The sequence below is a fragment of the Gadus chalcogrammus genome, chromosome 17 (assembly GCF_026213295.1).
Source record: "Gadus chalcogrammus isolate NIFS_2021 chromosome 17, NIFS_Gcha_1.0, whole genome shotgun sequence".
Taxonomy (NCBI): Eukaryota; Metazoa; Chordata; class Actinopteri; order Gadiformes; family Gadidae; genus Gadus; species Gadus chalcogrammus.
In genome coordinates, this window is record NC_079428.1 from 16,496,343 (window position 1) to 16,640,521 (window position 144,179).

Sequence of the window (144,179 nt, forward strand, 5' to 3'; positions counted from 1 at the left end):
GTTGGTTGTTCAAGACGCACTGAAGGCATGATGCCACCATAGGTTTGCAGAGAACTATATACAATATGCACACTGAAGGCATGATGCCACCATAGGTTTGCAGAGAACTATTTACAATATGCACACTGAAGGCATGATGCCACCATAGGTTTGCAGAGAACTATATACAATATACACACTGAAGACATAATGCCACCATAGGTTTGCAGAGAACTATATACAATATACACACTGAAGGCATGATGCCACCATAGGTTTGCAGAGAACTATATACAGTATATAACATTTCCAATTTTTCTGAATTGGATCGTCGACTAACAGGAACTTCTTTGAGAGACTAAACGGAATTGCGCACATTTGCAGCCATGATGAAAGGGTTAGGGTTAGCAAGTGACTTGATCGAAGATATCCCTTTGCGCTCTTTGCTCAGTTACGTATGACGCAAGCACGTTAGGGCTAGTCCCAAATCCCCATTGAAAATGAATTGACGGCTCAATTTCTGAAAAAAAAAGTTTTAACATTAGTCAACGGAGAATTTTCCACGTCGATGAATTCGCCCATAGAGGCGGGACCATTTGAAACGCGACTTGAAACTGACGATTCTGATTGGACAATGACAGATAATGGGTCTAGACACTGAAAACTACTTTTGCCGTGATAGAAAAAAAAAAAAAAAAAAATCCTCTTTCTCCCAGTTGGTAGTGCGTCGCCCAAATCGCCCCTATACACCATCCGCCCCTGAGTCGCCTAATATTGAAAAGGCACATTTTTATATTGTGATTTTTTAATACATTTTTTATTTCTTTGGTCAAGGACAACAGGGGGATTAGTGCTAGATCTGCTGGGAAGGGATATCCTACATGCGAGGGTCTCAATTTACATTTAGTAGTTGTGACTTTACCTTTCAAATGCCACTGCTACTGCTGTAACGCTTTGATAAAATGTTAGCATTTGATAATATATTTGTAACTCTGATAGAAGGTTACTTTTGGATTCGCCCAATCATCCGCCCCCTCACACACAGGGTAATCACCCTGATGTGTATCCATTACGCACAGACTTGGCTGCATGGGTAGCTGGGGCTGAAGACTCTGTCTCCATCCCTCCATTATGCAATCCATACCGCCTTATGGATGGGACTTGATTGTATCCCAGGCACGGCATCCTGCAATAAGCCAGTATGGAAGGCTGGTTAGCCAGTGACGGGTAAGAGCCCACCTTGACACCCGGGACAACCTAAGACAGGCACAGTCAGGATTACTTGGCAGAGTCACTGTGAGCGCTGGCTCACTTGATCATGAAGTGACGAGCTGCAACCATCATAGGAAGAGCCAGGTGGGGTGAAAGGTGGAGGAGGAACTGGAGTCAGATATGTCAGCTCAGGCAGCAGAAGTGGTGGACTTGGAACGGAGCATGTCGCGTTGTAGTTTATAAAACCTTCACAGTGTATATACTGACTCGTGTAGCGTTTTCAGTTTAGTACATGACTTGTGTTAAACCTCGGTAACAGAGTGGTTTCAAGGCGACTGATGGTAAACCCACTAATTTCGACCTTTGGTTTTGGATTTACTGGCTTTGATTTCCCTTCCCAATAGATTCGTTTTATCTAAGATAGTTAAGGTTAGGGACTTCCAAGTTGGTTGAACCAACGGAGTTGTTGCCCTTAGCAATACAAGATTACTATTTATATATTACACTTTGGAGCATACCTGGAAACAGAAGACAACAGACAAAATGTCTTCATAAAGCGTGGTGGTGTTGATCTTTACAGGCTCTGCATGTATGAAAACAAAAACCCTGTTGGACTGTTCCAAAAAGTGCAGGCGGTCACTCCATCTGTTTGTTTTTCATGCTGCGCCCCCTTCACAAGCTCTGATGAAGGATTGAAACCGCAGCGGATCCCAATCACATACATGATTATTTCTCATTGGCAGTGCAGACGATAATTTTTACATGTTCACAATATCATTTTGGGTGTTATGGTTGCCTCCTAGATTGAGATAGGATTCACGTCCACACTGTTGAGCATCGTGAACCATTTGCGTGCCTTGTGGTTGAATATCTGTTGTAGGTCTGAAGTCAATTTGTGTCACAGCCGTTTGTTTAGACCTGACAACCAGCCTTTGAGATTGTGGTTCACCCAGAATCTCACTTTTATTTGCATTTGGGACAAAATAATCTTCATGTGGATTCAGTTGGCTTGTTATTTGAGCTTGGTTCCTTTCAAAGTAAGAGTTAATTCCGTTGGATGTTTTGGAACCATACGTTGCGTAGACTTCCAGCAGATGAAGTGTGCTGGAAGTGTGTTTTCAAATACAGCCTTGAAAATTCATCTTTTCACGTACCGATTAGTTGTATTAGAGCGATGTTCGCCAGCCAGCGGCTCCAGGTTGCGAGGTATCTCTTCCACTTCAAAAGGTTAGCGATCCAATTTCACTGTCGAATGTCCACTTTGAGGGGAATTTCTTCCTGGGGGGGGGGGTTACTTGAGATTTTTTTTTTACTTTATGTAGTGAACCATAAAAAAAAACACATAACTTGAAAATAAAGAAATCAAACTAAGCAACATAAGCAAAATAGCCACTGAGGCACCAGGGGAACGAATTTACGCAGTGTAGGCAAAGCGTCCACTATCCAGTTGGAATTTGGGGTTTCTGAAGGTTTATTTTCAAGCAAACAAAACAAATGTGCAACATTGGGAACTTGCCGCCTCATTCTCCTTTGTCTCTTTAGTACAGCTGGTAAACAACCATGACCCTTCCCAGTGCCTGTCTTACCTATTCCCGCCTTACCTATATATAGGTAGGCTCAGTCACTACTGCATATTTATTTACAAGGCAATACTTGGTGTGCTACCTAGCTATTTATGCTTCCTTATCATGCGGAAAAGTGCTGGTCCACACTTTTTACGTTCACAGGACTTGGTGTTGCTTTCTGTCCCCAATATGCAGACAGAACAGGGTAAAAGGGCTTTTGTATACTCTGCCCCCACTGTGTGGAATACGCTGCAGAAAGACATAGGAATTGTTTAATTAATTTTGTTAAATGCTTTTAAGTTGAAAATGAAGGAAATTGAGCTAGACTCTCTAAAATGTCAGTGTTTTGAATAGGTTTTTGTTTCCTGGTTACAGAAATGGGCTTTTAAGATTGATGCTTACATTTTTGTCCCTGTGTGTTTGTCTGTAACTGTTTGTCTGTAACTGTTTGTCTGTAACTGCGGTTCATTGTGCTGCTGCTGTCTTGGCCAGGTAACCTTTTGAAGAAGAGATTTGTAATCTCAATAGGTTTTTCTCCTGGTTAAATAAAGGTTAAATAAAATGAAATAAATATAGGTTAGGGTTAGACACCTTGTGCGCCAAAGCTGCCCTATAATCTCTTAACAAAAGCATAAACAACTCGAATTAACTTTAAATTATAATACAAACGAGAAAATAAACATAAAATAATCATATTATTTTATATTGTGGCGCGACCCGGAGGAACAGGGAGTCAGGCTTTTGGTCAATAGTGGTTCTGCGCCTCATACACCGCTTGACTACAGAAACCACCTTTTTATTAACCCACCAACACGTACATAGAACAGCACACCTAACTAACACACAAGTCATTCTCGGTGACGGTGGCAACAACGACACACAACAGAACAACACACAACAATGAACAATCCCAACCCATTAACCCCACTGATCATCCACAAACGCCAACAACTAGCAACGGACCCAGAACAACAACAATAACAACAACAACATGCGTCCCCAGAATCCCCCGCACGAACCCAGAAGGGAACGAACACATGTTGAGAACACAGGTCATTACACAGCTCCCATCTGAGGGGTCAGTCGTCCCCGACGACCCCATCACCCGACACATAGTCCTTAAAGTGTCCAGGGGCCCGGCGCCGCCGGTTCCGCCATTGAGCCTCCCTAGGGGCGGCAGCCGCAGGGCCAACGGCCCCATCCGGGGAGCCGGCAGGGACAGGGGAGCCGCCAGGGGAACCACGAGGAGTTCCGCCTCCCTCACCAGCAACAACTGGGGCGAGGGGGCGGTACGGCGAGAGTCTGTCCTGGTGCAACACTACCACACGCCCCCGGGCGCCCGGCATCCGCAGCCGGTACACCACCTCGGACACTCTGTCCAGGATTTCCCCCGGTCCCTGCCAGTGGCTCCGCAGTTTAGGGCAGACCCCCTTCTTTCTGACGGGTCAGTACACCCACACCCTGTCCCCGGGTGTGAACGCTTGTCCCCGGCAGCGAGTGTCATAGCCCCTCTTCTGCCTCACCCCTGAGGCAGCATGAGCCTGGCGGGTGTAGTCGTGGACCACCAGCACGCGATCCCTCAGCCTGCGGAAGTAGTCCATAGCCGCACCCCCAGCGATCCCAGGCTCGGGCGGGGACCCGAACACCAAGTCCACCGGTGTCCGGAGCTCCCGCCCCAACATGAGGGCAGCCGGCGTGCAGTGACTGGACTCCTGCACTGCCGTCCAAACGGACCACAGGACCAGGGGCTGGTGGCGGTCCCAGTTCCGCTGGTGCTGGCTGGAGAGGATGGCGAGCTGGGTGGCCAGGGTGCGGTTAACCGCTCTACCAACCCGTCACTCTGGGGATTGAGCGGCGTTGTCCTCGTCTTGTGCACCCCCAGCCGCCGGCAGACCTCTCCAAAGACCTGGGACTCAAAGTTCCGCCCCTGGTCGCTGTGGAGCTCGGCAGGGACCCTGAAACGGACAAACATCTCCTCCACCAGCCTCTCCGCGGTGGTGGCAGCGCTCTGATCCGGCACCGCATACGCCTCGGGCCATTTGGTGAAGTAGTCCATGGCCACGAGGACATAGCGGTTGCCGGAGTCGGTGTCTGGAAGCGGCCCCAGGACGTCGACCCCCAGCCGTTCCATCGGTGGGTACTGCTGGAGCAGGGCGTGGGAGCGCTGGGCAGGCCCTTTCTGCACTGTACAGGTGTCGCAGCAGTGGACATGCAGCTCCACGTCCCGTCGACAGCCCGGCCAGTAGAACCGCCTCCGCAGGCGATGCAGGGTCTTGGCGTTCCCGTAGTGCCCCGCTCCCACCGAGCCGTGGACCAGCTGCAGCACCTGGGGACGAAGCGCACGGGGCACCAACAGCTGTAGAATGTTGTTCTTACCCCTAGGGTCCTGCCAGCTGCGGTGGACCACCCCGTTGTGGAGCCGGAAGCATCCCCACTGGGAGTGGTAGGCCTTCACCTCAGGCCCTCGTGCCGACACCTCCGGCCAGCTGGGGTGCTGCCCCGCCTCCAGCCAGTCCCTCACCAACGCCAGGGTCTCGTCGGCCCGCTGCTGCTGCTCCAACTGACTCACCGTCAGCAGGAGCCACCCCTCCGCCTCACCGATGGTCTGGTCAGCCTCGGTGGTCTGGAGAGCCGCCACCATCGGAGACTCATGGGCCCGCTCCTCCTGCCGCAGGCAGTAGCGACACTCCAGGACTGCACAGGGCCGTTGGGAGAGTGCGTCGGCATTGAGATCCGCCCGATGCTGGATCTCAAAGTCGTATTCCTGCAGAATCTCCAGCCATCGAGCCACCTGGCCCTCGTGGTTCTTAAAACTGAGGAGCCACGTGAGGGACGCGTGGTCGGTGCGGACCAGGAAGCGCATGCCATGTAGGTACGGCCTGAAATGCCTCACGCCCAGGACCACAGCCAACAGCTCCCGTCGGGTCACGCAGTAATTGCGCTCCGCCCGACTGAGAGTGCGGCTGAAGTAGGCGACGGGACGTTCCCCTTCCCCCACCCCCTGGGAGAGGACCGCACCGACCCCCACGTTACTGGCATCGGTGTCGAGGACGAAAGGACGACCAGCATCGGGGTACGCTAGGACCGGGGCCTCGGTGAACACTTGGCAGGGTTCAGCCGCAACCCGGCCCAGCGGATGGCCCCAAGAACCTCCCGCAGGTTCGCCAGCGCCCCCCCGAAATCGCGGGTGTGCACCAGCAAATCGTCCAGGTACACGACACAACGACTCCGGGGGATGCTCGCCAGCACCCTCTCCATCATCCGCTCAAACGTCGCCGGCGCGTTGCATAGTCCGAACGGCATGACCCGGAACTGCCACAGCCCCTGCCCGATAGTGAACGCAGTCTTAGGTCTGGCCAACTTCGCCAACTCCACCTGCCAGTAGCCGCTACGCAGGTCCATGGAGCTGAACCAGCTAGACCCCCGATGTAGTCCAGGGCGTCGTCGATCCATGGAAGCGGGTACGAGTCCTTCCGGGTGACCTCGTTGAGGCGCCGGTAGTCCACGCAGAACCTCCAGCTACCGTCCTTCTTCTTCACCAGGACGGCCGGGGCCGCCCATGGACTGGACGAGGGCTCCATCACTCCTCCGGCAGCCATCTCGCGGACCTTGTCCTCCGCTGCCTGGCGCTTGGCTAGTGCTAATCGGTGGGGCCGCAGGCGGATGGGCCGAGCAGAGCCGGTGTCGATGGCATGCTGCACCAGCCCTGTCCGCCTGCAGTCCTCATCCCGAGCTGCGAAAATGTCCCCGTACTCCTCGAGTAACAGCCTCAGCTGGGGCCAGGTCCAGCAGAACCTGCAACGCCGTTCCCTCCAAAGCTAGGGCAAGCTGGGCGGCGGACTCGTCCATACCCCAGCCGTAATATCTTGCGGCGATCCTCAACTGCGCCAGGTAGGGTTCCAGTGGCGTCGCCCCGGAAAACTTGGGCAGCCTGGCAGCCTGCAACACCGCCAACGGCCGCTGGGTGGTGGTATTGCGCCGCCGTCGCGCCGAGCCAGTCCTCCGAGTCTTCCTCCTTTGGACGCGCCATGTCGGAAAACGTGTCTTTTTCCATTTTCCCGGTTCCAACAAATCCCACTTCTGACACCAATGTCGCGCCGACCAGGAAGAACAGGGAGTCAGGGAGTCAGGCTTTTGGTCAATAGTGTATACACCGCTTCACTACAGAAACCACCTTTTTATTAACCCACCAACACGTACATAGAACAGCACACCTAACTAACACACGTCATTCTCGGTGACGGTGGCAACAACGACACACAACAGAACAACACACAACAATGAACAATCCCAACCCATTAACCCCACTGATCATCCACAAACGCCAACAACTAGCAACGGACCCAGAACAACAACAATAACAACAACAACATGCGCCCCCAGAATCCCCCGCACGAACCCGGAAGGGATCGAACACATGTTGAGAACACAGGTCGTTACAATATTAAGCAAACAAACTAAATAAATGTTTTATGATTAAATTGTACAACTACATATCTCCAACAACAACCGTGACACTGTTATAGGTGCATTTTTGTATTTGATTTTGTATTTGTGCCGGAAGTCTTGGGAAGTCTTCGTTGTAAACTTTTAAGAAAAGGGGAGGCACTTTCACAAAATACCTTGCACGTGGATGAACCATCTGTCCATCACCGTCTACCACTCAAGTGTGGTGTGTGTCACTGGCCACAAGGGCATAACGTCAGTGACGTTAGACTGTGTAGAGAACAATCAAAAAACACCTTCAGAAGCTGAGCTAACTCTGTATTAAAGTGTTATTCCGGTGAAAATTGAATTTGTTTTGGCATGTATACCCATCAAATAAGCCCTCCAGATAATTTCATTGAAAATCGAGTATAGAGTTTGCACAGCGCAATGTTTGGCTGCCATGTTATTTGTTAGGGGCACCGCAAACGCTTCTATATCTGCACTTTTTAACCACTGATATTGCTCGAAATAACACCAAACCTCTGCAGTAGCATTATTAGGGTCCCTAGACTACCTACCCATAAAAGGAAGCATCAACAACTTAGTCAGCGTACCGGGAGTGTGACGCAAATAAGCACATAAGCTACAATATCTGCACATAGCCAAGGGGAGCAGGATCAAACATATACTTTGCGTCGTCCATTAATTCCTGATAATGGAAAGCTCGTCGGGCATTATCCCGCTTATACCACGGTCACTTGCCAAAGAAAATAAATTAAGACCATTTATATTTTCATGCGTTTTACAATCTGAATACAGTTTTTCACAAGCCATAACTTTGTTTCCCTGGTAACGCCTGAGGGTTTGACTAATTCCTGGAACAACCATTACCATCCCGTAAGGTTCGTATGCAACGGATCGTTGTTCACTACTCCAGTAGGTAAAGACAGACCTTAGCTACGACTTGGCAACGGGAGGTATTCTAGTCCACTCAGCTATACGTCAGAGAGCTATCGTTATGCATTGTACATATTTATAATTCAAAATTCGTCCCAGCCTTTATACCACAGATACTCTAGGTTTATAGCAGGGGTCGGCAATGCTAGGCACGCGTGACACCACTGGCACGGGGCATCATAATCATTGGCACACTTAAAAAAAAAAAAAAGCATTCTCATATATTCACGTTTTTTACATTTCTCACAGTGCAAATATGTTTTTGAATGAGTTTCTGAAAAAGGTGTTTTAAGATGGGACGTATGTAATTATAATTTGTAAGCCCATGTTGCAAATATAACAACCAAAAAACATTTAAAATGCTGATGCATGATTGTGGACTATATGGAAATAATACAATCCCAGGTCTTCTGGAAATGTTTTTGGTTGCTGTGTCATAATTCAGCTTAATATTAATATATTGTTGCGGCACACTCATTAACGAGAAAATGTCAAACTGGCACTGCATGTTGAAAAGGTTGCTGACTCCTGGTCTATAGCATATAACCGCGTTGTCTGTTTACAGTTTAATTAATTTCATCTACCAGCTCTCGTTTTGAAGACCGAATCTCCGCGCCATTCGTTTCAATGGGAATCGCGACGGTCTATACTTTCAACATAAAGTGTACATATTCATAATTGGAAATTCGTCCCAGCCTTTACCACAGATACTATAGGGTTTATAGCATATAAACACTTTTTCTGATTACAGTTTAATGCATTTATCACAATTGACCAGCTCTCGTTTTGAAGGCTGAACAGACAATTTGACTGGAACTACTTAGCAGGTGTCCGTAGCCTATATCAGGAGCTAATGCACATCCTTCAGCCAATCAGAACCGAGCATTCCCCCAGACCGTGGTATCAATGCAGTTTAATCCAGGTAGAAGCGAATTGCTAACAACAGTTCTTAAATTATATTTTGGCATCCGTCATGCTATCTACACAAACGATGTGTCTCATGAAAGCCGGTGCCTAAGATAGCACGTCCCAGCCCTCTCAATAACTACAGGCCAGTTGTGCTGAGCTCGCACATTATGAAGACCTTCGAGAGACTGGTTCTGCAGCACCTTAAGCCCCAGGTAGGTGACTCCATGAACCCACTGCAGTTTGTGTACCAGGCCCAACTCAGCTTTGTTATGATTGAACGGGAGGAGACTAAGCTCAGACAGCGGATGTTGAAATACCAGAGGTTTAATTTAGAGAGGACGAGAGCAGACGGGAATCAGCAGGAGGTAGACAGGCGAGGGTTTCAGCGGTAGGAGGGTAGGTGTACAGGCGAGGGCTCAGCAACAGGAGGGTAGGCGTACAGGCGAGGGTTTCGGCTGTAGGAGGGTAGGAGGGTAGGCGTACAGGCGAGGGTTCAGCAACACTGTTGACAGGGAGGTGATCGTTAGGGCGAGCTACAGAACACAAGGGCTAAGCAATGAAACCACTAGGAAGAGCCAGGGACGAGGTATTAGCTGTTCGGCGTGAAACAACGATCTGGTGATGCGTGGCTGAAGAACCAGGGTTCAAGTAGAATGGTGAACACAATGAGGGTCATGTTCTTTGACTTCTCCAGTGCGTTCAACACCATCCATTCTCTCCTGCTTGTGAAGAAGCTTTCAGCGTTGCGGGTAGACCACGACATGGTGGCCTGGAATTGTGACTACCTCTCCAGCAGGCCGCTGTACGTCCGGCCTGTGAGATGTGGTGATGTCTGAGCAACTACGGCGCACCCCAAGGAACAGTACTTTCCCCTCTTCTCTTCCCCATCTACATCTCCGACTTCAGCTTCAACTCTGTAACGTGCCACCTTCAGAAGTTCTCAGATAAATCCTTTATCGTTTGCTGCATCAGTGAGGGCAGGGAGGACGTGGTGGAGGGCTTCGTCAGATTGTCCAAGGAGTAGGCTACCACCTCCAGCTCAACATCAGCAAGACCAAGGAGCTGGTGGTGGACTGCCGACGGAGCAGGAAGCCCCCAACCCCTATTGCCATCCAGGGAGTTGAAATAACAACATTTCTATTTGCGACAAAACATTTATATTTGCGACAATCTTTTTACGTTAATTAACTCTTTAACATTTGTTTAACTGTTCCATTTACTATTAAGCTTTTAGCCACTATAAATCAATAATCAATAAAACACATCTTCTAATCTAGGTAAATCAAGGTTTCCATTGAACTTATCCTAAACCTAAAGCCACAATGTTTAGTTTCAGATATATAATGACTTGAGTATGAGGGGTTTTAAGTTCCTTCGAGTCATGCATATGTATAAGATATGTAATATGAAACACGTGGCTGCAGCTTGTCTCGGTTCCTCGAAGCGACTCATTCACAGTTTCGTTTTCCGCGAGCCCCCGCCTCTTGTTCCGCGGCAGTTGATTGCAAGCGTCCAAAGGACCATAAGTCGAATGGGCGGGACCTCTGTCCGCTAGAAAGTCATCCAATTGGTAGATAGCCGAGTGCCAGTTACCGCTCACTTTATGTAAGGATCACTGATTGGTTGGTGCTCTTGGTCCGTTGGATGTGTAACTCACACACCAGCACACACCCACACTCACACGCTGGAGACAAGGAAATATCAACACGACAGGTGTCCTCTGACCCGGGACAAAATGAGGACATTCCTGACTGTGATAACACTTTGTTGTGCGACAAAAGGTATCGATTTATCTTTGATCATCTGAACTTCAACTCTATGTATTGTTCCTCGATAGAGTAATCAATGACAGTAGTAGAGGAGGGTCCGTATCCTGTGGTTGTGTAGCGGAAGTAAAGGTGTGCAGCTTCACCTGTAGCTTTACCTGTATCCGGAAGGCTGCTGGTTCGATCCCCGAATCCTGTCCCTGAGCAAGAAACATCACCCTAACTACACCCGACGAGCTGGCTGTCGCCCTGTCAGGCTGACTCCACCGTCGGTGTGTGAATGTGTCCATGAATGGGTGAATGTTAGGCAATATTGGAAAGCGCTTTGAGTGGCAACTGGTTAAAAAAGCGCTGTATAAATAGTCCATTTACCATTTATTTGATGTTGAAGCTTTACGTAAGCAACACGGGTCATGGTGAGTGGTGGAGCAGAAACGAAACTTAACTCATGTAAACAACAATGCAATTGGTTTAGCCTAATCTGATTTATATTCTGCATAGCAACAGGTTAATTACCACCCCACTCCCTCTGCAGTGGTTTTGGTGTTAATTACCACCCCACTCCCTCTGCAGTGGTTTTGGTGTTAATTACCACCACACTCCCTCTGCAGTGGTTCTATGTGCTCTGGATGAACCAAGGAACGCCCGATTGACCTCCTGGAACATGGACCTTGTTCTGCGGTGGGATCCGCCTGGAGACCCAGCGGTCCACTATACAGCAGAGTTCAAGTGAGTGAGTGAGTGAGTGAGTGAGTGTGTGTGTGTGTGTGTGTGTGTGTGTGTGTGTGTGTGTGTGTGTGTGTGTGTGTGTGTGTGTGTGTGTGTGTGTGTGTGTGTGTGTGTGTGTGTGCGTGTTATCAAACTACCAGCATCTTCCCGTTTTCTGTCAAATTGAAAGTTAGACTTGTGGTGTCATCATGTTACACTGGTAACAATGGTGAGCAGCACATGTGCTATTTCGAGACCCCTATTGGAGGTAAGATGAACACCATCAGCCAAAATACACATACAATAATTAATTTCATTCATAAATCTTAAATCAAATAAAGTATAGGCTAGATTCTAACTCGCATTCAAGTATAGATTCATAGCAAATAAGAGTTTACTGAATTATAACTTAATGTATTGGTTTATACCTCATCCAATACTGGTATCTTACACTTATAATAGCAGGCCTGTTGGACAAGTTTCTCTTCCACACTTGGTGAAGTGTGCATGTGCCAATCAGCCTACAGCTCGCAGATACACAAAGCATACACACACGCATGCACGGAAGCACACACACAACGCATACACATGCACATAAAGCAACTAAATAGTCTAGGAATGTTGCAATTTTCGCAACAGTCCCAGAATATCTCAACATACCCACATGGTGCGAAGATCTATTAATCATTGGAGGAAAAAGGTCTGGGACGGGGTTAAGCTGTAAAGAAAAAATAAGGGGGGGGGACGGGACAGTGAAAACAATCAAAAAGTAAACAATCATGGATATTACTGCGGACCAGTCGAACTCCTTCTCCCTCATCCTGGTGCTGAATTTGTTCAATGCTTCAGCATTTTTCTGTGTGTTTTCCAGCATACTTTTTATGTGGCCGTCTGTCCAAATGTCCAAGAAACCTTCCGTCTCCTCTATACTCCATGTGGAGCAACGACTCATTTTCAATGAATGTCCGACAATGTGCGTCCAAGTTACTGCTGATCAAACAATATTTCCAATAATGATCGCGGCTACGGGAGCCTGATACGTCCAAAGAGGCGTATGATTGTTCAAAATGGATCTTAACGAGGTGCGGTCGCTTTCACATCTCAAGGAAACCGCAACAGGGTTTTTTTGGAAGCGAACCGAGACCACCTCTCCGGCTGGGTCTCTGACCGGCTGTTTGGTCTGCCCCAGAGGTCCATGGTTTGTATTCACACCAGCCCGAAAGGTCTGCACCAGTGTTTTTTTGGTTGAGTTTGAATCAAACAAGGCAGGTGTGAATACGTCCAATTTCTCTAAGGTGCTTCTGTGATTGAACACAATTTTCAGTTTCAGAAGAAGCGGTTTGTTATTATTATTTTCAACTAACCAATAGTAGTTGCCATGCATTAAAAAAAAATCTATGCACTTTGACCTATGAATAACAGTAAATGCTATTGAATAGTTGATTTGCATGCATAGCATACTACACTTTCTATTGAACAATTACCCCTGTAACCCATACATTTACTCATTTCATAATCAAATCAAAACCTCACGCACTAGCTGTTTTAACACATAAGTAAGTCCTGATATTCTCCTGATGGGCGGTATGTGTAAACAAAATATCCTGACATTTGACCCGGAAAATCTCCTGAATAATACTATACATGAGGTAGTATTTCTCCGTAGGAAATGTAAATTACCTTATATGTGAATAAGGAGTAGAAAGTCTGTATTTCTAACACAACTTGAGTGGGAATGTTGATGACGTTTCGATCTGCATTTGCATGTCCTTGAGATGCACCAAAAATGATAATCAGCCTGTTGCTAAAAAATATTTAAATGGTGGCATTGCTTTTCAGAGACATTCGTGGTGAACGCTAGGATAGCTCTTATAATTACCCTAAAAGTACACATCGTACAATACATTATATTGCATGAGTTCACAGCTGCATGCCTATATAGACATTTTTATTATTATTATTATTATTACTGACAACAGTTGAACATTCTAGGGTCCCGTCCGGCCACTCCCTGTGAACCGCCTCTTACGTCATATCCCGCCCCTTTCAAGCCAACACCCCTAAACAAATTCTTGGTTGGTTCTAATGATGTCTAAACGACATTGTTGTCGGCATATAAAGCATGAATCAACCTCAAGTGGGAAGCACCCTCGGGGTCGAATCTCGACATAGATGTGCTATGATATAGCCGAGCTACAATATTGCTACGATATAGTGGCCGGGGGATAAAGAATCTTTGTTGTTTCTTCATGGACCAGGCTGCAGCCGGAACAGATTAGTCTTCAGTCTGGGGGCGGCTCATCGCTTGGGTTTCAGTCCTGGTTTTGGTGGGGCGGTCGTTCCGCCATTGCGGAGTCAGGAGCGCAGACTATCAAGACTTTGTTGAGCGGCAGATTGACTGAGTATTAAGTCATGGAGCGTGGTGGACGGGGGGGGGGGGGGAACTATGGTGAGGCTATAGGGTGGGCCGTAGCCCTTTGCAGCATAGAAGGCAAGAAACGGTGACCTGACTGGGATGAGGAGCAGCTACCAGGATGTGGAGGAGTGGGGTAGTAAATGAGAGTTTGGGGAGGTTTGAGGGCAGCCGGATGCTGGTCCTGTGTCTTCTGGATGAGCTGCAGAGGTCCATGGCACCGGCCAGAAGGGAGTCGCAGTAGCCTACACACATTGGCCTGACACGCGGAGAACCGCGAGGTTGACAACCCACCACCTGAAGGCCACCTAGGCAACTGTGACTCTAAGGAGCTTGCTTCTACCTGGGATTCCAACTGTGGAAAATATTGAATTGTTTGTCATCTGCATAGTTGTGGTAGGGAGTGCCATGACGGATCTGAGTGACATGTGTGCAGTGAGGGTGGAACCCAGGACAGATCCCTGAGGGACCAAAGTAGTGAGGCTACAAGGGTTCGAATTAGATCCTTCCCAGGGCCCCCTGTTTGGTGGTCCTCGAGGAGGGGTGTTCCTGGGTGTGGGGACAGTGGATACAGTCATGTTGGTTCAGATTTTGTTCCGGTTTCTGTCACGTAGATCTGACAAGCTTTTGTTCTACACACGCACACACACACTTTTCACCCACAACAACAACTGATCTTGTGCTAATCCGTCTGGTTTAATTTCCAGCTCGATGGTGTTCAAGTTCAGGCCTGGTTGTGTGAACACCAGTGCCCTCTACTGTGACTTCACCGCTGAGGCCAGTTCCCTGACCGTGTACGGGACGTACATAGGTCGAGTGAGGGCCCAGCAGGGCCAGGAGAGTTCCGTCTGGGTGGAGAGCGGGCCCTTGACCCTGGATAAGAACAGTAGGTGGAGACGGTGCTGTTGGTTCATTCACTCATGTGCCTGCTGTCAGAATATGTCAATATCATTTGTTTGACATAAATGGCTGCTACCCTAAAATAACCTTGCTGTACTGTGATTACAATTCAGCTGCATCCTCTAGCGTAACGGACTACACTCATTGGGGACATTATATTTTTAATGTATCTAGAGCCCGACCGTTACCAATGACCTGTAAGGTGATAGCTACAGACCTCCACACGGAACATGATGTCAATCTGTTGGTGTGAGGGAGCGTTTATGCTGATGTGCTCAGTTAAATATTTCGAGGTTCAGACTGACAGTAGAAGATTTATAAAGAGGTGATTACGTTAATAAATCAACACCATTTCTAAAGTTTTCATATCACAACTGAAGTCGTCACAAAATGGTGTTTCAAACTTTGTGATTGTCATCTGCTCCAAGGTTTTTTTATTGCCGTCCGTCTCGCCCTCCCCTGGTCCCAGCCACCATAGGTCCCCCCAACGTCACCCTGGTCTCCCATGGGGTCCACATGACCATAAACATCAGAGACCCTGTCTTCCGTATCTCAAAGATGAGGGAGGTCTACAACCAAGCCAGCTACAACATCACCTACTGGAAAGAGGGCAAGGAGGGCAAGGTAGGTGCATCAAAGGTCCATGCCACACGACACCGAGGTGGCTTCTCTTGGGCTCCTCCAGACCAAAGACACAGGGTGGGTGGTGGTGGGAGAACTGGTTTGATGCAAAGGTTGGTTAATGGCCATGGGGCTCCACCGCCATCCAGGAGATGTCCCCACTGTGTGTGGAGACGGCTGCTCTAACCTGTGCACACTGATTACTCCAGAAGCCGTCTGTCCCCTCTGACCCCCAGGTTTATAACAGAGCCGTCTGTCTGTCTGTCCCCCAGGTTTATAACAGAGCCGTCTGTCTGTCCCCTCTATCCCCCAGGTTTATAACAGAGCTGTCTTACTGTCCCCCAGGTTTATAACAGAGCCGTCCGTCTGTCCCCTCTGACCCCCAGGTTTATAACAGAGCCGTCTGTCTGTCTGTCCCCCAGGTTTATAAAAGAGCCGTCTGTCTGTCTGTCCCCCAGGTTTATAACAGAGCCGTCTGTCTGTCCCCTCTGTCCCCCAGGTTTATAACAGAGCCGTCTGTCTGTCTGTCCCCCAGGTTTATAAAAGAGCCGTCTGTCTGTCTGTCCCCCAGGTTTATAACAGAGCCGTCTGTCTGTCCCCTCTGTCCCCCAGGTTTATAACAGCTGTCTGTCTGTCCCCCAGGTTTATAACAGAGCCGTCCGTCTGTCTGTCCCCCAGGTTTATAACAGAGCCGTCTGTCCCCTCTGTCCCCCAGGTTTGTAACAGAGCCGTCTGTCCCCTCTGTCCCCCAGGTTTATAACAGAGCCATCTGTCCTCTGTCCCCCAGGTTTATAACAGCCGTATGAGAGCCGTCTGTCTGTCCAGGTTTATAACAGAGCCGTCTGTCCTCTGTCCCCCAGGCCCAGAGTCTAATTGTGCAGCAGAACCCAGTGGTCCTGAGTGACCTGGAGCCCTTGAGCCGCTACTGTGTGAAGGTGCACATCAGCACGCAGAACAACCACAGAGCCGGCGACGAGAGCAGGGTCACCTGTGAGAAGACGGCTGACCGTGAGTTCTCCTGAGACCTCTTTGAGGGTGCCCCCATGCTTTGCTGTTCTTTATGTACTAACGTGGTGCTATAGGGGGTGCCATTCATGCTTCATCACTTGGTTTAGTTTGATATACTATTATTATTATAGATTATATTATTTATTTTAATTGTTTTTGGTGTTGCCAAAGGGAAACAAACTAAGGAAACCCAAGAAGAGAGATGTAACATTTAGGTAAGCTAAGGGATGGAGTTAAAGTTGTAGGTTAACCAACTGTTTCAGCTCGAAGTCCAACGCGGTGAGATAAAAAGTGGATTTTGGATGAAAGTTGTAGGAAGGAGGGGGTCGCGTTATCCCCATGTTACCACCGACGGTGTATAACTTTAGTAGTGCCCTCGTTGTGGGGGGCGTTGAATGGAGCGAAGCTGTGTATGAAAGGCAAGACACACTGGTGTTAGATCGACCCATCCACACTCACCTGGCCGCCAGTGTCCCCTCGCCAAGACACAGAAGAGTATACTAAAGGGCATCTCGACCTCACCGGCGTTCAGAGCAGACTGGAACGTTCACTAACTGGTTCAAAGACGGCCAAAACTTAGCATCGTACCCCTGTTTATCTAAATGATGGTCTTATTTTAGTAACAGTGAAAAAATGGCATAGACCCCCCCCCCCCCAAGCAGCATCCGCTCAGCATTCACCAGGCATTCTTCTTCTCTGGTTCTCCTGACAGGAGAAAGGACTCCGTGGCTGGAGGCAGTGCTGAGCTTTGTTGTCATGGTGATGGTGGTGACCGTGGTGGTGGTGGCAGTTCTCTATCGCAAGAGGCTCTCCAGCTTCCTCTGTCCCAGCGTCTCGCTGCCGCAGCACTTCAAAGAGGTGTGTGTGTGTGTGTGTGTGTGTGTGTGTGTGTGTGTGTGTGTGTGTGTGTGTGTGTGTGTGTGTGTGTGTGTGTGTGTGTGTGTGTGTGTGTGTGTGTGTGTGTGTGTGTGTGTGTGTGAGAGAATCCATATTCTGTAATGTCACTCAAAACAACCCTTTAAATGTCCCTTTTACTAAATGACTGTGGATCAGGGGCCGTATTCACAAAGGATCTTAGGGCTAAAAGTAGGTCCTAACTGGCGAATTTAGGAGTAACTCCTAAAAATAATGGGCGTGTCACTCTTAAATTTAGGACTCCTAACTTTTTTCACTAAGAGCAATTCACAAAGTATTTTAGAACTAATAGTAGCACCTAAGTCTAGGAGAGCTTAAAAGTCCTCAAGAGGACTCCTAACTCAGTAAGACCTATTCACAAAGAATCTTAAAATGCCTGCGAGACGAAATGTTAGGGTATTCAATTTATTGTGGAGTTAATGCGCGATGCAATAACATCCCCGACTAACAGGAATAATCCGATTAGTCCCGAAATAAAATGTTATAAAAATTATAAATTATAAAAAAATATATATAACTTCTAAAAAATAAAAATAATTGCGCCATCAAAAGACGAGGACGTGTTCGTCAATAGGAAGAAAGTGCATTCCATCAACACGCAGGTTGTTTTTGATGCAAATTTTAACATAGCCTACTGGATGTTGTTGCAAAGTGGCCTGGATCTTCAGCTACCCATGATTCGCGCATTTTAATGGTGAGCGGTCTGAGGCAGCTTTTTGAGATGTACCAGTTGGGTGTCACTTGCTGGGTGACAGTGACTATCCATGCAAGACGTGGCTCTAGACACCCTACCTCAATCCACAACCGGGAGCACAGTTAAAGTGTAACATGTAAGTGATTACGCAGATTACGCTTAGTCCTATGCGTAAAACACATCGTATTGGCTCTTTGCTAGAGCACACAAACATACACGAAATGTTGTGGAGAGAGGAATTGGGCAGATGAAACGTCGGTTTCATGTCCTCCACGGCGAAATACGCCTCACCCCAGAGAGGGCAAGCACAGTAATCACTGTATGTGCCATTCTACACAACCTCTGCAAGCGGAGGAACATTCCACAGCCAGACGATGATGATGATGATGATGATGATGGCGATCAACATTACAAGGAATTTGGCCGTGTGGAACCGAGTGGACAGGCATTTAAGGATCACTTTGAAAACACATTTTAGGTAAACACCTTGGCACAAATCAGTCAACACTTGGGTAGTTCGTAACATTTATTTTCTTTTAGATTTTACGTATTTGTATTGTTTGCTTTCTCTCTCTCTTGAACGTGCAGGCTACAACGTCATTATCGTGGTCTGCACAAAATTGTCATCATGCGTGTATTCTGCTAACTGCACTATAACTACTTAATAGGAATTCATTTCTAGCCTAGGCTATTTCCTTGTTTTTCGGTGATTCAGTGGGCTCGTCTGAACAACCAATCACCGAACTGACCGCTTCTAAACTCGTGCACGAGAATTGACGTAATCCATAGCAACGGCGCGTCACTCTTAGTTCACTCTTTGTGATTTATCCTTAGTAAGAGTAGGTCTCAGCGGCTTTGTGAATAACCTTTAAGAAAAAACTCCTACGTAAAATGTTTTAGCGCGAGTTAGGAGCACTCCTAGCGGTAAGATAAAATGCTTTGTGAATACGGCCCCTGGCCGACTGCATCGAACCAGCAACCCTACACACCCTGACATGTGGATCTGGGGCCGTATTCACAAAGCATTTTATCTTACCGCTAGGAGTGCTCCTAACTCGCGCTAAAACATTTTACGTAGGAGTTTTTTCTTAAAGGTTATTCACAAAGCCGCTGAGACCTACTCTTACTAAGGATAAATCACAAAGAGTGAACTAAGAGTGACGCGCCGTTGCTATGGATTACGTCAATTCTCGTGCACGAGTTTAGAAGCGGTCAGTTCGGTGATTGGTTGTTCAGACGAGCCCACTGAATCACCGAAAAACAAGGAAATAGCCTAGGCTAGAAATGAATTCCTATTAAGTAGTTATAGTGCAGTTAGCAGAATACACGCATGATGACAATTTTGTGCAGACCACGATAATGACGTTGTAGCCTGCACGTTCAAGAGAGAGAGAAAGCAAACAATACAAATACGTAAAATCTAAAAGAAAATAAATGTTACGAACTACCCAAGTGTTGACTGATTTGTGCCAAGGTGTTTACCTAAAATGTGTTTTCAAAGTGATCCTTAAATGCCTGTCCACTCGGTTCCACACGGCCAAATTCCTTGTAATGTTGATCGCCATCATCATCATCATCATCATCATCGTCTGGCTGTGGAATGTTCCTCCGCTTGCAGAGGTTGTGTAGAATGGCACATACAGTGATTAGCCTACTGTGCTTGCCCTCTCTGGGGTGAGGCGTATTTCGCCGTGGAGGACATGAAACCGACGTTTCATCTGCCCAATTCCTCTCTCCACAACATTTCGTGTATGTTTGTGTGCTCGCAAAGAGCCAATACGATGTGTTTTACGCATAGGACTATACGTAATCTGCGTAATCACTTACATGTTACACTTTAACTGTGCTCCCGGTTGTGGATTGAGGTAGGGTGTCTAGAGCCACGTCTTGCATGGATAGTCACTGTCACCCAGCAAGTGACACCCAACTACATCTCAAAAAGCTGCCTCAGACCGCTCACCATTAAAATGCGCGAATCATGGGTAGCTGAAGATCCAGGCCACTTTGCAACAACATCCAGTAGGCTATGTTAAAATTTGCATCAAAAACAACCTGCGTGTTGATGGAATGCACTTTCTTCCTATTGACGAACACGTCCTCGTCTTTTGATGGCGCAATTATTTTTATTTTTTATAAGTTATATATTTTTTTTTATAATTTATAATTTTTATAACATTTTATTTCGGGACTAATCGGATTATTCCTGTTAGTCGGGGATGTTATTGCATCGCGCATTAACTCCACAATAAATTGAATACCCTAACATTTCGTCTTGCAGGCATTTTAAGATTCTTTGTGAATAGGTCTTACTGAGTTAGGAGTCCTCTTGAGGACTTTTAAGCTCTCCTAGACTTAGGTGCTACTTTTAGTCCTAAAATACTTTGTGAATTGCTCTTAGTGAAAAAAGTTAGGAGTCCTAAATTTAAGAGTGACACGCCCATTATTTTTAGGAGTTACTCCTAAATTCGCCAGTTAGGACCTACTTTTAGCCCTAAGATCCTTTGTGAATACGGCCCCAGGGGCCGTATTCACAAAGCATTTTATCTTACCGCTAGGAGTGCTCCTAACTCGCGCTAAAACATTTTACGTAGGAGTTTTTTCTTAAAAGTTATTCACAAAGCCGCTGAGACCTACTCTTACTAAGGATAAATCACAAAGAGTGAACTAAGAGTGACGCGCCGTTGCTATGGATTACGTCAATTCTCGTGCACGAGTTTAGAAGCGGTCAGTTCGGTGATTGGTTGTTCAGACGAGCCCACTGAATCACCGAAAAACAAGGAAATAGCCTAGGCTAGAAATGAATTCCTATTAAGTAGTTATAGTGCAGTTAGCAGAATACACGCATGATGACAATTTTGTGCAGACCACGATAATGACGTTGTAGCCTGCACGTTCAAGAGAGAGAGAACGCAAACAATAAAAATACGTAAAATCTAAAAGAAAATAAATGTTACGAACTACCCAAGTGTTGACTGATTTGTGCCAAGGTGTTTACCTAAAATGTGTTTTCAAAGTGATCCCTAAATGCCAGTCCACTCGGTTCCACACGGCCAAATTCCTTGTAATGTTGATCGCCATCATCATCATCATCATCATCATCATCATCATCGTCTGGCTGTGGAATGTTCCTCCGCTTGCAAAGGTTGTGTAGAATGGCACATACAGTGATTACTGTGCTTGCCCGTGAGGCGTATTTCGCCGTGGAGGACATGAAACCGACGTTTCATCTGCCCAATTCCTCTCTCCACAACATTTCGTGTATGTTTGTGTGCTCGCAAAGAGCCAATACGATGTGTTTTACGCATAGGACTAAGCGTAATCTGCGTAATCAGTTACATGTTACACTTTAACTGTGCTCCCGGTTGTGGATTAAGGTAGGGTGTCTAGAGCCACGTCTTGCATGGATAGTCACTGTCACCCAGCAAGTGACACCAACTCCTACATCTCAAAAAGCTGCCTCAGACCGCTCACCATTAAAATGCGCGAATCATGGGTAGCTGAAGATCCAGGCCACTTTGCAACAACATCCAGTAGGCTATGTTAAAATTTGGATTGGAATGCACTTTCTTCCTATTGACGAACACGTCCTCGTCTTTTGATGGCGCAATTATTTTTATTTTTTATAAGTTATATATATATTTTTATAACTTATAATTTTTATAACATTTTATTTCGGGACTAATCGGATTATTCCTGTTAGTCGGGGATGTTATTGCATTGCGATTAACTCCACAACAAGTTTAATACCCTAACATTTCGTCTCGCAGGCATTTTAAGATTCTTTGTGAATAGGTCTTACTGAGTTAGGAGTCCTCTTGAGGACTTTTAAGCTCTCCTAGACTTAGGTGCTACTTTTAGTCCTAAAATACTTTGTGAATTGCTCTTAGTGAAAAAAGTTAGGAGTCCTAAATTTAAGAGTGACACGCCCATTATTTTTAGGAGTTACTCCTAAATTCGCCAGTTAGGACCTACTTTTAGCCCTAAGATCCTTTGTGAATACGGCCCTATTACGGCCGTATTCACAAAGCATTTTATCTTACCGCTAGGAGTGCTCCTAACTCGCGCTAAAACATTTTACGTAGGAGTTTTTTCTTAAAAGTTATTCACAAAGCCGCTGAGACCTACTCTTACTAAGGATAAATCACAAAGAGTGAACTAAGAGTGACGCGCCGTTGCTATGGATTACGTCAATTCTCGTGCACGAGTTTAGAAGCAGTCAGTTCGGTGATTGGTTGTTCAGACGAGCCCACTGAATCACCGAAAAACAAGGAAATAGCCTAGGCTAGAAATGAATTAAGTAGTTATAGTGCAGTTAGCAGAATATACGCATGATGACAATTTTGTGCAGACCACGATAATGACGTTGTAGCCTGCACGTTCAAGAGAGAGAGAAAGCCAACAATAAAAATACGTAAAACTTAAAAGAAAATAAATGTTATGAACTACCTAAGTTTTGACTGATTTGTGCCAAGGTGTTTACCTAAAATGTGTTTTCAAAGTGATCTCTAAATGCCTGTCCACTCGGTACCACACGGCCAAATTCCTTGTCTGGTTGATCGCCATCATCATCATCATCATCGTCTGGCTGTGGAATGTTCCTCCGCTTGCAGAGGTTGTGTAGAATGCAGGCACGTGCACAGACATTTTTTTTTTTTTGTGGGCCCCCCCTGGGCTGTGGGCCCCTAGAATAGTCATCACCTTTCACCCCTTATCGACGGCCCTGCCTGCAAGTGCCATGAAGTTGGCTTTGATCCTCTGTAATTGTTGAATGTCCAAAGGAAAGTTTATGGCACGGCTGACTGATGGTTGCGATTTTTTTAAATCGTCGGCATTGCGAAGTTGCATTTCCCCTGTTGCTAAATAACGTAGTGTGGCCAAACATTTTATTTCGGGACTAATCGGATTATTCCTGTTAGTCGGGGATGTTATTGCATTGCGATTAACTCCACAACAAGTTGAATACCCTAACATTTCGTCTCGCAGGCATTTACGATTCTTTGTGAATAGGTCTTAGTGAGTTAGGAGTCCTCTTGAGGACTTTTAAGCTCCCCTAGACTTAGGTGCTACTTTTAGGCCTAAAATACTTTGTGAATTGCTCTTAGTGAAAAAAGTTAGGAGTCCTAAATTTAAGAGTGACACGCCCATTATTTTTAGGAGTTACTCCTAAATTCGCCAGTTAGGACCTACTTTTAGCCCTAAAATCCTTTGTGAATACGGCCCCAGATCCCTATGTCAGGGTGGCTGGTTTGGTGTTCGACTCCTCTGGTCTGAATTGCAACAAATCAATCACACTCCTGACTGCCTCAGAATGTATGTAGGCTAGTTGGTTATTGTTGATTTAAAGATATTGTCTGACGATAAATAAATGGAAACTATTCACGTCTTTACTTGAATTTAGATTCCTCATTCTCATCTTCAAATGGAAACAGGGATAAAAAGGAAAATCTGCATGTGTGAGGTTAAAGAAAACACTTCTAACACTAGATTCCACTAAATAAGAAGACATTTTATATGATATAGGCAAAGAAAGGAAAAAACTAATAATTTCCCATCTAAAGCTGTGAAATCTGTCTATCACGCTTGAAATGTGGATTCAGAATACTTGATTAATTAATAAATGTATTAATTAAGTAAGCAGTTTCTTACACCTCTGCCCTGCCCATAACCAACCACACTGGAGTTGGTTTCCAGCAGTCCTAGCGTTTTCATACGGAATAAATGGAGTCCCCCATGGGGATTAGTTATGGGGCATCTTCCTATTCTATTACAGCTGTTTTATTTTCCATGTACTTGCAGAACGTATTTGAGACCTCCAGTTCACCCATCTCCGTGGCCATGGAGAACTATCGCCCCCCTGTGGAAACTTACGACCAGGTCAACGTCATGACCACGGAGCACAACACGGACGAGGTGCGCCCTCTAGTGGCGGAAGAGGACCAGTGCAGTGCTCGATTTCCAACCGCAGAGTACCCGAGGCCTGAATAATGGAAAGAGTGCCTTATAGAAGCACAACATGATGTGACCCGAGAGACGAAAGCCGAGCTGCACGGATGTGGTGCGCGGTCGAGGTTTCAGAAAGCCTGTATGGATTACTCTGGAAAAAGTGATTTTGTTTCAGAGAGCAATGGATTATATTGAATTGCATCAGCCGAATCCATTCAAAGTCCAGGTGTAAACTGGATGGGATCCCACGCTCAACGTGGCTCTGAGAGGGGAATGAATCCACGCTGAGGGTTTCACCTGGACCAGAGTGACTTCTCAGTCGGACCTGTAGCCTGTTGTACCGCAGGTCAAAGGGTCCCCCCGGAGCTGGACGGAGGCATTAGAGACAATCGAATGAACAGAGGGTTATTTTAGATCCTATTTTCCACTGTGGAAGGTAAAAAGATACTGTTATAAGAGTAAGACCCTGCCTGCAACCAACCTTGGGATATCTTTTGCTCAATACAAGAACACAAAACATGAATCTTACGGTTTGGAATGTACCTGGATGAATGATTTATAGTTGTACTGTACGGCCATTAAAAAATATAATTGGAATTAGATATATAACTATCATGTAACAGACTACTGTGAGATTGGCTGTCTGTACAAACATTGATCAGTCAGTCAGCCAACTTTAAACTGTATTATGTATTGATACAGTTTAGTCTGTATTTTTTAAAACGTTATTAATGGGCATGCATGCATACAATAAAACACTTATAAAAATACCAAAATTATATTCACTAATAATTATATGAATGTGTAGGAATTACTTTCACTCTGAACTGCGCATGCGCATCGCGATAGACACCACACTCGCGTCACGATACCAGACCGAGACTCGATACGGAAAGAGGCATCGCACGGACGGATAGAGAGGCAGCAGACCTGGTGGCTGGAGCCTAAAATAATGGACGTTTCAACATTAATGCTATAAGAGGCGAGAGCGGTGTTTAAGGACCACCTCGACCATGCACTCCTTTGTCTACGGAATCATGTCCCTGGTTTGGCTGTCTTCAAGCGGGGGTGAGTGGTGCGGCTACAGGCTAACACTAGCCTGGGCTTTATATTGATCTTTTATATATATATATGACTGACATCTGTCATCAGTCTGTATGAACGGGATATGATACCCGCCATACTAATCTTCGGTTCCGTCTTGGCTCTTTGAGTCTGGCCTAGCAACCTGTATTTGTTGTCTGTGCCTGCTGGTCGAAATCAAACATTGAATTGATAATATCCCTCCGTCCAGGAATAGAGGAGAACGCAGAGTGGAACGTTCACCAACTACCTCACTTCACTAAAACATCGCATATACCCCTGTTTCTCTTAATGATGGTCTTAGTTTAGTAACCGTGAAAAAATGGCATAGGCCTTAGGCCTACTATGTTGATGATCAAATAAGACGTAAGACAAAAAATAAGGTGATTAACCACTCCATCAAAATGGTTCACATTGTTTACCAAAAAGTAGGGGTAAAAACATCTGGATAGGATGTGCACATCTCCAGCAGCCTCCACTGAGTCTGATGACCCCCAGCAGTGCTCTATAAATTAAATATATTATTATTATTTAATAGCGTGGTAAAGTTAGTTTTATATTGGACGTTGTATATTTGACACATTCGGAAAAAAAAATTAGCACTGGCTTCGATGGACGAATTTGTGTCAAACCAACTTTGATGTGCCTGCCTATATAACACAAAGCTTCTTTTGTAAAAAAATTAATGATATTGTTGATAAATGCTTTAAATACATTATGCGGCTTCGCTTTTTGACTTACCCATGTCAGAATACATAGGGTGAACTCAGCTAACTGCCCTACACTTAACACAAAGTTTCTTTTCTAAAAAAAAACCTTTGATTTTATACAATTTTTAAATGTTAAATGCTATGTGTATGTCTGGGCAGTTAGCTGGGTTCATCAGATGAGTTTTTACATGAGTAGGTGATAAGGTCAAGCCGCATAATAGATTGAAAGCATTTTTTTTTTACATACAAAATATATATAAAATCAAATGGTGTTTTTTTTTGAGAAAATAAGCTTTGTGTTATGTGTAGTACAGTTAGTTGAGTTCACGAAATGTGTTTTGACATGGGTAGGTCAAAAGGTCAAGCCGCATAATAGAATTACAGCATTTAACATTACAATGTTTTGTAAAATCAAAGGGTGTTTTTTGGAGACAATAAGCTTTGTGTTATATGAAGGGCAGCTAGCTGGGTTCACCCGATGTGTTTTGACATGGGTAAGTCAAAAGGTGAAGTCGCATAATAGATTTAAAGCATTTATGAAGATTAAAAATTGTATAAAATCAAAAGATGTTTTTTTTTTTTACAAAATAAGCTTAATGTTATATAGGCAGGCCTTGTATTAACACATCCAAGTTCGTTTGACAAATTCATCCCTAGTAGCCAGTGCTAAATAGATTTTTCGAACGTGTCGACTATTCAATATAAAACTAACTTTAACACACTAGCAGTAATATTGGGGTAGGGGCGTTGCTATACCCCTTTTACTCGGTCACGTGCCCCTGTATTGATCTGCTGTGCCCCAGTAAAATCTCACGTTCGAGTTTTAACAAGCTCCATAGTTGGCAGTGGATTCATTTAGATTGATAATAACGGTAAAATAATGGTTAATTTTTCTATCCACAATGTCAAAACCACGCAGTTTAACCCAAAATACCAGCTGTGGCGGGCACCTTGCGTTCCGGGTCCGTACACTGCGGTGCGCACACTGTCCGGCAACGGCATTTTGCATGTCGTAGCCGGCGCACCGCGGCGTGCATGCAGCAATCCGTGTTTCGCCGTGTTTTCGACACAATAATCAGTATTGAGGAATGACAACACGACATCACGGGACTATTAAGTATTTTATTAATGGTGCCCCAGTAGAGCTTTATATTTAGGAACGCCCTGTTGATAATTCCTTAACACAGGTGAGCTGTACCACTGCCAGATCAGCCTCTTCTTCTGGAGAGGCTGGTTTACCAGAGAGCCTCTTCTTCTGGAGAGGCTGGTTTACCAGAGAAGCCTCTTCTGGAGGCGGCTGGTTTACTCTTGCATTTATACCTTGAGGTGTTCAGCAGAGCCTTTATCCAGAGCCAGGGAGGCTGAGAACCATCACAATGCGAGTAACATTCAAGTGACCAAGTAAAACACTTGGTCACTGGGACAGGGGACAGTAACCTGATGTGTAATAATAACGTATCTTGTTGTTGTTATTATTATTATTAGTGGTGCAGTACTAATGCCTAGTAGTCTAGACTGGCATAGTTTCATCTCAGAAATGCAGCTACTCTACAAGTGCCATCTTCATTCTAAATTCCATGAGCTGAAACATCTCCATCAGTGGATGAGTTCCTATGCCCAGAGGATCCTAGTATCAAATAGATATGTAGACAGATGGATCGGTATCAACTTTATTAATAGAGCTCAGATGCAGCTCTCCCACTGAGGGGGCACCCATTGAGTCCACTGAGTTCCCCACAGTGCAGTCAGAGCCAGGTGAGGTGTGTAATGGGTTGAGGTGTGTAATGGGTGAGGTGTGTAATGGGTGAGTGCACACCGAGAGACAACACCCTGAACTTCAACGTCAAGGATTTCTATTTGACTTGATGTGGTTAGTTACAGGGAGCGAGGTGTAGGTAGCCCAGCCCAGAGGAGCATGGCAGCAGTGCCGCCGTGGGGATGACAGCAGAGCCTGACCAAGAGCGACCCGGGCGTTGAACACAATGACTCTGCAGACGGGGAGGGAGGAATGGGACTCTCAGCAGTCGGCAGCTGATGGTCGTTGACAGCCTACCTGCCACTAGACCCTACTCACAGAGGGCATTCTACTTTGTTAAAAGGATTTGCAATGCACTTCATAAGAATATGCATTTATTTGGCCAGATATTCTTGATGTTACATGTGTGTAGTGATGTGATGTGATGTGACATGACCTTGACCTCCTAGGTCCAACTCCCCTTTATCCTGTTTAAGCTTTGAGAAAACAAAGAGGTTCTCTGGAGTGGAAGCTGCTCTACTTGCCCTCTGACTGCTACCCTCCGATCAGAGGGCTCTTCTGTTCATCGAGTGTTCATCTTCAGGGAAATGGTCCAAATGGCATGCAGCAGGATCACATTACAAACATTCTCTCATAATCCAAGATGTAATCACAATGGAATTACAAACTGGTATAGTCAGAATGTCCCTGCAACACTGAAGTTAATTCAAATGTCTTCCTGATGATATTTCTTTATCGGACAAAGCAGGCAAATACCTTTGTCCCAGAGCTTTCGTGTAGTCTTTGTAGTGCAGGTGTTTTGTAGCACTGACCTACCCTACTCTTATAGGGGTAATATTTCGCCACCAGGTGTGAGGGTGATTAGTCATTGCACTACGACTCAGTTGGGTGTTGGACGCAATCCAGCATTCATGTGGGTGGACACACCCCCTTGTGATGTCACTAAGGCACAGGGTAGGGCAGATTTTAAAAGAGCTTGTAATGACTAATCACACTCTCTCCTGGTTGCAAAATAACCCCCCTTTGAGCATGCCAGCTATTAATTCAGATAATAAGGGATTAATTTCCCGGATGTCTATCCACCACCTTATATTATCAATGTAGTTACGTGTATAAAATTTACATTTTGTGTTTATTTCATTTTGTGACATTTCAAAGTAAAAGTCTCTCCTGTTGGACAGTGCGGTAAAAATTGCTATGAAGGACGCACGGGTTACTTCAAACGTCCAACACAGAGCCCTAATCTCTCTAGGGGACATGGCACGATAAATATAAATATCTGCAGATATCATTATCTTTACTAGTGCACATGTAGTTGTACACACAGGCACATAGACTCAAACTCTCAGAAATGCTTGTCTTATTATTAATATGCCTCCCATTCCCGCCTACTTACTCATCTCTCCCACACACACACACACACACACACACACACACACACACACACACACACACACACACACAGATTCCTGTTTATGTGGTGCAGCCATTGCCTCAGACAATGAACTTGGAATCTGGAAACTTGTTCCCACTGTGGAGGTTTCAGCTCTTCTAAAGACGTCCATTGGCAAATGGCTTGAGTCTGATCTCCACATTAGGTCTCCCCTGCTCCGCTATCAAGGTGACATGGTTCCCCTCCACAGTGGGGTTTGGTTCTCAGGCCACAGCTGTTTACCATGTTATTCTAGTCATTGGTTCCGTGTTCTTGTGGTTTTTCAGCCTTTTTAACCTTTGCCAAATGAACATGAACCACCTACCTTCACTTCTTATTTTGTATATTTTATATGTGATCGTTTTGGGAAATGTATTATTTGTATTATATAATGTATTATAGTATTTTTTTTATTAATTTAGCAATCGACGATGCCCCCTTTAAACATTAACCTTGAGAAAAATATGGCAAGGAAGTGACTCTGGCATTCAATAGGCTGACATGGGTCTTTGGAAACCAAGAACCTTTCAACTGGCGTGTTTAGGATTCTCCGGTGTAAGAAACTAAAAAGGTGAACTTCATTTACTTCATGGGCTAGATGAAAATGCTGCAAGCAGTATCTGCTAATATTGCTAAGGCTGCTCTTTACATGGCTTCAACCATTTTATAGCTGCTCACAGACTTAGTGCTGCTCTTTAAACCGCTGATGCAGTTAGTGCTACTTATTTGCTGCTAATAAAAATAGTTAAGCTTATCCCGTCAATAATATAGTTGAAAATAAATATGCAGCCATGAGGGATGTCTGCAGTCGATATTTGCGTTAAGGTTCGAAGTGATCCAACATTTACATGAGCTCAATGGGCTCTTATCACAGTAGGAAGAACACAGGAACCACATTGACCATACTGCTGCTACGGCAGGCCAAATGAAACCAAACTTAAAGTTACAGGAACAGGAAATTACTAAGGTCTGGGTGAGCAACAGGAGAAATGGGACTCAATGGCACGACTTAGGAGACAAAAGGCTGGGTAGAAAGAATGGTTTATACTAGCGGATTGGTCGGTACACAATAAATCGGTTGACTATTGAGGCAAGCGATCCAGCAGGGTGAAGACGAAGGTGTCGTCGGGAGTAAACGGGCAAGAATCAGAAAAATCAGAAAGCCGAAATATCACTCAGGAAATGCTGGGACGCATGATACAAAGAAAAACGAGGAACAGAGTAAGGGAAACACGCTGACTAAATCCACTAGGAGGGGAATGTTGACAGGGGAAAACAATCAAGGTGAGTGAGCACAATCAGACACACGAGAAACACAAGGACAGGGAGTGAAGGAATCAATGAAGGGGGCGAGATTTGATAACTTTAGCCTACTATTGACACTATTGATAACTTCCCACAATGTGGAAAGATATTCTTTACTGTCAGTGCTAATGATGAAATCCAAAGGTTCAGTTAGAAGGGGAGGACTTTTCCTTATTGACCGTTGATGATTCCCCTCTGACGCCAGGTCTCATGGTTTGGTCCGGTTGTGGTTGTTGTTGTTGTTGGTTCCAGGAGGAGCGGAGCTCGCCCCCCCGGTGAACCTGACCCTGATCACCATGAACACCCACTTCAACCTGAGCTGGAGCCAGGGCGCCCGCCACCGCGGGGCCAACGTCAGCTTCTCGGTGCAGTACGTGCCGTAAGTCGTCCCCCCCCCCCCCCCCCCCTACGTCCTGGGGTAAGGCCGACGGTGGGGAAGGCCCGGTGCACTCCAGCCTGCTCTGACCACCCCCTCTGGGGGGGATTGGTTCTCCTTCCATCGGGTCGGAGGTAGGGCTGCAGGATATATCGGCTATGTACGATATATCGATATAATTTCCAAGGGGATACAAGATTTGACAATATCGTTTATATCGATATGCGTTAAAATGGTCAGTTTCCCCCGCAAGCGTCTACAGCGCTTGCCTTGGAGACTGTGAGCGTGACCCCTCCCCATCCCACTCTGTCTTTCCGAACGTGCCGTGTGCAAAGACGCCTCATTCCCCGCCGCCCCCTCACAACACAACAAGCATGGATGATACCCGTAAAGAAAACGAGACGGCGGCGGGAGACGAAATTGTTTCAAAGAGGAGAAACAACGGCTCCATAATGTGGAAATAGTTTGGGTTTAAAAAAAACAGATGAGCAGCAGCTGCAGGTCATCTGTAGAGAGTGTAGCAAAACCGTTGCGACTAAAAGTGGAAGCACGACAAATCTGTTCCACCATTTACAGCAGCGGCACAAAGTGCAGTAGGAGGAATGCGTAAAACTCCGTGGCTGTGCTGCTGCATCACCGGCCGCGACAGTTTCTTCTGCCCGGAAACCAGGGCCGGCGCTCGGCAAATGTGTTGGGGGCGCCCTCTGGTGACGCTCTTAATTAATTAATTAAAATATACGATACAAGCGAAATGAAACCAAACATGTTCCCAAATGGAACGGAGAAGGGAGGGGGCGGGGGATTAAAGTTACGGCGCACTGAAACCCTCACCAAAGTACGCAGGACAATGCGACGAAGCCAATGCTCTTAATGGTAGCTAATGTGTGTAACCTACAGCTTTATATTGTTTTGCATAGGTGATTATTTTGTGAAGGTGAAAAACGTCCCTTTTTTTTTTTACATGTTCATTCAATTCTGATGAAAATAACGATACAAAATCACATGTTGCAGTCATACTGACCTATGTTTTAATAAAAGTGCTTGCAACATCTCACATGTGGCTTTTGACTTACAAAAAAAACATCTAACCCACTCTAGAAAATATCGAGATATATATCGTATATCGCCATTCAGCCAAAAAATATCGGGATATCATATTTTGCCCATATCGTGCAGCCCTAGTCGGAGGGACAGGCTGCCCTGGGTTATGAACAATAGGTTCACATGTTCCTATATTCCTAGTGCAATAAATGCACTTAAACTGTTCAAACTTTAAAACAGCGCTTTCTTTCTTAAAGAATTCAAATGGATTAGACTTTATTAACGAACAGTGGTATTTTATTTTATTGGGTGTATTTGTCAGGTTGTTTTGTCTCATGTCTTTATATGTTGTATTTGTGTCTTTACCACTGTTCACGAAATGTATCTTTCGGGACAAATGAACTGAACCTGAAGGATCTGCTAGACCTGGGACATGCCGTCACTTCAGTCCATTCGGTTGCGTTGTAATATACCTGTAAAAGTGTTTTAATGTAATATTTGGATTTTCTAACTTCAAATACTGCGAAAAATATCGCAATTCAACACCTTTTTTGATACCTCAGGGGAAATGTAAACAACATTGATGGCATCGACACTGCAGAAAATAAATATTAAACTTTAAATATTTTCAGTATCGATACTCTTTGCCAAATCGCCTCTCCCTGCCTCCACTTAACCCAGATATCATCTCTAATGGGTGTGCCTCGAGGCCTGACCACTGGTGTACTGGTATAAACAGCATACACAACCCATTAAATATCCATGGAAAGCACACAAACATCAAAATAAATAAAGGTTAAAGGTTGGGTACGGAATTCGCTTTTTTGGCCATTTTTGCAAAATTACTTGAAATCCTTGTCATAACCCGCTTACAGCCACTGAGTCAGAAGTACTGACATGAAAATTAAACTTGTCAATCATCTGTGGAACGGGCAGGGCTCGAAAAACTCCAGCCAATCATTTCCATTGCCACCGAGTTGCATTGGACAGTAAGTACGTCAATCAAACGGTCGTACTGCACTCCCCCTCCCCCTCGCCCCGCGCGCGACCCCTTCGTGCAGTACTCGTGACCCAGAGCTTGTGACCCAGAGCAAGCTCCTGTTAGTTGTTATCCTGCGGTAGCTACTGGAACTATTTAATCCACATTTGGACCTAGCAGTAGAAGACAATTTCCATGGCAGACAAGACGCCACCATCCCCACCACCACCACCACCACCACCAGCAAAGAGAAGGAAAACTCTTTTTCAGAGAGTAATTGATAATAAAAACGCTGAAAGAGAAAAACTGAAATCAAGAATAATCCTAGGCGCTGCTTTCGAACGTTGGCGGCAACTGAAGGACGAGAAGGGTCTAAAAACCGATGCTTGTGTGGCGGTTGACCTAGTTTCAAAGTTTATACCGTTTATACTCGGTAATACCGGTGTTGAGACGAGTGTATTACTCGGTGTGAAAATGTCCACACCGCGGCAACCCTAGTGAAAACCAGGACTTCCAATACAATTATATGAAACAAACATACATTTTCTAAAAATAGTAATGATTTTTGTGACCGTTTAATGTTTATAACATCTGGTGCAACCATAGCCGCGAGAACGTATTCTCAGCAGGGGGTGCTGGAAAAAAAAAACCCAGCCTGCACTAGACTCGCAACTCGTCACATTGATAAAAAAGATATATAGCAGCGCAGCTCAATTACACCAGTGCATGCGCGCACAGTTGAAAATCGATCGTTGTGTTCACTTCCTTCATACCATGGTTCACATCCAGCTGCTCACAGAACAAGTTTAGCGCACTAGCGCTACCCTCACACTTTTTCATATAACCTTTTTTCAGCACTAGGTCATATGAGCATTAAATAAATGCTGCGTCTCAACATGCCTTGGACAGCAGCGAGGATGACTCGCTTTGCCACGGGCCGAAACAGTTCGGAGCGACCACAGCCAGAGCGAACACAGCGGGGCAGAGGAGTGTCAGGAAGTCTTGGGTGTACACATCAGTACGGCCTATTTGCACTACTGTTTAGTGGCAATGCAGTGTTTTATTCTATGCCTTTTTATTTTCGTATATTATTTCAATTAATACAATTTATTTATTCATGAAATCAAGATCTGGTCTTCAAATCTTTTTTCCAAATATAGGTCGTCTTACAATGGGGTTTGTGTTTATATTCGGACCAATACGGTACAGCGGGCGCTCACATGACGTTAAGCATTTCCTGGTGCATAATGTGACGCTTCAGAACCTAAAATCCCGTTTCTCCCCGTTGACACGACAACACATAACCGGCGCTTTCAGAAATCTCCACTTTGGCCGGAGTTTTTAGAAATGAACCGTTTTCTGTGATAAGACAGGGCCTCGGACAGGGGGTGTTGCAGCACCCCCAGCACCCCTACTTCCCGCGGTACTGGGTGCAACTTACAGCTGAATGTAGTGCCATGTTGTTAAACGAAAACCTACGCTAGCCTGGCTCGCTCTCGCGCATCTCTGTTCGCGCTCGTGCATGATTGCGCGTCCAGGTACTTGGAATGGGTGGAGTCAGAGTCAGCGTTGAAGGAGAGGGGGTAGGACCATTTGAGTTGTGTATTTTCAAAATCTGCTGGCGTTTCGCAAATCGCGTACCCAACCTTTAACTAATTAAATCTAAGAAGTTCAACATCCTGATGACTGAAACTAGTGTGATGCTGGAAACGAGTTATTCAGACCATCCATCATTGTCCTTAGACGTAGTACACTATCCGCATTCACTAAGTGCGCAGATTTTCAAATGTCAGTGTTGTTCCAAATCGAATACGCCTTGGTGCATTTACCAGAAATTCGGATTGAGACTGCCGAAGCAGCTCGCCACCTGCCAAAAACATCCTGCTTTGAACGGTGAAGCCTTTATGCTTGCAGCTATAAAAAGCTAAAATGCTATAAAAGTTACAAAATGACTCCATTAAATAGGCTGGCTCAGCCTAGCTCCGCCTCTTTCGCAACGTAGGCTGCTGTTGAGTGCAAAGCGATGGCTGCCGTTGAGTGCGGAAATTGCACATTGTTCCATACTCAGTGTTTTGACTGTTTTGAGGGCACCATCCGGGTCCTTTCAGTACACTTATTTTCGCCCAGATCGTTATTGGAACGCCCTACGTGCTCAAACTAAGTATAGTAAGGACAGGAATTATGGATATCGGAACACGCCACAGGTCATAATGTCAGAAGCTAGTGTGATGGTGGAGACTAGGGTTGCCGCGGTGTACGGTATCATCAGTATTACCGGTGTTGAGGCCAACACAGATTACTCGGTGTCGCACACCGGCAACAGTGAGTTTTTTATTTATTTATTTTTTAGTAATAACTTATTTTTTCAGTCAAAATTAATAATATAATTATGATTATAAAAAATGTGTAAAATAGGCCACATTTCTGCTCTGTGTGGAAGAGAATCGGCGCGCCGAGAATTTGCGCGCTTCCGAGCGATGCTGTGAAAATGGAGCTTGCAGCAGTGGGGCCTCCACCGGAGAGTTCGGGCACACAGCGGCCGACACAGCCATCAATTTGTGGAGCGTTTGCCAAATGTACAAAGTACAAGAAGGACAGTGTGAGGTGGACTGCATGTACCGATGCAGTCACCAAATATATGAGCAAGGAGATGGTGTCCTTCAACACGGTGGAAAAAAATCCTTCAAGGAGCTTTTGGCGACACTTTACGCCAGTACGATGTTCCAGGGCGGACATATTTTTCATCCACAGCCATCGCGCAAACTTACAACAGTGTCAGGAGTGAGCTGCAACATACCCTCTTATCGGTCGAAGAGTTTTCCCTCACAACAGACTTGTGGTTGAGCGCATCGATGGCACCATATATGTCACTGACATTTTATTGACCAGGATTGGAAGCTGGTGTCATAATGCCTCCAGACGAGCTTTTTGCCAGAGGACCACACCGCCGTTAATTTGGCTGATGCCCTGCAGGACACTATGCGGGAGTGGGAATTGAGCGCGGATAAAGTCTCCAGTCTCACCACCAACAGTGGAGCCAACATCAAAGCAGCTGTTCGGAACCTAGGGTGGCCCTGGTTGAGCTGCTTCGGGCACAACCTAAACCTTGCCGTGTCAAATACTTTGGAAAAAACAGAGAGTGCGAACAGACCGTGCCCTTGCAGTCTGTCGCACAATCAACGTTTTCTCACAGCTGGACGAGGAGACAGGAGCTGCAGAAAGCCCAGGTCGAGCTTGGCCTCCCACAGCACTCGCTGGTGACGGTATGTTAACTAAGCCTCATATTCTTTTTGGGAAAAATTGTAAAATATAAATAAAATACAATATGCCTATATTAAGCATTCACATAGGATTGTGCAACACGCTGGGGGTCCAAGCAAAAAATGATCGATAGAATGTTAGAGCAGAAGCAGGCTATCAACAGAGTGCTTGCAGAGGATCGGAAAACCAATGTGAACATCACATGGCAAGATGAAGATGTGCTGCTGGCAATGGATGAAGCGCTGAAGCCAGACCGACATTCTCTCCGGGGAGAATTATGTGACCACATCGTCTCTACTCCCTGTGCTGCATTTGGTCAAACAGGGAACGTTAGCCCCTTTTGTTGAAGACACCAAATTAACTGCTGACCTGAAAGCTGGCATCCTCCATGTTCTGGAAGAAAAATATAAAGCCCTGCCGCAGGCAAGCCAGGAGCTCATGCGCAAGGCAACATTCCTTGACCCGCGGTACCGGGGTGAATATGACTCGAATGTTAACGAGTTAAAAAGAATGATTGAGGAAGAAGCAGTCACCCTCGGGCGAGCAGCGCAGCCAGTGAGAGGGGAAAATTAAGACGAGGAGGGAGCCGCGGCAGAGCCCCAGCCCAAGAAAATAACTTTGGCAAGTTTGCTAAAGAGGAAAACAGGCGCACCTACCTCAGCCCTACTAACGCTCCCCGAAAAAGCAGCCGCACAGATTGTCAGCTACTGTCAAGAGGCTTGCATCGATGCTGAGGAGGTTCCTCTTGGTTGGTGGAAATTGAACCAAACGAGGCTTCCCCTTCTGGCAAAGGTCGCCAGAAATTTCCTCTGCGTGTGTGCTACAAGCTGCGCATCCGAGCGGGTGTTTAGCACGGCAGGGAACATTGTCACCCCCACAAGATCGCTTCTCAAACCAGAGAAGGTGAACATGTTCGTTTTCCTGGCAAAGAACATGTAGCCTAGACTAGTCACACTTGTCAATAGTTTATTTTAGCCAGGCCTAGCCCTATTTAGAACTGTTATAATATTTTATATTGCGGGCGGCAGCACGGACAGGATATGCCGGCCCGTCACCCCCACAAGATCGCTTCTCAAACCAGAGAAGGTGAACATGTTAGTTTTCCTGTCGGCTTGTTCATTCATTTTACATATTTAATTTTTTATAAAAGTTTCGAGTTTGGCATTAAGCAGAATTGTGTTTCTTCTTTTTGTTCCATAGGCCTTGTGTTTGCTTATTTAATTGTAGCCAATTCGTTTCTTATTAATTTTGTTACATTGTGTTTGATTATTTTACCTTGTTTTACCCTGTGTATTAAAAATAGAATATGTAAATAGTTGTGGCAATTGGGCTTGAGGCCCGCGGCACAAGACGGGCATGCAAGTCGCCGTCATCTTTAGGCCTATTTGATTAAAAAAAAGAGTTCTGCAGTTTGTCTTTGCACTGTTTACTGTTTTATTGTTTGTCCTAATAGATAGGATACCTAATAAACCTTTGGAACACACAAGACCGGTAACCATAGCAACGGCGGTAAACAAACCCTGCGAAGCCCAATCCCTACGTGAGCTCCCCGCACTACGGCCATCCGGAGGCGCACAGAGCTTTTGGCCGTGATATTATATTTAAAATGATATTGTACAATAGAACGTTATAAGACGCCGAGAATTGGCGCGCTGCCAGCCGCTATCACCGAGTGTGAGAGGAGAGTTGACGGAGAAGATGGCGGTTGACCTAGTTTCAAAGTTAATACCGGTAATACCGGTATTGACACGAGCGTATTACTCGGTGTGAAAATGTCCAGATCGCGGCAACCCTAGTGGAGACCAGTTCTTCAGACCAGCCATCACCTGGTCTTGAAGGCTCCAAACCCATGAAGGCTACCTGATGTGTGAGAACAACTCTCATGGCTGGGGTGAGATAAGTGGTTGGCGATGTGTTCATGATTGCTCTCCTGTTGTCGTGACCTCCAGGTCTTTCAAGCTGTCGATGCCAGGCACCCAGTGGTTGACGGCGTGTGAGAACACGCCCCACACCTGGTGCGACCTGACACCCAGGAAGCTGTACTTCCAGGCCATCTACACGCTGCGTGTCCGCGCCCACCGCGGGCCGCTGCGCTCCGGCTGGGTCCTCAAGGAGTTCTGCGCTGACAAGGAGGGTAAGCAGGGCAGGCCTGTTGGGTTGTTATGGAGCTCTTGTGGACGGTGAGCTGCACAACCTCCTCAAACAGCCTCTTCATCTGACAACGTCTCCCATTTCTTTCTCCCAGCTCTGTGGTTGTAGTTATCTGGTCAGCTCCTTCTTGAGGAGTTATGGATTTAAGTTGGGGGACACAGGATCAGCTGAATAACATTCAACAGGCATTTCCTCAGGAAGCCAGTGCTACCATCCTGTCTGTTCTACCATTGGGCCGCAGACATAAAGTACCAGGGACTACTTTATGCCTGTGGTCGTTCATTTATGATATCACTGATTAGCAGCAATAATGATAAAGATTTATGACCTGCGTTAGGGCTCCTTGGCTTCTCTTGTTTGGTGCTGTCAATGTTCGCAACAACATTTACATTTAGGGCATTAAGCCGACACTTTTATCCAAAGCAAACTTGCAATGAGTACAATTGTCAGAAGAAAATTCCCCCCTCGAACAAAAAATATTTAAAACTTGTAGTTGAAGGGGTTGTTTGGGCTCTTGGAATTCCCACAGATGCCTACTAGGAGACTGGTGAGACCCTGTTACGTTATGCTAGCATTATGTCTGCCATCCGCAACCTAGGGCACTAAAAGGTCTCCTGCCTTTGGGCCCTGTGGAGGCCCTGGCGTCCGGGAGGGTCTGCAGCAGGGCCTGTGAATTCCTCAGAGCAGTGGTTTTCAAACTGGGGCGCGCCCCCCCTGGGGGGCGCCAGGGTTCTTCAGGGGGGGCGCGACGTGAGAAAAATATAAACCCGAAAAAACCTGAAAGTCGATGATTCAAATCATCAATCGTACTTCAACTGTAGAAGTAACCTAACTAAATCAATTTTCAACCGTTTATCTTCGTGCAAACCATTTAACAAATCTACACACTTGTATCTTCAATAATATCTAAACAGAATTTCGATATCATTTAAAATGTCTTCAGAATCACAGTTTTAGTTTCATTACGCTTCGTTTTCAGCTGTTTTCATTGAAGACGTCAGCCCATTCTGATACACCTACTTCTAGACATCGTAACTCATTCATTTTTCAACCGTTTACCATCGTTCAAACCATTGAACAAATCTACACACTTGTATTTTCAATACTATCCAAACGGAATTTTGATAGCATTTATACTTTTTTCAGAATCACAGTTTTAGTTTCAAACCGGCATCGTTTTCAGTTGCTTATATAATGTAGGTCACCATAGCAACGCCGGTAAACAAACCCCGCCGAATAGTCGAATCTCTGGACTGAAAAAGCAGATCTTATTCGACTCTGAAAATTCAGAGTCGGGGACCCTGAATGAATCTGTGTAAACTGGCAGTTTACACAGATTAAGATGTTCAAATGTATTTAAAAAAGGTTAAGCTAAAACATGCTTAGATAAAGTTGTTAAATTGTGTTAAATGTGTTTAAAAACGCACAAAGATGTTATAATGTTTCAGAAATATGTTTAAAATGTTTAGAAAATATGTTTAAAAAATATATTTCAAATGTTTAAAAAATATGTTTCAAATGTTTTAAAATTATGATCAGAGATGTTTAAAATGTGTAAAATAATTAAGATAGCTTTCAAAACACAGGTCTTTAGAACATTTCTTCTTGGGGGGGGGGGGGGCTCAGCTGAATTTTGTTCTCTGAGGGGGGGCTCACTCTCTCACACTTTGAAAACCCCTGCCTCAGAGGCTGTCGCTGTGGAGTACAAATATAATGCCTTGACCCCACTGCGCTCTCTTCAAGTCAGACCCGTGTTGACCACAGCTGCTGTAGTCTCTTGAACTTCCTCCGGTGATCAATACGTCTCTCCCTACGACCCCTCTGCCCACAGCGGCCCTGGGCCCTCCGTCCAGGGTTGACCTGGCCCCCGCGGGGGCACTGCTCGACGTGACGATCTGGGACCCCCGGAGCAGCACCAATGGCTCCATGAAGGAGCTGTACCCCAGGATGTACTACCGGGTGGTGTACTGGGAGCACTCCGACACTCGGGTACAGCACCACACACCCTTATGTTCCCCTCGTCAATGGTGCCAGTCTATGTATGTTTTTATTACACAGCTCTTCAATGCCGTGGAACGCTTCCTTCACTTGCATGGACCTTCACAACTTCCGGCGTCTTAATTCTTTTTTGATAATTCACCGTTGCTAAGCATATAATGACCGCTGTCGAGGAATGTGGATTTTTTTGTCCCTGATTCACGTCTTTGTTTGTTGTCTGGTAACTTATCAACCCCAGCATATTCGGTTGCTAAGCGACGTCAACGTCTTTTGACTATTTCTCTGCTGATCAACACTACGAATGGTAATTGTAAAAAGATAATAATAATAATAATTTCACTTCAAGCAATGGCCTAATGTCCTCGATTGCAAATCGTTAAAAAGCATACATAAGTGCTTCAGAGCCCACATCAACACCCATGTGTTGAAACCCATACAGAAAGAAGTGTGTCAACGTGGCGATTATGGCTCTGATCAACCACCAGCAGGCAGTCGATTCTATTGAATCAATTCAGTGGATTCATCGATGGGGTTTTGTAGCACGTTAAAGAATGCGAGTGGATTGCTCTGACCCCAGGTTAATGTAACAAGCCATGGCTTATTAGGGCCCTATGATTTCCGCGATAACGAAAACGAGGACGGAATCACGGAATCGGACAATAAAAATGGAATCTACTGATAATTTTTCATTTTTTTATTATTATTTTATTTTTTTATTATACAGGAAAGTATTAAAAGTAACAAAGTTACAATTTTAAACGGGCCTGTCTCAGTAAAATAACTGATTTCCAGCAGGTTCCTGTTCTGCAGCGCATATAACATGTAACAGGGACAAGGCACATCACGCGTCACATTTACAATATGCAGCGGAATGCAGCGGAATTCGCCATTATTTTGGTGAAATTCAGTTTCGAGGGAAAAGGGAAACAAAACAGGTGACATTAACGTCACTGAATGTTTAGCAGTCACTCCCACAAAAATGTAAAAAAAAATCCCCTGTCCACCACTCCAGCCTAGGTGGCGGGAATGCAAACAATAGGTCCCGCTCCCGCTCCTAACAAGTAGCCGAAGAAGAAGTTGAAGCGCCCGTAATTCGGTTCTAACCCCCAAATTCAGAGCCGAACAATATCCAAAACATTTCTATCACTCAGGTGATCAGCTGTTTTATAGAATATGTCAACATACTATCGATTGGAAACGCAAAGATACGTGCGATGACCACTCGAAGTCCAAAATCCATATAAAAAACAATGAACGCCGTAGCCAGGGCACGCCCCTTCAAACCACAATTTGAGTTTATAAAAAAAGAGTTTATAAGCACTTTATTATTTATGTCATGTTGTTTTTATTTGAAGCACTAAAAACAGTGCAATGTTGGGATGTTTTAATAAATGTAGTCTTCTATCTGATTCAATTGTAAGAATTTTATTCGTTCGCACTTAATTGACACTCGTTTTGATGATTTCAATTGCTTAAAGTGTAAAAACTGAATTCATGAAAATTAAAACGGAAAAAACGGAATTTGGAAAAAAATAAAACGGATTTCATAGGGCCCTACCTTATCACTGTCTGTTCTCCCCCCCCCCCCCCCCTCACGGTGCAGAGGCCAACACCAGCCAGTTGGTGAGCCGTACACATCCATTATACTTCAAATGAGCATTTAGCGGCTCTATCTTTGTTTGTCCCCACACACTGAAGCACATCCCAACTGCCCTGGCTCTTCTCCCATAGTGCCCACAAACAAACCAACGCCCCGGACTGGATTCTGGGTTCACGCATCACTGCACCCCCTCGGGGACCGCGGCGCAGGGGGGCTGACTCTGAGGGAACAGGGGGGGCTTTGTTCCGGTAGGGTTGTAACTGTGAGTGCAGAGAAATATGTCGATCAGATGACGTGTAGATGGGGTTGATATGACAAATTGGAACACGATCAGCTCTGGGAGCTTGAATTCTTCCACACTGAGCGAAGTAGAGTTCAGCTCATTCTGCTCTTGCTCTCGATTAGGTAAGCTAAGCAGATAGCTAACATGAAGTTGGTCCCTTGGAATAAAAGCCCAGGAAACGTGAAACGGTTTAGGCCTTTGATAAGGTTCCTTGTTTACTTCCAAACTTGTAAAACTGTAAAAACATAGAAAACATGAATTTACAATCTGCTCATGCAAATGAATATACAATATACAAAGCTAAGATAAGCTCAGCAATTCGGGAGCGTCTTCAAAAACTGTGTGCAAAAACTGTGGGGCCTACTAATATCTATATTAAAGCATCTATAAAGTAGCATGCCATGGGACCTTTAAACTGGGTAACACGGTAACTATGGTAACACAGGAGAGCCAAAACACAACTCATGCAATGCCATTATCAACCAGTAGCCGTCTAGAACAAAAACAAATTGTGGGGGCAGAACAATGGGTGTCCTGCATCTCAACAAAGACGACGTCACCGATATACCTGGGCCCTCACAAAGCGCCAGATCCTTAGAAAAAACCTGGAGACTATTGTTTTGAATGCAGACAGAGAGTAGCCTTCTGTGTCACTTATTTGTATAAGGCGTTGGCCTGGATGTAAAAGGCTGGCCTGGGATGAAGAGTATGCAAATACATGGCAGAAGACACTTTAAAAGCACACCAAGTTTAATTTCCTACGATTACTATTCCTATGCGTTCAGTCAATGACAAGTCCAACCGTGAATATGGGGATCTTAAGCTTTTTATTTTTTTTTCCTTTATCTCACCATTTTATAATTTCACCATCTTTCCTCGGTTGAATAAAAGGAGCCAACATGTTGTTGTGACACAAGTGGCCTTTGGTGAGGAAAACCAAAGGTTGAGGAGGCTCATCTCTACGATGTGTAGAGTGATGAGCACCACACACCGGGCGGCAAGTAGCTCAGGAGGTAGAGCAGGTTGACTGTTAACCAGCAGGTTGCTGGTTCAATCCCCGGCTCCTCCTATCTGAGGGTCAAGGTGTCCTGAGCAAGGCACCTCACCCTGACAGACACTCACACTGGTCTCTCCTGTGTTCCCTCAGAGCCCTGACACTGTGCTGGTGGACACTCGCGCGAACACGGTGACCCTCCCCGACCTGCGGGCCTGGACCTGGTACTGCGTCAGCGTCCAGTCGCGATACGACTTCTACAGCAAGACCTCCGCCTTCACAACCCCACACTGCATGCAGACGGAAGGTGAGAAGCTAAGCTAGGTGGGGTGACCTGGGAGGAGATAGCGGGGAGGAGTTCACCTGGAGGAGGTCACCTGGAGGAGGTCACCTGGGTGGGGTCACCTGGGTGGGGTCACCTGGGAGGAGGGCTAGTGGGTTAAACGTTTGAGACCGGAGCCCTGTACCACGAAGCTCGCTCAAAGGGTTAGCGAGGTATGTTGAGCTCCAAGCCTGGGTTAGTTATACCACGAAAGTCGATCTCTTTTAGCGTCGCTGTATCACCATGGTGACTTATGCTCGCAACCAAACCTGGTCGGGAGCAGTTTTTCGGCTTAGTCTAGCCGGAGATCGGCTACTTAAATCGGCGTGCGCAGCTTCCTAGCCCCTACTCTGACAATGGCGTCACCATTTGTGGGTGTTCCCGTGGACCCCGGCGCACTTCTCCGGAGACAAGGGTTTTACGGGACAGAACCGATCCCTTCGCATTGTCTGACGATATTCAGATTTCAGACTTTATTGTCATTGTGCAAACAACGAAATTGGGGTTCTTCATGAGAGATACAGATTCTCATCAGAGGGTGTTCGTTATTTGATCGTCCTTTTGGACCTTATGTAGACAATGATTACTGTTGCGCATTGTGTCTCAGTGACAGAGTGCTAGAGTGGAGGTAGCGCGTCAGTCTTGAATTTTTGCGCGGGGGTTCGACTCCCAAGTGACGCGAATTTATGTGAAGCTTAAAAAGTCCTAATTCTCATGCATATGGAATACTTATTCACTAAAGCTTATGGAATTATATTTTTGTGCTTATTTCGAACTTGAACCCATATTTTCAAGGCCGTGCTGGCACCACATCTATGGGGGTAAAATGCATGATTATAGACCGGCGAATTTGAACCCCGGTCGCTGGCGTTCGGGTCTTATACTAATCCACTACGCTACAGCCGCTACCTCTCAGCGGTCGAAAACATGCGATACATTTCTTAAATAGGGTGTATTTAAAGTGAATTCCCTAAATCATAGAATAAGGCAGGATGGACGTTGCTTATGCATTTTTAAATCATCATCATTCTATTTGGATTAATGGCGAACAATTCTGCATTTGGCATAGTTATTTTACAGACAATATGCAGAATCTTTTCACTTATACTCATATGGACTGCTTGATCTATCGTAAAGGTGAGAAAAATGACGCAAAAAACGCCCCTTTCACGTGAACGCGCACTGAACCTAAAGCGGAAAACCTGGTTCAACTAATTGAATCTAAAGTGAGCTTCGTGGTACCATTTAACTCTGATTGCGAGTTGCGGCTCTGTCGAGACAGGTTTTCCCAAGAAAGCCTGGGTATGTTCAGCGAGCTTCGTGGTATAGGGCACAGGTCAGTAGAGTCAGGTCAATAGAGTCAGGGTTTAGTCAATAGAGTCAGGGTTTATCAATAGAGTCAGGGTTTAGTCAATAGAGTCAGGGTTTAGCAGGTCAGAGTCAGGTCAATAGAGTCAGGGTTTAGTCAATAGAGTCAGGGTTTAACAATAGAGTCAGGGTTTAATCAATAGAGTCAGGGTTTAGCAGGTCAGAGTCAGGTCAATAGAGTCAGGGTTTAGTCAATAGAGTCAGGGTTTAGCAGGTCAGTAGAGTCAGGTCAATAGAGTCAGGGTTTAGTCAATAGAGTCAGGGTTTATCAATAGAGTCAGGGTTTAGTCAATAGAGTCAGGGTTTAGCAGGTCAGAGTCAGGTCAATAGAGTCAGGGTTTAGTCAATAGAGTCAGGGTTTATCAATAGAGTCAGGGTTTAGCAGGTCAGAGTCAGGTCAATAGAGTCAGGGTTTAGTCAAGAGTCAGGGTTTAGCAGGTCAGAGTCAGGTCAATAGAGTCAGGGTTTAGTCAATAGAGTCAGGGTTTAGCAGGTCAGTCGAGTCAGGTCAATAGAGTCAGGGTTTAGTCAATAGAGTCGGGGTTTAGTCAATAGAGTCAGGGTTTAGTCAATCAATAGAGTCAGGGTTTTGAACGGTCAATAGTCATGGGTTAGTCAATAGAGTCAGGGTTTAGTCAAGAGTCAGGGTTCAGTGCGGACAGTAAGGCAGGTCAATAGAGTCAGGGGCTAGGGTTAGAGTCAATAGTCAGAGTTTAGTACGGTCCTGTTGTCCTGTTGTCCTGTTGTCCTATCCAGATGTGTGTATTTCTATTCACTTGTATTAAGAACATGCTAAATGGTGTGTGTGTGTGTGTCTAACAGGCGCGGTGCCCTGGTGGCAGATCCTGCTGATCTTCTCCCTCTCTGGGCTGGTGGGCTTCGTGGGTCTCCTGGTGCTTCTATACTCCGGCCTGTACTGCTACCGCACCGCCAAGGACACGCTGTTCCCCGCAGTGACGCTGCCGCCTCACTTCCAGGCCGTAAGAACCACACACTCAATCTGCCTTCCTGCCTGTACTCTGTTCTTGTGTCAAACGTCATTTTCTGTGGACCAAGTACCGTCGCAATACACAACTCTGCACTTCACAAAGAACGGCTACAAATCCGCTATCTCTACACGCCTTTTCTACCCAGCATGCATTGGTCAGTAGCTTGTGTGAATTTGGGAGCACAGATACCCCAGCGTATGTTGGGCCTTCAAGCTAGGAGCGGCAAGCAGCAGAGCAGCAATGCTAGTTGAGTGTGATCAGTTCATTCACGTCTCATCAGGTTTCAGGAATCAACTGTGTCTGAATCAACCACTGCGATTGGGGATGTGATGCTGAATCGAAGATGTTCTCATGAGTTGAGAAGCTCCATGCGTCGAGGACAGAGGGTGGGGGGGTTAATTCAGTGTGTGCTTTTTATTTTATTTCTTAAATATTGAGGAAAAATAATTCTCTCTCTCTCTCTCTCTCTCTCTCACTCTCACTCTCACTCTCACTCACTCTCTCAGTACCTCATGGACTTGTCCCCTGGCTCGGACGCCCCACGACTGCTCACCCCGGACTCTGAGTCTGAGCTGACCTGTGATAGGCTGAGCATCTGTCCCCAGGTGGTTCCTCTGGAGGTCCACCTGCCCCCGCTGTCTGCTTCCACAGCGCCCCCTTCAGGCCTGGAGGCAGATGCAAGGTCAGTGTATTTATATTTATATTGATGTGTTTCTGGGAAGGATCTGTGTGTCGTCAGTGAATTATATTCATGGGCGAATAATGAACCCCTGTGGTGGTCTTCAACGGCATTGATACAAAGACCTCCTACTGGTGAGTAGTACAGAGGAGGGCCGGCGACGTTGGAAACCCCATGTCTGCAGCCCCAGGGGTTCCAGCTCCTCTGGGTGTCCACCCAGCGTAGATCTGTCCATGTCTATAAAAAACTGCATTTAATCTAGGCTGACCTCCAGACCAATCCGTCAGATCAAAGATTAGCCTACCGATTTGCCCGCCCATAGTTCTAGGGTCCACTCCCGGTCTCTTGTGTCTCTCTCTAACACAAGAGAGACCAGAGCTCCAGGCATCATGAACTCCCTAATCTCAGGGGGTAATAATCGCATTTGGCAATAGGGTTACTAGAAAAGGGTAACAAGCCTGTATTTCAGCATCTTCCAAAACATTCTGTTTTGTATCTTGTCGCTGTAAGGCCCCCCTCCCGAGTGCTTACCAATCACATCAGACTGATGTGATTGGTCAGCACGCCCCCTCTGTTGCGATTGTTCGAACGCTTTGCGCATGCGCCGGCAAATTCATCCCCCCGAGTAGTTAACATTGTGGGTAGCCGGGAGGCGGGACTTCTGCACTTCAGCACCGCCCACTGCAGTCTGACGTCACGCTGTTACGGAAGGAAAGTTTGAGCGCAAACAAGCCGCTTGACGCACTTATTGAGGGGCGTTCTCGGTGGGCTCCAATACCCCCCCTGGCTCAGATGTTTCTAGTTTAGCAGACGTAAAACTGTCATACGTCATAAAAGTCTAAAGCAAAGGAAAAAGTGGAAAAGCATGATATCACCCCCCTTAATGTGATGATGTTGCACATCTGGAAACAGGCACAATCGGCAGGACAGCGGTGGGAGCGGAGACTCTGGGGTCTACTCCACGGAGGGGGGCTCGGGCCCCCCGCGCCACTGCAGCCACGACCTCCCCTCGCTGGGCACCGAGGAGCCCTGGGACGGGGGGTCCACCGCGCTCCTGGAGCCGGTCAGCCTGGAGCCGGTCAGCCTGGAGCAGGTCAGCCTGGAGCAGGTCAGCCTGGAGCACAGGGGCCTGAAGGCCGAGGCGGCGGGCCCCTGGGGCGTGAGGGACGAGGGCATCATGGACATGGGCGTCTGAGAAGGACAGAGGAAAGGAAATGGAGCAGACAGCAGGGCCTTGCTAATGGTCAGTGATGCAGAGAAGATCTCCCTCCAACTTTGAAACACTGAATGGGAGGTAAAGACTAAGCTAGGGGACTCCTGTGGAAATGGATCCCTTTGTCCACCTGCTGATCAGACAGAAGACCATGTTTGTTGTGTTTTTAGATGTTTTAATCATTTTGAACCATCTCCCTTTTTCATGATCTTTGGCAAAGTACTTTCTGTGAATGGTGCGATTACTACCACAGCATCCATAGCAGAGAAAATCAAACTGCAATGAGCCGAAGTGACCGTTGAAAGAATAAGGCACCATCATAAGCAGCACATAGATGTGTTGATGCTAATACTGCCTTCTCTGTTGAGCTCATAGGTAAACCCCAAAAGCACTTAATTCAGGGGAACAAAGTTCCTTATTTCTGTGGGAAAGTTCCTTATTTTTCCACAAGGGAAAAAAATGGAGAAAGTTGTCAAACTGTGGAAATTCTATTTAAAATATAATAAGTGTGTTACTCTCGGCTAAGAGCATTTCTAGAGTGGTCGTTTCCTATTGACTGTTACACACTCGCTCTCATGGAATCACATCTGGCCCTTTTCTAAAACCTTGACAACTGTCGTCATTGAAATCTGTAACTCCTACGCCACATGCACACCCCCTACCCCCTTCTGCCCAAAAAACAATTGTGTACGTGCGCATCATTGCATTAGCTCAGTAGGAAACGTATGGAGATTGATGATTGCTGTTCACTTGACCATTATTTATACCAACATTAATTATGTAAATGAACTACAGCTGGTCGCAGCCCAAACATCTCGGGAGAGGCTGAGGCAGAACACTCTTCTTTGGGGGAACTATCTTACTTCCATAATAAAATGTGTCAATTGTTTTGGTTTGAATCGGAATTGTCAAACTTTTAGTTGATGTGGAATGTACATTGTGTGTTTATACAGAGCTGTGTTTGAAGGGAGAACGTAAAACTGATTGTGAATACATTTCTACTCATTGTCGATTCTTATAGAATCTTAAATCGTATACATAAACGTATGTTTATCGTTTCCCATCCTGACCTTTTTTTTCAATGTCGATTTTTCTTGATTTTGTCTTGGCTTTACTCATCAAAATGAAAGAACATTCAGTTATGAAGATAGCTTTTGTTCTGAAACCTAGAAGCCATCCATTGTTTTTGTCATCCTATCATTTGTATTTATTACAATACCATTCTCTTAACCTGTTTAATTTACAATGAATCATGATATTTGGGGTATGCTACTCATCTTTTGTAAATCTATTTTCTAGAGGTAAATCCTCAAATGTTCATAAACGGTATGCAACGGCACATTTCAGTAGAAAACCAAATTATGGCTTTGAGACTTTAGTCAAACAATTGAAGGAGGAACATGAAGAAATGAAGCCTCAATAATAAGTTGTAGCCACAATATATCCAAATGTCTTGATCCAGTTCATCTTAAATAACTCAAGGGCATTATCTGGCAGGGGGTCCCCAAGGTGGTGGTGGTCCAAACACCTGCAGACTGTGAAGAGCTCTCCTTGTGTACCCAGCCTGTGGCTGGTCATTAAACATGTTTATTGAGCAGATGTTGTAAAGTCTGTACAGAGAAGCCTGTTGGTAAAATGTGAATTGTATTTAGTGGTAGTGCTGTGGGCTGCTGCCAGGGGACTCTGCGGTGAGGAACGTATTAAAGAGCTTTAGACATGCTGACGGCCCTTTCTGGTCTTTGCTTGGACAGCCTTGGACTCCGTCGGGAAGAGGAGAAACCTGACCAGGACCGACCCTTGGTTTGGTTTAGCTATAGGTTTAATAATACCTGGATTGGTATACGATTAGTGATGGTTAAGTAGGTAGCCCCACCTTGGTTAGAGATGGAGAAGGTTAGGTAGTAGGTTAGAGATTCTGAATTAAGGTATAAGGTTTGAGATGGTTAGTTTAGGTATTGGGTTAGAGATGGTTAGTTTAGGTATTGGGTTAGAGATGGTTAGTTAAGGTATTGGGTTAGAGATGGTTAGTTTAGGTATTAGGTTAGAGATGGTTAGTTTAGGTATTGGGTTAGAGATGGTTAGTTTAGGTATTGGGTTAGAGATGGTTAGTTTAGGTATTGGGTTAGAGATGGTTAGTTTAGGTATTGGGTTAGAGATGGTTAGTTTAGGTATTGGGTCAGAGATGGTTAGTTTAGGTATTGGGTTAGAGGTGGTTAGTTTAGGTATTAGGTTAGAGATGGTTAGTTTAGGTATTGGGTTAGAGATGGTAAGTTTATGTATTAGTTTAGAGATGGTTAGTTTAGGTATTGGGTTAGAGATGGTTAATTTAGGTATTAGGTTAGAGATGGTTAGTTTAGGTATTAGGTTAGAGATGGTTAGTTTAGGTATTGGCTTAGAGATGGTTGGTTCAGGTATTGGGTTAGAGATGGTTAGTTTAGGTATTGGGTTAGAGATGGTTAGTTTAGGTATTGGGCTAGAGATGGTTAGTTTAGGTATAAGGTTAGATAATGTGAAGTGTAGGAATTGGGTTAGTTATGGTTATGTTTTAGTTATAGATGGTAGTCATCAATAGATAGTTAAGTTAGGGTATCAGGTAAGATATGGTTATGTATCTGTTATAGTTAGTTAAGACGTTATTCTTGGATGGTCTAATGGGAGATGTCACAAGACATCAAAACAATCACAAGAGCAGAAAGTTGTGGTTCAACTCCTCTAATGGAGGCTCCATTCTGAGAGGTCAAAACAGCCCAAACCTTGTTCTGCTTTAGGCCTATGTGTTTATAAGAGGCATTACGGTGAGAGCGTGTATGAATTGATTTATACACATTGATTAAATAAGTATCGCCTGCTAGCTTCGTTTCAGGAAAAAAATGGCTTTGCATTTCTAGGCTTTGTATATTCAATTGTGCAAATAATTAGTCAAACTAAACTATAAAGTATTTATCTCCAGTCATTGAGAAACTTCCTGTTTCCACAGAACAGTTTAACTTCCGGATAACTTCTTAACCTCACAATATCAGCAGAGCTATTCAGAGACACAGCTCACTATTCAGAGAGACACAGCTCACTATTCAGAGAGACACAGCTCACTATTCAGAGAGACACAGCTCACTATAGAGAGACACATAGCTCACTATTTATAGTGACACATAGGTCACTATTCAGAGAGACACAGCTCACTATTCAGAGAGACAAATAGTTCACTATTTATAGTGACACATAGGTCACTATTCAGAGAGACACAGCTCACTATTCAGAGAGACAAATAGTTCACTATTTATAGTGACACATAGGTCACTATTCAGAGAGACACATAGGTCACTATTCAGAGAACACTTTGCTCACTATTCAGAGAGACACAGCTCACTATTCAGAGAGACATAGCTCACTATTCAGAGAGACACATAGCTCACTATTCAGAGAGACACAGCTCACTATTCAGAGATACACAGATCACTATTCAGAGAGACACATAGCTCACTATTCAGAGAGACACATAGCTCACTATTCAGAGACACAGCTCACTATTCAGAGACACAGCTCACTATTCAGAGAAACCTTTGCTCACTATTCAGAGAGACATAGCTCACTATTCAGAGAGACACATCTCACTATTCAGAGAGACGTAGCTCACTATTCAGAGACACAGCTCACTATTCAGAGAGACACATAGCTCACTATTCAGAGAGACACATAGCTCACTATTCAGAGAGACACAGCTCACTATTCAGAGAACACTTTGCTCACTATTCAGTGAGACATAGCTCACTATTCAGAGAGACACATAGGTCACTATTCAGAGAGACACATAGCTCACTATTCAGAGAGACACAGCTCACTATTCAGAGAGACATAGCTCACTATTCAGAGCGACAGCTCACTATTCAGAGAGACACATAGCTCACTATTCAGAGAGACATAGCTCACTATTCAGAGAGACACATAGCTCACTATTCAGAAAGACACAGCTCACTATTCAGAGAGACACAGCTCACTATTCAGAGAGACACAGCTGACTATTCAGAGAGACACAGCTCACTATTCAGAGAGACACATAGCTCACTATTCAGAGAGACACAGCTCACTATTCAGAGAGACACAGCTCACTATTAGAGACACATAGCTCACTATTCAGAGAGACAACTCACTATTCAGAGAGACACATAGCTCACTATTCAGAGAGACACAGCTCACTATTCAGAGAGACACAGCTCACTATTCAGAGAACACTTTGCTCACTATTCAGAGAGACACATAGCTCACTATTCAGAGAGACACAGCTCACTATTCAGAGAGACACATAGCTCACTATTCAGAGAGACACATAGCTCACTATTAAGAGAGACACAGCTCACTATTCAGAGAGATACAGCTCACTATTCAGAGAGACACAGCTCACTATTCAGAGAGACACAGCTCACTATTCAGAGAACACTTTGCTCACTATTCAGAGAGACACATAGCTCACTATTCAGAGACACAGCTCACTATTCAGAGAACACTTTGCTCACTATTCAGTGAGACACAGCTCACTATTCAGAGAGACACAGCTCACTATTCAGAGAGACACAGCTCACTATAGAGAGACACATAGCTCACTATTCAGAGAGACACAGCTCACTATTGAGAGACACATAGCTCACTATTCAGAGAGACACATTGCTCACTATAGAGAGACACAGCTCACTATTGAGAGACACATAGCTCACTATTCAGAGAGACACATAGCTCACTATTCAGAGAGACACAGCTCACTATTGAGAGACACATAGCTCACTATTCAGAGAGACACAGCTCACTATTGAGAGACACAGCTCACTATTCAGAGCGACACAGCTCACTATAGAGAGACACATAGCTCACTATTAGAGACACATAGCTCACTATTCAGAGAGACACAGCTCACTATAGAGACACATAGCTCACTATTAGAGACACATAGCTCACTATTCAGAGACACATAGCTCACTATTCAGAGACACAACTCACTATTCAGAGAGTAACATAGCTCAATATGCAGACACAGCTCACTATGCAGAGAGACACAGCTCACTATTCAGAGACACAGCTCACTATTCAGAGAGACACAGCTCACTATAGAGAGACACATAGCTCACTATTCAGAGAGACACAGCTCAGTATTCAGAGGCACAGCTCACTATTCAGAGACACAGCTCACTTTTCAGAGAGACACAACTCACTACTCAGAGCTATCTCACTAAATGGTAATTTCTGATTTATCTTCCCTCTAAAGTCTAAATTGAGATTATAAATAGAAAGGAGTCCTCCTGTTAACCCTAACCCACTGAGTGACACTCTGAGGGTCACTGAGTGACACTCTGAGGGTCTGCCATCGTTCTGAAGGTTAATATCTGACCTTTTTTAGGTCTTTCATTGAGTATCTCAACATCAGAAGGCCCATGATAGGGACACGCTGATGTTCTCTATCACTCTTAAGGGAAATTGGTTTGTGGAAACAGGACGTTTCTCAATGACACTCATTTTTATGTAGTTGGACTAGTTAGTCTTTTTCAAAGTATAATTTTTCTCTGAAATAAGGTCGGTATCGGTAATTATTTCATATTATTCATGTATCTTTTAATAGTTTTTATTTACTTTATTGACTCTGATTTATTGAATGAAAATGAAAGGATTTACACAATTACGTCAACCGGAAAGTGTTACGCATTCTTACCGTAATGCCTGTTATAGCGGAAGGGCTTTTTATATTAAACTCTGTACCTCAACACGCAGAGTTCGGTCGTGTGACATTACGTTATTTTACGTTGCTCAGAAAAAGCCTTCCATAAACCATACATGCAGAACAACGGGGGAGCATTAGGGGAGAGGTGGTCTTTGAAGTGGAGGCTGGCCTGGCTGTAACGATGTGAGACGTCACACAGACGCACGCACACACACACACACACACACACACACACACACACACACACACACACACACACACACACACACACACACACACACAAACATCGGAGGCAGCGGTTCCTCTTGGTTCCGCGGATAGACGGGGATTAGTGGTCGGGGATTAGTAGTCGGGGAGGCGATATGCCCATGAAGCTCTTGGTAATGCTGGGATTGATCAGGTTATCAGGTAAGAGCCTAAAGTATTTATCTGCTCGACAAACTTGAGAGTGAAGCGATGATATGATATGCGAGCACGTCTGCATATGACTGCACACTGCATGTCGGAGTATTATTAAGTATTAATAATCTTCTCATTTATTTCGGGAAAATGTTGTTTGTCCTTAATTCTTGGACCAGAGGTATAGGGCTAACAACATAACGAAAAGCCTCATAACACTCGTACGGTATAGGCCTCATCAACATGTCTGCGGGATACGGATATTGGGATATACATACAAAATATATACAAAAACAACGGGTGGACCAAGCCATCTGATGAGCTAAACAGACGCTGCCCAGTAGGACTCCTGGTTCCCCACTGAACTGGACCACTAACGTTACATAACGGCTGAGATGAGAACAGGGCAACGAGAAGACACTGGACCAAGTGGGGTCTAAAACTTCAAACAGGCACCAGACAAGGCGCAGAGGGGACTCAACGGTGAGCCCCCCTACGGTGAGCCCCCCACAGAGCGAGCGGAGACGCCTTCTCTCTGGCGGTTGAACTGAACATGAGCGACTTGAGGCGAAGCGGACCCACAGGAAGCACGCATACACGGGGGCGCGCACGCCCAGTGGTTTCGACCGCGAGTCTCTGAGCACTCAACCTAGGTGACTTCTATTGGCCAATACTACTACTCTCCAGACCAGACCAAGGACGCAGCGTGCTGCAGGGTCACGTAACGTTCATATTCCAGCCCTCCACACTAGGTTGGGTCCACCCTTGGCTGAGGTCAGGGTAGGGATACCACATTGCCAGGGTAACTACAGAGAGACCCAGGCCGCTTGTGCCGCAGTGCCATGTGGCTCCTGAAAGGAGGGACATGGCACGAGGGCTGCCAGCGTGCTGAGATGCATCTCAAGATCAAGAAAGATCATCCCTGACCACCTCCATCCCGGCCACCACCTGCTCAGCCTACTGCCCTCTGGTAGGAGGTACAGGAGCCTGAAGGGCAGAACCAACAGACTGAACAAAAGCTTCTTTCCTTGGGCAATCAGGACACTTAACACTCATAAAACTTGAAACTCAGATTCCTCACTTTCTATATAGTGCAATATGCTTACGGCCTTTATATTTATTTATTCTACATCACCTGTCCTTGTTTTGTTCCAAATGTTTTTCTTATATCTATTTTTTTTTTTACAATTTTTAACTTAAATTGCTTGTTTATTTATTTATTTGTTTGTTTATTTATTTATTTTGTATGTGTAATGCACCTTCAGTTGGCACTCCCAATTTCGTTGTATAGGTGACTGTACAATGACAATAAAGTCTATCTTATCTTATAGACAACACTCTCAGTGGGGTACTGTCAATAATCACTTTAATCATGTGTTGCTGCAAACTGCACTGATTTCAATACTATTCATCTGTACATATGGTTATACTAAACAATTTTAACATGCTCTATACTTTGATTATTCTATCCATCCCTTTATTTCACCTGTGCATTCTTATACTTATAGTAATTGTGTATAGATCGTTTATTGTCTATTCCAAGCAGCAGGCAAAGCAAGCATTTCACGGCTAGTAGAACTTGAACTATAGGGCATAATACAACCTTCACGTTCTGAGAGGTGGCAGAGTGAACGCTGTTTAACTTTGGTCCTATTGATGAACCTTTCGTTTTTTTTGTTGCTGTGACTTCCTGCTCTGTTAGTGCCGATACTGCTCGTGTGGTTCAGCACATGACGATTCACTGGGCGCGCATCGAGCCACAGATGATAGAATCAACAGGCAGGCAGGCAGGCAGGCAGGCAGGCGAACTGCGAGACAGACAGGCAGGCAGGAAGGCAAATTGCGAGACAGACAGACATGCAGTCGGGCGGGTCGTCAGGCAGACAGACAGGCAGGCAGATGGAGCCACAGACAGAAGTAAAGACCTGCTTGAATGATGAAGTGATGTTTCTTACTGCCAGCAGCGGCTGATCTGCCAAAGCCAGAGTTGATGATGGATGCGGTCAACACTCGCTACGTCCTCAGGTGGAACTACAGCACCACGGCCAACTTCACAGCCCAGTGGGCTTTGTAAGTACTATGTTTTCACATTATTTATCCTTATCTTAGTATTTTATTTTTATTTTTTAACTGTTTTTCTCCACCTCTCTCTCTCTCTCTCTCTCTCTCTCTCTCTCTCTCTCTCTCTCTGTCTCTCTCTCTCTCTCTCTCTCTCTCTCTCTCTCTCTCTCTCTCTCTCTCTCTCTCTCTCTCTCTCTCTCTCTCTCTCTCTCTCTCTCTCTCTCAGTTCTCACTCCCTCTCCTACAGAGGAGTCTGTTTCGGTGTGGAGGCGCACTGCGATTACTCGGCCCACCTGGACTACAGCGGGTTGTTCTTCCTGAGGGTCAGGGCAGAGGCCAAGGGTCAGATGTCGGACTGGGCCATTAGGGAGTTCTGTCCGGATGTTGATGGTGAGGATAGACAGACCGACCGACAGACCGACAGACCGACAGACCGACAGACCGACAGACCGACCGACCGACCGACCGACCGACCGACCGACCGACCGACCGACCGACCTCCAGCTCGTCAGGAGCAGTCAGGGTGAGGTGTTTTGCTCAGGGACACCTGGACACTCAGCTAGGAGAAGCAGGGGATTCAACTAGCAACCTTAAGGTTGCCAGTTTGCTATTCAGTACCTGATGACCATGGTGTTGAAAAATCGATTGATTAGAAACGTATTGAAAGGACGTACTTGATCGTATCAGACATCCCATGATAACTACAATGTTTGTTACCACCGGTTACAGCGGCCCTCGGGACCCCGTCCGAGTTGGTCGTGGAGGCGGGCGACTCCATGGTCACCGTGAGCTTCAAGGAGCCGATGGCGGAGAGCGGTGAGCCCATGAGCTCGGTGCTCAGCCAGAACAGCCCGGAGGCGACCATGGCCTTCAGACTCTGCTTCCGGGCGGAGGACGCTCCCAGTCAGGTGACACACACACACACACACACACACGCGTGTGTAGAGCGGTGGTCCGCTGTGTGTGTGCGCACTGTGTGTGTGTTAAACGTGTGTTTCCTGTCTGCAGTGGCAGGCGAAGACGCTAAACACCACACTCCACACGCTGTCTCTGCCCGCACACACGCGCTACTGCCTGAAGGTCCGGGCCTTCAGCGAACACTTCGGGAAAAGGAGCCGCTACACCCCCGAGCAGTGCACCACCACCCTGGGTGAGAGTGTGTACCCTGCATCTGTGTGTGTGTGTGTGTGTGTGTGTGTGTGTGTGTGTGTGTGTGTGTGTGTGTGTGTGTGTGTGTGTGTGTGTGTGTGTGTGTGTGTGTGTGTGTCCAACCCAATATGTTTCTATTGGGATCGGTTTTACATTTACATTGAGGGCGTTTAGCAGACATTTTTATCCAAAGCGACTCACAATAAGCACATTTTTCAGAAGAAGGAGAATTATATCAGTATATCACTGTGGGTACAGTTGAATCCTGATACTGCCCTGAACCCAAACTCTCACCCCTACGCCTCGCTGTTGCACGTTCACACGCAGGGTAGTCTTGTCCCGATAGTCGTTTTATCGAGGGGATAAGGTGCAGGGTTAACAACCCCTAAAAGTTATGATTTTCGATGGGCACACTAGAGAACGCACCTTCTTTTTTTCCCACATTCTTGGGAAAATTAAGAATAATCCTAGGCAAGATGGCGAGTAGGGTCTGTCTGCGTCCTGCAAGACGGAGGCGTAACTTGTAGTGGGTGTAACTTGTAGTAGGAGGCGTAACTTGTACTAGGAGGCGTAACTTGTACTAGGAGGCGTAACTTGTACTTTTCTAAATCGCGGTCCACGCAAGATCTTCTCTTTTCGCGGTAAAAAAAAAAGCCTTGTAAATCACGGTTCACACGAGATCTTCCTTGAAGTCGGATCTTCAGATATTCATGTCGGTAAGTAAAAAGAAGTGGATTAACAAGAATGATTTTTTTTGTTTTTACAAGCTTAATGAACTCTAGAACTAGGGCAGACTACTTGTGGTTGTGATACTGTTTAACATTCTTTACGAAATGTTCGAACGCTTAGGCCTACTGTTTTATCGTTGGAAGAAACCCCAGCTTTCGCCACCTCGGTGAAGTTAGTTTGATGCACACGTTTTGATATGCATACTGAACAGTCACTAAATACTCTATACTGTACAGGCTAGTAGATGTTGCTTGCTTCTTTCTGCCCCGAGTATGCAAAGTGCAACAGTGATGACGTGCCTGAGAAATCCATGTATTGAAGACCGGCAAATATATATAAAATGAGGGCTCGTAATGTGCTATAATATGAAGGCTTTCTCATAACTATCCTCCTGTTAGTGACATTGTTCTTGTCTTGTTTCTATCAGTAATATTTATTTGAATTCATTGTTTTCTATCTCATGCAGGACCTTGTAAACATGCAGCATGCGATCAATAACAATATGTAGGCCTATTCAATAAAATTATTTGAATTATTAATCTGCTGTCTTTAATTCTTTGAATGTATACCTTTTATTAAAGGTATAAAGGGATTAAGTAGGCTAAACTTAAGCAGGTTCCCCACGTTAAACTGCTATATGCATTACATGTCATTGTAAAATTGTAATAGGCTTCTTTTCTTAAATGCATATGACTCAGGGATGTCAGTTTCAAGTAAGGCTATGATTAAGCTAATCAAGAGCATATTTTTAAATGAGCGGGTCGGGTGCATTATTTTTATATAAGGCCTAATATTTGAGGTCCGAATTGCGGTCATTTATGTACCCGCGCACCACTGCTACATACAGATCACTTCCGCGACTTATAAAAGTACTAGACACGCCTCCGACTACAAGTTACGCCTCCTCCGACTACAAGTTACGCCTCCTACTACAAGTTACGCCTCCGTCTTGCAGGACGCAGACAGATACTATTGAAGATGGCGGGCGTAAGATGCGACACGATCGAAAAACACAAATGTACGATTTTTCTATCTTAATAATCAGTAAATAAAAAATGATGATGAATGACCATCGCATTATCATAATGCGTTTCAATGTTGTCTAGGTATTAACTTTACAACAAGCACCACCACCAAAACCCTGCGGCCGCGGGCCGCGGGGCTCCGGCCGCGGGCCGCGGGGCTCCGGCCGCGGGCCGCGGGGCTCCGGCCGCGGGGCTCCAACTTCAATGAGTAGTGAATTTGGTCTGGAGCTCCGCAAACGGCAACAATCCCTTTCTCCTCCATGTCGCAGTTCAGTCTGGACTTCAGATTTATTGTACTCCCGGACCGTACCGCACCGGAACGTTCCGCTAACCGCTAGGTTAACCCATTCCTTGTATACAACGAAGATAGTTAGGATAATATGCTACACGATGCTAAGTAGCCTACTGTCTCTATGTGCCAGTGCTCTATGTGACCCCCTGTGTCTCTCCAGGCTCCTCTCTGCTCTGGCGTATACTGCTGCCCCTGTTGCTGCTCTTGGTGGTTCTGGGGGGACTGGGCTTCTTGTGGACCAGGAGGCGGTGGAGGCAGTTCCTGCCCTCCGCGCTGCCCAGCAGTATGATGGTGAGGTTCACCACGGTGGGCTGTACCAGGGTCTCTGTGCAGCTCCCGGTTAGAATCAGAAACAGAGGGGGTCCCGTGAGGAAGAGGAAGACTAATGTTAAATCTAACAAAACTGCAGGATACAAAAGTATCATCTTGTTGACATGATGATGATGATTTTATCGATCCATACATTTGAACTAAAATAACTAAAATTACTTAAAGTTGATTCAGAGTACTCTGTGTGTACTACTTAGAAGCTTCATCCTCTCTCTGAGGTCAACGTCAACCACAGGCGAGACAGAGCTCCACACATCAAAGACATCGTGGAGTTCTACTATAAGGTGACAGGCAGCTTAGCCTCTCTCGGCCTCATATAGCCTCATCGAGACCAGCCTCCTTTAGTCATAAGACGAGCACGCTCATTCCTCCTGTATTAAGATCATGAGTTGAATCGATTCTTTTTTCAAAATGTAAAATAGCATAGTAAGTGGCAGTTTGCTTATGAGGGGGTTTGGGGTATTTGGGGGTGCATTCTTTAATATAGGCTTGTTTTAGAGGCATAACTCAAAGTAGAATTTCTTTTCACTAATTTGGGGAAATTTGGTATCCAAAACTTTATCAAAAAAACTGAACACCTTTATTTTTATCAAAGGCAGCCAGTGCAGTACATATTCAGGTACCGCAGTGCAGGTAAACATTGGGTTGTGGCGCTGACTGCTATCGAGATGAATGATCAATACATACAACATTATGATAATTATAGGTCTATAAATGTATTTTACTATTATGGATACAATTAGAGGACAATGTGTTGAGAAGCGTAAATAGGCTGTTACCTCAGCCCTGTCCTACAAAGAAACCCGTCAAAAGCCACCAAAAACGGACCGTCACTTTCGTAAAACGCATATCCCCATCACTTGACAGTTTGCTCCTTGATGCTGTCGTACACGATACACATCATTTTGGAATTACCTGCTGCCACCTTACAAAATACAGGTCAGTACAGGCCACCGTCGTCATAGTAGCCCTTCAAAGTTGTTTGTTGAAGCCTCTCCAATCACTTCCACGCCCCTATGAAGACAACCATACAGCAGCTTCCTCCTCTCTACCTCTCTGCGCACACAGATGGACTCCAAGTCCCATCAGCCCCTGCTGGTTCCCAGGGAGACCTCTTGCGCCGTCACCGCCGTGGTCGCCATGCCTACAGCAGAGCAGGCTGTCTCGGACGGGCCCGCATTGGCCCCCACCCCGGGACCGGAGACCGGCGGCTGTCACTGCTGAGCGGCGTTCGGTGTCTGCTCTGCCTCCCACACCCTCAGCTAGGGGGTCAGAGGGGCCAGAGAGGGGTCACAGAGGGGTCACAGGGGTCAAAGAGAGTCAGAGAGGGGTCACAGGGGTCAGAGAGGGGTCACAGGGGTCAGAGAGGGGTTAAAGAGAGTCAGAGAGGGGTCAGAGCGGTCAAGGGAGTCAGAGAGGGGTTAAAGAGAGTCATAGAGGGGTCACAGGGGTCAAGAGAGTTAGAGAGGGGTCAGAGCGGTCACAGAGAGTCAGAGAGGGGTCACAGGGGTCAAAAGAGTCAGAGGGGTCAGAGCGGTCACAGAGAGTCAGAGAGGGGTCACAGGGGTCAGAGAGGGGTTAAAGAGAGTCAGAGAGGGGTAAGAGGTCAGAGAGGGGTCACAGGGGTCAAGAGAGTCAGAGCGGCCAAAGAGAGTCAGAGAGGTGTCACAGAGAGTCAGACAGGTGTCACAGGGGTCAGAGAGAGTCAGAGAGGGGTCAGAGCGGTCAAAGAGTCAGAGAGGGTCAGAGGTCAGAGATAGGTCAAAGAGGGTCAGAGAAGGGAGGGGTCAGAGAGGGGTCAGACAGGGGTCAGGTAGGGGACGCTGCTGCCCCCCCGGACCCCCAGAGGTCCAGGCCACGGTGTGTTTCCGAAACTTTTATTTATACGTTTATACGACTGTACTCACTGGCATTAATGCTGCACTGAGCATCTACCATAGCCACTGTTACACCACTCTAGACTTCACAGTGACCGTAGCGATCCAGTGTTTTCTAATGCCTGAGGGGTTAAGCCACCTGCTGCAGGAGGCCTCCAGGCGGACCCAGGACAATGGGCTTTGAACCACCAGGTTCCACCAGCGGGGCCCAGGGTCTGACCGGACATGGCTGAGTTCCTGAGGATAACAACAACCTTCCACCCGAAGCATGCTTTTATACCACTATCAAACTCCATCACCCCCACTATTTTTACAATAAACTATATATTTTTGTATAAACTTGAGTGGTAATGTTTTTTTTGAGACATTGATGGTTATTATTAAAAGGTTTTTTGAAAATTAAAGTAATGTTGCAATAAATACAATGAATTACAGTACACTGTAATGTATTGCGATCAATGGCATTGCATTTAATTGATCAAAGTGACCTTGTAGGATGTGAACATGACTAAATCACTTTAAATTGGCAAAATACAAACTGGTTGCAATTTTACCTTAAATTAGGCCGTCTTCGATAAGGAGATTGCACTCTGCATGTCCAGGCGGTAGATTATGGACCTGTTTGATAGACAATGAACCCTGGCCAATATGGGACTGTACTCCATACTTAACTCCTCCTGGAGACTGCCATCTCCAGGAGGAGATGGAAGTACCTCTTCAACACGACCACCCTGGGCCCTTCATTAGAGGATATGATCAAACACTGAAGACGAAGAGCTACAAGTCAAGATGGGTTTATTTGGTAACAATACAGACGGTTACCGCAGTTTATTTATACAAGAATAATGAAAGAGTCTTGTCTAACACAGGAACTTATTATTGAAGGGGGCTGGGGGGGGTTGGCCATGGACCGACTGGGGTTAATGTAATGTAGACCCAAACACAACCGGGGATCACAAATCATCTAAAGTCATATTAAATTGGTTTGACTGGCTTGGTTTGATTGTTTGATGGCTGACCTATTTTACTAAGTTATATGGCCCGTAAATGATATCGGTCAAAACATGATCTCAACGGATTTTGATTAAATTCAAAAATAAGATCTTTGGTCGTTATTATTGGAAGAATTATTATCTATTGCATAATTCAAACACATAAGTTCAGAATCACATTCAAAAATACGTACAGCAAGCTTAAACAATACTGTGCTACAGTTTTCTTGTAAGTTATTTATTTAGTTGAATTGATAATTATGCTTTTTCTTTAAATGCATTGTTTTTTTAAAGACATTGCCTACCCCCGAAATGCCCAATAAACAGTAAACACGTTATAATAAAGTATCAAAATATGCTCCCAATATTCTTACAATGTACTTGAGTATTGGTGTCCAATAACGTGATTCTGTAGTGGGAGCATCGTTTGATGGAGCATGTGTGGACGATCTGATATCAGATCAGGCAGGAGAGTTAGTGGGGTTGATGTGTGTCCCAGCTCATTTGGGGATAGAGGGGAATGAGCTAGCTGATGAGGCAGCGAAAAGGGCTTTAAGAAGGGAAGATGTGGACATAAAAGTGAGGCTGGGATCAACTGAGTGTAGGTCAATCATAAAAAGAACATCATGGCTGTGTGGCAGGAGGAGTGGAATAGGGAAAAGAAGGCATTACTACAGCTTGCAGAATAGAGGTACAAAGAGCCAGTGTTTTTTGGGAAAAGAAAGAAGGCATAGTCATGATCACCAGACTGGGGCATTGTGGCAAGGGACATGCAAAAACTGGGAAAACATGAAGATGGACTATGTTGAGTATGTACAAAACAGCAAACAGTCAAATACATCCTGATGGAATGTACTGGACTCACTCTACAGAGAGAGGGAACAGTTGTATGCAGCAGTGGGAATCCTGGGCACAACATTGTTTCAGTTCAAGCTTTTAATGAATGAATAAGTCAACCACCGCGCACAGCATTATGGGCTTCAGCGTAACATAACAAAGACACTAGGTGTTGCTAGATGCTCAATACTCCTCATCCATAACATCTTCCTTCCTTTAGATTAATGTTCTGATATTAAACACTTCAAACTCTTCACTTGTCAATCACCTTTGCAGGCTGTAATAACATACCATGATTTCAATCACATCGATAGGGTTTACATGTGGTCCATAGTGTTTAAATATGGTCGATAGTGTTTGCATGTGGACTGTGGTCGATAGTGTTTAAATGTGATCGTTAGTGTTTAATTATGGTCGATAGTGTTTAAATGTTCTTTTCCCTCTCTCCACCTCATCCCTCACTCTCCACCTCAAGCTGGTGTGTGGTGAGCGTTCTGGCGCCGATGGGCTGCCGTGCATCACCCAAATGGGTGCTACATACTGGTGGTGGTTAGTGAGGTCCCCCCCCCCCCTTCACTGTAGGCGTCTTTGAGTGTCTAGAAAAGCGCTAAATAATTCAATGAATGAATTATAACATAACTCTATATCAAAAATTCCTTGTTGTATTAGTATCACATTAGAACATAGGCTGTAATAACATAACATAACTCTTTATCAATAACTTTTCTTTTTATTTCCTTTCTTTTTTACAAGACCAAAAGTCCGTAGTGAAGGTGTGTATGTGTGCGTATGTGGGCACTAGTAAGGGCAGTGATCCGCCTACTCCCTAGTTAAACCCATGCTCCCATTTGTACTTGTTGGTGCATGTGGGCTCTAGGTGGGCCTCAATTCCACGGCTGACTTCCCAGTCATACGACCCTGTTCAGGACTGTTATAATCCGGCCTACCAATTGGCAGTGCTTCAGCTGAGCGCTCTGCCACCCGAAGATCCTCACGGTTGCGTCTGTAAAGTGTGCCAATGACATCCACCACAAATGAGCGGGGAGCGACTTTCTGGATGCATTGGCCCAGCGGCCATCTACCCGTGCGATCACCTGGTAGCGGTTTCATTCTGATCCGATCTCCCACGATCAGCTCTGGGAGGTCCCTGGCGGATCTGTCGTAGGTCGGTTTTGCCATCCGCCCTTTCCACCTCAACTTCTCAGTCACTCCCACCACCACATGTGGTTGCAGCAGGCTGTCTGCAACTGGCAGCAAGGTTTTGAGCCTCCGTGACATTAAGTGATGAGAGGGGCGGCTGACCACCCCCTCTGGGGGCCAGTTGATTTCACTATTTTCACAGCTGCTTCGGTCTTGCCGTTTGATTTTAGAATGACGGGGGGAGGATGTGACATAGGTTTAACCCCAGTTAGCTGCAAACTGCCTGAATTGTTCACACATGAACTGTGGGCCGTTATCAGTGATCACTTTGTCAGGCTGCCCATAACGCGCAAACTTGGCTCTGCAGTGCGTGATAAGCATGTGGGCTGATAGGTCTGACAGCTGGTCGATTTCCCAGTAATCCGAGTAGTGGTCTACAAGGATGAGTAATTGTTGCCTGCATAGGAGTAGATGTCCATGCTCACCATTTGCCATGGACGCAGGGCCGGCGCTAGGCATAGGCGAACTAGGCGAACTAGGCGATCCCCTAGGGCAGCAAATTAATTGGGGGCGGCAAAAGCGTTGGGGGCGCCCTCTGGTGGCGACCTTAATTAATTAATGAATTTTAATGAAACAAGCGAAATCAAACATGTTTTCTAATCACGTTTCGAAATGGAACGGAGAATGGGGGGAACGGGGGATCAACAGTCATTGAATTGTTATTGAAATCGATAGTACAGGAGATACATTTGGATCCAGCTCAAGGTGTATTTCACCTGGGACTTCAGACTTCAAAGACGTCAGTGTAGTTGGTTAGAAGCTGCTCTTCACATAGGGGCGTGCACTAATTTGCCCCTACTTTATGCAGTTCCTCAGGGATTGTGAATGCCATTAGGCCTAGGCGCTCGCATGTGGCCCCAGAGAGGAAAGGCTCCTGCAGAGTTTCCACTACCTCAAAGACCAGGCCGTGCTTTTCTCCTCTGATGACACAATCTGTGTAGATACTCCCCTGTGACAGCTCATTTCCCCAGAATATAGTTTCAGCTTGGTTGTGCTTGGGTGTAGCGCTGTTTCAGGTGACAACTTCTCTTTGATCTTGCTGCTCATCACATTACAAGTGGCACCTGTATCTAGCTGACATGCTTGCTTTTTCTTGTTCAAACGCAGGTGAACAAACCATTTGAGCCCCTATGATTTCACGTTGCTGATGCATTCTGGGTCTAGGAAAATGTCATCCGTATCTGTGTCCCCTTGCTCAACATCTTCCAGCACATTCACCTATTTTGTCTTGCTACTAGCCTGACATACTTAAGCAAAGTGGCTTGCGACGCCACACACTCGGCATGTCTTACCGTAACCTGGGCACTGCTCTCTGCCCAGCTTGTTGCTGTTTCCACAGTATTTGCTAGCGAACTGTAAATCTCTTCCTCTCTTGTCTAGAGTTTTACGTCTCTCATTTCGCTTTTCTGCTGCGTTCACACTGTCCGTCTGCACCTTATTTGTAGCATTCTTAGCGGAAGTGATAAGCTGTTCGGCTCAAACACAGAGTAGAACAGAGAGGATTACAATTATCATAAAGGTAGCACAAAGGTACATTGGCATAGGAGAAGTTACAGTAGATGAGATGAATGATGTTCTCACAGAAGTGGTACAAGACAAGTACACGATCCACAAGACTCATCATGTGGATCTTTCAATTCTCCAATGGAATGCCCGAAGCTTTTGTTCCAATGGGCAGGAATTTAAGAAATATATTGAAGAACTAAGTGAGAAACCAAATGTTATCTGTTTGCAAGAGACATGTGTAACCAATTTTAGGAATATAAAAGTGAATTATAGTATCATATCAAGTTAGACTAGCAATAAGACCACGGCCAGTATCAGAAGACACCAAATTCGTTAGGAGCCATCACGTTGAGCAGCAATAATGAATCAGGTAGAAGAATACTGCTGAGTAGCCACTGTTGTAATTTTTTTACAATGAATAAAAAGAAATGTGCAATTTATACAAAATTATAAAATAATGAACCAAAAGACCAGAAAACAAAAAGTGTGCACAAAAAATGAAATAAGAGTGTCCATTGGGGCCCTTCAAAACTGAAAATTGTTGCAGGTGAACCTGAGATTAAATGTTCATGGGAATGTAGTGTGAATGTGCGTGAGTGTTAGTGTGTACGTGTGTATTCCTTGTCTGTGTTTTCTCTTCAAAGGGTTTGGCTCAGCATCTGACACAATCAGGATCATGTCCTGGTCCTCGAATCTTCCCATCCTCTCAAAAACCTGACCTATAAACAATGTCATATCAATTATACTCTCATTGTCAGATGCATCATTAAAGGTTTGAATCTCAAAATGCTACATATTGCATCAAAGCTCACACATATATCTTCAATCCTCATATGGACTAAACTCCAAACTATGAGTCAATCGTGAACACTTTCATCCTCCCCCCAATCCCTACTTCCGCTCAATCAATTTCAAAACAAAAGTACCTAAAACTCGCCCTCTTCAACACAAGATCCCTCAACAATAAAAGCCTCATTCTCAACGAATATATCACTGACAAGGTACTTGACCTCCTCTGTCTAAATGAAACTTGGCAAAAACCCCTGGGCTAGTTTGAACTCAACCAAACTACCCCTGTTGGATATTCTTACCTGGACAACCCACGCTCTGAGGGCAGAGGAGGGGGTATTGCTGTTGTTTACTATCAAGACCTCCAAACCACCCCACTCTCCATCCCTGCTGGCTGCTGCCCCATCATTTGAACACCTGGCTTTCAAACTACCCGGCCCCAAACCTCTCATCATTTCAATCATTTACCGCCCCCCCAAACCCAACCCATCATTCCTACCAGATCTGAATTCATCACTGCACTATCTTCAATCTCGCCATCTATTTTAGTCCTCGGTGATTTCAACCTCCACATTGACTCCCCGGAATGTAAAAACGCTATGGACTTCCTGGACCTACTCAACTGCTTCAGCTTCACCCAACACATCAACTTTCCCACCCACAATCGTGGGCACATCCTAGACCTGGTTTGCTCCACTGGCCTCCACATCCACAATGTCTCCAGCACCGACCTCTCCATCTCTGACCACCTGGCCATCTCACTTGTTATTGACATTCCCGCCCCCGAACCCAAACAGGACCGCAAAATCACTTTCCGCAATCTTAAATCCATCTGTCCAGTTTCTCTCTCCTGCATATCAAACACTCTCTCCGGCCTCACCTTTGCTGTAAATCCAGCCCCCATGGACCTCAGGAACATCTACAACAACACACTGTCTACCTCCCTCAACAAACTGGCCCCCCTGAAAACTAAAACTTTCACGTTCACTCACTCTGCCCCCTGGTTCACTTCAAAAACTCAAAAAACAACTTAGACAACTAGAACGACTACACAAGAAAACCGGTCTCACAGTACACGCCCTCTTAACCACAGTACACATATGTCTTAACCACAGTATGAACTTCATAGGCAAAAATGAAACAGGGGTCTGTCCAAAATATAATGGAAGAGAAACAGTAGAGCATTTTTTACTGCAATGTGAAGCACACGAATTGGAGAGAAGGGAGCTGTTGGAAAATGTTAAAGCTTTGGGTCAAACAAGCTTGACCTTAGAGGGTTTACTCTCCTTTTCCACACTCAGACCACCAGCATGGAAACATGTAATGACATGCCTAAAAGCAAGGTTTATTTGACAGACTATAATTTATTTATTTCCATTTATTTATTTAGGGTTTGTTTTCTTATCTGTGGTTTTCTATTTATATGATTTTGTTTACATTTGTTCTTATTATGCATAGTTTATAACGTATAACCTCCATCGAAGCTCCAAACCAAACAGTAGGTGGCGGTAATGCACCGGTTTGCAAACCGCCAATAACACGAAAGAAGAAGAAGAAGAAGAAGAAGAAGTAGGAGAAGAAGAAGTAGAAGAAGAAGAAGAAGACAGGAAGCAGCTGTATCGGTGGTGCGTAACAGAAGTTGTACAAAGAACCTTAAACACTACATTGCGATGATCACAGACGACATGGACAACTAAATATAGAGAAAATAGAGAGATGTGACATGATGGCCAGATGTGGTTCCGTGGCCGTCCTGCAACCCCCAGTGTTGACACTGATGTGGTCCTTTCTGCTGCTGCTTGTCAGTCCAGGTACTTTCGATTTGTTTTTTGAGGTATTCTTGTGACATTGCCACATACACATATCTAAAAACGACTAGACCTAGGTTATATAAATATATAATATATAAATAATATTTTTTGAGTCGTGTACTTGCATCATCCAAATATTTCCAACAAGGTTCAACCCAGAGAAAATTATTGGGAAACACGCGAAAAACAGTGATCCATTAGCCCTCATTTATCCAGCAGATATTTAAATATCGATCTATCTCACTATTATGTGCTACTCTCCGACAGGCGGCCCGTCAGCCGCCAGCTGATGGTGTTGCCCCCACACACACTTTACTGGGACAGATCCGTCTTTATTTAGGTTTTTGTATCCATAGGACTGAACGACAGTTCAGGCTTCGTAGTCTTTAGTTAATCTGTATTATACACAGCTTATGTTAAGTCATTTAAACCTGTATTATGTACTCTCTTTGTTAAGTCAGTTTAACATGTAAACTTAGCACATAAAGTAAGGAAATTTGTTTGCTTTGGCAGAGAAGATTTGGTACATTTTTCATGGGTGCTACCCACATACTCAGCTCTGCTGCGCATCCCACAAGTGCATGTTCCTTACAAATGGGGCACCATTTGAAAGGGAACTATACAGACTCTCCAACGGTATAAGATTTATTGCAAAAAAGCTTTGTTACTAGTGAAATAATCAACCAAACACAAATTTCCTTACTTTTTGTGCTACGTTTATTATATACTGTCTATTTTAAAGACTGTAAAGCCTACCCCCCCTCCCCCCTCCCAAATGACATATTATACCTGTAACACAAAAGGTTAATATTCAATGAAGGCTAGCCCTATGCGGCCACTCTAGTGATGGTCCGTCTTCTGTCCTGATATCGTCTGTCTTCTGTCAGTGTGGTCCTTCCAGGGGGCAGAGCGTCTCCCCCCGCCGAGTCAGGTCCACGCTGACCCCCTCCGGTGGTCCGCCCCGCCCAACCACACCGGTCTGTCCTACACCGTTCAGCGTAGAGGGTGAGCGCTCTGTGATGAAACCATGACCTTCCATACATCAACAGCCCACTGCCCATAGGCTACGGGGAAAACATTCTACAATATGAGAAAGTTGTTAGATAAGTTCTGCTCCTCTATAGATGTATTGCATTTTGAATATATGCCTATGAACAGTCATAGTTGGTCTGATGTTCACCAGGATGTCAATGTGATTGGTCTATGCTCTTATTATCAAGTCTTGTGATGTAATTCCTATATTTCTTCTCATCAGCTAAAGTGTGTGTGTGTGTGTGTGTGTGTGTGTGTGTGTGTGTGTGTGTGTGTGTGTGTGTGTGTGTGTGTGTGTGTGTGTGTGTGTGTGTGTGTGTGTGTGTGTGTGTCCACAGCTTTGAAGCTGAGCGGTGGAGCGACTTCCTGCCTTGTGTCAAGACCCAGAAGACCTCCTGTAATGTAACCATGCAGGACGCGGAGGCTAGCTGTGTCCGTCTTCGTGTTCTTGCACATGGACACAGCTTGACTTCTGACCCTGAGGAAGCATGCAGCCAACAAGGTAGTGAGAGAGAGAGATGATAGGATTGGCGTAGGACTATCTTGTTTCATATGAAACATCTTGGTTAGGTTTCAGTCTCATGCCATTAAAGTAAACAGAAGGTGTGTCCTGGGGTCTTTGTTGGCGGTCTTCCGCTGTACTATACCGCTGGACCTATCTCCTTCCTCAATTTTTCACCTAGAGACTCCATTCAAATTCTAAAATGTTCAGAATAGCTTTGAATCGCGCGCTTCTTTTTTCTTTAATTTTCTTTACTTTATAAGATATTTAGAATCACAGTTTTAGTTTCATACCGGCTTCGTTTTCAGCTGTTTTCATAGAAGACGTCTGCCCATTCTGACACTCCTACTTCTTAAGACATCGTAACTCAATCATTTTTCAACCGTTTACCTTAGTTCAAACCATTTAGGAAATCCACACACAAATCTACAACCATTTAACAAATCTACACATTATCTTCAATAATATCCAAACGGAATTTCGATATCATTTAAGCTTTATTCAGAATCACAGTTTAGTTTCATGCCAGTTTTAATCACGAACCAGCTCGCTATTCTCTTAAAGACACACACACACACACACACACACACACACACACACACACACACACACACACACACACACACACACACACACACACACACACACACACATTTCTTTATGTCTTAATCTATGTGGCTTTATTAAAAAATATTTTCGACCTTGTTTTGAGTGATGATGACACAACAACATTCACACTTTTATTGCCTATCTTGTTTTATATTGTAGCCCGCCATAAAACCGGATGGATTCGTTTTCCAGACGTTTCATATATTAAGTCTCAATTGGTCATTGACAGGAGATTTATTTAATATAAGTCCTGTTTACACATTGGACAGTAGCCTCGCTTACATGGCACATCTGACCCGCATAGATTTCTATTCGGAATAGATCTGTTCCTAAAATGTGATCCGAATGTATTGTATGCATGGCAAAAAGTGACAAAAGTGTCCGTTATGTCTCTCGCGCTCACCTGACACATCTCTGGACCGGCGGCGACATAATGGACATCTTATCATTATTTGGCATTGTGAATTCGATTTTAATGATAGCACAGCAGGAGAGAGCTTTTCTCTGCCTGCTCCTTCAATTAAGAAGGAGGAGGACAGCACAGCTACGTACATTTCTCGTCCGATCTTTATATTTACACCCACCTCCGCCACAAACGAGAGGAATTTTGATGCGAGTCCGCAGCCAAGACTGGTGGGAGAGAGTGGTCTTCCGGGAATTTATTGACCAGGAATGGCGAGAAAATCTTAGGATGAGTCGGACATTTGTCTCCCCGATGGTCCAATTGCGAACTACTGCAGCTGCCATCACTCTTAAGTTAAGAAGTATTTTAACGTTCAGTCTGCAAAAGTACTAGTAGTTGCCTACTCATTCACAGTTATCTCGGACGCGCGCGGAAACTACGATACACAAACGCGTCATTAATAAACACACATGTCCTGTCGCTTAGCAACCGGACACGCTTACCAGACTACTTACGGAGTGGTAACAAAGACGTGAATCAGGCAATAAATCCACTTTCCTTGACAGCGGTACAGATAATTGTATTCCGAATGAGGCGTATATATGATCATTTTCTATTCCGCATAGAAATCTATGCGGATCAGATGTGTCCATGTAAACGCGGCTAGTGTTTCCACATAATACACACATGAACACGCAGAGTGAAACAAGATGTACTATTAGGGCAAAAACGCATATCAATTTCAGAGATCAAATAGTATACCGAATATAAATAAATATTGTCCAATGTCCAGTTTTTATACCAAGACTATTCTGAAATAATCAGTCCTGTTTTAAGAAGCAACTTTGTTTTGCAAGAGAATATTATTAAACTATCACCACCACGGTACGCTTTTATTAAACCTTTTATTATGTTTTGATTAGGCTTATAGTTTTAGGAAGGAACGAATTATGAAGAATCATGGCCATACTCCTCTACATGGGAAACGTTGCTTACAAGACAGATTATTGTTTGAAAAGGCCTAAAAGGACGTCTAAATGACTGAGTAACCGTATATGGTCATTGGTCCCACATTAGATTCAGAGGAACAGATACAGGCACCGACTGGAGGTCCATGACATCACATCCTGTGTGCCTCCCCCCCTCAGGTTCCTCCTGCAGCCCCGAGGTCCAGCTGAGCGCCCAGCCCGGCAGCCTGACGGTGCTCCTCCGCGCGGACCACCCGCGCATCCTGGAGTACGGAGCCTTCATGAAATACCTCATCTACCTGGGCCGGGAGGGGGAGCCCCTGGAGGTGAGGAGGGGTCAGGGGTCACCGTTAGAGAGGGGGCGACAGGGAGGTGAGGTGGGGTCAGGGGTCACCGTCAGGGAGGGGGAGCCCCTGAAGGTGAGGAGGGGTCAGGGATCACCGTCAGGGAGGGGGGGACCTGGAGGGGTCAGGGGTCACCATCAGAGAGGGGGGGACAGGGAGGGGTATGGGGTCACCATCAGAGAGGGGGGGACCTGGAGGTGAGGAGGGGTCAGGGGCCACCATCAGAGAGGGGGGGACAGGGAGGGGTCAGGGGTCACCATCAGAGAGGGGGGGACAGGGAGGGGTCAGGGGTCACCATCAGAGAGGGGGGGACCTGGAGGGGTCAGGGGTCACCATCAGAGAGGGGGCGACCTGGAGGGGTCAGGGGTCACCATCAGAGAGGGGGGGACCTGGAGGGGTAGAGCGCCTGCTGTGGTGAGTGTTTGTAGCTCAACCCCAACACCCGACACTCCGCTGGTGCCGTCACCCAGCCAGGGGTCACGTGTTGGTGGTGCTTTAACGGATGCGGTGATGGCAGAAGCCAGGCAGGATGTGTTCAACCTGCCATGGAGGTACACTCCCCAACACAAACAGAAGATAGTTCCAGATGGGAACTTCCAAAGGGTGGGCCGAGTCGTAGTCTAACCATTTACCTGCCGTCTTTTGTCTCTAGAACAGGGGTCGGCAATGCTAGGCACGCGTGCCACCACTGGCACGGGGCAGCATAATCATTGGCACACTTAAAAAAGTAAATAAATAAAAAACTTTATTTTTTGCTATTATTATTAAAAAATGTCACCGCACAATGCGGTAGCATAATGACTACTACAGACTTTTTTGCACATTGCAAAAATGTTGCACTTTTTAAACCTGTTTAAAAAGAGAAGAAAATATTAAAAAAATATTGTTGCAAGTGGCCTGTATGCATCGCCTTCACATGGTTTTGCAAAGCTGTATGTCTTAAAGGTATTGATGTGGATGTTTCCAACATTCTCATATATTCTAGTTTTTTACATTTCTCACAGCAAATATGTTTTTGAATGAGTTTCTGAAAAAGGTGTTTTAAGATGGGACGTATGTAATTATAATTTTTAAGCCCATGTTGCAAATATAACAACCAAAAAAACATTTAAAATCTCGATGCATGATTGTGGACTATATGGAAATAATACAATCCCAGGTCTTCTGGAAATGATTTGGTTGCTGTGTCATTATTCATCTTAATATTAATATATTGTTGCGGCACACTCATTAACGGGAGGATGTCAAACTGGCACTGCATGTTGAAAAGGTGGCTGACTCCTGCTCTAGAAGCTAGGAGCAACAGGCTCTTCTATCAGGTCCTTTTAGGCTGGCACATCCTACCAGGCCATACAACGGTTGGCCAGTTTGTCATGGGCTACGTAATATCCATTCGAATAGACACAAAGGACGTGGGAGGTTGGGGTGTTGTCACTAGCAGAGTGTTGCAGTATCTTTGCATTGTGATCAATGTTGAACTTCCCCCTCCTTTGGCAGGTTGAGGTTTGAGTTCTTGTCAAGTGTGTCCTTTGCATACCTTCCCCTCAAGGAGTACGCCCAATCTCCGTCGTCGCTGGTGATCAAGGAGCTGGAGGAGGGGGGGCGGTACTGTGTCAGAGTGGGCCTCGTCTACCACGGGGTCCGCATAGGGCCCCCCAGCTGTGTCAAGTGTCAAGACATTCCCCAATCGGGTAGGCTTTGCTCCTGGAGCTTTGTGCCAAAATGATGAGCAATTAATGTAAATGCTGATTGCGTGAATAGTATATACAGTAAACCTTATTGTGTGTGTGTGTGTGTCCCAGGTGAGCGGGCCAGGCAGCTGTTGGTCAACCTGGTTCTGGGGATCTCCGTCACGGCGGTGCCGGTGGTTCTGTTGGTGTTCTACTTCCTTCTCTTCCAGAGCCGGAGGATCAAGGAGTGGATGCGACCGCCCTATGTGGAACCAAATGTGAGAGCAGTAGTTATCCACAGATACACACTATCACACGCAGCCACAAACCAAACCATCACACACAGACACAAACCAAACCATCACACGCGGCCACAACCAAACCATCACACGCGGCCACAAACCAAACCATCACACACAGACACAAACCAAACCATCACACAGACACAAACCAAACCATCACACAGACACAAACCAAACTATCACACACAGAAACAAACCAAACTATCACACAGACACAAACCAAACCATCACACAGACACAAACCAAACCATCACACGCAGACAAAAACCAAACCATCACACAGACACAAACCAAACCATCACACAGACACAAACCAAACTATCACACACAGAAACAAACCAAACTATCACACAGACACAAACCAAACCATCACACAGACACAAACCAAACCATCACACGCAGACAAAAACCAAACCATCACACAGACACAAACCAAACCATCACACACAAACCAAACCATCACACACAGACACAAACCAAACCATCACACAGACGCAAACCAAACCATCACACAGACACAAACCAAACCATCACACAGACTCAAACCAAACCATCACAAAGACACAAACCAAACCATCACAAAGACACAAACCAAACCATCACAGACAAACCAAACCATCACACAGACACAAACCAAACTATCACACAGACACAAACCAAACTATCACACAGACACAAACCCATCTATCACACAGACACAAACCCATCTATCACACAGACACAAACTATCACACACAAACCAAACTATCACACACAAACCAAACTATCACACAGACGCAAACCAAACCATCACACACAGACACAAACCAAACTATCACACAAAAACCAAACCATCGCACAGACACAAACCAAACCATCACAGACACAAACCATCACACACAGACACAAACCAAACCATCACACAGACACAAATCACATCATTCAAGTTTAGCCTATTCTGCTATTTCCGTTTTGCCCTGTGACTTTACTGTTGTGACACTCGCATGGTGTCCAGGTATTACCGTTATAATTATAGCATAATGAGAAACTATTTAAAACATGCAAGATTCCCTATTTCAAGATAAAATATATATATATATATCTCTTCAAACCCTGCCCACTGATGCAGTGGGAAAAATTAGCCTTATTCCTGTAGCCAACCTTAAGTGGAAATGAAGCAATGAGAACTGTGACCATTTTTTGGTTGCTTTTCCATTTTTGAGAATACATGGATTTTCATTAAACCTGAAATTCAAGTAGTTTCACTGGAAAATGAAATGTTGATAACGACTTTCGCAACTAGGGCGCGGCCATGTTTTAAAAATGCAGGCGCTACGTCATCAGAATGGTTAGCGCTTTCAAATAAACATGTCAAATATTGGAGGAAGAACAGGGGGGTCATTTTGTATTGCCCCTGGATGTTCAAAGAAATATCGGGTAAAAGAGAGTGGTAAAATAGTTCATTTCCATGTCATTCCTGTCAAGAAGCCTAAACTGCTCCAAAGATGGTTAGCTGCATTGAAACGCCTCAGCCCCCGAATGGGATGAGGGCAGAGAGTATGTAGCGACCACTTTATAGAGGCTGATTACATTGAAGAGGGAGCTTTTGCTGTCCCACCAATCGGCTGAAGCCAGATGCTGTGCCAACACTTTTTAATTTTAGTGGCTATAGTGCTGGAGACACGGACAGACCTGTCAAATCGGACCCGGGCGCTGCTCTTATGCGCAGAGAAAGAGTGCAGAAACGCGCTTGCCAGGCAGAGGAACGAGAGGTAAACTTAGCTTCTAGTACTAGAGAAACAGAGAAATTAGTACACTCACTGTTCGAAGATTGTCTTGTTTGCAGACTCGCTCCATGCTCTTGATCATTTCTAATCCATCGCCAAAATAATCCATTGATTTCGGAAATAATCCATTTGTAAACACCGTCGGTTGCACTATTTTCGCATATTCATGTGCACACCAGGGGCGGAGTGGGACACTAATAGCCACCGGGAGAATCCTCCCCGGTCCGGCCCTTCCCGCCCCCCCCCCGCCCAACAACGTTTTTTTTTGTTTGATTTTTCAGTAATAAAAAAAAAATCGGTAAAAATGAATGATATAATTATAATTAAGAAAATAAAAATGTGTAAAATAGGCCACAGTTCTGCTCTGTGCGGAAGAGAATTGGCACTCCGAGAATTGGCGCACTTCCTTACAAGAACGGTAACCATAGCAACGCCGGTAAACAAAAGCAAGCAACCACGAACTCTCTCGCCTTCTCTGTCTGACGCGTCTATATATTGTTTATTTCGGGGATTTCTCGGCGTCTTGACGGGGAATAAATTATGCTCAGGGCCGGCTTGCAGACGCTTCGCGGCCGCTCACAATTGCGGGCCGGTCCACCTGACCTCGCCGGCCGACCGGGAAATCTCCCGATCGTCCCGACGGCCACTCCGCCTCTGGTGCACACCCAAATGGCACGACAATTACATGTATCATGAAATGAACAAACTGTAAGACAGCGTGGTAGCCCAGCTGCTGCACCCGTGTACTACTTTTCATAGCTGTAAACAACATCCTGTGGACGGGCAGAGCCGGGAGATGTCAGTTATTATCACCTCCACTAGCCGCGTTTACATGGAAACATCTGTTCCACATAGATTTCTATGCGGAACAGAAAATTATCATGTATACGCCTCATTCGGAATACAATTATCTGTTCGGCATAGATTCTATGCCGAATAGAAGAGGTGGTGTAGTCCGTTTTAATCGCCATGTATACACTTATTCCGATTAGATTGGGGTTTAACTTAGAGCAGCCGCAGTAGTTCGCCATTGGTCTACTGAGCTCCGTCGGTACTTTTAAGCACACCGAACTTCACCGCTGTCAAGGAAAGTGGATTTATTACCTGATTCACGTCTTTGTTATCACTCCGTAAAAGTAGTCCGGTGAGCGTGTCCGGTTGCTAAGCGACGGGACATGGGTGTTTGTTTATTAATGACGTGTTTGCGTATCGTAGTGTCCACGTCCATGGTCCGCGTGCGTCCGAGATAACTGGAAATGAGTAGGCTACTACTTGTACTTTTGCAGGCTGAACGTTAAAATACTTCTTAACTTAGAGAGATGGCAGCTGCAGTAGTTCGTAATTGGACCTTCGAGGATTCCTGGTCACTAATTTCCTGTAAGACCACTCTCTCCCACCAGTCTTGGCTGCGGACTCGCATCCAAATTCCTCTTGTTTGCGGCGGAGCTTAGGGTTAATATATAATAATATGTTGCTGCGCTGTCCTCCTCCTTCTTAATTGAAGCAGCAGGCAGAGAAAAGCTCTCTCCTGCTGTGCTTTCATTAAAATCAAATTTAAAATCCCCGATAGTGATAAGACATCCATTATGTCGCCGCCGGTCCAGACATGTGTCAGGTGTGCGCGAGAGACATAACAGACACTTTTGTTACTGCCATGTATACAGTACATTCGGAACACATTTTAGGAACAGATCTATGCCGCATAGAAATCTATGCGGATCAGATGTGCCATGTAAACGCGGCTAGTGAGGCTATGAGCCGCTATGTAAACAACATAGAATGTTACCAACCATTCCCGTGACGTCATCGTATTCTGAAAACAGAGATGGCGGCGCACAGGCTGAAAACATTATAATTTATGCAACTTGTTTGTGCTTTATTCTGAATAATGGTTCATATTTCCGACTTTATTTGTATTTATGGTATATTGAAATATTTAACTAGTGCTATAGACATCTGTTTATTTGATTGCTTCCTTTCCACTTTAAAGTCAACGTCTACAGGGCAGAATGTGTTCTAGCGCACATTTCACTCAAAACTATCTTGCATATTGTCTTTATCGATCCAGTTAACTTTTGTTTTGCTTTAATCGTTGTCATTTGTGTTATATATTCAACATAGCAAAAGGAACTGCCATTTTATCAATTACTGAAATACTGTAAGGTCTCCAATTTGGTTTTTGTCCTTCTCCCTAAACACCCCGTAGCCGTTCCACGCTGCTGAGCGCGGGCCTCTTCACGTGACGTCAGACAGCCTTCTACCAGGTCGTCTGACGTCACGACCAAGAGGCACCGGCGGTGTGTGTGTAGAACTCTGTCTGGGCGGTGTGTGTGTAGAGCTCTGTCCGGGTGGTGTGTGTGTAGAGCTCTGTCTGGGCGGTGTGTGTGTAGAGCTCTGTCCGGGCGGTGTGTGTAGAGCTCTGTCCGGGCGGTGTGTGTGTAGAGCTCTGTCTGAGGGGGGAGTGTGGACGCGTGAAGCTCTGTCTGGGGGGTGTGTGGACGCGTGGAGCTGTCTGGGGGGGCTGTGGACGCGTGGAGCTGTCTGGGGGGGGAGTGGACGCGTGGAGCTCTGTCTGGGGGGTGTGTGTGTGTGTGAGGAGCTCTCTCTGGGAAGCAGACGACTGCGGCGTCCGAGAGAAGGTTTGGCATTTCGGACGATTCTTGTGTAACATTACTGTGTGTGTGTGGCAGATTTCATATACAACATTACTAAAAACGTTTCATAGAGTTGGCGTGGGTCGTAACCATAGAGATAACAACCTCTTTCCTCAAACTCGGTTCGAATTCCATCTGAATCAGGGGGCTCACCGGCTCTTTGGTCAGAGGAGGGGTCTCGGGTGGTTTGGGGGTCACCGTGCTTCCACGGTGTGTTGATGTGTTTAACTCTTTCATCAGTGCATCAGAGAGCTTCGTCCCGTGGATCCGGCTCTCACCTACCAACCCATCGAAGAGCAGTGCGACCGCATCTCCCTCATCCAACCCTCCGCCTGAGCCTTCCCTAAGCCATCCCTTCACAGCGGACTCCCAGAGAACACTAATGAGAACGGAGCTCTTGTCATTTTTTTAGGATGAACCATTACCAACTATGATGTTTTTTTATTTACACTTTTTTTAATGTTCTACAAAAACTTCAGAACAGTCATCATTTAATTCATGACATAATTGTGTGGCGGCCACTAGTGACGGCTGTACCAGCACCAGCAGTGTTCATTTACTTGACTTCATGTAACCTAATATTGACCACTAGATTATGCACACAACCAAACTTGATTTCGATTTGATTAAACTGGGGCACTGGTATGACATCCATTTACATAATTTATTAAATAAAACTTGATAGTAAAATAACTGACTAGAGCATGTGTACTTTTATTCACAATGGTTTAAAAGTATTCAGAAGTAATTTGGTTTGGATACAAAATGAGGGTCAGGGTCAGGGTCTTCCCTTCGGATCGGCATCACACCCTCAGCACTCCGAACAGCAGCTGTTATCTCGCCGGTATCAAATGTGAAGCAGCACATCAAAACACTGCCTAGGTCAACTGGTCAAACTGGCCCGTGGCCATCCCTTAATGTTGACATGTCTGTGGTCATGGTGAATGTATCAGGATTGCAAATAAATGGAAGAAACTTTGATTGCTAATTGTTCCACACCACAGCCTTGATACAGAGGTCCAGGGTTAGAAGGTCACATGGATGGATTGTTAAGTCCTGGCCCTCTCCACCACCACCACCTGGTTCCTAGTCTGGTGGGGACTAATACATGAACCTCTGTTGCTTATTTTCCCTTTTATCCATGCATATTCTTCAGCACTTATAATAGATATTAGTAATTCCCATCCCAAGCAGTGGGATGGACCCCAGGGAGCGAACAGTCAGGGCCGGGAGCTCCAGGTCAGTCCGTGTTCATCTCCAGCTCCCCGACAGACGCCTCCATGACCACCGGCCCAGTGTTGAGGACAGAGGCCTGATTTCCCCAGAGAGGAAGGGTTGGACAGGTGATGCAGTCGCCATGAAAACAAGCGTGATTGGAAGTGAATTGCGGGACAGTGAAAGACGACATAAAGTTTGCAGCAGATGCTGGAACAAAAAAAGTGTTCGAATGGCTGAGCGCGTAGCGAGGGGAGACGCTCTGAAGCGTAGGTTGGGATCGACACTCGTCCTGCACTGACGACCACTGAGATCAGCCTCAGACAGGACGTCTACTCCACGTCTATATGGCAACTGTCATCCTCTGGCCAATCAGAGGAGCATTTGTGATACGCATTGTGTCTACAATGATGGCACCGTCCCTGATGGCTTTAGCAATTAACAATCTACTGAACACTACATCTAATTACAGCATTCTGAATAGACAAGTTCACCATTAACAACCCCAGGCCATTTAAGGAACCTCTTGCACCAAAGAATCAACACGCTTGGTCCAAAATTAGAACAACAGTTTCGATGATCCTAGCTGTGCGTTTGACAGAAAGTAGATAAATACATATTGATCCCCTGAATAAATAACACCTAAATGTGATAAGTTTGTGGACTGAATACAGATTTAGGAAATTACAAAAAGACCCAAACCCAGATGGACCACACCGCTCCTCTATGTAAGCAGCATACAGCTCAGTATATAACATATAGCGACGTTAGCCTAAAGGCTTAGTAAAGGTTCCACGTCGACGCAACGCAATGACCACACAGACGATTCGACGCGGTCCTGAACCTGTTTTGGTTCTGCATCGGACGCAAGGAGGGTCCGCAAGGACGTAATGGGTCCGTAAACCCCCTTGCGCGGAGAAAAAAAAGTAGACGTGGAACCATAACTAAGCCTTTAGTGTCCATGTCATAGCGAAAATTAGTTAATTGTTCAGATAAATGCATTTATGCATAAGCTGAATCATGTTCCTTATTGTAGCCTTGATGTTGCTGGACCCTGAAGGGACCTTAGGATGTGGCATCTGTAATAAACACTGTCCAGCTCAGGGTTCAAAACTGGCACGTACAGCGTGATTAGAAACGTGAAGAAACATTTGAAATTAAAGCAAAAAAAAAGTAGATGAAGATTGGGGGGGGGGGGTGGGGCAAGGACCCTAACCCCACAGATCTTCTGTCCGGCCAAACTTGAAGATGAGAGTGCTGCAGAGGGAGAGAGATACAGGAGTGAGAGTCGACAGTTAGTCGTACACACATAGTGGCTTCACCACAGTCCTCTACTACCTATTGGTCCCAGAGGGAGGACACCATTATATCCACAGGTCGTTTAGACCAGGGTTTTTCAAACTATGAGATGCGCCTCCCCTAGGGGGCACCAGAGTTCTTCAGAGGGGTGCGACGTGAGAAAAAATGCCAAAAGGTGGCTAAACTGCAGTTTACAGATGGATTTTTATGCAGATAAAGATGTTAAAATGCGTTTAAAATATGTTAAAAAACGGACAAAGATGTTTAAAATTTATTAAAAAGGTATTTAAATTGTGTAAAAGAATAATAATATCTTTAAAAATGAATAGAGATGTTTGGAATTTTACAATTTTTTTTAAAATAATTAAAATATCTCAAATTAAAAGTTCTTTCAAAAAAAGTGTTTGGGGGGGGGGGGGCACAGCCGTTTATTGGTTCTCTGAGGGGGGGCTCACTCCCTCGCACTTTAAAAACCCCTGGGTCTGGCCCTTGGACCAAAATTGGTGAACTTATCCTTTAATATATGACAGTACATTACATCATTGTATAATATAATATTACATGATAGATGAGATGTTACATATAGTTCTCTGATATGAACTAAATGAAAGCCAGGAGGCTGTCGATCAGAGCGCTCTGATTCCTGACCTGAAGAAGATGAAAGCATTCTGGAAGAACACAGCCAGGCCCGGAGCCACTTCCTTCCCTACAAAATAAAAGCACAAGATAAATATCACTTCTATCCTTGCATTGATGAAGAACCAAGACAGAACTTTATAACATGACAAGATTAAGCAAACAAAGAGAGCAAATACAGCATTTTTCCAAAATAACAATAAAATGTTAAAATATATAATGCTAAAACAATTTACAACCTGGTTCATTTGGTTGAAGGATGAATCAAAAACAATCACAGCAATCGTTTAAAGAAGGGGATGCTATCAAGTAGTTGATCACAAAAATCACTAAGGAAAACAACTCTATTGAGGTTGTTTGAACAAGAATCTTTAGGAGTTGAAATCCATTGTTTGAATGGGATATAGGGATGCCATTTTTCCTTTCAGGCAATTCTTGAGGGCAAATTATTTCATTGAGCATTTAGGACACACTGGCAGCCTTTACCAAGCATCTTCAAGGAACAACCACTGTTCATAGCTTTTATAGTTTAATTGTAGGAGCACAATCATCCAACGATACAAAGAAATAAAGACCAAAAGTCATTCTCATATTCTTAATTTTTCGGTATTATTTAAGAAAGCAAAGGGAAACTCACATTACACCTTTCACATTGAGGGAGGAACGGAGCGACCTCAAGGAGAATACAATTCATTCATGTATACAAAGCTTATTTCATTAACTAGCAACAAAGCAAGGAAGGTAGTCATTTGATATGAATACCTCTCTGTTATTGAGTATGATATACTCAATAACAGAGAGGGACCGAGAGGCAGAGGCTAATGTGCTGAGAGGCAAGAGAGACAAGAGATCAGAGAGACAAGAGATCAGAGAGAGAGAGAGGCAAGAGATATAAGAGATCAGAGAGACCGAGGCAAGAGATCAGAGAGACTGAGAGGCAAGAGAGACAAGTGATAAGAGAGACTGAGGGACAAGAGAGACAGAGAGTAGAGAGATCGAGAGGCCAGAGATAAGAGAGACCGAGATGCAAGAGAGACAAGAGATCAGAGAGAGCGAGAGTAAAGAGATACAAGAGATCAGAGAGACTGAGAGGCAAGAGAGACAAGAGATCAGAGAGACAAGAGATCAGAGAGACAGAGAGGCAAGAGATATAAGAGATCAGAGAGACCGAGAGGCAAGAGATCAGAGAGACTGAGTGGCAAGAGAGACAAGTGATAAGAGAGACTGAGAGACAAGAGAGACAGAGATTAGAGAGAGCGAGAGGCCAGAGATAAGAGAGACCGAGAGGCAAGAGAGAAAAGAGATCAGAGAGAGCGAGAGTAAAGAGATACAAGAGATCAGAGAGACTGAGAGGCAAGAGAGACAAGAGATCAGAGAGACCGAGAGGCAAGAGATACAAGAGATCAGAGAAACTGAGGGGCAAGAGAGACAGGCGATAAGAGAGACTTAGAGACAAGAGAGACAGAGATCAAAAAGACTGAGAGACAAGAGATCAGAGAGGCCGAGAGGCTAGAGATAAGAGAGACCGAGAGGCAAGAGAGAAGAGATCAGAGAGAGCGAGAGTAAAGAGAGACAAACGATCAAAGAGACTGAGAGGCCAGAGAGACAAGAGATCAGAGAGACCAAGAGGCAAGACATATGAGATCAGAGAGACCGAGAGCCAAGAGATACAATAGATCAGAGAGACTGAGAGGCAAGAGAGACAAGTGATAAGAGTGACTGAGAGACAAGAGACAGAGATCAGAGAGACCGAGAGGCAAGAGAGACAAGAGATCAGAGAGAGTGAGAGTTAAGAGAGACAAGAGATCAGAGAGACTAAGAGGCAAGAGAGACAGAGATCAAAAAGACTGAGAGACAAGAGATCAGAGAGGCCGAGAGGCTAGAGATAAGAGAGACCGAGAGGCAAGAGAGAAGAGATCAGAGAGAGCGAGAGTAAAGAGAGACAAACGATCAAAGAGACTGAGAGGCCAGAGAGACAAGAGATCAGTAAGACCGAGAGGCAAGAGAGCCAAGTGATCAGAAAGACTGAGAGGCAAGAGATCAGAGATACAGAGAGGCCCAGAGGTACTGAGACCAAGAGACACCGAGGTCCAGAGAACAAGGGACAAAGAGACCGAGAAGCTGAGACAGAGGGACAAACAGGCCGAGAGACACAGAGGTCCAGAGAACGAGAGACAAAGAGACTGAGAAGCTGAGACAGAGGGACAGAGAGACCGAGAGACACTGAGGTCCAGAGAACGAGAGACAAAGAGACCGCAAGGCCAACGGGCCAAAACCCAGAGCTCCATAATGACATGCATCTACACCAGGGTTCAGCCACCTTTTCAACGTGAAGTGCCAGTTTGACATTTTCTCGTTAATTAGTTTGCCTTAAGCAACAATATATTAAAAATTAAGCAGAATTATGACACAGCGACCAAAAACATTTACAGATGACCTGGAATTGTACTGTTTTCCATATAGTCCACAATCATGCATCAACATTTTAAGTATTTTTTTGGTTGTTATATTTGCAACAAGGGATTACAAATTATAATTACATATGTCCCATCTTAAAACACCATTTTCAGAAACTCATTCAAAAACATATTTGCACTGTGAGAAATGTAAAAAACGAGGATATATGATAATGCTGGAACTAGGGTTGCCGCGGTGTGGACATTTTCACACCGAGTAATACGCTCGTGTCAACACCGGTATTACCGGTATAAACGGTATTAACTTTGAAACTAGGTCAACCGCCATCTTCTCCGTCAACTCTCCTCTCACACTCGGTGACAGCGGCTGGCAGCGCGCCAATTCTCGGCGTCTTATAACGTTCTATATATAATATATTTTTTTATACCACGGTCTGCGGGAATACTCGATTCTGATTGGTGTGCATTAACTCCTGATACACGGACACCTGGACAAGTAGTTCCGTCAAATTGTCTGTTTACCGTTGTCAATTAATGCGCTAGCTGGCGTATCGTCTCTAAAATAAGTAACCATAGCAACCCCTCTATGCACGCAGAGAGGGATATTAACTATATATAAAAATGCACGCAGAGATGGATATTAAATATCCTAATAAGAGTTAAATTACATAACTGCACCACAGACCTCAAAATAGCAAATTGTTTTTTTAATAGTGTCCATAATCCTCTCCACCCAACATTCAAATGTAAAGAAAAACCTCTCCTCTCTACCCTCCAAGGAGATGAACAGTGGATGTTAATTAACCAATCATGGACATATTTCCATGATCACACACACACACGCGTGTGTGTGTGTGATATGCAGCCCCTATGGAAAAAAGAAAAATCCACAATCCACATGCTATTTCTATGCAGTTTCACACATATGAACAATCTTTGACATCATAATATTTCAATTAGGCTAATTATTTGCATGTTTGTGCTGTGTATAGCCTACGTGTGTGTAAGCTTATGTTACAGTTCCAACCTTCCTAGGAACGTCAAAATAGCAACACCAACTGCGCTATCCGCTAGGGCACTTAGGCGAGGTCTGTGCCGGTCAGTGGCGCGATTGCTTTATCGTTCTGTAAGATAGCACTATGTATCATTTGCGCCGGGACACGCCTCTGCTTTTCGCCAACACGGCTCTCATGGCGCTGTCACGTTAAAATTGTACCGGGGGCGAAAATTGTACCGGCCTACGTCATCGTTTGTTTATATCCTGACAACCTGACAACCTGCCCGGCAACAGACGACGCGATGCAGAAAACATGTTTCCAAACGATGAAATAACATAATACAGATAGCGGATCGCTATCTGTATTATGATAGATAGCGATAACACTTGTTTTTACTTTATATTTGTATTGTATTTAATTGTTTAATCGAAACAATAAAAAAATTTGCCCGCAAAACGGGCGATCGCGTCAAATGACGCGTCAAATCACGTAGGAAGGTTCTTGAACATTCTAGACTATGAAACCTGCTTAAACACTCAGTTTACTAGCTAAATTCGATTAAACAATTCAATACAATACAAATATAAAGTAAAAACAAGTGTTATCTAGCGATCCGTTATCTGTATTATGTTTCAAGAACCCTCCTACGTCATTTGACGCGATCGCCCGTTTCGCGGGCAAAACATTTGTCATTTGACGCGATCGCCCGTTTTGCGGGCAAATTTTTTTATTGTTTCGATTAAACAATTAAATACAATACAAATATAAAATAAAAACAAGTGTTATCGCTATCTATCATAATACAGATAGCGATCCGCTATCTGTATTATGTTATTTCGTTGTTTGGAAACATGTTTTCTGCATCGCGTCGTCTGTTGCCGGGCAGGTTGTCAGGATGTAAACAAACGATGACGTAGGCCGGTACAATTTTCGCCCCCGGTACAATTTTAACGTGACAGCGCAAGTGTGGTGGTGTGAGTTTGCTGCGGGGGAAAACCAGCTTTACGCCGGGTGCAACCACCGGCATGCGTCAGTGTAGAAAGTAAATTGCGCTGGGTGCAAGATAGGGCCCCATGACTGCATACACAAGCCTTGGCCTGGCACTGAGTAGCACAGAAATAAGTACAACTTGTTTTGAACAAGAGTTCATCCACGAACCAGTGGACTCAGTAAATGGGATGTCTTCAGAGAGCAGACATGTTGGGGAGGGGGGGGGGAAGAAAGAAAGAAAGAAAGAAAGAAAGAAAGAAAGAAAGAAAGAAAGAAAGAAAGAAAGAAAGAAAGAAAGAAAGAAAGAAAGAAAGAAAGAAAGAAAGAAAGAAAGAAAGAAAGAAAGAAAGAAAGAAAGAAAGAAAGAAAGAGAGACTCACCCTGTGTCACGTACGCGCCGAACAGGATCCAAATGGCGCCGATGAGGGAGCCGAACATCACCATGAAGCCCATGAAGAGCCAGAGACGGACGCCTGCGGGGACAGGAGCAGGCTCATTACCCCGCCATCAGCACGCCTCTCTTCACACGCCTCCCAGATCAATCATCCCTGAACGCACACGCTCCCCGACGCATGGAGACATTGACATACCCGTCCTCCCGAAGCAGCCCTCTCCGTAGGTGTCGCCCCTCACCTGGCCATTAGACACAGCATTGATCCTGTGGATTCACACATGCCACTTAGGTTGACTTAAATTCACATTTCCATTCAGGGCATTTAGCTTTCATCCAAAGCCACTTACAATTACTACATTTGTCAGAAGAAAGAGAAAGTTCAGCAAAGATATTCATAAAAACTGTTGCCAAGCACTTACAATCGCAAGGTTAACCCATTCTCTGTACACAACAAAGATATCTAGGATAAGACGCTACGCAATGCTAAGTACTTTTTTTAAGTGCCAGGACGTACAACATAAAATAAGTGCGTACATTAAGGTCCAGGACGTACACATATACAATAAGTAAGTAAAATTCATAGGAACATTTACAAACCGTTTTCACTGGCCTAAGTGCATGGTGCAAAAAGGCATATAAAAAGGCATAACATGCCACATGCATAGACAGTACATGAAAAATATTAAAATAAAGAACATCACAAAAGGGGAGGAAAGGCCAGGGAAAAGAGGTGTGTTTTGAGCCTAGATTTAAAAATGGTGACGGAAGGAGCGTCTCTAATTGAAGGCGCCAGTGTGTTCCAAAGGCGGGGGGCAGCCACAGCAACAGCCCTGTCGCCCCTCTGTTTCTATCTAGTGCTCGGAACGTGCAGGAGACCCATGCTACATGATGGGGACCTGGGAGCTGAGTGGCGGTGGATGAGCTCTGTGATATAGGGCGGGGCCAGGCCCTATACCATAAGTAGGGTTTTAAAATGAATTCTGTGCTGGATGGGCAACCAGTGGAGGGATGCTAGGATGGGGGTTAGATGATCCCGCCTTCTGGATCCAGTCAGCAGCCTTGCTGCGGAGTTCTGGACCAACTGAAGGCGAGAGAGTAGTGATTGAGGGAGACCTAGGTAAAGGGAGTTGCAGTAATCCAGCTGTGATGTGAAGAAGGTGTGTATTACTTTTTCCATTTTTGTGAAATGATAGATGGGGTTTCATCTTAGCAATGACTCTGAGCTGGTAAAAACTGCTCTTTACTACAGCAGCAATTTGCTTGTCAAAGCAGAAATTCGAGTCAAAGATGACACCCAGGTTTCTGGTGTGGGGTTTGACGTAGTGGGAGAGAATACCGAGGGTGTTGTGGTCGACAGTGTCAAAGGCGGCACTGAGGTCTAATAAGATCAAAATGGCATTTTCTCCAGAGTCTAGAGTGAGGATACAGTAATAAGTGCATACATTAAGTGCCAGGACATACACATATGCAATTAGTGCATCAGAGGGGTGTGGGGGAGTTGGGGGGAGGCTATGCGGAGTACAGGTGAACTCTGAACAAGTGAGTCTTGGGTCTCTTGTTCAGAGTCCAGGTGAACTCTGAACAGGTGAGTCTTCAGTCTACTCCAACAAACCAAGTAAGCCGGCTCCGTGAGTGAAAGGCAGGTTGCGCCAAGCCGTGACCGTACCGGGTTGGCAGTGTAAAGATGCCTTATGATTATCAGCATACTGTAGTGATAGATACCAGTGTGCATCTATTTCCATACTCTCTGTGGCTTAGACACCTTCTGTGCTAACCAGGTAGGCACCCATAATGAACCCTAGAGAGTGATTAGAGAGCTATTTCTTTAGGGTCATTTCTTTCTTTGGAGCTGTCACCTTGCCAGGCCAGTAGAGGCCACCGTAGCTTCTCTGAAGTCAATGGAAAGGCAGGGGTGGGGGGAGGGTGATTCAGTTGGTTGAACTCTGCACCTCCCTGCTAGATCTACACACTGCACCTCAAGTGAACCAATGATGGAGAAATGGAGTCTTCTGGGAATAGTGTAAAATGTAATGTAATAATGTAATTTAGTAGACTTCATTTTAAAGGTTTTAATTTTGTACCTATATGTGAATAACCTTTCATTATGATCCAAATGTAATGTGCAGGCTATTACAGAACTGAATATAGTCCAGCGCTAATTGCTGCCAGATTTGCACAGCTTGTCTTCCAACCAACAAGAACATGGACGTCAGAGAGAGAAAGACAGCAACAAAGACAGGATTAGTGACGGGAGGATGAAGACAAGGAAAACTGCATGGGGGAACACACTCCATTTACTGTTGCCGATAACGCCTGGCTAACATTGCAAATGTGCAAATGTTTGAAAGAAAGCACCCTTGGACAACAAGAGGGACATTTTGGATGCGACGAAGACGTTGAATCAGAAAGCTTTTGAAGACTGAAGCCTAGCTTGGATGGATGACGGGAAGTCTAGCGGGCTCACATGAAGAAAGCGATGGTGGAGAAGACGCCACACGTGTGGAAGGCGTGGTTCATCTGCTCCTGTGTTGTGTAGATGGTCGCCGCGTCAATCATCACCCACCAACCGGTAAAGAACTGGGAACAGAGAAACAGACAGAAACAGGGTGTATATCGACACTCGGGATGGAGACCAACTGACGATCATGTTGCTCCTAAGAGTGAGACAGGTTGCGCTGAGAAAGAGAGGTATGGACGTGGAGACAGACGGACAGACAGGGTTTATATTGAAACTTGAAATAGTGACTTCCAATTGACGATCACATGCTCCTTTTAAGAGGAGGACACCTTTCACTGAGAAAGAGCGAGATAGTTGGATAGAGAGCAGGAGAGCGAGGGATATAGAGACAGACAGACAGGGTTCATATTGACGGGATAGGGACTTCCAACTGACGATGTCAGTTGAGGCAGCTTTTGCAGAGAAAGAGAGACATGGACACAGACAGGGTTTATATTTACACTCCTATAAACAGTGTAAGTAATCCATAAGATAATGGCTTGACCAACGTTGAAAATTAGATATATAATGCTCATTATATTATGAGAAGACTGTATCTGCAAGGCATCTCTTCATATTCCAAATCAAACCAAAGGATTATGACGCTATAAGCCATCAAAATATCCCGGTAACCCCACCATTGGAGGGATATCGGCAGGTACAAAAGAGGGAGGGAACATGTCTTTAATGCAGTACATTCAATAATTGAATAATCAACCTTCTTCATGATGTATAATCTCATTCAGATATTCTATACAAATCAATTGAATAATCAATAGATTATTAAAAAATCACACATTTCTTCCTATATGGCTCCAAGAGCTGGGTAAAGGGACAGCACAGCGCAGCAATCTGACTCCAGAACAGGCTGAGCAGCTTGTTCTACAAAATGACCTAGACCTGGCTACTGGAGCCTGCACTATAACAGTTTAACAGTGGTACTTGTGAAATCATTATATTTTATTTGAAATAAAAATGCAGCTAGCCTAAGCATATTTATGCAACACCATTTATATACTTTGTTTAACTTGAACTTTATATTCTTTAAGCCACCGAGAATACAGAAGAGGTCAAACATTTTATACGTGCAAGTTTATCATGAATGTTACATTTACAGTCTTTTACGTTTGCGTTGTGCATTTACAATATTGCAATCAACTTTATCAAGATGAACGGTTATAGAAAATAAGGCCGCATTTTTGATAAGCTCCAGGAGTGGCAAAATGCGGTTATGTTTCAAAATAGCACAAATAAGCATCTCTGTAGAATAAGCATCTTAATATGAATCTCTACCTACAACCCAAATGCTGACAATTGCCGGCCAATGCTGGCGTGAATCCGTGACTAAATTGTTTAGAAAGTACAATGTTCAATGTGAGGAATTGGAGATAATGCAGACTCAAGCTTTTGGAGAACCCTCAACTTTTGACAGGTTTAGAGAACAAGGCATCTCACATTTATAAAAGCAATTAATTTAGACGCAGAGGCTCTGGATCATCGTTCCATGGACGAGAGCACATTCAGGAAAACGTTCTGCCTTGTTTTAAATTCACTCATGAAGTGCTGCCAACGTTTATTTCTTAACGAGGTTATTTGACTCAAACCTCTAATGTAAATGACCATATGGGCATTACATCGGGCACTCATTAGGAACTTCATGTTTAAGCACTGGAATGCAAATCCCTCTTCATGGCGCAGATACAATGGCAATTAGCAAGACAAGCATGCCCGTAGCCATCTATGAGGTTACCGAGGTCTGGACCGAGCTCATTCTTCTAGGAGATAAAAATAAAATTGGAAATTAAATACAACTATTTACAAAATCAGTGGTTGAGAACATCCAGGTAGTTCTCTGTGAGAATAAATTAAAGGAGCAGGAGGACATAGAACATAGAGTAACAGTAAATAGAAGGATTCGAATGTACACTTTACATATCTTTATACCCTGCCCTGTTGTCTGCTCCTCTCTTCTGGGTGACCTCACGTGGGCTGTCCCTTTGCCCAGGTTTCCCCATGCCTGCAGAGCTGTGACCTGGCCGGACAGGGGGATTGAAGCTCTGTGCACTGCCTTTGTTTACCGTTTATCCTCATTTCACGCCGAGGAACTCGTAAGACGCACATTATTTGAAAGTCAATCATGAAGACGACCACTGTTTGATTGTCTGTCAGACAGTTTGTCTGTTGATAAAACCCAATGGAGAACATAAGGAGGTTAAAAAGAGCAGGGGAGATGGAGCATGTGAATGGTTGAGTGCTTTTGAATAGTGCCCTCGACCATACAGTGTTGGGCATTCCTACTTGACTGGCATTCTAGCCTGGTAGCAGCTGAAAAACCCATTTCTTCTTCATATCAAAAAGTCTTATGATAAAGGCCTGGGATCTACTGACAATCCCTCCACCTGACAGCCTATAGAAAACCCTCCCCTGTCCAGTTCCATGAGAGATTAACTGGTTTCAACTGGACACACACAACATCAGCGTCTTTAACTGGGCTCGCATGAAGGCAGCAGGAGCAAATGCATTCTCTTAGTCTCCATGTCCAGTCTCTAGTTAGCTGTAAAGAGGGATTGATGATCACATACAGACATTCAGGCACTGCACTTCCAAATCGACTGTTAAATGGCATTGGACTGTCTGTGAGGCGATCTCTGCTAAAAACCTGCCTTTCAGCCTCTACCTTAGAGCTTGGCTTTAGCGGCGGTGATTGTGAAGACAGCGGGACTCAGCGGGAGCAGCCAACGAGGATCGATAGCCAATGGTCGGCAGAGGGCTGAGGGTTGTGATGTTGCAAGTTTGGGAAATGGACAATAGAAAATAGATTGGAAACTTGATGGCAGCTGAGATGATACTGCTGCTGCCGTCGTCACCTCTGCCTTGAATGGGAAATGGAACTGGCAACAGTTTGACGCTCGTTCTGCAGTTGAGAACTAGTTGATATTTTAGCAAAGAGGTAGTAAATCAGTTTCGACTCCTTTTTAGTATCTATGTCACACTGGCCCAGTTTTGTCAATATTAAAGATGAACTGAACTGAAATAATCAACATCGATAACGTGTTAGTTATGACCATGGCAAAAAAAAAATACGCAAAAATAAATATTGAAAAAATCAATATATAGCTTTTTTTAGCAACAAAAGAAAATGCGTCTTTTATTTATTTTATTAGAGCGCCGATGACGTCACTGGCATGGTAGGACTAGGTCGTTGCTGCAGACACGCGAACGTCTTCTACACCCGCATTTGAGCCTGTGAGGGACATGCCTGTAGTGTCCGACTGCCACACGGTAGAGAGGGATAATTTTCAGGCTCCAGCTCCACCTTCGGATCGTGTGGGGGTGACTGGTGTGCGTGTGGGTGCTGCCGGAGCATGGACCCTGCCATTGAATCGGTCTGCTGCCGAGAGGTCCCGGTCAACCTTGACCATGTAACGGTGGGATTAGGTTGCATAACCATGCATAGGGCAATTCGGAGGCTGTGCGGCGAGAGAGAGGTTTTGGAAGAGGCCATGCTCTCTCTAAGGGATGTCCGAGCGGAGACACTGGAGCGCCCCATAAATAGCAACCAAGTAACAAGGCGAAAACGATCATTCCCCCTCCGATATCCTTTGATGCGTTTCAGGAATATCTCCGTAAAGACGGAGACGCAACGAGCTGTACAAACGCTGTACCTACATATTCAAGGCGCTGGTTCTCCACATAATGCGCGCATCCAACCTGTGCACTTTATAAAAACATTCGAGCAAGTCGAGGAGGAGATAGTAGTTGTTAAACCTTTTCGATTGAGTAGAAATACTTTTTAATGTACAGTTAGTAATTAAATTGGCCAAGGGGCTGTTTTTAAAGCTACAAAAATAATACAAAAAAAACCTGTAACTTTTAACACTACTCTAACGTTGCTTCAGGTGTCCACACGAAACCGCATAGGTCCGTTTTTTTTTCAACCACTCTGGGACCATGGACCTATTAAAGAACAGGGTTTATGATCTGCCTAATAACATGGCTATTAAAGACATGGTTTCACAAAAAAATCAGGACTGGACCTGGACTGGACCTGAAAGACAGGTTAGATGCACTTTGGGAGATACACCCGCGTATGAGAGGCGGATTCACAAGGGTCACGTTTACTTTAGGTAGATGATAGAGGTTTACTTTCTGGTGGATGTCGGTGGATATTGCACAGATGGATATTGCACAGATACATCTTACTATGAAACTACTTCTTCGAGTTTAACTCCCTCTGCATCAGCAATCGGCTAGTCGGCAAACAACGGGATGAGTAGAAAGGGACATTTGTGGACCTTCTGTTTACAGACCCGCCGTGGTTTAATTAGCAGCTTGGAAACATAGATCTGTGATATCGTCTGAGTAATAGTTTATATACTTTATGGTCGGAGTGCAAGCTTGTGGAGATTGACATGAAAGGGGCTGATTGACATCGGAGGGTTAGTCAGTTTTAAGGCTGTCAGGCATGTATTAAGGGCTGGTTTCCTATTCAAAGGTAGCCTGTGGAAATGTATAATTACCCCAGCTGCCTTGGGCCTATATAATTCATTAATGCAGCCAGGGGGAATGTAGACTCTAACGGTGAGACCATACTGCTCAGCACGCACGTGTTAGTCACTGCTCACGAGCGCAGCACATTGGGAGTTAGTTATTTATTTTACATTTTACATTACACTAATTTTTGACTGTAAATGTATTCTAAAACACTCAAAGGTTCTGCATTAAATTCACATATTCGTCAAAAGTGTTTAAAGTATATTTAAGGTATCAAAAACTATGTTTTATGTGCTTTTTTTTTTTTTTTTTTTTTTTTTTTTTTTTTTTTTAAATCGGCCGATTAAATCGTAATCGTAATTTTTCTCTGAAAATAATCGGCATCGGCATCGGCACTCAAAAATCAATATCGGTCGGGCCCTATCTGTTATATGAACTAAACTTCAAATTTCAGTTCAGTTCCTCTTTAAGCAACTAATCGATCAAGCCACACACACATACACACACACATAAACAGACACTATAGGGATGCTTGCGATTAGTAAAGTCGACGAATCGATACTGATTCACTTTAACATTTTATTTTCCGTCTGAGATTGCTGATAATATAATTTACTTATATTATATATATAGTTATATACGTAGTTAAACAACTTGTCCTTACCCCCAAAATCGAATAATTGATCTAAGCGTGCTCCGGTCAGGATCACTGGAAGCAGCATCCGCCGTTTCCAAAGACCGTTCAGGGGTGCCGTCTTTCAAACCTATAGCATTTTTTATTGATAAAGTATTACAAGGAAGAGATGAGAGGACAGGCAACGTACGTCATACCATAGGCTCTTCGGATTGGCCTTCATAGAGACCAGCAAACTTTATACCAGGAGAATCAGCCCATTTGCTGAACAAACTAATCCTTCTAGTTATATAACTAGGCCATTATATGTAATGTGCTTCAGTTCACACTTGTCCACAGTATCTGAGGTCAGGCGCGGGGCCGCCTACCAGCAGTTGGAAGTGGTTGGACTTCATTTGAGTGTCTTGTTTTTATTCGACTTGCCCACGATGTACCCGTGTCTTTGTAGCCAGGATTGAGTGAACCGCGGCTCAATGGCAAATAGAAACCAGTATGGGGATCGATAAAATAACTCTAAAGGATGGCATTCAGTGGCATCACATCTCTAAAGACCATTTTTTTCTAATGATTATTTAGATTCAAAGCTAGAAAAATGATAACTAACCCACTTAACAATTAGGTTGCTGCGATTTGGATAACGTTTGCTATGGCTAGCCAACTGCAGTAATGTACCTCTCAAAATAGATTTTGGAATTACCTTATAATATTTAAGTGACAACATGTAATACTTGTGCCTCCATCTGTTGCTATCATTTACTTGGCCGAATTTGAAATACAACAACATTGCAACTGCTTTAAATGTTAACGTGGGCGCTCCCACTTGCTGCAGTGGCAAGCTCTCACTCAATCACAAACAGCAGCCAATGCAAACACCCTAGAGACAGGCAAATCGTTCTTGACTTCGCCCCACCTTTAAATTCACCAACATTAACCCTGGTTTGACCCCTCTTTTTGTTGTTTGCCTTCTTATACATGCTAATGATATTTTAGCAGCTGATTGCACTGGGTAAGCTCTGCCAAAACAAGAGCACCACGAGTAAAGGTAGGCCAGACTAGTGTGTCATTTTACACTCCTCTACGCTGGGCAAGCACACCACCTAGGGAAGGCACACGAGAAAAAACAATCTTTTCCCCTCCGATTTTCTTGCCGTGGTTTCAGGAATCTCTCCGTAAAGATGGACACATTGCAAAAACACATCTAGCTGTAGAAACGCTGTAGTACATATTCAAGGCCTATATTTGGCGCTGGTTTTCCACCAAAAAAAAAAAGAAGACGAGGCGTAGCATGCGCATCAAGCCTCCGCGCTGTATACAAACATAAAGTCAAGGAGAAGAAAGCAGTTGTTAAACCTTGTAGATTGTACAGTTAGTAATTTAATTGACCAAGGGGCTGTACAAAAATAATAAAAATCAAATCAAACAAAACAAATTAGAAGGTAATCTAACGTTGCCACCTGGTGGGGGGGCGATGACGTCATCGTTTGCGTATCTGGTGTCCACACGAATCCTAACACGAAAACGCAGGGGGCAGTATTTCTCTGTTTCACCCTGGGACCTGGTGTCAGAAAAGCCTGTTTGCAGGCACCGAAAACGCCGGACGGTCGGCCCAAACGTACAAGACTTCTGCATTTTTACACAAAAATCGTTTCTGTGTGGACGGGGCCTCAAAGAGAGGCTTTAAAAACGCTGATTTAGCAATCAGCATATATCTAGATATATCTACAGATATATATAGAGGATTTTACTTAAAAGATAATACAGATGTGAGTACATAAATGTTGGACACATGTTGGATTGAAATGGGCTTCGTTTGTAGATTTCTAGGACTTTTATTTTTAGACTAGTCTTTCATAAAACATCTGATTATGTATATTTAATCAAAAAATAAATAATGTTTTAAGACTGAGACTGAGACGTTGACAAAGACATTCAACCATATCAAATGGCCTAAGTAACATTCTACAATAAAGAGAAACGGTCCCCTGACGTAGCAGCAGACGGAACAATTCTCTCTGATTACACCAAAGGTCCAGCAATTAGCTCCTTTTATCATTTCCTGATCAACACTCGAACACAATCACCGTATTAGGCAGAACCACCGAGAGAAAGATATATATTTGACCAACGTTAATATATTTGACCCACATATCCTGTGCCTTTGTGTATTTAATGTTCACCGACAATTTGTAAATGTGTTTTTTCCCTTAAACCCTCCTTGATCTTCTTCTTCTCTGTGTCACTCTTCAATTTCCACTCAGATATCAATAAAGTATTCTCATCCAAAACAAATCAGTGAAGAATGCTGGTGTTTTCTGATGTCTCTCTGTGTTCACACTTATTAGTGTGGGGACAGGCCAGTGCCTCTCCAACTGGTACCAGGCGTTATTTCCAACAAACCTCCATTCGTTTTTGTCCCTACAAGGACCAACCAAAAGGCCAGTCCAAGGCCGTCTTGGTCATGGCCAGGCCCATATACCTTATCAAGGGAAACACTGCATTTGTTCCTTTGTTATTTACGCTTTCTTCAGTATAAACCTCGCCCTGAAACTTTGGTTTGGTGAGAAGAGGGATGGACAGCCAAGGAGCACATCTGGAGAGTCTATACAAACAGCTTAGAAATATGCTGAAATTGAACCTCAGACATGATGCACCCTACGAGGGGCATGCCATACAAAGGAGGGGAAACCAGGAGCAGACGTGTGCGCCACAGACACGTTTAAATAGCACCGATGAATGGTTTGAATCCAAACCATTCATCCAAGCTACCTATGTCGTTTCAAACATGTTGAATCAAATTACAATCAAGGACTCTCCCAGGACATGAGAAGGGGTCCCTTCTATGGGAGCCCTTTGTCCTCTGACATCCTGTGGGAGAATCTAGATGGTTGTAATAATCAAAATATTAATATTTATTCAATATTCTGTGGCTTGTTTTCCATGGTGGCGCTCCTACTACTCAGTTTTGTCCATAAAAATAAGTGGGACAAGAGTTAATGTTTAAGAGGGTTGGACCTTATGTAGACAATCCTTACTGTTGCGCAGTGTGTCTCGGTGAGAGAGTGGTAGAGTGGAGGTAGCGTCAGTCTTGAATTCTGGGGGGTTCTACAGGGTTCGTCTTCCAAGTGATGTGCATATATGTGTAAACATATCACTTTCTGGAGTCTTGAAAGTAGACAAGAGGGCATCCTACACGACGGAGTTGGGTATCTTAAATTATGTAAAATTAAATTACTTAGTTCAACTGAATTCCCCCCAATTTATTGCATTAAAGTTTGGGTATGGAATTCGCTTTTTTGGCCATTTTTGCAAAATTACTTGAAATCCTTATCATAACCCACTTACAGCCACTGAGTTAGAAGTACTGAGATGAAAATTAAACAAGTCAATCATCTGTGGAACGGGCAGGGCTCGAAAAACTCCAGCCAATGATTTCCAGAGCCACCGAGTTGCATTGGACAGTAAGTACGTCAATCAAACGGTCGTACTGCACTCCCCCTCCCCCCGCGCGCGACCCCTTCGTGCAGTACTCGTGACCCAGAGCTCGTGACCCAGAGCAAGCTCCTGTTTGTTGTTATCCTGCGGTAGCTACTGGAGCTAGCTAACTAGCTAATGGCTCGCCCTCGCGCATCTGTGTTTGCGCTCGTGCATGATTGCGCGTCCAGGTACTTGGAATGGGTGGAGCCAGAGTCATCGTTGAAGGAGAAGGGGTAGGACCATTTGAGTTGTGTATTTTCAAAATCTGTTTCGCAAATCCCATACCCAACCTTTAACATGTCCTTCAATGTATTTTAATGGTCTGCTTGGATGGTCCAAGTGTAGTTTGAAAAATGCACCCCCTGCCGGCGACTTTCAATGGTTAATGCTGCAATTTTGTCCCGCCCACGGACGTTCTGCTTCATACGGATACGAATCACTTTTGCTACACTTGTACCGCATAGACGTGTTGCAAAAGTATCTGCAAGAAAAACAACAGCTGAGACTCGTAGCAGCAGATTCGAGCAATTGTATCGATGGACTTGTGCTTGCTCATTAAAACGCTCATTGAACATAGCCATCTATATTAGAGATGCACCGATCAACCGGCCGCCGATTAAAAAAGCCGGTTTTGTATCCAATCGGCCACAATCGGTGACCTGCCGGTCACTGTCGTAATTTCCGGTTTTCGGCCGATCAAACTCACCCGCATGCGCGGTGCGTAGCAGCTCAAGGCGCCCAGAGCGCGGGAAGAAAACATGTCGCTGATTTGGACTTATTTCACTGTGTGCCAGGACGACCCAAAACACGCTGTTTGTAATGCTTGCAAGTCAAAAATAAGCCGTGGGGGATCATGTTGCTAGGTACGCGTCCTGCGTCCCTGACGCATTCAAATCTGAAAGGACGCACTAAACTCACTATCCATGCGTCCCGGGGACGCATCTAATTTTCCCCATGAAAAACGATACATTGTGAACATTAAACAACTCGTGTTTAATCACAGTAACTGGCCAAAGAAACCTTCTTGTGAGCAGGCCGGACAAGCGCTGTTTCAACCCTCTGCGCATCTACTCGGCGCAGACGTGATCCCCTGTACAAAGTATCGCGACATGCTAATTTAGCCGCTACCAAAACAACTAGCTCGTCACCGCTGATTTAATTTCAACAATTAAAAATACGAACTTCATAGTAAATAAACCCACGTTTCCACTGCTCGATGCTGTGCTCATTCGTGTCGATTATGTTGTAACGTTTAGGGGACGTGCTGTAATGAAATAAATGAAACATAATCCGGTGGTGGTGATGAAAACTACATTGAACGGCAGCCGCCATATTGTTATGCCCAAACGGCGCCTGCGCATACATCGCGCTTCCAACGAGATCCTGTTTTTCTCGAGAAACAGGCAGAGAAGAGAGAACGCAAAAATACCACCAAAGAAAAAGATTAAACCTATTGCAGGTCAGCAAACTATTGCAGCTGCATTTTCTGTCCCCACTACCTCTGCACTCCTCCCTGACTCTGATCAGCCTAGAGAGAGTACCTCAACATTGCCTGTACCTACTTCTGCCTCCCCCTCTACTGAGCCTGATGAGCCCACTGCAGAAGAAGTGCCTCAACCTTCTACATGTTCCTCCCAAAAAAAGCGAACTTTTCTGAAGCAGTGGCTCACCACATACAAATGGCTGCGCTTTTCAGATGACAATTTCATGTATTGAGTTTAACACTATTAATTTCATTTAAGAAATAGAATAATAATAAAAAAGAAACACATTTTTTAAACTGGGGAGTCGGGACCCATTGAATTTCTCAGGGACCCACCCAACTCGCCACCTGTGGGTCCCGGTGACTCACTACATTGAAAACCTATCAACATATTATATGATTATAATTATTTCTTAGAAAATCGGTATCGGAAAAAACGGTTTTGGCAGGTCAGACCTCCTTAAAAACCGGAAATCGGTATCGGCCAAGAATTTTGCAATCGGTGCATCTCTAATCTATATCATTTAATTTATGGGGAAATATTTCACAGATGTGCAAATTCTGATGCATTAGGTCACATTTGGGTTTATGAATGCACAATTTTTGTGCATGTTTTCAGATTATGAAACACGGGTGTGTGAATGTGTTTTGCACCAACTGCCTGGAATGATTGTAGCAAAAGTGTCAAGGGCATGACGCACAGGATAGGATCTGTGCAGCTGTAACAAAGGACTTGTGAACTCGCAGCCCCTTATGTTGTGTATACAATGGTAGTAGACTTCAAATTTGCTGTTACACATTTGTGACTTTAAAAAAGATTCATAAGGTTCAAAGGTTTTTATTCGCCATTTGTGCATAAACCAGACAGTCCAAACACACAGGAATTCTTGTGCAGGACTTCCCAAGTCAAGTACAGTATTAATAGAGAGAGAGAGAGAGAGAGAGAGAGAGAGAGAGAGAGAGAGAGAGAGAGAGAGAGAGAGAGAGAGAGAGAGAGAGAGAGCAGCACAATTTGTGACTTTAGTGTACACATGCAAAATAAATATTGATTACTTCAAATTGACTGTTACACATTTGTGACTTATTTACCCATGCTAAAGTCTTTTGCTACATTAATGCCTTTATACAAGACAAGCAGCAGCCTACAGTCACACAAAGCCTACACATAAAACATAAGAAAAATAAAGAACAACTAAAACAGTCGACAGGGGAGAGGGGGGATATCAATATCGCAAGACATTTCGGGAGGCTCAAGGAGGGGAAAATATCATTTTTGCCCGTGTGGACAGGCCTTAATCTTTTGTAAAGGTGACCAAAATGATGCGATAAACCCCCCTTTTATGGGAACGTCTATTGAAACTAAAGCGGAAATCCTGGCTTGACAAATTGACTCGTAAGTGAGCTTCGTGGTACCATTTAACTCTGATCACGAGTTGCATATTTGTCGATCCAGGTTTTCCCAAGAAAGCCTGGTTATGTTCAGAAAAGTTAGAAAGTTCAACCACATAAACACACACACACACACACACACACACACACACACACACACACACACACACACACACACACACACACACTCACTTACCAGAACTCCTGCGACCACGGAGGCCACAGTGTTGCGCCTCTCCCCCCAGTCGATGCACTCCGGCCAGCGGAAGTTGTCGAGGAACCCCGCCATCCTCCTTGTTCACTCTCTCCTCTCCTCTTCTCTCTCCTCCGACGTACTGTCCCAGGTCTTGTTCCGGGCTGGTTCGTAGCCTGGCTTATCACACAGAGAATGCTTCTCTCCTTGTGTTCCTATAAATCACAAAACAAGTAAAGTGCTCTAAAACCATTGGTTGATGGCAGAATCTAAAAAGGTTAAGGCCTGACAGAGGTCATATCTCCCTCGATTGCCACTCTTCTAAAGCGTCCTTGCTCCAATAATACCTAAGGTTATATCCTCATACCTAACACACCTTGACCTTGACACTACAGGACTAAACACTGGATTTGAGATTAGCAGAGATAGTGTGGGTTGGCTAATAACGTGTTTTTATGTGGATTTCAAGTGTATATCTGAATTAATAATGCCGTCATAATGCTCTCTATGTAAAAGGTACTGCTCTGTATTATCTATTCTAAAACCATTTAATTTGTGTTATAAATTTGTCAGAAAAAAATTCTTGCGTCCTTGATCAGTATTTGCCCTTTATAGTGATGTTGCCCCGTGTATTAGTCCTAAATTATTCTTATTTTCCTTATTTAAACAAAGCAAACAGTGTAGGTGTCAGCCATGCGTTGTACAGTCTGAACAGCCTGAAGTATGTCAGCTAGCAGCTAGCTGTCAGCTCGTGTGTTTACAACCTTGGCTTGAGGTATGCGCCTCGCCCTCACGTTATCCGCGCTGGAATTGTTCAGTCAGCGTACAACACGTGTAATATTATAGGTGTATCATATTAGGTTATTAGGTCAAAACACAGCACACACCTTGAGTTGTAAGAAGGTAATCAAGGACAGCTTTTAGGATCCATTCGGAGCTCGGTGTGAGTTTCGCTTTGACTTGTTGTGATGACGATAGGGCGTGAGGACCAATCACAACACCCCGATCTCTGTGAGGACCAATCCCAACACAACCACAATCTCCTATGAGGGTGGTTCACACTGGGTGACAGGTCCTTGGGCGTTGGATCGGGGCCGGATCGATCCCAAAACATCGATACTACTACAGTACAGAACACGTCTCGTTTTTGAGGACCGATTCTAGCGTCGATCAATACCAGTTTCCGTTTCTCTCTTCCACGTTTTACGCACTTCATATAGCGTAGAATATGGCGACACATAGTGCCATAAAGCACTATGTGATAAAACATGCATTCGGGCGTATTATATTATTTCACACACGTAGATATTAACTGCGAGCGCGCTCTGCGCTCTGCGCGTGCGGGCACCCAGAGCGCTGCTCCCCGAGCGAGGAAAACAGCTCCTCGAGAGTATTACCTCGTTGCAAGTGAGAGGGGGGAATAACTACGACGCTGAAGTTGGCATCCGATTCGCAGCATCCGATTCGGCTTGAAAACCACTTAGAATCTTCAAATCGGTCCTGATTGAAAACCACGACACCTAGACTCTTCAAATTTGGACTACATTATCACAATGAGGCTATACATTATGTAAAACATAGTTTCAGATTAGTGAAACCTTTACCCTATTTGTGAAAATGCAATACAGGCAGTGTTGTATAGTAGCGAAGTAGAAATACTTTGTTACTGTACTTTTTTTGGATATTTGTACTTTACTTTACTACTTATATTTCTCTGTACTTTTACTTTTACTTCGCTACATGTTGTAGCGAAGTAAAACACGCCCTCTATGTTGGAGGCAGAGCTCGAGGTTGATGGTGTTTCGTCGTCAATTTCCCTGGTGGAGGTCACTGAGGTAGTCAAACATCTCCGCAGTGGCAAAGCCCCAGGGATTGATGAGATCCAGCCAGAAATGCTAAAGGCTCTGGGTGTTGAGGGGCTGTCATGGTTGACACGCCTATTCAACATCGCGTGGGAGTCGGGTACAGTGCCAAAGGAGTGGCAAACCGGGGTGGTGGTTCCCCTGTTCAAAAAGGGGGACCAGAGAGTGTGTGCCAATTACCGGGGTATCACACTTCTCAGCCTCCCTGGTAAAGTCTACTCCAAGGTGCTGGAAAGGAGGGTTCGGCCGATCGTCGAACCTCAGATTGAAGAGGAACAATGCGGTTTTCGCCCCGGACGTGGAACTACGGACCAGCTCTTCACTCTCGCAAGGATCCTGGAGGGGGCCTGGGAGTATGCCCATCCGGCCTACATGTGTTTTGTGGATCTGGAGAAGGCGTATGACCGGGTCCCCCGGGAGAAACTGTGGGAGGTGCTGCGGGAGTATGGGGTAAGGGGGTCTATCCTCAGGGCCATCCAATCTTTGTACTCCCAAAGCGAGAGCTGTGTTCGTGTTCTCGGCAGCCAGTCAGTTTCGTTCTCAGTGGGTGCTGGTCTCCGCCAGGGCTGCGCCTTGTCACCAATCCTGTTTGTGATATACATGGACAGGATATCGAGGCGTAGTCGTGGTGGGGAGGGGTTGCAGTTCGGTGGTCTGAGGATCTCGTCACTGCTTTTTGCAGATGATGTGGTCCTCATTGGATCATCGGCCTGTGACCTTCAGCACTCACTGGATCGGCTGGCGGCCGAGTGTGAAGCGGCTGGGATGAGGATCAGCACCGCTAAATCTGAGGCCATGACTCTTAGCAGGAAACCGGTGGATTGCTTACTCCGGGTAGGAAATGAGTCCTTAGCCCAAGTGAAGGAGTTCAAGTACCTCGGGGTCTTGTTCGCGAGTGAGGGTACTATGGAGCGTGAGATTGGCCGGAGAATCGGAGCAGCGGGGGCGGTATTGCGTTCGCTTTACCGCACCGTTGTAACAAAAAGAGAGCTGAGCCGCAAGGCAAAGCTCTCGATCTACCGGTCGATCTTCGTTCCTATCCTCACCTATGGTCATGAGGGCTGGGTGATGACCGAAAGGACGAGATCGCGGGTACAAGCGGCCGAGATGAGTTTTCTCAGAAGGGTGGCTGGCGTCTCCCTTAGGGATAGGGTGAGAAGCTCAGCCATCCGTGAGGAACTCGGATTAGAGCCGCTGCTCCTTTACTTAGAAAGGAGTCAGCTGAGGTGGTTCGGGCATCTGGTAAGGATGCCCACTGGGCGCCTTCCTTGGGAGGTGTTTCAGGCACGTCCAGTGGGGAGGAGACCTCGGGGAAGACCCAGGACTAGGTGGAGAGATTATATCTCAACACTGGCCTGGGAACGCCTCGGGATCCCCCCGTCAGAGCTGGTCAATGTGGCCCGGGAAAGGGAAGTCTGGGGCCCCCTGCTTGAGCTGCTCCCCCCGCGACCCGACCCCGGATAAGCGGATGACGATGAGGATGAGGATGAGGACATTTTGCGAAGAAAACTGATACTTTTACTCCGCTACATTTCCCTTGAAACCTTCGTTACTCGTTACAAAATCAACTCATCTTTAGAAAAAAAAAAAAGAATCATGAGAGATATGAGAATAACGTCGGGGACTGTGGTAGAACACAGACTGCGAGCCTGTTTGGCGAATCAGCTGTCCCAGCGCACGTTCGCAAAGCCCCCTTGCTTAGTTACTGTTGCTGCGTCGATCAAAACTCCTACGACTGTCAACACACAAATGCATGGCTAGGACGAGGGCAAGGGCTATCAAAATTCTACTATTTGTATCAGGCTGGTTTGTACACGCAGTATTACAACACTATCTTATACACTACAATACACTGTATATGTGCCATTTTTGCTACAAAGCTAATTTAAATACCCTTTTTGGGCAGGGACTTAAGTTTTCCGAAAATCCGCGATCCTGGATGACACCAAAATCAATATTAAGTAACGTGTACCAGCGCTTGCGGGATAATAGGTCGGGCTACGATATCATTTTTTTTGGAGTATCTCTGCGACAGCATCCAGATCATGGCAAAATGGACTGCAATATGCAGTGGATGGATGTTTTCAAAAAAGATCAACAACGAAGGGGAAACAACAATAATCGAAGCAAAATCATACAGGTCTCAATCAAAAAATTAGAAACTTCACGACCTCAAAATAAATACCACCAGCACAACATTTTAAACTAGTAAGGTTCTTTCACCGCTGGGTAATATTTGTATATAATATTTCAAGCTAGCTAATAACCTATAAAGATTATTTATTCTTATTCCATCTCTGGCGAGGTATCTATCTAGCCAGTTAGTGCTAAGGCATGATTGGACGAGGGCAGTTATAGGGAGGAGTTTCGATAACGGTTACTTGTACTTTTACTTTAAGTACTTAAGTACATTTAATATCAGAAAAGTACTTTTGATACTTAAGTACAGTAAAGATCAGATACTTTAATACTTTTACTTAAGTACTATTCTAAAAGGTGACTTTTACTTTTACTTAAGTAATTTTCCAGTAAGGTATCTGTACTTTTACTTAAGTATGGCTTTTGAGTACTTTATACACCACTGAATACAGGCTTATTTGAATGCTTTTTAGGGGTCCAGACCGCATTGCATTTTCACAAATAGGTTAAAGGTTTCACAAATCTGAAACTATGTTTTACATAATGTATAGCCTCACTGTGATAATTTTGTCCAGATTTGAAGAGTCTAGGTGTAGTGGTTTTCAATCAGGATCAGTTCTAATGCGGTCTGGACCCCTAAAAAGCATTAAAATGTGCCTTTATTGCATTTTCACAAATAGGGTAAAGGTTTCACAAATCTGAAACTATGTTTTACATAATGTATAGCCTCACTGTGATAATTTAGTCTAGATTTGAAGAGTCTAGGTTAAAGTGGACCAGCTGCTGAATCGGATGCTGCGAATCGGATGCCAACTTCAGCGTCGTGGAATAACTTCGGTCGCACAAAACAGCCAAACGGCCGAGCCCATGGGACCTATGAGATCGAAAAATATGAATGGGTTTCAATGGAGAGAAAGTACTTATTTTCTGGTCCCAGTCTTTATATGCCCCGGATTACCCATATGTTGTTTATGGATTTAAATGATAATATATTACAATAAATATCTATGAGCTAAAATCTGCAATCAATCGAATATCTCAATAACAGCGAACAGCTCTTATCACGGTCTAACCAAAAAGTAGGGTTGTGGGGAAAAGAGGCTGAACCTCGCCATCGATTAGGATTTATAGACCACTGAAATTACACGTGAAATGACCCTCATGTTAGGTTGTGAATGGTTGCGAACAACTCCTCTCCCTGACGTATGAAGTCTGCGCAGATCAGAACTAGCTCCCGGTTAGCATTAATAATAGCTTAGGCCTACTACTTTAACGGCACCGACAATCCAAAACCCAGGTAGAATCTAGATGGAAAAAGTGTGCAGTTCAAAACGTGAGCAGCTTTTACTTCTTTGCCATCTACAAAGTTTGTTGTACTATCATTACCTAACCCAAAAAACTCATGTTATTTCCCATAGACATTTGACCGATGGAACCATGAGCTCGGATGCGGGACTTATTCTTCAGCGGTCTATAATCTGAAGCACCCTGTGGGTATACAACAAACGTTGATTAGTGGGTAAGCGAGGTATGTTGCGCTCAAAGCTTGCGTTAGCTGTGACACGAATCTCTCTCTCTTTTAGCATTGCTGTATCACCATGGTAACCCAACCTGGTCGGGAGGAGGTTATCAGCTGAGACTTTCGGGTTAGATTGGCTACTTAAAGCTCAGTGCAGCTTCCTAGCCCCTCCTTTGACCCTGGCATCACCATTTGTGGGGGCTCCCGTGGACCTCGGAGCCCGTATCGTACAGGGGTCTCTCAGACAGAGGGTCTTTCGGGACAGATCCTATCCTCCTTTGATCATCCTTGTTGGACATTATGTAGGTAATACTACACAAAGAAGCCGTGAACGTACTGTTGCACTGTGTGTCTGTGTTCACTGTGATTCTTTGCAACATATTTGCATGCAGTTGGTGTTGCAGAAAGTCTTAGCAAAAATACGGTGTGCCGTGACATTCGCAAGGTTGTAGCTGCGCTCAATATATTGCTAAATGTGTTCGTGGTGTTTCCTAGATTTTTGCCCACTCAAACTGTCAAAGGATGAGTTTATAGACTTTAAGGTAAAAGAAAACATCTGCCTCCATTAGAGAGTGGTAGAGTGGTGGTAGCGCGTCAGTTTTGAAATTCTGCATGCGGGGTTCGTCTCCCAAGTGATGTGCATTTATGTGTATCTTAAAAAGTCACAATTCTTATGTCATATGGAACACTTATCCACTAAAGATTATGGAAATATATTTTTGCGCTTATTTCGAACTTCAACCCATGGTCTCAAGGCTGTGCTGGCACCACATCTAGATGGGGGTCAAAGTCATGATGAAGGCAGGCAAGATTTGAACCCCGGTTGCTGGCATTCAGGTCTTATACTAATCCCCTACGCCAACTGAATTCCTTAAATTATAGAATAAAGCAGGTTGGACATTGCTTTTGCATTTTGAAATCATCATCACTCTATTGGGATTGATGGCGAACAATTCTGCGTTTGCAAAGTTATTTTTTAGACGATATGCTGAATCTTTTCACTTACAAATTTATACGATTGGCTATTTTTTGCCAGCACGTCTCCCTAGGCCTTATTATATGCAACTGTGTTTCCCCAAGCTGTTATATGATTCTTGAGCTCCTCATAGGAGTTCATTATGACTATCTGTTCCTGTTGAGTGAAATATATTGCTCTTCATCTTTCCATTTTGTAAATGTGAGTAAAATAATGCGATAAACACCCTTTTTAAGGGAACGCGCATTGAAACTAAAGCGGAAAACTTGGCTTGACAAATCGACTCAGAAGCGAGCTTTGTGGTACCATTTAACTCTGATTGCAAGTTTTGTATTTGTCAATGCAGGTTATCAAAAGAAAGTCTGGGTATGTTCAGCGCACTTCGTATACCCCACTGGTCTCACTGATATGAGCGACTAATAATGCACAAACTATATGTCCCATAAAATCTCGCCTACCACTATTCCCCTCTGTTTCAGTCCCTTCAGAATGTGCTGTTTCTGGTACCATTGCATACAAATGAACTCCCAGAGGGAACCAAAGCATGGAGGAGAAGCAGGGTTGGAGTTAGGTGGGAGCCAGTGGAGCTCAGCTCCCATAGAGAGATGTCTGGCTCCCATGAAAGCAGCAAACTCAAATATCTGTGAGGGTGTCTGAAAATACAGCAGCATAATATTTGGATAACAAATAAAGCTATTTTCTCTTCCACATAAAGTAATATTGAAGTTAAGTAAGTGATAATGTGTAGAACGCCAGTCATTATCGGTAAAATAATAAGCCCCGACAGGGCGAATCGGACACCGACACGAAGCAGAGGTGTCTTGCTTCGACCTGAAGCGGCTTTTTTTCGATAATGACCGGCGTTGTATACTATATCCCGCTTACGGCATCTAACCAAAACGAAAAAATAGCTTCACACGGTGTGTCTTTTTTACAATTTATTTGTTACAATTCGTAGTGTTGATCAGCGGGGAAATAGGTTGCCAAAGACGTTAACAGACTACTTGCGGAGTGATACGAAAGACGTGAATCAGAGGCAAAAAAATCCTCTTTCCTTGAAAGCGGTCAATATATGCTTAGCAACGGTGAATTATCGGTCAGGCCCATTCGAGTGAATGGAGCATTCTACAGCAGAGCTGTGTAATAAAGATAAATAGCTTGACATGACGAGTAATAACAGTAGGCTAGCCGAAACAAGTAGTTAAAAGCATTGTGAGTACTACACCACCAAGCCACTATGTGTGCAAACTATCAATTTGAGAGCTCACTTCGGGACCGTTGATCAATGAGAGCTCACGTCAGGACCGTTGACCCATGAGAGCTCACGTCAGGACCGTTGATTCGAAGAAGACACTTGAACTTTATTTTGAAAATCAAATAAACTTGAAGACGACTGGCTACCATGGCACCGAAAAAGAGGCTGCTTATAACGACGTCATGCTCGGACCCGTTTCAGTGTTACTACAAAAAAGCAAAGCATAGCTCCGGATAATAGTATAGCCATAACAGCACAGACGCCTGCTAGCTGTACTGGGACTGTAGCGGATTCTAGCTCTGCAACCTCTACATCTAGTGATGGTGCCACACCCACAGCCGCTGCTGAATGTGGGGCCGATGATGACGACATGGAAACAGAAAAGGAGGATGAAGAGGCTGGGACCGGGAGTGATAGGGTGATAGGAGGGACGGCCGGAGAACTGGGGCTCAATCAGTGGCGAGGGTGCACTGCATGTAAGGCAGCAACGACACTCTTGCTTACAGAGAACAAGACAGGCGTACATTTGTTGGATGCCTGGATCAATGGGACAGTGAGCAGCCCTGTTCAAAAACAGTTGTGTAAAAGTTTTTACATCCACGTGACAGTGTTGCTCACAACCGAGCTATGGAAATAGCAGACCTTAAGAAAAAGGAAGTCCTTCCAACCAAGTGTGGAATTTGTGGAATTAAATGTTAAATGTGACAGCCAGTTCATTCAGGGCAGCCTATGATGTCGCAAAAGAAAGATTGCCTCCCAGGAAATTAAACCCTATTATGAAACTCAATGAGCTGAATGGTGCTTCAGTTGGCCCTGCTCACCGATCTGACCACTCCTGTGCCACCATTGTGGAGCCAACCTGGTCTCACAGGAATCCGTGAAATGACTACGGACGAATAACTCGAAATCCGTGGACACATCACGAAAACACGCCGATTTCCGTGATGTGGCCACGGAATTCGCTCCAATGCAAGTTAATGACGCTGATGTTCCGTGGCTCACACACGGATCCCCGTTTCAACGAGCGAGTCAACCACGGGGGCTTAATTCAAAACCCGGGGTGGTCTCACTGAATCACTTCAATTGTCCGGGATGTGGACCACTGTTATTCCGTGGCTCACACACGGATATCGGCGTGTTTCCGTGATGTGGCCACGGATTTCGAGTTAAGCGTCCGACCGTAGTCATTTCACGGATTCCTGTGAGACCATGTTGCGTGGAGCATATTGCAGATCAGAGGAAAAGGAAGCTTATTTCCCACATTAAGTCAATTGATTCTCGTGTCAGTGTTACGCTGGACGAAAGCACTATTCATGGACTTGCATACATGATGATTATATATGTGAGGTGCGATGTAACAGGGAAAGGGGATATGGACAATCTATTTTTTCAAATAGTTGAATTGGACCAGAATTTCTACAGGCTGTGCACTGCCTTGCACATCGTTTGGAGCTAGCTGTCAATGATTCATTGAAAATTGTGACCGGTTGTAATCATTTTGATTTTTTTATTTCTAAGCTATATGCTCTTTACCACCAGTTAACGAAAAATTCAAGAGCGCTAAAGCAAGCTGCCATTGAATTGAACATGATGATTCTTAAAATCGGCAAAGTTTTTACTATTAGATGGGTGAGTATAGTTTCCAGACTATTAAAGCCGTGATGAAGGATTTCCCTGTGTTGGCAAGTCATTTTAAAACGGCCAGTGAAGATGACAAGCGTTCCAACGTAGTGAGGGCCAAGTACTCTGGTTCACTTAGGCATCTGACATCCACTGAATTCCTCACTGACTTAGCAACAATGAAAGACATTTTATGTGAACTACAAAGGCTCTCCCGGAAATCACAAAGACGGGACACATCTCGATCGAGGTGCTGTCTGCTATGAAGAAACAAGGGAGGAAAACCGAATTGAAAGTCCAAACAAGCATAACCAGTTGCCAGCTCAAAGGGGTTATGCTTACCAAGACGCAGCCTAAAATAAATAAGCCCCAATTCTACCAGGCAATCGTTGACAATCTCACTAAACGTCTCCGTGACAGTGATCTAGTGATCATGTTGAAGCCCATGGAAGAAACTTATCGGAGAGTCGGCTGCCGAAGAGTCTATTTTGTCTGCGTAATGGTAAGAGATGGCCTTTAGTTTGTTCAAGTAGGCTATTCATTCACCCTCTGTGTGTGTGTGTGCGTGTGTGTGTGTGTGTGTGTGTGTGTGTGTGTGTGTGTGTGTGTGTGTGTGTGTGTGTGTGTTTGTGTGTGTGTGTGTGTGTGTGTAGTGTGTAGTGTGTAGCCTGGGCTGGGCTGAAGCCACAAACAATCTATAACAAAAAATATCAGTTTGTATGCATACAATAGGCCTGTGTATGCATACAAGAGTTACAAATGTTGCCATTTGCGTACTCTCGGAGCTCTATATCGATATAATATTATAATAATAATATTATATTACATATTATCTATAGGTATCTTTTATAATATAATGTCTAATATCACGGCCAAAAGTTATGTGTGCCTCGGATGATATTATGAATCATAAACACTGCTTCTTACGTCTGGTACTTCCACAACAAGTAAAGACTCGTAGTGGGGGATATCTCGGTCATGGTTGGGGAGAATTGGGGGAAAGGAACTTTGACCCTGACTCTCTGGAGTCCAGATTGAACCGCGACATGGAGGAGAAAGGGATTGTACTCCGGGAGCTGAGCTGCCGGACAGCTGCCGGAGCTCCCCCCGCCGGAGTGGCCGGCGTGGGGAGCTCCGGCAGGACACCCTGCCAGGCGGTCACATGGCAAAGTGACTATTCAGTCCTCTATTTTTGTATGGAATCTCCCTGTCGTGAACATCTCCGCCAAGCCCTCGTCCGCTGGGCCAAATCGTATCTATGCTCTAAATGGTGGGGGATGGGGAAGTGGATGGTATTATTCAAATGTGCCTGCTCCCTACGTAGGAGGGGGCGCCGAAACTGACTCGCTCATCTGGAGACTGTAGGCGGGGGGGGGGGGGGGGGGGGTACTTTCAGAAATGCACATCTCACTCAAAAAAGCATGTGCTGACTTATTTCAAAGTTTGTATGCATGTGGCAGCACCAGAGACACAAAAAAACACCCAAAATCCCAGGAAAAGTGTTGTTTTCATAATATGTCCCCTTTAAGGCAGGGTTACGGTTAGTTGAAGTCATACTGTAACTATTAGAACAAATCTATCAAATCAAATCTATCCAACTATCAATATTTTTTCTTTGCCATTGTTATCTTAGTTACATATAACACTTATATCCATCCCGAAGAGTGCTAATCCCTGATCTCTGATCCATGTAAGTTAATGACCAAATATAAATGTTAAATGACTCATAATTGCAGCCCAATTATTATTGGAAAATGCCACACAAGGGAACACCTCTAAGTTCCTGACAATTTCTCTTCAGAAAGGGTGTTCTAACATTCTAACATGTCTCCATTCCTCACTGAAGCCTCAGATGTTGACAGACTTGTTATATTGACTGTATTTTACATTTTAAGAAGCATACCTACCTCTCATCTTGCACACAGAAAACACGCAGGAAAATACTAGTTCAAAAGTTATGCAGGTAAGAGAAGACAAGAGAATGAAGTTTTATGTTGTGTGAGGCTGTTTAATTTAAGCTAAAAACAGCGTTCCTCTTCTGTTGTCCGAAGTTGATATGCTGGTCCAATATCAGGCACCATCATATTTGTAGTTGCATTTCCTTCTGTATCAGTTAAATGGGTGCAATAAACATAATTGTTAAAAACTAATCTTGAGAGAATTGTGAAATGAATTTGAAGCAAGGTAAATGTAAATCATCTCTTCTTTGTCTTGTTCCATCAGGTGGCAGGGGGAAAATATATTTTACCACTTTCCTTGCAATGATTGCTACCCTTTGACATTGCTGTTGCCAAATGATATTACTGGGAATCGGATCGAAACCAAACTGTGCAGTACCAGTTCTAGTGGATTTTCTTAAACTCCTGAACAAATGGTGTTTCAGGTCATCCACATAATCTGTAATATTGCTTTCAAATAGTAAAATGATCAAATGTTTTACAAAGTAAAAATAGGGCCCGTTTCTCCTGTCTTTGCGGTGCAATCGACCATGTTGAACTTGGGGAGCACGATCTTGACCACCCACACACACAAACATGTGTAAACACAAATGCACAAAAGTTCGCACCCACACAATATCCTTTAACTACATGCAACCCATGCTGTGGAACTCACAAATATATTCATTGTTATATGGCCTCTATGCAACAAAGCTGAGAAAAAAGGACATAATGAATGGAGAACATTGTCTCAGAGCATTGTCACAGTCTATAGCGGCCATAACATTACAGCTTGTACGTTCATAAATCCTACTCCACAATTTAACAATGTTCAACATCTTGAGATCGGAAAACTCTTACCATCTTTAGTTAAATGTAGGCTTACAGAGTTAGGATAAGCAAAACCATTTGAACAGTATAACATGAGGTAGCAAGATAGCCGAGGCCTCCAGCCGACTACCCTCGGGGGACCAGACGTCCCCGGCTGGAGCTGTCCCCAGTAATGTCCCCGTTTTTTCGAAAAGGATTAAAGAAAGGCATGAATACATTTTTAAATGGCAAAGGTTCTAGCTTGCTCATAAATGTTGAGACAGTTGGTAATTAGCCTCGAGTCTATCTGATGGACTGTGACGTGACCTTGCTAAGCCGGGGGTCTATCTTTCGACCTTATAGCATAAGCAGGAATGAACGATTATAAACAATAGACAATCAATACAATCTAGAACAAATCCCTGTTCGAGTAGCTACTTTTTAAAGTTGTGAGATGGTTTACAAAAGCTTAAAACACATCATAGTGAACTCATTGGGCATGTAGGTAAGTGTGAAATTATTTACCACAATACTACATTTATCATAATAAGAATAAATGTCAATATGTCCCCTTTTTTTAGTTTGAGAAATAATGACATTAGATATTTTGTTGATATATGGACTGGGAAACCACAAATGACCCTAATTTTAGTTTCCGAAATCTGGTCACCTTACTGACCCAAAACATTTGAACGCAACAACATGAGCTAGCAAGTAAGCCGAGGCCTACAGCTGACTAACCAAAACCTTTGAAAACCATAACGTTGGGTAGCTTTTTGCACTGGAAGTACAGCTCAGCTACAACCAGCCACTCTGCACTTGAACACTCGTTGGTAGTTGTGTACTTTGTTGGATTTCACAAAACAAATCCCCAACTAATCAAGCATATTTTCGAGGTTATGATCCTAAAAAATCTACAGGCGGGGAATATCCAGCAGTGAACTGTGCCGGTTCAGGTAGAAGTCCTCCATATAAGGAACGCAATGGTATGAATGGAGTTTACTTCATTTTGTCTTTTGAAACCTTTCCTGAGCACTGAGGAGCAAAGCCTCTTCTCGACATGGCGACCCCAGTTCCCGAATTCCAGCGGCCACCACCACTCATACTAGCTTTGTTTAAAGCCCTGCAAAACTAGCCACGAGGCCGGCCTTCTGTGTTGCCGTGATTTGAGCTGAGCTGTACAAGTGTTACAGAATCACTGCTCTACTTGAAGCTTGACAGTGATTCTGTTTACAATGCACAGCTGGCTTGTGAACCATGGGAGATGCATGGACGAAGTATGATAAGAAGGGGAATATGTCTTCCAGGCCCAAGGCATTATTAGGTCCCACCCCCTGCTCTCACTTTCCCCATATAAGGGCTGCCAAAGGTTTGGGGAGGAGCTGTCGCTGTTATTGAGGAAGAGAGGCAGCTGAAGTTGACAGTCGAGTGTGACAGTAGAAACACTCACAGTCTTGCTTTCTACGCTCCTGTAACTTTAAGGCAAGGGTTTGACCCGTGCTGAAGACCCACTAGGAGGTTTGGAATGGTGTGACTTATCATCAATGGTGAGTTTGTTTGTTTATTTATTTGTATGGTATGTCTGTTATAGTTTAATCCTGTGAATTATTACTCTGATACATTGCCAGTTAAACTCTGAAGCTGGGTGTGCTCTGACTGATTCTATCGCAAGTACAGCTCAAGTCATGGAACATTATTGCGTAACATTAATGATTTGTCCCCACTATCTTGATAGCCTTGTGGCAGTAATACATGTGAATGATTAGCCCATGTCATTTCATGTTTAAGAAGTAGAAACCTGGGAAGTACAATGAAATGCTTCATTGCCTTTACCAATTCACAGTTACCAGTTGAAGCACAACTTTTTAATAATATAAAACCAACGATCAGTTTACCAACCAAAAAATAACAAAGTGTACTCAAGGATGACTCAGCATTTTTGGGAACCCACTTAAGTCAAAGGTCCTGCATGACTGGCCTTGAGGGCATTCCCGAAGGCCAGCAGTGTGCTTCTTTTGTATGTTATTTTTGTATTTAAAGTTGAAATCCCAAAGATTTCCATCTATGGCTGAATGAGGTAACTCATGGAGAATGAGCCTGAGCCCTTGGATTTGCAGTATTATAATGTTACTAACTGGGTGTTGACTGTGGCACAGTTAGTGTTTCTCGAAACAATGACGCTTATAGTCAAAAGTGTTACCAGAGAGAAAGACACGGAAATCTTTTAGAAAATAGTTGAATCCCTTTAACAATATTGGAGGAGAAATATCTTCCCAAATGAATAAGTCCCAACCCCTATTTTGTGGCAGTGGGAAAGTATTTTGGTGATGGACAAGTGTCTTTCAAAATGTAATGTGTAGCAAGGCAGAAGAACATTGATCTGTTTCATAAACTCCTACTGCTACTACTACTACTGTTATTGTAGATTATGTATACTTGTGGAATGTTTGCTGTTTTCCTGCTGTTCGGACACCCGTCCAATGGTAACAACAGTGTATCAATAAAGCAGCACCTCCAAAGTGTCTTCCTTGCTCTTCCCCCCAGCCTGCAGGTACGCCCTGAAGAAGATCCGGGCTGCCGTCCGCAGTGAGGAGCAGCCAAAGGCCTCCAGCGGTGCAGAACGTAGCAAGGTCAAAGGTGAGCCTGGAGCCGCGCAGAACTAATGCCCCCGCAAACACGAACATCGGCCAGAAGTGATTCTGTTGTGTTGGCGTGGAGCTCTGGTCAAGGCAGCCATCAGTGAACCAGTTGTACTTGTATCACACATGGACATGGGGAGTCTTCAGTGGTGCCTCGCGGGGTTGTGGCGTTTGAGTGTGAACGAACACCGGTGTGTGTGTGAGCTCAACTGTGTGCCGGCGTCAACAGTTGTGTGGTTCCTGAACGGCCAGAAACCGGACAACTTAGACGAATTACAACAGATGTATTAGCCGCACATTACACTGAACACAGTTCTAGTATTCTTCTAGTTCGGCTCAATACTAACAAATAATAAGAAATCAAATAAATCTTTTTTTTTTTTTTTAATAAAATAAAATTTGCGCGGGACATATATGCGCGGTAGCGCATGCGCTGACAACAGCAGTTGAAAGCCGTCAACAGTAGTTACGCACTCCTAAACGTTGGCATGGCTGAGGGGAAACGAGACACACATACACACACACACATACACACACACACACACACACACACACACATCTTTTGTATTTCATCAAAAGCTAATATCTCCCCTCAACATGAATCCTCTTTCTTATCTCTAACTTCAACCATCCCAAAGCACACCTCCTTCATGTGCGTCCTCCAGTCTGTCTTCATGTCTGTTCTGTCCCTCTGGCTCTAGGGAGGAAGGGGGGCGATGAGGACGGCGGAGATGGGCGGGGCTTCATGCCGGTCCCGTCCTTAGAGGTGGCGGAGCAGGACGAGATGACGCAGTGCGGCTCCTGAGGTTAAAGGTCGGGGAGGCCAATCCATGAGAAGACACACACACACACACAGATACATACACCCACACGGACACACTGACACGCGCACGCACACACAAACACATACACCGACACACACAACGACACACACACACACTTAAACAACGGCCTATTTCTACCACTTTCACCTACACTAGAAACTCTTCACAGAAGGATGAAAATTAACAAAATGCACGCTGACGACACCACCACCCACCCACCTCTACCTGATCAGCCTTTGTCCCTCTGGGATCAGCGGGATTCACTTCCTGAACAGTTCCCCCACAATACTCGCTCTCTTCCTCTTGAGGCTCTCACACACACACATACTGGGATTTCATCAGGGTTTCAAACTGAGGCTGTTAACACAAAAGCCTCTTTGTTCGTCAGACATTTGAGATATATATTAAGGTCTGCACACACAGACACACACACACACACACACACACACACACACACACAAAGGAACACCCTGATACAAACATTAAGTCTTCCACTTTAAGTCATCGGCCTCTTCGGAGACGGACTGCTCTCCCCCACCGCCACCAGCTCCTCCCCCACTGCCACCAGCTCCTCCCCCACCACCAGAAGCTCCTCCCCCAACACCCAGAGCTCCTCCTCCATCGGAAGCTCCGCCCCCACCACCATCCACCTCAAGCCGCCAGTGACAGAATTCATGAAAGCCCGATCGCAAAGTCCGCACGGCGGGGCCCGGTCGGGCTGGATGGCCTGAAGGCGTCTGCCGCTGGCTCAGAGCCGCAGTCTGGAGGTTCACCTCGTCTGCTTCAGTCTTACTTACTTACTTGGTGTACAAATCTGGAAGATGATTATTAATGAATGGATATTCAGACATGTATACGTATTTAATGAAATTAATGAATTAAAGGGAAAAACTTTGATTCATGTTTTTCTCTCATTATTTACGAACATATACACTTCTGTACTTGATGCATCAATTTGAAAGATTCAATGATAAACAATGAACATTGTCGTTTTTATATTTTCTGTATTATTAAGACATCTGAGAAATGATCTCATGTGAGCCTAAGCTCCTTGAACAAGCCAATTATGGTACCCTCTCTATATGTACATCTTCAATTGACAGAAAACAAGAACAATTTCCGTCTCATCCTCCACATCATCACACCGCCTGTCTTCCGAGAGAAGAGAAGATAAGACATGGAGCCCAATCTGTTCACAGAAGGGCGAGCATTAACAAAATGTTCTTCTGCTGCAGCTTCTGGGAACCCAGAATTGAGACTTTGCACCTAAGTCTGTGTGTGTGTGTGTGTGTGTGTGTGTGTGTGTGTGTGTGTGTGTGTGTGTGTGTGTGTGTGTGTGTGTGTGTGTGTGTGTGTGTGTGTGTGTGTGTGTGTGTGTGTGTGTGTGTGTGTGTGTGTGTGTGTTCATTTGCGTTGGAAAAAAAACTAAAACTCCTTTCACAATTTAGCATGTGTTATGAAATTGCAGCGTGCACACCCAAACAACTTCAAGTCTAGAATCAAACCGGATTACTTATTAGCCAGCGGGTGAGGAGATGACTTACCCTAAAGGGTAACCCTAACCCTAACCCTAACCCTAACCCATGTTCTAAATCTAAACTAAAGCCTCATTCTAAACTAAAGCCACATCCTTAACTAAAAGCACGTTCTAAACTCAAGCCACGTCCTAAAGACCCTTTCTAAACTAAAGCAACATGCTAAAATAAAGCCTTTTTCTAAAGCCACATTCAACAGTTAAAGCCTCATTCTAAACTAAAACCTCATTCTAAATTAAAGCCATGTTCTAAAGCCACTATTGAAACTAAAGCCACATTCTATACTCAAGCCTCATTTTAAATTTTCTGAAGCATTCTAAAGCATCATTTAAAACTAAAGCCACGTTCTAAAGTCACATCCTATACTTAAGCCTGATCTCATCTAAAGCCCCATTGTAGCACATTCTAATTTCACATTCTTTAGTAGAGACATGTTCTCATATAAAGTCACATTGTAATTTATTCTAAAGTCGAAGTTCTAATCTGAAGCCACATTCTGGACGCAGTCTAAACTAAGCTACGCTCTAAAGAATGCCACGTTCTGGCATATTCTAAACTCATATTCTAAAGCCACGTTCTGAAATAAAGCTGCATTGTACACTAAAGCATGTTCTAATCTTAAGCCACATTGTAAACTAGAGCATCTTCTACACTTAAGCTGCATTCTAAACTAAAACCAGGCTCTAACTTAAGCCACATTCTAAACTAAAGCCAGGTTCTGAAATGCGTTCTGACAACATTTCCAGCGATAAGTGTGCATTTAATTAGATATTGTCAAACTGCGACTTCTGCCACCTTCTGAACCCTTGCCTGTCTGACTACCAGCCTGTTGCTAAACCCGCGTCTGTCTGAATACCAGCCTGTTGCTGACACTCGCCTGTCTGACTACCAGCCTGTTGCGGACACTCGCCTGTCTGACTACCAGCCTGTTGCTGACACTCGCCTGTCTGACTACCAGCCTGTTGCTGACACTCGCCTGTCTGACTACCCGAATGCCTTTGAGCTCGTCTGCCTGGTCCCTGCTTTACTAATTTCTTTCCCTCAGTAATCACCTTTATTATTTACTCCTCTCTGTATCCTTGTCTCTGTGTTGAGCCTTTGAATCCACTCTCTCTATATTCCATGGCAGTAATCTAGGTCAATTACTGCTATTACCGTCAAAGGGTTACATTTCGTTTATTGGGGGCTGCTGCCCTCAAGAACGCAGTGTATAAGAGTGTATAATAACTCCTGACTTTAGCCACTCAGTGGACTTCTCCTTGCGAACCTTTAGAGAGAAGTGAGACGCAGGGCGAACTCCCATCTGAGGCCTCAGATTATTGTAGTGTATGCCTGTTATGTTGTTTGTTGATGCATGTTGTGATGTATCTTTGTTCGTACTTTTATTACAAATATATATGACCACCAATTGCCTCCAAGTATTGTGTGCTTTTTGCATCTAAATATCTCATCTGTCTTAGAAATCTAGAGAAATTTCCACGATACGAGTTGGTTGAAGCAATTTGTTTGAGTTGTGTTATCATCCAAGCTGTTAGGTTCAGAGCTATTCTATATTGCTGATGATGTTTCAAATAAAACATTTAAAGTGACCCAGGGATGACATTCATTCTCCTTAAAGGGGAACTATGCAACTTTTTTTAAATGTACCTCAATATAACAGGTTAAGAGTGATTGTGCTGGTTCTAACACTTTATTTGTCGATTGGTCGCTGTTTCGACTCCCCCTAGCGCATCTTGGCAGCAAAGGGGAATATGCACGTTTCTGCCGGCGACCTGCCGCCCACTCTCGCTAGCGGTGTAACGATACATCGATCTACATCGATATATCGATACATTGTCGATCGATAATTGTCGTTGCTATCCCTGATAGCTCCCTTACACACACACAATTAAATGGAAAGAATTTTAACAATAGGAAAAGGAAAGATTTATGAACTATAATAGACAAAAAATATTAGCTTACTTTCTGGTCGCATAGCTCTGAAGCCTCATATGTGATGCTCTGGAAGGCCGCTTCTTTCTCCTCCTCACTTAGAAAGGTCTTGAATCTTGCATCCAAAGCAGATGCTATGTGGAGGACCTGCTGCACATCCTGGTAGCGCTATGATAGCTCCCTGGACATAGTTGCCTTCATCTCTCCTAGTAAAGCAGAGTCTTCTTCTGTGATACGGTAATGCACCAGCAACTTTGCTCTGAGTGGGAGCAATGACCAACAAAGAGGGTTGTTTCTCTTCACACATTATTGTGGTGGCGGTTCTGACTGGTCCGAGGAGCTTTACCATGTCTTCTGCAGCAGTGTGTGAATGTCATTCACACCTTTCCTTATCTACCTGTCCAGGAGTGAAGCACAAACAGCAGCCTGCTGCTCCAAAAATCGCTCAAGCATATCAAGTGAGCTATTCCAGCGTGTGCTCACGTCTTGTTTAAGCTTGTGTATGGGGATTCCAAGCAACTTTTGCTTCTCTTTAAAAACTGCCGTTGCTACCGTGCTCCGGTGAAAAAACGTGACGATTCGTCTCACTCTGCCCAAAAGACGAGTTGCACCCGCACATTTCAGGCCAAATTAATTGTATGCCCGAAGCACTTGATGTGAGGTGTCATTTTCGCCTCTGCTCCGGCTACCGTCATATTGCTGGCGTTATCTGTGACAAGCGCGGGATTTTTGTCGGGAATATTCCACTCTTCACATGCCTCTCTCAAAACTGCCGCAAGATTTGCACCCCTGCGTGAGTCGTTCAAAACACGAGTCTGAAGAACAAAATTCTTCATCTGCCAGTCAGCATCAATATGGTGGCTGGTCACGGTTACGTACGCTTCTGTTGTACAGGACGTCCAGCCATCTGTAGTCAGAGCGACTCTTTTGCTCTCATCAACTCACTTTTAATGTTGTGTGGAGGTGGGGCGGCGTCTGGCCTGCAGGGGGAGTATGGAGCACCGGGTCTGCTGGGGTGATGGGGTCTGATTGCGGACAGGTGTCTGCAATCTGACCCAATCAGGAAGTGTGTATTTATGTGCCTGCTTGTCTTTCAGTGAGGGAGAGAGAGAGAGAAGGAAGACGATCTCCGTGAGCCAGAGAGAGTGTCGTAAGACCACGAGACGGACGGAATGAACATTCAACGTTGTCCTTTTTGTTCTTGTGGCATTGTGTTTGTTTGCCCGAAGTGGAAATAAACAGGAGTTCGCTCCATTTCGCTAAAGAACTGTGTCCTAACTCCGGTGAACCTGTTACACGTTGTCTTTAGCTTCATTGTTCTCGACAACACAGTACGGCATCATGTCTTTGCAAATGAAATTTGAAATGGCAGCTGTGATACTCATCGCTCTTTTGGAGTTGTGGTTCAGTTTTTGTGGGAAAAAACTGCTCAGGGCTGGTGTTGTTGACAATGCCGAGCTGCCGTCGGACACATCGACAACGTTGCCGCGTGCTTCATAGGGGTCAATGCCGTGTTTCTTTTTAAGGTGCCCGGACAGGTTAGTTGTATTTCCTGAATATTTAATGGCTGATCGGCACTTTTTGCTTATAGCATGCGTTTTGTCCGTTGACCCGTCTTTTTTCCGAATTCCGAAATATTTCCACGCCGCTGACTTGTATCCGAGAGGGGATACAATAGCCTGGACATCATCTTGGCTGATAGTAGGATTAGCCGTGCTGCTGCTGCTAGAAGCCAAACTAGACTTCTGCCCAATCAAACATGTGCTCTTTGCGCTCATGATTGCCTCGTTTAACAGGTGGACGCAGTAACGCACATGAGCGTCTTGGCGCGCTTGGCCGGAAATAGTGTCACAAACACCCGCGCAAGAATCGTATACGTACGGCAATTATTGTATCGTTGTCGATTTAATATCGTATCGTGATGAAACCAGAGATTTACACCCCTAACTCTCGCGGGAGTCTCGGGCAAGGGCGTCAGTTTGTATTTAGAAGTGGTGGGGACCAGAGGCGGAGTGGCCGTCGGGACGATAGGGAGATTTCCCGGTCGGCCGGCCAGCGAGGTCAGGTGGACCGGCCCATAATTGTTTAGGGGCCTGCGAAGTCAGTTGGACCGGCCCACAGCTGTGAGCGGCCGCGAGGCGTCTGCAAACCGGCCCTGCGCATAATTTAATCCCGTCAAGACGCCGTGAAATTCCCCGAAATAAACAATATATGTCTCGAGAACATCCAAGCAATATTTATACCACTTGCTTACTCTCTATGTCTCAGTCATGTTTTTTTTTTTTTTTACATATTTTTTTTACTTCATTTAATTCTTCATTATTCAGGCGTTACAGAACTTTTATGGCCATAAATAAATAATACGAACTACAGTTTACTTTAATTTGTTTGTTCTTGAATTGACGTAGAATGGAGCAAAGACTCCTGGGATTGGGAAATGCGTTTATCCAATAAACAGCTTTTTCGGAAATGTAGGGGGATATATGAGCGGCCCCACGTCTAATGGCATGGCCCTAAAGACGCGTCAGACAGAGAAGGCGAGGAAGTTTGTGGTTGCTTGCTTTTGCTTGTTGTGGCACTCATGGAAGGCAAGAAGAGAAATGAGAAAGGAGGGGCTGAAAAGGCCAGAATAAAGAAGAGGTGGATGCTGGAGGGGGATGCATCTAAGTGCTCAAAAATAGGGCAGGCATTAACGAGTTGTGCAGGTGAATTGACAGAAAAACAGTTAGCCAGAGCTCCACCATTGACGTTATTGCTAGGCGGGAGCTAGCACAAGCTGCTAGTCAAATGTGTATGTGCTGGCTGGTATATTTCAGACGAATTAATGACTTAACTGATCTTTCTCTTTTAATGGATGTAGTAGTAGTCGTGTCAACACGTTACACCGGTATTACCGTGCATAAACGGTATAAACTTTGAAACAAGGTCAACCGCCATCTTCTCCGTCAACTCTCCTCACACGCTCGGTGACAGCGTCTTATAACGTTCTATATATAATAGTATAATATCATTTTATAGATAATATCACGGCCAAAAGCTCTGTGCGCCTCCGGATGGCTGTAGTGCGGGGAGCACTACGGCCAGAATCGAAGTGCTTTTGTTTACCGGCGTTGCTATGGTTACCGGTCTTGTAAGGAAGTGCGCCGATTCTCTTCCGCACAGAGCAGAACTGTGGCCTATTTTAGACATTTTTATTTTCTTCATTTTTACAGAATTTATTTTTTTTGTGCCCCACTCCGCCCCTGGTGGGGACAATAACCATAAGCTTGAGTGTGGTTTGAAAAGTGCTGGGTACCCTTCTGTAAGCTATTAATCGCTGCATTACAATATGCTCTACAGTGTATTGTCAGGTGTTGAAAATCCTATTCGAACAATAAAAGTTGAAAACAACAGTTTGTGTTTAGGCTTGTTTTGCAAAACGGCGTTGGAAACACCAGGGTATTGGCTCGGGATATGTAATACCAATACACACAGGACAAAGAACATTGTTGGCAATTTAACACTTATCTTGACATCAACAAAGTTTACCAGACAAACAATGCCAGACTGTAAAGGGGGTACGAAATGAAACGAGGTACTGAGCATCAGCCTTTTGAAGACGAGCAAGGGCTGCAAATATTGGGGGGGACATATCCCCCCCGTCCCCCCCGTAATCAACGCCTATGGTCTCGGGTCTCGCGAAGCACCGAATTGCTTTACGGCACTACAGACCCACAAACACGGAACCGGCTCGATATAAACACAAGAAGCGAAGGGATTGTTACATTCATCATGGATCAGCCGACTAAAAAGAGACAGAGAACCCCAAGGAGGGGACAGATGCGAATAAACGTTGGGCGAGCTTCTCAGGAATAGCGTGAGCTGAAAGAAAAAGCCTACAAATCGGATGCGGACTTGCCATGGCCGTGTTGCTCTTGAAATTGTAGGTACCCTTGGTTGAACTTTGTCCTCGTGGCACTCTTGATGTTGATAGTCTCTGTAAAAATGTTGTTGCTCAACCGTTTTGTTGTTGTGAGACCTGTATGTTTCTAGCTAGCTTGCTTGCTGGGGTGTTAGCGTACTCACTACCATACACCTTTGTTTCCTTGGTTGTTTTGCTGTTCGTACGGCAATATTTATATATAAATAAAATATATATCTAAATAAAATGTTTTCAAAAGTCCAAGTCCTTAGGTGTCGATAGTGCAATAGTGCAATCATGTTATGTGTGTATGAGATGGGGAATATCAGAGTGGGAGTAGAGTTCAGTAGTGTCACAGCTCTATGGTAGAAGCTGTTTTGCAGCCTTGTTGTGCGGGCGCTCAGTTTCCTGTAATGTCTTCCTGAGGGCAGGAGGCTGAAGAGGCAGTGTCCAGGGTTTGTGCTGTCTCTGAGGATGCCCTTGACCCTCCGAGTACACCGGGTCTGGTTGATGTCCTGCAGTCTGGGGGGCTGGGTGCCAGTGATCCTCTCGGCAGTCTTAATGATGATGCGCTGGAGAGCTTTCCTGTTATCTGTGGTCCAGCCAGAGTACCATGCGGTCATGCAGTATGTGAGAACTGACTCGATGGCCGACCTGTAGAAGCTCACCAGCAGCTTTTGTGGGAGACCTCTTCAAGCACCTCAGGAAGTGAAGCCTTTGAAGTCCTTTCTTGGCCGTCACGGTGGTGTTGACGGTCCAAGTCAGGTCGTGGCTGATGTTGACCCCGAGGTACCTGATGTACTGCACAACCTCCACTTTCTCGCCGTCGATGGTGATGGGGTGATGGACGAAGGGCTTCGTCTTCCTCCTGAAGTCCAGGATCATCTCCTTTGTTTTTGCCGCATTGAAGATCAGGTTGTTCTCTTGGCTCCAGCTCAACAGGTTCTCTACCTCTGTCCTGTAGGCAGCCTCGTTGTTGCTTGAGATCCTACCACCATGGTGTCGTCTGCAAACTTTAATATGGTGTTGGCGTCATGGGTGGGTTTGCAGTCGTGAGTGTAGAGGGAGAAGAGGAAGGGGCTCAACACAAAATCCTGTGGTGCACCGATGTTCAGGGTGAAGCTGGAGGAGACCTGTCTCCACATTCGCACAGTCTGTGGTCAGCCGGTGAGGAAGTCAAGGACCCAGCTGCTCAGGTGTGTATTGAGGCCCAGGTGGACCAGCTTGGTGGCAAGTTTATGGGGAGGGATGGTATTGAAGGCGGAGCTATAGTCTATGAATAGCATCCGCACATAACTGTCACGCTGGTCAAGGTGTTTCAGGGTGGAGTGGAGGGCTAGTGACACTGCGTCCTCCGTCGACCTGTTTGCCCTGTAGGCAAATTGGCGGTTGTCTAAGAAGGGGAGGAGGCTGTTCTTCAAGTGTCTCAGTACCAGACGTTAAAAGCACTTCATCACCACGGGTGTCAGCGCCACTGGCCGATAGTCATTGAGGGACCTGATGGCTTGTTTTGGGACAGGGTTGATTGTGGCTGTCTTGAGACATGTGGGGACGGAGGCCTGCAGTAGAGAGGTGTTAAACAGATCCGTGAGCAGCGCAGTCAGCTCCCCTGCACAGTGCTTCAGAACCCGCCCTGGTAACCCGCCAAAACCCGCCCTGGTACAGAACCCGCCCAACAAAGCCGGTGGCTTTGTTGGGGTTGATGTGCTGCAGGGTCCGTCTCACGTCATGGGGGCTCAGAGTCAGAACCGGTGGTGAGGGTCCCTGCTGTGCCCGCGTGTTGTCACTGTTGTCAGTGCGGTCAAACCTGGCAAAAAAAGCAGTTCAGGTCGTCAGGAAGGGATGGACTTTGTGCATGTGTGGAGCTGCCGCTGTTGCCGGTGACGGTTCTGATGCCCTGCCACATGTGTCGAGAGTCTGAACTGTTAAAATGCTCCTCAATACGCTTTGTGTAGCGGTGCTTTGCTTCCCTGATGCCCTTCCTCAGAATGGACCTTGCTGTTCTGACCTCTCCTCTGCATCACCAGAGGAGTGGAAAGCTGCATCCTGGGCCTTCAGCAGACCAGTTACAGTGGCATTCATCCATGGCTTATGGTTGCGGAGTGTCAGTATCGTCTTCTGTGTGGTGACACTGTTCATACAGAAGGTGATGTAGTCCAATACTGATGAGGTGTAGGTGTTGAGATCTATGTGGTTGTTGTCATTGGCAGCCTGTTTAAAGATGTCCAAATCGGTATACTCAAAGCAGTTCTGTAGCCTGTCCATGGCTCCGTCTAGCCAGACCATAATAGTGCGAACTGTTGGTTTGGTTATCCGAACTTGTGTGGATACAAGTGTCACAAGGGAATCCAGAGAACCATCAAGAAGATGCTACACAATAGCCGTAAGTCAAAAAACAAACAGAAAAAAATGAATTGTCACTGTTTTTGCAATATCCAAAATAAATATTTTTCTAACCAAAAAGTGTGTATTATTGAACAAATGGAAAAGGTGGGGGCAAACATCACGTTATATTATAAAAAGGAAAACATTTTAAAACCATAAACACACATAATATTTATTACAATGTTTATTTGCAAACATTTACAGGTAAATATAAATGTGTCCCTAATCTTCCACACACAGCATCTGGCCATGAAAACTCTCCTGAGGGGCCTGGCGACAGCATAACCTCTCGCTGTCTGAATCCACCTCGAAGCTGTAGGGGAAGCTGTGTAGAGAAAAGTCCTAGCGCAAACTGAGAAAACGGCGAAGAAATGGCCGATCCTGCATAGTGGGCCTTTAAGACGGACTAGGACAACGTGTTTTGTGGGGCAACCTGGATGGTTATGTTCGCTTCGCTTCTGGCTGAAAATCCCCTCCAACTCTTACTTTTATATCTACATTTAGTTTATCAAGATAATCATGACAAATTATGCTTTAAATATTTTTTCAAGGACTAATGCAATCACAGTAAAAGGCCTTCTAAAAGACTACTACAATTATCCACATGGGGGTCAGCAACATACAATAGGTGACGCAAACACTAATTGTGTGTGGGAACGCAGAATGACTTGGGAGGGAGATGGAGACGTCTGGTCTCCCTGTTATATGAATCAGGGCACTAAGCTTTACTGAAATAAGTAGATTATATGGCTTAAATCTATCCCTACATGAGTGATGTAATGAGGAGGTGACCTATGGGTCAAGGACACTTGGGAGTGAGAGAGAGTGAGATCTGGGTTCTGTTTAAATGAAAAAGGATTAAAGAAATATCAAAACTTCCCAAATCTTCATCAAAGGTACAAAGGATGATTGACAATCTTTATAGAATAATGTTGTATAGTTCACTAATTTTACCTTTGATTGTGGTTGACAGCATTAGTATTTCTTCAATTTCGTAAAGATCAGATCTTAGCATGTTTTCTCTTCTGAGTGACTGTATAACATTCCGCATTTGTAAGTACCTAAAGAAATCTGTATTTGGAATGCCGTATTCTATTCTTAACTCTATAAAGGATTTCAACTGCATATTTCTATGAAACAAGTCCTTGAATTGCTTTATTCCCAACTGAGCCCATTTTTGTATATTAATCGACGCTAGGACTTTGTCTAGATCTGGGTTACGATACATAGGAGAAAATGTGGAAGCATAATTGGTAATACCAAGTTTTTTTGAACTGTCCTTCCAAGCTCGAAGTGTATTAACAATAGTGAAACAGTCACTTATGTCCTTTATTTTGTTAAATTGTTTTATAAATATGAGAGAGTCCAAAGGTAAAGGGTCAACTAATTTGGCTTCCATTTTAATCAATTGTGAGTCCTGTCTTCCCAGTGACCATGTCACTACATTTCGTAACTGAGCTGACCAAAAATAATATTGAAAATTGGGAAGACCGAGACCCCCCATGGATTCCGGCTTCATAAGAGTCAGTAGTTTTATCCTGTGCATCTTGTTGCACCAAATAAATTTAGAAATTTGTCTATTTAAAGCATTAAAAAAATCTGTAGATAGGTAACACGGTAACATTTGAAACATAAAATTTAATCTTGGAAGGACGTTCATCACATGTATTCTTCCTAATAGTGATAGAGGAAGTGTGGACCATTTACACAGATCGTTTTTTATCTTTTCTACAAGGGGACAGTAATTTTCTTTATACAAGTTCTCCAGCTGCGGTGTAATGTTTATTCCCAAGAATTTAAACCCTTCGGGAGTCCAGTTAAAAGGATACGAGTCGAGCATTGTTTGTGTTGACATCATGTGCAAGAGACAGGCGTTAGATTTGTTGAAGTTTATTTTATATCCTGAATATTTTCCAAATTGTTGAATTTCATTATATAAGTATGTTAACGACTGTTCTGGTTCTTTTATGTATAAAATTATATCATCTGCAAATAAAGATATTTTATGTTCCTCGTTATTGATTTTCAGTCCTTTAATATCATTATTGTCTCGTATACATGATGCCAACAATTCAACTACGATCACAAACAACGAACTTGACAAAGGACACCCTTGTCTTGTTCCTCTTCTTAATACAAAGAAGTCTGACGAAGTCCCATTCGTAATAACAGCGGCTTTGGGGTTATTATAAATTGATTTAATCCACGCTAGAAAATTCTGTCCCATATTGAGTTTTTCAAGAATAGCGAAAAGAAAGCTCCATTCGACACGGGCCGTAGAAAACGGATTAATACTGGTCTTGGATGTTTTCCTGTATACGTTTGTGCTCGCGCTGGGCGAAACACTTGTTCCAGTTCGAGGGGTCGCTCCAAGGAAAGTTTTAACCAGCTGGGTATCATGTGCTGAATATATTCAGAAAGATTTTGGTCTCTCTCCGAATCTTCAGCCAGTCCTAGCAGAACCAGGTGCTTTCTTTTCCCCCTGTTCTCGATTTCGTCCGTTTTAATTTCCACTGTTTTTAACAGCTTTTCGGCTCGGTGTAGTTCTCGCTGGGTTGTTTGCAGCGTGTCTTCTAGTGTGGAGATCCTCTGTTCTGCTTCGTCCAATTGCTGCTCCTGTTTCCCCACTGCTTTGTCTGTTTTAGCCAAGCCTGCTTTGATCGACGAGACTTGGCTGGTTACTTTTTCCAGACGAGCATCAATGCCGTCCAAGCGGCCCATTATTTCAGAGCGTTGGTGTTTTAATTCAGACATGATATCAGCTAGAGTAAGTTCAGCGTCTTCCTCTTCAATTGTTGGGTCTTCGGCGGCGGCGCATGGTTTCCCTCGCTGGTTCTTGCTTTCTCTTGTATTTGGCATGTTTTAATTGTTGTGTTTAATTTTAAGTACGTGGTTGAAGTTGTCCTTGGTAGAGGTAAATATATATACTAATCACTGAGACATTGCAGAGCTCTTAGATCAGGCAGCCATCTTGTTTCCCATGGCCATGAACCAAATCTCTGAACCATCTTAATCATGGTAGATAACACAACCCGCTACCCAGAGGCTGTTCCTCTCCGCGCCGCCACAGCCAAGGCGGTGGCGAAGGAATTAATGAATTTAATTAGCCGGGGGGGATAGTCAGAGAGATCCTGACGGATCAGGGCTCTTGTTTTATGTCCCGGGTGTTAAAAGATCTGCTTAGATTGTTACAGATCCGCCATCTCCGGACCTCAGTCTTCCCCCCCCAGACAGAGGAACTGGTGGAGAGGTTCAATAACACATTGAAAACTATGCTGAAGTAGACGGAAAAAACTGGGACCAGCTGCTTCCACACGTCCTGTTCGCCATCAGGGAAGTACCCCAGGCCTCCACGGGCTTCTCACCATTCAAACTACTTTAAGGCAGACGACCGACAGGGCTGCTCGACATCGCCCGGACCGCCTGGGAGAGCCATCCTTCCCCCCACCGCACCGTCATCGAGCACGTTGAGCAGGTGCGAGGCCCGATGGCGCAGATTTGGTCCTTGGTCCGGGAACACCTCAGACGAGCCCAGCAAGCCCAAGCCCGCGTGTACAACCAAGGAGCCCACCTGCGCCCCTTCAACCCGGGGGACCATTCCCCTCGTCCCGACCTCTGAGTGCAAGTTCCTGGCCAAGTGGCAGGGGAATATGACATCATCGACCGGGTCGGCGACGTTAATTACCGGGTGCGGCAACCAGGAAGACGCAAGGCCATCCAATTATATCACATCAACCTGCTGAAGCGGTGGCAACCACAGACTGCCCCGTGGGACCCGGCTCTCTTGTCCCTGGCCGCTCCACTACCCCTTCCTGAGGTTCCAGTGGGGGAGCTGCTGGGCCCGAGCCAATCCCGGTACATGAGGGAGATGATGCTACAGCACGTCTTCTCCGAGCGACCCGGGAGGACCACAATCGCCAGCCACGACATCCGGTCGGAACCGGGAGCCAGAGTCCGCCCCTACCGGATCCCGGAGGCACGGCGCGCCGCCATCAGGGCAGAGGTCTCAAGCATCCTGCAGATGGAGCTCATAGAGGAGTTCCACAGCGCCTGGTCCAGCCCAGTGGTTCTGGTCCCCAAACCGGACGGGACATACCGGTTCTGTAATGACTTCCGGAAGCGAAGTACCGTCCTTTGATGCCTACCCCATGCCCCGGATAGATGACTGGGGCCGGCCCCGTTGATATCCACCCTAGATCTGACAAAGGGATATTAGCAGGTCCCCCTAACCCAGCGGGCCCGGGAGAAGACGGCGTTCGCCACACCGGACGGGCTCTACCAGGTACACTGTCCTCCCGTTCGGGGTGCATGGGACCTTCCAGAGGATGATGGACCGGGTCCTACGGGCCCACAGGGAATACGCCGCCGCCTACATCCACGACATAGTCATTCACAGCAGCACCTGGGCCCTACACCTACACCACCTCCGAGCCGTCCTGGGAGCGCTCGGAAACGCCGGCCTCACAGCCAACCCCAAAAAGTGCAGCTTAGGCCTCGGAGAGGCTTACTATCTGGGCTATCGTGTCGGGAGGGGCAGCGTAAAACCCCAAGACGAGAAGGTGCAGACCATCCGGACCTGGCCCAGGCCCAGAAACAAAAGACAGGTGAAGTCATTTCTGGGACTCGTCGGGTACTACTAGCGATTCATCCCCGCATTCGCAACACTGGCCAGCCCCCTTCACGAGTTGACGTGGAGGGCTCTACCCGACCGAGTGGGGTGGACGGAGGAGGTGGAAGAGGCGTTCTCACGTTTTCTACAGGCCCTCTGCACCGAGCCACTGCTTATCACCCCCGACTTTAACCTCCCCTTGGTGGTCCACCGACGCATCTGAGGTGGGGCTGGGAGCAGTTCTGTCCCAGGAGAGGACCACCCGGTAACCTTCATCAGCAGGAAACTCCTGGCCAGCGAGAGAGCCTACTCGACTGTAGAGAAGGAGGCACTGGCGATCAAGTGGAACCTGGAGAAACTCTGCTACTACCTCCTCGGATGCACCTACACCATTGTCACAGACCACGCCCCCCTGAAATGGATGGTGACGGCCAAAGATACCATCGCCAGGGTGACGCGCTGGTTCCTGGCTCTACAGGAATACCATTTCCAGGTGGTCCATCGGCCAGGACGGGCGCACGCCAATGCGGACGCACTATCCTGGAGGGAAGCCTGCCTAGGACTAACCAGAGGGACCCCCGGCTTGCTCCTGAGGGTTGGGGTGTGTGGCAACCCCGCGCCGTCATGCTCGGACGAACCGTGCCAGCATCCTGAACAGCGCCCTCTCCGCGGACAGGTAGTCCGAGGGAGATACGTGCCGTTCAGCACGGCTGCGCTAGATCGCAAGTCAAGCTATCCCGGGCCATCATGGACATTGGGATCACCTGGCGGAAGGAGACGGCAGAGGAGTTTAAAGGGCCGGGCACGTGCCAGACGGGGGAAAAAGCCGAGTTGGAGACAGTCGCAGGAAGGGACGAAGACACCATACCGCACTAACGCCGGAACACTTCCCCCCACATGACCGAGCGGGAGAAGCTGGGAGCGATAGCCACACCCACCTCACCAATGGACCGGACCCGGAGACGCCTCCCCCTTTTTTGCCCCATGTGGAAGAATCTCAGTTCCTTTAAGATCTCCCCTTTTAAGTGAGCTGCACGTAATAAAACCGTTTCATTCGAGAATCCCAGCCGCCGACGACCGGAGTTGCCACAATATGTTATGTATTGTCGATAGGGGGCTAAAACGTTGATAGTTCATATTCAGCCATATTTATTCATAGTGGTTCGATACAGACTACATGGGGTATCGTATCTTCAGCAATAAAAACAAAACAAAATCACCAACAATAGGTTATTCTAAAATTATATTCTAACCTAAATATTTTTTCAAGGACAAATGCAATCAAAGTAAAAGGCCTTCTAAAAGATTATTACAATTATCCACATGGGGGTCAGCAACATACAATAGGTGACGCAAACACTAATTGTATGTGGGAACGCAGAATGACTTGGGAGGGAGATGGAGACGTCTGGTCTCCCTGTTATATGAATCAGGGCACTAAGCTTTACTGAAATAAGTAGGTTATTTTGCTGAACAATGAAAATTATATTCTAACCTCTGCTGGAGTTTTACCTTCTCCTGATTCAGCTGCAGTGCAAGAGGGCGCAGTTACGTAAAGAGTTGTTATACTGGAAAAGTATTCAAGAAGATGGATGTTATCATCCTCTTTATTCAGCGGCTTCGTGACGCTTTGTGCTGTGGGGGCAGGAAAGGATTATTTACTCATTACTTGCTTTCTTTCCTTCTTTTGTGTGTGTTTTGTGTGTGTGTGTGGTCATGTGTGTGTGCGTCTGTGTGTGTGCATGTTATTTGGTTGTCTGTGTTTGGGTGTGTGTGTGCGTGTGTGTGTGTGTGTGTGTGTGTGTTGTTGTTTGTATGTGTATGTGGGTGCACCTGTCTTTCTTACTGTGTGTTTGTGTGTGTGTGTGTGTTTGTGTGAAGCCAAATTTGCTCACACAAACACACACACAGACAAACACACACACACACAAACACGCACAGACTCACAAATGTAACCACAATGCAGCAAATTAGCAATTTCCTTGAAGAAGTACTTGACAGAAACATAGACCATTTTAACCGTATCCAATCAAAGGGCTTGTTGTTTGTATCTAATGCCGCTTTTCCACTGCATGGTACCAACTCGACACGACTCGACTCGACTCGACTCAGCTCGCCTTTTTTGCGTTTCCACCGCGAAAACATGGTATCTGGTACCTGAAGTGGCTGCTTTTTTCTAGTACCGCCTCGCTCTAGGTTCCAAGCGGCTGAGCCGATGCTAAAAGGTGACGTCGGCAGACGGCCGGCCACTGATTGGCCAGAGAGTGTGACGAAGTCACGAGAGCGACATGGCAACCATGCTGGTAACAGCCATAGCAGCGCCGCAGCCAACATTTTCCACTTCTTCAACATGCCAGCTAATAATACGAACACGAATACCATCGCATCGATGTTCTCCATTGTTGTTATGTGGGTTCTGTCCATGTGTGGGTTACGTAGGTGTTGTTTGCGTCGCGTACAAAAATACGTCACGGCCCTTTCGCGCAGCCGACCCCGCCCACGTCCCGGAGGTACTATTTTCGGTGGAAAAGGACCCACGCTGCTACCGTGTCGAGTCGTGTCGAATCGAGCTACATGTGCGGTGGAAAAGCGGCATAAGATTCTGCAGCAATTTTATTTACAAATAAACACACAGATGCCTCTTCTCACATGCACAGATACTAAGAGGGATACCAGAGGGAACAGATGCATCATTGGAGATAAACAGAGGAGAGAGAAGAATCCAGACGTCAAGGGAACCGGTAGAAAGGATGATTTTTCAGGGGTCGCATATCTCTCCACACACTCCAAACACACTCTAAACACTGTGTTAATTAAGACAGGGGCATACTGTAGAGTGATTACTTTATGTATGTATTCATACATTAACACATTGGGACACCATGGGGGTAGCTCACAGAGCACTGTATGTGTGCTTGTGCACTTGCGCATGCATAAATTTGTGTAAATGCAAACATTTAAGCGTGTGGGTGTTTGTCTGTACAGACTTGGTTGTGCATTATAATTCAAGCATACATTTGCAGCCATCTTCATGGCGCTAATGGTATGCATTTGATGAGGTGATAGACACATGAATACACACCCAGGAACACACACACACACACACACACACACACACACACACACACACACACACACACACACACACACACACACACACACACACACACACACACACACACACACACACACACACACACACACACACAATCAGGGCTCCAAGTATAATAAAGCAAGGCAGAGTAAAGTAGCTGTGATAATGCGGTACGGCTGTTTCTCAATGCTGAGGAGGTTTCCTATAGCCTCGATGTCTATGAAGGAAGCCACTTTGCTAGTGGGCTACTTAGTGAAGTGCTTCCCGAAGGAGACCGCCAAACCAGCTGGCATTGTGTGACGGCAACACAAAGTCATCTATTTATTATGCGGAGCCCATTCTCTCTCTTTAAAACACTTTCATAAAATAAACAGGTGAAAGGAACAAGACAGCAACAACACTTTTTGTTCCTTGAGGTGTGTTGAGGCAGACATATATCCTGGATATCCTGAACCGACCAAGGACCATACTTCTCATATATCTTGCCAAATCTCGGTCTCTAGTTTGTATGTTTCTTGTCCATGCCTCTGAGAAATGCAGGCACATTACCTAGGTGTAGGAAGCAACATGTAATGGAGCCACAGCCTTGTTTTTTCCCTTTGCGGTGTGGGTGTGATGTCCCCTGAGCAGTGGTGTTTTCTCCCGGAGGCCAAGGGAAGCCAGGCTTCCCTGTTTTTTTAGGCTGTAGTTGTCATTCAATAAAAACATTTATATTAACAGTTTCGTTAATTATTTTGTGCTGTGTTGCTGTAATTTCTTCCCCATTTTCCTCCTCTCATTGACCATTTCACAATGCGCGATACTGCACCCCTGTTATGTACTGAAGACGCGGCGAAACACGACACTGCACACTGCGAGGAAGCCAGCCCGAGGTGGCATCCCTTAGTGAAAAAAAAAGAAAGAATTGACCAATCAGGTGAGGCTACCGTCATGATACTGCCCTCCTCTGATTGGTCGGGAGGGTGTCAGGAGGGGGCCAAGGGAAGCCATTCGGCCCTTGGCTTCACACCAATCAAATCAAAGCATCATTATCAACGTCACCGAAAAATCTATAACAAAACAAATAGCGCGAAATTAGCATAGTTTGAATTGTTTTCATTTTTGAGTAGCCTACTTAGCAAGTGCAGTTATGGAGGGTGGAGATCTATTTACTTAAAAATAATTTTACCAAACTACCACAACAGCAGCAAATCAAAATAAAATCCGATGGCAGGCCAACACCAAAGCTGAAACTGCGCGTTGAGAGAAAGCGAGGCTTCTTTCGGACGTTCAATGAAGAAAACTACGCGAACGGAGTGGCTAGCTGGCAGCAGCAAACCTCAGCGACTATTTTGCTGGCCGTGTCTTCTTTTTGACAAGGATTCGTGCTCCCTCAACAATCCCTGGGTCACTACAGGATTCGTGGACCTTGCCAACTTGTCCCGGGCAATCGAGAGGCACGGTAAATCAAAACGCCACATATTATTTATCATATCAAATACTGTGATTGTGTGAGTCGTGTTACACGTGAACATGAAACTTGAAATAGCCGACAGCCGCGCTGTCGATTCTTTGACCATTAGCGGCTTGTGCATTTCGGTTGGGGAGGGGTAGCATTTATAATAAAATGTATAATTTAATGAGATGTTTAGGAGTAGGCCTAGTGTGTGTGTGTGTGTGTGTGTGTGTCCGTGTGTGTTTGTGTGTCCGTGTGTGTGTGTGTGTGTGTGTGTGTGTGTGTGTGTGTGTGTGTGTGTGTGTGTGTGTGTGTGTGTGTGTGTGTGTGTGTGTGTCAGATTACAGGCATGTGTAAATCCTGGTAAATGACCAGGCGCTCAAATAGCTCTTGTAGTTGCGTTAAATACATCCAAGCTGCAACGTACTATTTTCTCTAAAGGTTTGGCCTCACTTGGCTTCCTCAAAAAAGATCCCCACGCCACGCCACTGCCCCTGAGTGGTCAGTGATTCTGCTCCCCTGCGGTTCGTGTATACGTTCCTCATACCCAGGTTGGTTGGGTCCTGGTGCATGTTGGTTTTCGCCTGTTCCGCCTCTTTTTCCTTGGCTCTCAGTGAAACGTGTTCTACTGAGACCCTCCCATGACGCACGGCTCCTGGGCTCATTAGCTCATGATATAACGAGGTTGTAGGAAGTGATGAGAGCATCAGTCCCCGCCTATTTACCATTCAACACAACGTGAGGCAACACAACACAGCGTGAGGCAGCACAACACAACACAGTGTGAATCAGCACAACACAGCGTGAGGCAGCACAACACAGCGTGAGGCAGCACAACACAGCACAGCGTGAGGCAGCACAACACAACACAGCGTGAGACAGCACAACACAACGTGAGGCAACACAACACAACGTGAGACAACACAACACATCGTGAGACAGCACAACACAACGTGAGGCAGCACAACACAACACAGCGTGAGGCAGCACAACACAACACAACGTGAGGCAGCACAACACAACGTGAGGCAGCACAACACAACACAGCGTGAGGCAGCACAACACAACACAGCGTGAGGCAGCACAACACAACACAGCGTGAGGCAATACAACACAACACAACGTGAGGCAGCACAACACAACACAACGTGAGGCAGCACAACACAACAGCACAACAAGCCCGGGTAGAGAGGGGCCCCGGCGGGGACCAGGGGCCCGGGTAGAGAGGGGCCCCGGGGGGGACCAGGGGCCCGGGTAGAGAGGGGCCCCAGGGGCCCGGGTAGAGAGGGGCCCCGGGGAGGACCAGGGGCCCGGGGAGGGACCAGGGGCCCGGGTAGAGAGGGGCCCCAGGGGGCCCAGGGGCCCGGGTAGAGAGGGGCCCCGGGGGGGACCAGGGGCCCGGGGAGGGACCAGGGGCCCGGGGAGGGACCAGGGGCCCGGGTAGAGAGGGGCCCCAGGGGGCCCAGGGGCCCGGGTAGAGAGGGGCCCCGGGGGGGACCAGGGGCCCGGGTAGAGAGGGGCCCCGGGGAGGGACCAGGGGCCCGGGGAGGGACCAGGGGCCCGGGTAGAGAGGGGCCCCAGGGGGCCCAGGGGCCCGGGTAGAGAGGGGCCCCGGGGGGGACCAGGGGCCCGGGGAGGGACCAGGGGCCCGGGGAGGGACCAGGGGCCCGGGTAGAGAGGGGCCCCGGGGAGGGACCAGGGGCCCGGGTAGAGAGTGTCGTGACAATTTCTCTATTAGATATTGCGTCTGAGACAGATGAGATCTTTAGATGCAAAAAAGCACACAATACTTGTTGACAATTAGTGGTCATATATTTGTAATAAAAGTACGAACAAAGATACATCACAACATGCATCAACAAACAACAAAACAGGCATACATTACAATAATCTGAGGCCTCAGATGGGAGCTTCTCTTTGCGTGTTACTTCATACTCAAGGTACGCTGGGGAGAAGTCCACTGAGTGTTTGAATCAATGAGTTCTTATTCACTTCGGTAGGCTTCTGGAGGGGGTGTGTCCCCCAGTAAACCAAAAGCCTTTGTGTACCAGATGGTTATCTTTACAACTGAAGCTGTGGGGAATGCCATTGGAGGGGGTAGCGGCCGTGCCATCTAACCCATCTAACCTGGCTTCGTTGACGCTAGCCAAGGGGTCGAGGAACAGGCCCATGCTTCAAAGCATTGCTTGGGAGATGATTCACAACACACGAAAAGATAGGAACAGGCAGGAAATAAAAATGCATCACACGACTCTCGAACGTTCACACTTTAAATGACCCAAAAGGAGAGCAGAAGGCAAGCAATATATGCATCACACAAAATAGTAACAAAACTTAAGTTCATAGATAGACCAAAAACGTAACAACATATAGATTTTCCATCACAAGAGGCTCCCAGGGCCTCTGTTCCTCCAGACAGAAGAAGAGCAGCTGCTGTGCATCCTAGCAGGAGACGGATTCAATCAGCCCCTCGTTCAGAATGAGTTTACATCACGGCTGGGCACTTGCACGCATATATACACACACACAAACCCGCATGCACACACACATACACACACACAGCATGCACCCTGTGCCAATTAAGAAGATGAGGAGCACCTGAGGAACCGGTGGAGAAGCAGCTTAAATAGCCTGCTTCTCCACTCATTCGGGGGCGCTCTCAGCCATGTGGCTCGTGCCGGGAGGGAGCCGAGTGAGAGACAGTCGTGGGAGAAGCCGGGAGCGGGAGCCACGCTAACCTCACCGACGGACCGGACCCGGAGACCCCTCACCCTTTTTACCCCATAAGTGGAAGTACTTTCGTTGTCTTTTGTTTTACCTTTTTTAAGTGAGGTGAACGAATAAAAAACGTTGACCCGCAACCCTGTTTGGAGCGTCTCATTGTACATTCCCAGACCGCCGACGATCGGGGTTGCCACAACACACACACACACCCCAAAACATTTTGTTCAGTAAATTAGGCGATACATTCACATTACTGGGTATGAAAAAAATACTTTTGATTATTTGTCTCTTGTAAACACAGTAAAATGTTCTTTAAATTCCCTTTTTAGTCTTCATACATACTATCGATCCAATGATTCAGACAAGGCATCTAGTGTCTACTGTACACTACTCTACTCTGTTCTGCTCTACTCTCTAATTTGTTCTTCTCTCCTTTACTTTACTCTACTCTATACTAGGGCCCGACCGATTCATCGGCCTGCCGATTTAATCGGCCGATTATAGCCTTTTTGAAAATAATCGGCCAAAAAGACGCCGATTACAACCGATTTATTTGTATTTTATTTTTTTAAATGTTATTGCGCTTAGTATCCTGCAGATTGCGCTCCTACTCGCCTTGCTAACTAACAACTTTAGCTGGAGTAAAAAAGAGGAGATTGAATTTTACCGTACAACATGAAAGCACGCTCGCTCAGGCAGCTGCGCGCTCACCTCACCAATGTACACAAGACGCGTTGTTTGAGCATGTTGTGCCTGTTGCCTTTAGGTCCCAGGCCATGTTAATTTGTTATACTGTAGACTCTAACGGTGAGACCATACTGCTCAGCACGCACATGTTAGTCACTGCTCATGAGCGCAGCACATAAATGTATTCTAAAACACTCAAAGGTTCTGCATTCAATTCACATATTCGTCAAAAGTGTTTAAAGTATATTTAAGGTATCAAAAACTATGTTTTATATGCTTTTTTTTTTTTCTTTTTTTTTTTATCGGCCGATTAAATCGTTATCATAATTTTTCTCTGAAAAAAATCGGCATCGGCACTCAAAAATCAATATCGGTCGGGCCCTACTCTATACTATACTTTACTCTACTCTACTCTACTCTCTACTCTACTTTACGCTGTGCTCTTTTCTACTCTACTGTAAAGGGGAGGCTGTTAGATTAATTATTCATGTATGATTGAGGCTGCAGGGGAACAAAGGATGACTGATTCATTGAATATGAAGGGATGAGGACATCAAGCCTCAAGATTCAACATTGTTTATTTCATAACAGCATGTCCCTGTTTAGCACCGCTATTATATACTATTACACATACGTGCTCACACACACACACACACACACACACAGACACACACACACACACACACACACACACACACACACACACACACACACACACACACACACACACACACACACACACACACACACACACACACACACACACACACACACACACAAGCCACCCCACTTCAATGTTTAGAAAGCAGGTTCTAAACTTGGTTGGTAACAGCACAGGGGTTATATATTCATTAAATTAAAGAGCAAACAGACCATACAAAGTGTTTTTGATGTATTATATAAATATACAGAGAACAATGACAGAACCTAACATCACCTCTGCAACATACAGACAGCACAGTCCTTCACAATATAGCAGGATACTCCAGGATTAATTTATTTACTAAAAGTATGCAGCTTCATAGCTCTCTCTTACACACAGTGACACACACACACACACACACACACACACACACACACACACACACACACACACACACACACACACACACACACACACACACACACACACACACACACACACACACACTGCTTTGTCAATGTTACAATGTTGTTTGTTTGTTGTCCGCGTGTCCCTATCCATGAATGCATATGATACTTGATCACGTGAATAACTTTGATTAACATTATGTGTCAGTCAAATGTATTTACCAAACTGTTCGCAACAAGTTTTAAGGGGGCTTTGGAAAATATATGATATCAGAAACAGTCATGACAATATATGCTCATACTTAATAATAACACAAACCAACCAACAAAGTAAACTACCCACAATTCATTTTGTGTGGGTCCGTGAAATTTGACCACAAGGACTCAGCGAGGAGTGTGTTGAGTTCCAGGACTAACCCCAGTCAGAGGCAGCCATGCTGTCCATATTGTGCGGTTTGAAGGATTCATCCATGCAGGCCAGAACATCTGGGGCGCCATCTCTCTCAGGTCCTGTCCTGCTTCCGACGTCCACGCGTGGACAGTCTGACCATCCCTCATGCTAATGCTGCTTGGCTCATTGCTCGTTCGAAGAAGTCTCCCTCCTCTTTCTGTTTCTTTCGTTGCTTCCCCTCGCGTTCCCCTTTCTCCTCCGTCTCGTCCGCCAGGGCTCTCCCTCTGCCCATAGTTACACCTGTTCCTCCACCTTAGTTACACCTGTTCCTCCACCTTGTTGGGGTCAGAGGTCAGTGTGGGGGCCACCTGCGTGGGCTTGCAGCAGCCGGCACAGACGTACTTGAGGAAGCAGAGGTAGGCACTGCCCGACACCACCACCGTGATGAGGATGATGATGGTGGCGCCGAAGGCCGGCGACACGGCGTCCTCCAGCGCCGTCTTGAGCCCCCCCAGGCTGAGCCCCCCGTCCCCCGACCCCTCCGGCCCCCCGCTGCGCTCTCCTCCGCTGGGCCTGCTGGTGGCCTGACCTGGAGAGGAAGGGAGGAAGAGGAGGAAGATGAGGAACAAATACAACTTCATATTGGTTTGATGATGATGACGATGATGATAGCCCTGACGACAGCCCCATACACACACCATTAAACACACACCAAACACATACCAAATACACACACCAAACACACACAATACCAACAAATACACAACTTTAAACACACACCAAACTCACACCAAATACACACCGAGCACACAACGAACACACACCATACCAACAAATGCACACCATTGAACACACACCAAACACACCCTTAAACACACACGAGCACACTCCAACCACACACCAAACACACCATTAAACATACACCTGACCATACACACACCCTACACACCATACATACACCAAACACACACACACACACACACACACACACACACACACACACACACACACACACACACACACACACACACACACACACACACACACACACACACACACACACACCGAACAAAGAGACACCGAACACACACCACTGAATGAAAGCAGGTAGTGCAGACTTTTTTCTTCAATCCCAGTTTCCGATTGGAGGATGTGATAAACAGAACTGCTGGTGATTACAATCCCGGACTCACAGAGATAAAACGGGCCGCGGAGGTGAGCATCCTTTTCTCGATTCCATGCTCTGATTGCTCTGTGCACCACTGGCACTCAAGCATACATTGGCTGTGTGTTTGTGTGTGTATATGAACCTCAAATGTCACATCAGTGTCTCAAGGCAAAAGGTAATTTTATGTGAGCCATTTTAGAACCTTGACATCTTTGTCATTTATCAGCTTGAAAATGAAATGATCTCAATTTCATTCGCGTATTTCATCTATTTGCCGTCTCCAATTTTGATTTATTAATATTTCTTCAAAGTAGCTGATGATGTGGTGTATTACTAATCGAATAACCGAGAGACTGCATTGCGGTTTAAATATTTCTCATTCAGGATAGCTGGAACAGATCTTGTTTCATTATCAAAGGATTATATTCTAGACAGACCGAGATGATCTGGTATCTTGGGAATATCTTCTCAACCACCCAAGCACATGCACATACACACACACACACACACGCACGCACGCACGCACGCACGCACGCACGCACGCACGCACGCACGCACGCACGCACGCACGCACGCACGCACGCACGCACGCACGCACGCACACACACACACACACACACACACACACACACACACACACACACACACACACACACACACACACACACACACACACACACACACACACACACACACACACACACACACACAAGGGTTGTTGCTTTGTTGTCTGGGACTGGTCTTTGTCTCGTTGCTATTTGCACTCAGACTTGTCTGGTCTCGGCCGTTGGTCTCGCTAATATTATAGTTGTTCTCGACCGAGTCCAGCTGCATTGGTTTGATTAATTAAAAATAGAATGGGCATTGACAGTCCCTTGAAAAAGAGAAGCTGAAAACCCAGTTCCCTCCACTTCCAGACAACTGAAATTGGGGAAACGAAGATTGGGAATCAAAGAAATATAAACTACCTAGTCATAGATTTTGTAATTCAGTCTTCAACCATTTTGTCTGGTAGAACAGCCTGCGTTTCAGGCAAGATCTACAGCCTAATGCACATGTGATGTCCAGAACTACATTGCGCCGCAAAATAGAAGAGGGTCCCCAACAAATGAGGAGAAATATTAAACAAGCAATGTGCTTCATTGAATTCATCGCCACAACGACTGACTGTTGGAGTGCAAGAAGGAGAGGATTTCTCAGGGTCAATGCCCACTGGGTGATCCCAGATTCATTGAAGAGGTGCTCTGTGGCGCTTGATTGCCGGCAGATTAAAGGGCCACACACTTTTGATGTGTTGGGCAGTGCATTGAATGATATCCATTCCGAATTTGGCAGAGAGAAAAAAATTGTTAGAACCACCACAGATAATTGGAGAAAAACCAACAAGATTAGAACAATAACTGTGCCTCCGGTGAGACTGAAGAGGATGCTTGCAGTGATGATGATGAACAGGAAGAGGAAGGTGTTGATGTTGACTTTGTTGAGGTAACACCAAACTTAATGACTTATTTTCAAGCATGACGACAACTCATGGCCAGGAAACTGTTAAACAGCTATAAGGGTACAACCCTCACGCGATTGCGTGCTCCTGCGCACGAACGTTAATCTATTGAAGCGTGTTCCCGAGCACGATAGTCCGACTTTTTGCGTGTTACACAAAACGAAATGTAAACCAATGCATTCTGAATGGGAGTGTTCTAAGACAATTAACGTGCTCCACAAAACGGTACGAGAGAGAGAGAAAGAGAGAGCGGGAGGGACAGAGAGAGAGAGAGAGAGAGAGAGCGAGAGAGAGGCTTCAGAAAGGGTGTGCGCAGATAGTACAGTGCACCCTAGTTATGTTTATGCCAAAACCTATATATATAATTAGGCTGTGGAAATTGCAATAAGTTAAGAACACAACTTCGCACGTTGAGCACACAGCCTTGTGACTCGTTTATTTTGTAAAAAAGAAAACCGGAAAACAAAGCGTGCTGAAGGTAAACAAATCCAGCATGGTCTGTGACGTCATGAGACGCACGTAATCTAAGGTGCGAACACACCAAGCGCGTACCTCGCGTACCATGTACGCGCGTAACGCACCTAAAATGTTGCTTGACCATTTTGTGTCAAAAATGGTCAGATACGCGCGTACGCATACGCGCGTAGATGAGACCGCCCAACCCCCCCCCCCCCCCAGCCTGTGGCTGCGCTGGATTTAGGAGTCCGAGGAAGGAAACCCAAACGCCGCTGTGTTTGGGTAGATGATAGAGCTTGGATCGGGTTAGATTAAATAATCTCGGATATAAATAACAATAATCTGGTTAAATAACTTCACATGGTGTGTCTGGTGTGTTTCCAGCATTCGTAGTGTTGATCAGCAGAGAAATAGTCCGCCAAGACGTTGAGGTTGCTTAGCAATCAGAGACTCTGTCCATGCAAGTGAACGGAGCGTTCACTCTTCGTCATAACTATCAAACCAAACATCCTTCACATTCACCGAGCGAACATTATGAAAGTAAAATGCACATTTCTCGCTAGAAATGTTTCCATAAACGCATTTAATGGCGTAACTATGTTACTATTTCCACCCAGAATAAAGAAAGTTGCCGGCCGTGGCTGCCATGGACATGGCTGCGCTGGAGTCCGAGGTAGGAAACCCAAACGCCGTCGCGTTTGGGTGATAGAGTTTAGATCGGATTAGATTAAATAATCTCGGATATAAATAACAATAATCTGGTTAAATAACTTCACATGGTGTGTCTGGTGTGTTTCCAGCATTCGTAGTGTTGATCAGCAGATATGTAGTCCGCCAAGACGTTGAGGTTGCTTAGCAATCAGAGACTCTGGCCATGCAAGTGAACGGAGCGTTCACTCTTCGTCATAACTATCAAACCAAACATCCTTCACATTCACCGAGCGAACATTATGAAAGTAAAATGCACATTTCTCGCTAGAAATGTTTCCATAAACGCATTTAATGGCGTAACTATGTTACTATTTCCACCCAGAATAAAGAAAGTTGCCGGCCGTGGCTGCCATGGACATGGCTGCGCTGGAGTCCGAGGTAGGAAACCCAAACGCCG

At 45.2% G+C, this 144,179-nt stretch overlaps 5 protein-coding genes and 1 long non-coding RNA gene across 9 annotated transcripts; 5 read left to right on the plus strand and 1 right to left on the minus strand.

The window, feature by feature from the left end:
• Positions 1–10,702: 10,702 nt before the first annotated feature.
• Positions 10,703–24,787, plus strand: LOC130369697 (interleukin-10 receptor subunit beta-like). 2 transcript variants are annotated; one of them, XM_056575189.1, is made up of 7 exons: positions 10,703–10,831; positions 11,428–11,545; positions 14,645–14,823; positions 15,307–15,461; positions 16,319–16,466; positions 17,179–17,324; positions 23,872–24,786. In XM_056575189.1, the coding sequence occupies exons 1-7, from the start codon at positions 10,786–10,788 to the stop codon at positions 24,058–24,060; spliced, it is 981 nt and encodes a 326-aa protein (XP_056431164.1). In that variant the 5' UTR covers positions 10,703–10,785; the 3' UTR covers positions 24,061–24,786. The 2 variants fall into 2 exon arrangements, with proteins under 2 accessions (XP_056431164.1, XP_056431165.1); XM_056575190.1 differs by lacking the exon at positions 10,703–10,831 and adding an exon at positions 10,840–11,232 and having other exon boundaries at positions 23,872–24,787.
• A 61-nt stretch (positions 24,788–24,848) lies between these two features.
• On the plus strand, positions 24,849–49,467 carry LOC130369696 (interferon alpha/beta receptor 1b-like). The gene is made up of 8 exons (XM_056575188.1): positions 24,849–25,086; positions 30,557–30,683; positions 37,911–38,095; positions 39,944–40,101; positions 43,141–43,294; positions 45,500–45,657; positions 46,173–46,348; positions 47,258–49,467. The coding sequence occupies exons 1-8, from the start codon at positions 25,032–25,034 to the stop codon at positions 47,538–47,540; spliced, it is 1,296 nt and encodes a 431-aa protein (XP_056431163.1). The 5' UTR covers positions 24,849–25,031; the 3' UTR covers positions 47,541–49,467.
• A 3,905-nt stretch (positions 49,468–53,372) lies between these two features.
• On the plus strand, positions 53,373–60,528 carry LOC130370365 (interferon alpha/beta receptor 1a-like). 3 transcript variants are annotated; one of them, XM_056576125.1, is made up of 7 exons: positions 53,373–53,445; positions 55,626–55,731; positions 55,949–56,112; positions 56,452–56,630; positions 56,731–56,872; positions 59,078–59,208; positions 60,316–60,528. In XM_056576125.1, the coding sequence occupies exons 2-7, from the start codon at positions 55,652–55,654 to the stop codon at positions 60,469–60,471; spliced, it is 852 nt and encodes a 283-aa protein (XP_056432100.1). In that variant the 5' UTR covers positions 53,373–53,445; positions 55,626–55,651; the 3' UTR covers positions 60,472–60,528. The 3 variants fall into 3 exon arrangements, with proteins under 3 accessions (XP_056432100.1, XP_056432098.1, XP_056432099.1); XM_056576123.1 differs by lacking the exon at positions 53,373–53,445 and adding an exon at positions 53,547–53,670 and having other exon boundaries at positions 55,623–55,731; XM_056576124.1 differs by lacking the exon at positions 53,373–53,445 and adding an exon at positions 53,547–53,670.
• A 7,473-nt stretch (positions 60,529–68,001) lies between these two features.
• On the plus strand, positions 68,002–79,709 carry LOC130369719 (uncharacterized). The gene is made up of 7 exons (XM_056575219.1): positions 68,002–68,259; positions 69,147–69,264; positions 69,630–69,793; positions 71,954–72,099; positions 73,667–73,808; positions 73,920–74,065; positions 78,750–79,709. Exons 1-7 carry the CDS (start codon positions 68,172–68,174, stop codon positions 78,843–78,845), a joined length of 900 nt encoding a protein of 299 aa, XP_056431194.1. The 5' UTR covers positions 68,002–68,171; the 3' UTR covers positions 78,846–79,709.
• Positions 79,146–101,642, minus strand: LOC130369720 (transmembrane protein 50B-like). The gene is made up of 7 exons (XM_056575220.1): positions 101,510–101,642; positions 100,626–100,837; positions 88,923–89,035; positions 86,655–86,722; positions 86,445–86,537; positions 81,672–81,729; positions 79,146–80,981 (listed from the first exon to the last, which is right to left on the minus strand). Exons 2-7 carry the CDS (start codon positions 100,716–100,718, stop codon positions 80,936–80,938), a joined length of 471 nt encoding a protein of 156 aa, XP_056431195.1. The 5' UTR covers positions 100,719–100,837; positions 101,510–101,642; the 3' UTR covers positions 79,146–80,935.
• A 12,500-nt stretch (positions 101,643–114,142) lies between these two features.
• LOC130370308 (uncharacterized) lies at positions 114,143–116,672 on the plus strand. The gene is made up of 3 exons (XR_008893015.1): positions 114,143–114,287; positions 115,285–115,377; positions 116,081–116,672. It is a non-coding gene; the product is annotated as an uncharacterized LOC130370308 (long non-coding RNA).
• The last annotated feature ends 27,507 nt before the right edge of the window (positions 116,673–144,179 follow it).

What these genes read in the sequence shown, in the direction of transcription:
- LOC130369697 (XM_056575189.1), top strand. Translation starts at nt 10,786, where the DNA reads ATGAGGACATTCCTGACTGTGATAACACTTTGTTGTGCGACAAAAG. An exon ending in ACTTTGTTGTGCGACAAAAG is followed by an intron (nt 10,832 to 11,427) that starts GTATCGATTTAT and finishes CTCCCTCTGCAG; the next exon opens with TGGTTCTATGTGCTCTGGAT. An exon ending in CTTGACCCTGGATAAGAACA is followed by an intron (nt 14,824 to 15,306) that starts GTAGGTGGAGAC and finishes CCCTGGTCCCAG; the next exon opens with CCACCATAGGTCCCCCCAAC.
- LOC130369696 (XM_056575188.1), top strand. Translation starts at nt 25,032, where the DNA reads ATGCACTCCTTTGTCTACGGAATCATGTCCCTGGTTTGGCTGTCTTCA. An exon ending in TTGGCTGTCTTCAAGCGGGG is followed by an intron (nt 25,087 to 30,556) that starts GTGAGTGGTGCG and finishes TGTTGGTTCCAG; the next exon opens with GAGGAGCGGAGCTCGCCCCC. An exon ending in GGGAGCACTCCGACACTCGG is followed by an intron (nt 40,102 to 43,140) that starts GTACAGCACCAC and finishes GTGTTCCCTCAG; the next exon opens with AGCCCTGACACTGTGCTGGT.
- LOC130370365 (XM_056576123.1), top strand. Translation starts at nt 53,625, where the DNA reads ATGCCCATGAAGCTCTTGGTAATGCTGGGATTGATCAGGTTATCAG. An exon ending in GTTCTGTCCGGATGTTGATG is followed by an intron (nt 56,113 to 56,451) that starts GTGAGGATAGAC and finishes CACCGGTTACAG; the next exon opens with CGGCCCTCGGGACCCCGTCC. An exon ending in GCAGTGCACCACCACCCTGG is followed by an intron (nt 56,873 to 59,077) that starts GTGAGAGTGTGT and finishes GTGTCTCTCCAG; the next exon opens with GCTCCTCTCTGCTCTGGCGT.
- LOC130369719 (XM_056575219.1), top strand. Translation starts at nt 68,172, where the DNA reads ATGATGGCCAGATGTGGTTCCGTGGCCGTCCTGCAACCCCCAGTGTTG. An exon ending in TCAAGACATTCCCCAATCGG is followed by an intron (nt 73,809 to 73,919) that starts GTAGGCTTTGCT and finishes TGTGTGTCCCAG; the next exon opens with GTGAGCGGGCCAGGCAGCTG. An exon ending in CGCCCTATGTGGAACCAAAT is followed by an intron (nt 74,066 to 78,749) that starts GTGAGAGCAGTA and finishes CTCTTTCATCAG; the next exon opens with TGCATCAGAGAGCTTCGTCC.
- LOC130369720 (XM_056575220.1), bottom strand. Translation starts at nt 100,718, where the DNA reads ATGGCGGGGTTCCTCGACAACTTCCGCTGGCCGGAGTGCATCGACTGG. An exon ending in GGGCTGCTTCGGGAGGACGG is followed by an intron (nt 86,538 to 86,654) that starts GTATGTCAATGT and finishes CTGTCCCCGCAG; the next exon opens with GCGTCCGTCTCTGGCTCTTC. An exon ending in AATGCTTTCATCTTCTTCAG is followed by an intron (nt 80,982 to 81,671) that starts GTCAGGAATCAG and finishes CTCCCTCTGCAG; the next exon opens with CACTCTCATCTTCAAGTTTG.